Raw genomic sequence first — 144,179 nt, 5'->3', positions numbered from 1 at the left:
CTGGGGTTGGAGAGTTCTTTTACGATGTTGAAGAGTTCCTTGTTGTTGTGGGTGTTGTTGTCCAGCCGGTCTTTGAACAATGTCCTTTTGGTGTTGCGGATCAGCTGGTGGTGTTCGCGAGTGGCGTTCTTGAGGGCTGTCATGTTTTCCATTGTCCGTTCGTGGCGCCAGGTTTTTTCGAGAGTTCGGCAGGATTTCTTTGAGGCTTTGAGGGCGTTGGTGAACCACATGGTTTTCCTGTTGCTGGTCTTGCCTGGGGGGGGGTTCTTGAGAGGAGCGAGGTCGTCGGCACAGTTGGTGATCCATTGTGCGAGGTTCTGGGCTGCGTTGTTGGTGTCAGGGGTGTCGACTGGTGGGTTCTGGCTCAGCGATGTGGTTAGCTGGTCTGTGGTGACTTTGCTCCAGCATCTGCGGGGGATCTGTTGCGTGTGGTGGTGGGATGTAGTCTTCTTGAAAGTGAAGTGAATGCAGCTGTGGTCTGTCCAGTGTAGTCCGGTGGTGTGGCTGAAGGAGACGTGGTTGCTTGCGGAGAAGATGGGGTCGAGTGTGTGGCCGGCGTAGTGGCTGGGGGTGTTCACCAGTTGCTTGAGTCCGAGGTTGGCGAGGTTGTCAAGCAGGGTGGTGGTGTGGCTGTTGTTGTTGTTTTTCAGGTGGAAGTTCAGGGCCCCTAGGAGGATGTATTCGGGTGATGCTAGGGCGTGCGGGCTGATGAAGTCAGCAAAGGTTTCGCTGAATTGTGTGCGTGGGCCCGGGGGTCTGTAGATGAGGGTTCCTCTGAGTGTGGTCTTGGGGTTGGTGTGGATCTGGAAGTGTAGGTGTTCGGCGGCGGAGATTGTGTCTTCGGCGTTGGTTGTGACGCTGATGGTGTTCCTGTAGATGATGGCGATTCCTCCTCCGTTTTGTTTGACGCGGTCCTTCCAGGTGATTTTGTAGCCGTCTGGGATGGCTATGGCGATGTTGGGGACGGAGGAGGCGTTCATCAAGGTTTCCATGAGGAAGGCGACGTCAGGTGCTGTAGTATCGAGGAGGTCCCAGAGTTTGATGGCGTGTTTGTGGACGGAGCGGGCGTTGAGGAGGATGCACTTGAGGTTGTTGTTGTTATTGCTTTGTTCGGTGGGCGGGGTGCAGGTTCGGAGGCATGTGAATTTGCAGGTTTGGCAGGTGAAGGGTCTGTGGGTTCGTTTCGGGGTGGCTCGGTAGCAGGCGGGTGAGCGTCCGGTGTTGAGTGTGTTGAGGGTGGCGGTGTCGTATCTCAGTTTTGTGCCCTGGCTCCTGCGGGGGCCAGGGGTTCTGGTGCTGGGCGCGGTCCAGGCGCGGACGGGCGCAGACAGGCTTGCCTTTGGCATGCCTTTGGTGCGCCAGCGGCGCGCCCGCTGCGCGTGTCAGCTGCGCGCCCGCTGGGCGGCCTCCATATGAGGGGCTGTGGGAGGGAGGAGCAGCTGGGAGGCAGGAGCGGGGCTGCGAATGGGAACAGTGGGGGCGGGGCCGCAGGGACGCAGTGGCGGGAAAGGTGGCACAGAGGGAAACCGGGGCAAAGCGGGGAGAGAACACAGAAGGCAATACGGGGGAAAAGGGGCAGAGAAGGCAAAAAGGGGGGAAAGGGAGTACAAAAGGGCACAACAGATGTCAGATGGGGAGTACAATATACAGAAACAAAATCCAAAGGCAACAAGTGAAACTGGGGAAACAGAAGGAAACCGGGGGGAAAAAATGGGAGAAGGACACAGAGGCAATACGGGGGAAGGGGGCACAGAAGGGCACAGCAGATGTCAAGTGGGGAGTACAAAAATACAAAAAACAAAATCCAAGTGAAAAACGAGGGGCAAGACCAGAGGAGACTCACGCAACAACAGGCAGCGGCAGGGGCAAGGCGACAGCAGATTGCGGGGGCAGCGTTACAGGAGGACCGTGTGGTGGCTGGGGGGCGACCTACCTGAGGACAGGATCAAAGGTCGCTCCCTTCACCGCCGTGCGGCCTCCATATGAGGGGCTGTGGGAGGGAGGAGCAGCTGGGAGGCGGGAGCAATATAGAGAGATAAAGTGATAGAGGTAGGCAGAGAGTGTGGGAGTAGGTGAGAAAAAGAAATATACATATGTGATATAAAGAGCAAGAAAGATCACTTTACCAAGGGTCCCTCTAGAAATTGCCCATGCCTTAAAATATCTCTACATTGATGTGCTCTATCTGCAAGAGGAAGAACATTTTATCAATGTTTAGGAGACATTTCTTTGTTCTGGCAAACTATTGCCATAATGTAACATGTTTTTCTTTGACATAAACCATCAAGAAAGAAACATAACCACTGCACCTAATACATCACCAAATAAACTGGGCTGTTTGCCTCCTTCAGTTCTGCTTATGCCTGCTGGTTTATTGGTAGAGAATCTCCTTCAAATGAAATGTCTTCCCAAGCAAGGACATATATTTTTTGCTTGTAATTATCTTGCTATTCATAGAATCACTCTATTTGTAGAAATAAAGACAATTTTGTAATCTTTAAAGCTCTAGCTCTAATTTTAAATAGATGTAAATTTGGTGTTGCATGAATCTTTACTGAGCATGATGCCTTGGCTCATTTCAACCTAATTCCAAACGTGGGGCATTTGAAAATTGTGGCCTGGTATTGACCATCCTTACCCTATTAAGTTGCAAAAGCTTGAGATATTCCTAAGGTAAATTACCTGGAAATATTATGGTAATGTAAGATTAAGCCAATACTCTCAAGAGAAAGATTTTCCAACCAACAAGAAAATCTCTGTTTCTTTATTTTTCCCCATTTTCAAGTATTTTAGTTTTTGTGTGATTTACAGCTAAATTATTTTCTTTTACTTAGCTCCCAAGGCCTTCCCCCACGTGCTGTAAAACCACCTTGTGCCATTGGAAATGAGTGCATCATCTGCCTAGAAAAAAAATCTACGTTTTTGTGATCAGCAACTTTTTCTTGTAAGTAGCGAGCTCAGATAAATATACTGGTGAGGCACTGAGGCAGATACAAACAACAGGCTTATTAGATCTGACTTTTTCAGCATTGTACCTCCTTTTTTAGACCCTGTTTTGTTGGTTTTATGACTCTTGGCACTTTACCACTGCTGATCAGTGCTAAAGTACATATGCTCTCTCTGTAAATTGTCTTTGTGGATTGGTGATTCCATGATTGGCCTATTTGATTTACTGGCAAGTCCCTAGTACAGTGCACTGTGTGTGCCCAGGGCCTGTAAATCAAATGCTGCTAGGGGATAGGCAGCACTGTTTGTGTCACCCACATGAGCAGCCTGTAAATGTAACTCAGGCCTGCCACTGCACAGTTTGGTACTCCCATGTTGACCTGGCAAGTGCACCCACTTTCCAGGCCCTAACCTTCTCTTTTCTTACATGTAAGACACTGCTACGGTAGGCCCAAGGTAGCCCCTTGTGCAGGGTGAAGTGTAGGTGAAAGGTAGGACATCTACTGGGGTGTGTGACATGTCCTGATAGAGAAATACAGTGTATTTCATTTTTCATTATTGAAAGTCTATCTGTCCCATAGGATGGAATGGGAGTGTCCTTATAACATCTTAGAAATATACCTTCCCATTGGGACAAGATGAAAATGTGGGCTTTAGTATGCCTAAACTCAGAATTTAAAAATGAATCTTTTAGAAAAGATGATTTTTATATTGTGTGTTTGAAAATACCGCTTTTAGAAAGTGGGTATTTTCTTGCTTAGCCATTCTGTGTGCCTCTGCTGGTTTGTGGATTGACTGTCTGGCTTTGGAGTGACAGGGACTGGGGATGTACATTCTCTCAGACAGCCACTGGGGGGCATGATATGTATACTGCCTTTCCTGAATGAGTCAGGGCTGGGCTGAATAGCCGTGGGTTGCATTTAGAATAGGGGAGGAGATTTCTTTGCAGCTGAATAGGCCTAGTCTGCCTTAAACAATGCTGTCTCCACCTCCTGCCGGGAAGATGGACCAGAGAGGACTAAACTGGTTTTGACTGAGCACAGAGCCTCTTTGCCACAGGAGAACAAAGAGAAATGCTGTATAAATATTGGGGCCCAGACCCCAGAACATTAGATCACTTTTGGAATTCAAGAGGACCCTCTGCCAAGAAGAAGAGCTGGGAGAAGCTGAAGGAGAAGTACTGCCCCTTTGCTGTGTGCTGGGGTTGGCCTGCAGTAGCTGTTTCTGTCAAGGAAAGGAACTGTGTGTGTACCCTACATGACAAAGTATCTTCAAGGGCTTCAGGTAGAACTTGCCCCCTGTTCAAACAGTCTCAGGAACAGCAAAGACTTCACCATCCTTCTGGGTACTCTCTCTGGAACCACTGGTTTCTGTCACCGCAGAAGAAAAGAGCAGCTGACTCTGTCACCAAGTCCGTCGCTGGTCCCATGTCCTAAAGGCACCATAGATGGCACTACTGCACTCTACACCGCATCCTTCATCTCACCGACGATGTTGGAATATAATGATGATTTTTTTTTCTAAGCATACACATATATATATCTAATTAAAAATGTATACAAATACATTGAATACATGTTAAAAAAAATTAAACAAACTTTACTAACTGTGTTAAGCACCTTTCCTATTAAAAAATAAAAATATTCATAATGTATTTGATAAATGCAATGCTAACGTCTATCTAAACCATTTAGGAGAAGGCATTGCACAGTAAAGCGATTACATTTACTATTTCCACTCCAATCCAAACCATTTTGGGGAAACGTGTTGGACACTAAAAGGGTTTCATTTACTATTTCCCTGCCAATCTATACCATTTTGGAGACGGTGTTGGACACTAAACAGGTTAAATATACTATTTCCAGTCCAATCAAAACATTTTTGGGAAGGTGTTGGACACTAAAGGGGTTACATTTACTATTCCCTCTCCAATCTAAACCATTTTGGGGAAGGTGTCATCAGTGATGTCGTCAGTGATGTCACTGACCATGTCATGAGTGATGTAATATGTGATGTCATCAGCAGTGCAATGCGGGGGCGCAAGTTATAGTTAGCTCAGCTAACTATAACGGCTGAATTTCACAGGTTTTGTATGAGTCAATTGTTAGCCTAACTATAACGTTACTGTACCCTGTGGTTTTTTTCTGTGAATTTCTTAGGTTTTTTAAATGCTAATTCCTAACTGTGACGTCCCTGAAACCTGTGTTTTTTCCCATGAATTTCTAAGGTTTTTTAAATGCTAATTTCTAACTATAATGTCACTGAAATCTATGTTTTTTTCAGTGAATTTCTAAGGTTTTTTATCTATCAGTCACGTTTGCAAAGTGGTGGTGAAAGGGGTCTGGGCCTCCGACCAGCTCTCAGGAATTCCGATGGTACCAGGAGGGCTTCTTGGCCCCAAGGTCCCTCTGGAGTAAAGTGGACTTCATACCCCAACCAGTAGTGCACCAGGAGGAGCATTTGCAGAGTGGTGGAAAAAGGGGGTATGGCCTCCGAAGACCTATTAGCAATCCCACTTTGTGGGACTTACTGGAGGTATCAGGAGGGGTAGCAGTGAAGACGCGAGAAAACATGCACACAATGCAGAAGGCTGGGCCAGCACCAGGCATGGGCAGTGCACAAAGCTCATAGGGCCACACCTCCAGCCTCTACAAACTAGGACCCCTAAACATGAAGAGACATGCCATGTGCCTCTCCTGTGCTCCCCCATGCACAATAACCAGCCAGGTGAACCCACACCCTGCACCACACACCAAACAACTAGGAAGACAGCCTCAACAGATGGGGCTGCAGAGGAACACACAGCGCAGAAGCACAGGGCCAGGGCAACCCTCACACCACAGCTACACTACACTCATGACAAGAAAACTGAGTCTAAGCACAAAATGAACACTCCTACAGACTCAGAATAATCACTCAACTGAACACACAGCCTGTCAAGTCACACAGACACATACCACACACCGACACACAGCCACATACTCAGACCAGATGTCAGCAGCAATAGAGAACAACAAATAGGAAAGCTAAAGTGAGGTGTACACAAATGGAAGGCCAAGGAGCTAACCCCTAAGCATGTGTACATCACATGCAAGAGAAGGAACATATAACAACACCCTTTTCCCATCAAATCACACATGACTGGCACAGTGAGTGAAATTAAACCACAGTCACCCCTGTGCAACAACTCAGGGAGGCAGCAAGGCAACTCATGTACAGGCACAGGGATGAAAGAAAATCTCTGAAGTCAAACAGTGAACAGCCACACATCTGTATCCAACTACTTGACAGGTGTATGTCAGCAGCACAACACACAGGGCCCATTGTTACACTCCATGACTGTCAAACACAAGTAGGATCCTTCACACATACCCCTCACAACCTCACACCTGCAGCACACAACACCAGTTTCAAACACACAGAAGAGTGCCAATACTATCCAGTCAATACACTGACAAACAATCACACGCCATGGGGGCATTCACAAACATCACACACACACACTCAGGGATGCCTGAACCAATGCTGGCACAAAAACAACAGTCAAACACAAAACTCAATAACAACATACACAGAAGTACAACAAGACCAGACCTGTGCAGCAAAACTGTGGAAAGGCAATGGGAGCCCAGACAGAACAGGAGTACACATCATCAGTCAGGACCAATGCACAGACAACATACCCCAATAAAGACAAGAAGTGCATCATCTCAAAACAATCATGGACAAAAACTGGGAGCAATGGGCCTACAATGAAACACAGACAGACAAACCACACCACCCATCAAGTCAACATGGTGTCATAGTGTACCACATGCTTGCACATGCACAATCCTGACAAGTGACAGGTCACATATGAGAGGAGAAAACCCCAAGGATGCACCCAAAACAAACCTAGGAACAAGAATAGCCCTAAGTGCATGTGACAGACACACAATTAATGCACACTACACTGGCAACACACATCTGAATGAATCACAACACACCAACAAAACACACACTGACATGCAAATAGAACATCACATACCGAGCATCTGTCAGCTGCAAGAGACAACACAGCCCAAACAATGCACACATTCACATCAAACACACAACAGATGCACATGGCAATACATCACATTGCAAACACAGCTGACATCAGGGGATGCACACCAGGCAAGGACTAGGCAACATACACTCACAGCACTGCATGCATGACAAGCAGTGTGTGCACACCAAACATACCAATTCCACACAGATATGAGTGACACACCATGAACCCCCACAACACTAATGAGCACAGCACACAGACAACATCACACTCAGGAAGGGAAGCAGTACCTCAGCATACACACATACAGCTAACCCAACACCCACAGATTCACAAGTCTTTGACACCCAGGTGAAAACAACATGACCAGAGGACTGTGCAGCACAAATAGTTGAACTGCACATGAGCAACCATGCTGCAAAACAGTACAAGAAGATCACATATAACCAATATGGAAACTGCCCTGGGTGGCACATTGGTCCTGTGCACAGATCAGCACCACAAGGCATAGTGTAACAAATGAAATGGTGGGGAGGCACAGACACTGGCAACCCAAGGGGACAGCTGACATGAGAGTGAAATGGTGTGTATGTCAGTAGTGGACAGGTGAGGAGTGCCCCATACAAAAACCAGATGGAGTGCAGACTCACAATGGGTAGGCATCAGAAGCACAGATAGGGGATGTTGTGACTCTACACCCCACGTGCCATACTGGAGCCAAAAAAGCCTCAAGTGACAGCAATGCATGAGAAAACACACCCACAATGTCAGTGTGGCTGAGCACGTCTGCACAGTGAGTACAAACAGTATCAAGACACTCGGCTGATCAACAAAACACAACACTGCATTGCCAGTCACACACTCTGCATACTCACAATTGGCACCAACAACAAGTAGGTGTCCCCCAGAGTGCAAGGACACACCAACACACTGCACAGTGCACAACCTACAACTCCCACATGTGCACACAATCACAAGCACAGGGCTGACAAATCCAACTAACAGGCACTCAACTCCTGGCTGACACATATGTGCAGTTGACATTGCAGGGGCACACACACATCAACACTACTGACAAAGTCACCCCCTTCACACCTCACATCACCAAAGTGCACACATTGAAATGTACCCATGTTAATAGGATGACTGGCCATCACAAGATGAGCATACACCAACGCTGCTGGTCACAAATCAAGAAAGATCACACAGACATGATGACCCTGGCCAGCCTGTCTGCAATCCTGTGGATAGAATCCCACTTTGTGCTGGCAGTGCATACAAACATGACATGTGGTACAATATAGCTAGCCTGGCCAAAGAATGATTACGATAACAGTAGTTGATCACAAACCCCCATCATTGCACCCCCAAGCCTCAGAGTCAAGAAGAACTGAAGTGCCTGTCACCTCTGCAAAACCCTGAGAAAGTGAAACAAGCAATTGGCAATGTTGAAGAGGCACACAGAGCATGTGTCACAGTAAACCATACCCACGCAGAAAACCCTTTATTTAGCAAGGACACCAACAAAGCAGACAATAGGAGTAACTGTCTTTATTCACATATAACACAGATAGGCACCAAAAGTAGACAAGAGCAAGGCCAGTGGCCAGTACAAAGTGCAGATGAGTACATGAGAAGTTGCACAGGGAATGGGCAAACAGTAGTGAACATCAAGGCCAGTGGACAGTCCAAGGTGCAGATGAGGTACATGAGAAGCTGCACAGGGAATGGGCAAACAGCAGTGAACATCAAGGCCAGTGGCCAGTACAAAGTGCAGTTGAGGTACATGAGAAGCTGCACAGGGAATGGGCAAACAGCAGTGAACGTCAAAGACAGTGGCCAGTCCAAGGTGCAGATGAGGTACATTAGAAGCTGCACAGGGAATGGGCAAACAGCAGTGAACATCAAGGCCAGTGGCCAGTCCAAGGTGCAGATGAGGTACAGTAGGAGCTGCACAGGGAATGGGCAAACAGCAGTGAATATCAAGGCCAGTGGCCAGTACAAAGTGCAGATAAGGTACATGAGATCCTGCACAGGGAATGGGTGAGACTGTACCCTGCCATGGTCAGCAACACAGTCGGGGGTAACAATGGGCAGTCCAGGCACCACTGTGGGAGACAGGTGTGTGAGGGAGACTTCCACTCAGACTTGGCTGTTAGTCGGACTGGGAGGTGGTTGAGTGTCGGGGACAGTTGCAGGACTGGACAGGGCAGAGAGAGGCCCAGCTGAGGTAGAGGCATCAATGGCTTTGGAAGCCGGAGGGCTGCTTGGACAGGGTGGTGTTGTGTCACGTAGAGGTGAAGTCATGCTGCTGTGAGATACAGTGTGGGTGAGAGAATGTGGAGGGATGCCTTCCTACTTCTTGGGGATTCTAAATAACTTCCCTGTCTTGGGAGGAGTGGTAAGTGGGGCGGGCACAATAGACACACTCTCCACCGAAGCTGCATCAGGTGCAGCCGGTGGCCCTCCCTCTGGGGACATGCTGGATCCAGCGGTACGCTTGGCCTGGCCTTGTCTTTGCCCCTCCATCCCCTGTTTACCAAGTGTACCCCCTACAGTGCCCTCCTTTCCCTGCTTCACAGGGCTCTGGATGGGAGTTGAGGTTGTGGGTGAATCTAAAAAAAAAATTGTTGTGGGTGAATCTGCCTTGGAGCTCTTTTTATGTGGCACCAGCTTCTCAGTGGGCATGCAACTGCAACTGCTTGTATTTGCGAGATTCTTTTGGGACAGGAGAATCCTTGGCTGGGGATGCCTTCGAGGCATGTGAGCCTAAGGCCTGCTTCTCGGCTTTATGGCCCTGGGTATCACCTGAAGGACTTTTGCCTTTGTGCTCTGGGGTGGCTTTAGTTTTTTGTGGGGATGGTCTCTGTGCCCTGGACCACTTGGGCTGCTGCTGTTGTGTGCTGCGTGTGCCGTATCTTGACCTTGAGGTCTGTGGTGTGTGGTCACTATCGTCTGATGTAGCCACTGGCAGGGGGGTGGCCAAAGGGACTGGAGCTGGACTTAGAGATTGTGGCAGTTGAATGGCTACCATCACAGCACAGCAGATGACAAAGACTGGACAGTCCGGTGTAGCCCACCCACGTCTGAATGAATGCCCCCCATAAAAGCAACAACCTATGCCAACTTTTTGTCGTGGTCTAGGAAGGCATTGATGAGAGTTGTCTGGCCCACACACAGCTGGCGCAAAAGGTCCAAAGACTCAACACTGATGGCAGCAGGGGAGACAGGGGCAGTGGTGCCTGGGGTGAAGGACACTCTTCCCTTCTTACTGGTGCGAACACGGGCAGCACTAGTGGAAGTAGGTGGGAGGGTGGACACTGTACGCTGTGTGGTGGAAGAGGAGGCAGAGTTCCCGCTCCCTGTACCCGCCAACATAGATGTGTCACCGCTGGCGTCAGATGACATTGAGGTTGGTGTCTCTGGCTGTGATTCCTCAAGCAGACTCCTGTCCTCTTCTGAGGCACTGGTCACATCACTGTCACTGTCACTGTGCTCATGTGTAGTAGTTGTGCTTGATGCCTCACCACTGGTGTCCGTCCCCTGTCCTTCTGTGCCCACGGGAGATGCTGCTTGAGACAGACATGTAGGGTCAGTTCAGTGGCATCAACACAACCATCATATGCAAGCAAAGCACTAAACAAGATGATGATATCCCCATGTTGCACACCACCCTATGCAGTAACATTCTGCAACCTCAATTCTAAATTCGAATTTTGCGTGTTATCATGCAAACGTGGCAGAAGTGAGCCATGTGATGACCACACAGCCAAATAGCCTGCTGGTGACTCTGTGTAACAAGACACACAAATCCCTCTGAGCCCACCTAGGGCCCTGAGGGGGCAAAGATGTACCTCCCAGCATGTTGTCACTGTCACATATGGAGGGAGCAGAAGGTAACAACACAGATACAGACTCCAACATAACAGTCCACAATGGACATGAGCTCATGCCACCCACCATGTCGTACTTTGGGGCACAACTACAGTTGCACAGTGGTGTCAGATGTCTAGTCCTCACAATTCGGATGTTAGGCAATGCACACATTGATGAAAGCACACTCAGATGATGCACACTGCCGTTCCCTTCCAGGGGATGTCCCTGACTACCCCAATGCAGACGATGCCAGAAGGCCATGACCCAGAATGCAATGTCAAGGGCCATTACTCCAATGAAATGAGAAAGTACAGGTAGGGCAAATGCATGACAGCTGCACCCAACACAGAGGCCACTTACAAGCCACTGCATCACACTACCAACATCACAGAGCCCAGCGTTGACCCAGGTTGTGAACACATGCAGCCACTCACAACCAAAGCCACCCTTCCCAGAATACTCACCCCCAGCTTTATGCTGATGCTCCTTGAAACGTGCATCCAGCTCAGGCTGGGTCACAGCTAAGATGCGGGCCATTAGTGGTGTCATACTCCTGTGCGCCAACCTGCCAGTCCAAGGGAGCAGCCCCAACGTCATCTCTGCCAAGTTTTTGCTTACCCGGCAGATGTCATCCCACTTCTTGTGACAGTGTGTGCGCCGTCAGTTGGAGACACCGTGCAATGGCCCTCCACATGGCCTTACGCTGGTGGACTTTGAGCTGCTGGCATGGGAGACAAGATGGGGAAAATCAGTGACACAGTGTTATGTACCACTTTCTCTCAGTACAGGAGCATTATATCAACTCAGCCCAACTTCACAGATATGCCTAGCAGAGACAATACAGCATCTCACATTGTACATTAGCATGGGAGAATCATAAGAAAATGCATACAGGTATGAGGGTGGACACAGTACCTGTCCATCTCTTACACATGCAGAATGCTAGCACAGAAAGCTATGTGTAGACTTCCCACATCTACTATCCAGTTTGAGGGTGAGCAAGACATACATTACATTTCAATATATGTTTAGGGGCAGACTCAATGTGTCCAACACTGTGCAGCCAACAACGTCCTTGCCCTGTGAATGGCTCACTGTGTCATGGAGGTCACATTGAGGGACATGATCTTACAATCCCACACCCTACTCACAAGGCCTGTTGTGTGCAATCTACAGGGCTGAGATGGCTCTTTGATGTATAGTCCAGCAAACAACACACATGTTACACTCTGTACGTTCAGTGATGTGTCCTTGTCAGATTGGGCAGTGACTGTGCAGGCCAGGTGGGATCACACTGAGGTCCAACGTGGGCATCAGACATGTCACATGAAGGGACAATTTGAGAGCGTAAACAGTGCCTACACATGCCAGTCCGTACACATGCTGGTGGAAATGGAAGGGGCTGTGCACAAAAAGTACGACAATCTGCTGTGTCATAGGTGAATTACCACCGAGCGTGTCACCCTCTGGTATTAAAGTACTGAGCATAGTGCTGACCTATACATGATGCAGATTTTGAGTCAGACACAATTCCATCACTACCCTCTGGACGTACACCCTTGCTAAGTCCACAGATGAGCCTGTGAAGGACATCAGGGACCCACACAGCCATTCACAAAAGCAATAAAAAAAGCCTAATGGCTATGGTGCTCGACCTCGGACCTGGGGAACTGGGTTTGAGTTTTGGTAATGACACTGAACATCCTGTGATTCTGGGCAAATCACTTAATCTCCCCGTGCCTAACAAAAAAGTATGAATGTGTGTCCTCATGCAAAGTAACTGGTGCTATGTAAAGCGCTCTGATACCTGATTGGATTCGGGTCAAGTTCATGCTATATAAAACTCTGCAAAATTAAAAAAATTACTGTCCTGACTCCTGCATTGTCAACTTGCTGCGTCACTGGATGGCAGACAAGACAATACATGTCCCTCCAATTTTGATGTGCAGGCAGGGAAATGTGTTAAATAGGCTACACAGCCCTTTCCCCTGGTGACAGCATGCTAGGCAGTGCATGACACAACCCCACACTCTCAGGCACATACTGCAGCAGATCAACGTCATGTGTGCACCCCTTGTATTCTCACTTCCACTCTGAAAGACTTACCATAACATTTAGAGCACCAAATAGCCTCCCATACTGTGTGAGCACCATGTCCACCAGGACCTCCAGCTCCTCGGTGGTGAAGAGACAGGCCCAGATCTTCTCAGTCCTCGCCATCACTGTGTCCAGAAGACAGGAGCAGCAGCAGTTGGTGGTGAAGGGTGTCAGGCAACAGGCTCTGGAGACAGCAGCAGCAGCAGTTGATGGTGAGGGGTGTCAGGCAGCAGGCTCTGGAGACAGCAGCAGCAGCAGTTGGTGGTGAGGGGTGTCAGGCAGCAGGCTCTGGAGACAGCAGCAGCAGCAGTTGGTGGTGAGGGGTGTCATGCAGCAGGCTCTGGAGACAGCAGCAGCAGCAGTTGGTGGTGAGGGGGGTCAGGCAGCAGGCTCTGGGAGCTGTGAAAATGTGAGGCTCTCTCCCACACATATATAGCCCCCTGGGGTCATTTCAGTGGTTCTAAGTTGCTGCAATTGGTGTTCCAGGTCAGCCTTTTTCAAATGCATACAATGACCGGCTCCGCGGTGGCGGAGCACGCCTACCGCGATTTTAAAAATTGCATTAGTCTACCTTGACTGCGGTTCCCATTGGCTGTAAGGGCATGGACCATGGCGGTGACACACCGCAGGGGCCAGGCGGTTGCTACCGCGGTCGTGCATCTTTCAATTACATCCAATGACCAGTCCCACAGTGGCGGAGCACGACTACTGCGATTTTCAAAATTGCATTAGCCTACCACGATTGCAGTTTCCATTGGCTGTAAGGGCATGGGCCAAGGCGGTGACACACTGCAGGGGCCAGGTGGGAGCTACCGTGATATGTGTGCCATACATTACTAAGAATGACAGGGATTTGGGTGGCGGGGCATGCCAACCGCCATTTGACCATGGATATATGCCTATCACTACCGCGATTGTGGCTTGGGCATTGGCGGTGACCCACCGCAGGGTCAGGGTGGTAGCTACCGTGATATGTGTGCTATACATTAGTAAGAATAACCGTGATTTGGGTAGCGGAGCATGCCAACCGCCATTTGACCATGGGTATATGCCTATCACTACCGCGATTGTGGCTTGGGCATTGGCGGTGACCCCCCGCAGGGGCAGGTTGGTAGCTACCGTGATATGTGTGCTATACATTACTAAGAATGACCATGATTTGGGTAGCGGATCATGCCAACCGCCATTTGACCATGGGTATATGCCTATCACTACCGCTTTTGTGGCTTGGGCATTGGCTTTGACACACTGCAGGGGCCAGGTGGTAGCTACCGCAATATGTGTGCCATACATCACTAAGAATGACTTTGATTTGGGTGGCGGAGCATGCCAACTGCCATTTGGCATTACACATATCACTATTACTACCGCAAGTGTGGCTTTGGCATTGGCAGTGACACACCGCTGGGGCCAGGCGTAGCTACCGCGATATGGCTGCCATGCATTTGAGCCAGTGACCGTGATTTGGGTGTCAGATCACCTTGACAGCACCTATGGACACGTCATGCCGTGTGACTGGCCAATGGCCAGTTCTCAACAGTGCACAGTAGATACTTGATTTATGGCACAAGATTGTGCACTCAATGCCAATGTAACCTTTATCCCACTGATGACTACACATGCCATGCTGTTGTATATGATTAGAAACATTGGCATGTACTCCCTCACATGTCACTTGTGATTTTGCTGGGCATGTACACAGAATAGTATTGTGATGGACTCTCCAATGGGTACACATGTCAATGTGTGAAAGGGCTGACCAACTCACAGTGATGATTGTCTTACTACACAATGTGCAGATTGGACTGTCTACTTTTCTTGGGTCCTTGCACATACTTGTCAATAAATTCACAATCTTGGGTCATTGTGTGGTTGATGTGTGTCCTGTGTGACTTACGCAAGAAGATGTGTCAGGTACAGTAGCTAGGTAGGAGACAGTAGTGTAGCAATTTCACACATATGCTGTTGGTACTACTTTCAGGGCTGCCCATGCTAGATGTGGCCATATCCCTTTGTGCATTCACATAGTCTGATATTGTTTGGGAGTTGCTAGCTGTGTGTAAAGTGGACAGGTGTACGGATGGTGTAGCTGAAGGTGTCCCTACAAGTAAGTTGTGCTGTAAGCTGGACTGTGATGATAGTCATTGTTGCCGTTATGTCAGTCAAAACATAAGATTTCGGACACATCTTCTGGTGGATTGCATTAACATGTGTCTGCTTTCATCTCACCTAGGAGGAGACCAAATGTGCATCGTTCCTTCACAGTGCTGGCAGACATGGAGAATGAGGAGGTCATACGGAAATTCCATCTGGATTGAGACACCCTCCAAGACCTATGTGCTATGTTGGAGCCCCACCTGCAGCCTCGCAGCACATATCTGGGTGCTTTCACACCAATGTCTAAGGTGATGGCGACCCTGCATTTTTAGCTTCTGGATCATTCCAGTACTCGGTGTCCAGTGCAGGTGGAATGTCGCAACCTATGTTCAGCATGGTGCTCCGTGACGTCCTGTCCGCTATGATGATCTACAAGGAGAGATATATATCTATTTACCCAGTAGGCATGAATTGGCGGCTGTGAAGGGAGATTTTTATGCACTTGGGCACATCCACCAATGTTGTTGGTGCCAGTGACTGCACACATGTTGGCCTGGTTCCACCATAGGCACGTGAGCACATCTACAGGAACAGGAAGCATTTCCATTCCATCAATGTGCAAGTGGTGTGCCAGGCAGATATGATCATCTCACACATCTGTGCCAAATTCCCAGGTTCGGCCCATGACTCGTACATCATGCGTAAAAGCATTGTGCCACGACTGATGGATAATCTGCTTCCAGAGCAGGCATGGATTGCGGGTGAGCACGAAGAGTCCCATAGTGTGCTGTGTGTGTGACATGCTGTCCTCTGCACAGTTATATTACAAAGTTGCTCTGTGTATCTCACATCTAGGTGATTCAGCATATTCCAACCGTCCTTGGGCGCTGAGCCCACTGCGGAATCCCAGGACACCAGCTGAAGCCCGCTACAATGATGCCCATGGGAGGACACGTGGTGTGGTGGAGCATACTTTCGTTCTCCTGACGTCACGTTTCCATTGCCTGGACAAGACTGGAGGTGCACTGATGTACTCGCCCAAGAAGGTATGTCAGATTGTAGTTGCATGCTGCATGCTCCACAACCTAGCCTTACACAAGGAGATCCCTCTGCTCCTGGATGCTGATGAGCAGCCAAGGCCCCCGCCTGCAAACCAACCCATGTCCAGTGACGAGGATATTGGAGAGGGGGAAGGTGTTGACCTGCATCAACAGCTCATCAACTGCTACTCACTTGAAGGTGAGTGACAATGTACAACAGAGCCATTGTGTGCTGATGTCATTGTTGTTGGCAAGGTGTATGTGACCTTTGTGACTGCAGCCTGTTGTTGACTCAGTGCTGGCTGTCAACGTTTCTGGGACAGGGCAGTTTGGCACATATACAGGATGTTTATGTCGGTCTGTTGATCATTGTAATATGTGCAGATTGGAGTACCTTGATGACAAGTGTTGTGTGATGCTATAATGCCAACACCTGACTAGTGAATATTGTTCTGTTGTATTTTCCTAGGGCCCTTCAGCCTCTACTTGCCTACATACAATCCATACTCCAGGTACATCGTAATCATGGTGAAGACTGCACATCCTAGAATAAACACGGAGCAGACACAACGACATGTGTGTGTAAGGAGTGTTTACTTACAATGGGGACATGTGACAGGGGGGTGAATATTTACAATAAGTTGATTAGTGAAGCAGTGAGTTGTCAGTGATGGTACATGGGACAATCGAGTAATCACCACATTGATGTTGTGACCCAGTCCAACAGACAGATGCCATTCACGAGGCATTGTGGGGAAGAACAGTCCAAAAAGTCAATGCAGTAGTGAAGAGGGTTGCCATCATGGCTAGCTCCGTTACTGGCATTTGGTAAGTGCTTTGCCATGGGATTCTCCCTGGGATTTCTTCGGAAGGCCCTTTAATCGTTTGGCGGGGGGGTCTCTGCTGCTGGGCCAGTGGGGTTTGAGGACTCCCCCCTCTCTGTGGCCACAGGGGAGGATGGTGAACTGTCATCCTGTGGGCCACCAGAGAGAGGTGGAGGTGTTGGTTGTGCCGCAGGCCTGTCCCTCAGTACTGCCACTAGCTGGCCCAAGAGGTCCAACAATTTGGCCCATGCGGGTGTCCATGGACCTCAGCAGCAGGCGAAGCTCACATGAATCTTCCTCAGCCCAGCCCCTTCGTCCCAGGGCCCGTTCATAGGCCCCAAGGACTCTGGTGATGTTGTCCAGGGCTTCGGTCCCAGTGTCCGGTTGTTGTTGACTGACCCTTGCCCTCTCACCTGCCCTGCTGCCATTGACCTGTTGCCTCACCACTGTAGGCACCCGCCTAATCTCCCTGCCCTCCTCAGTTGGTGGTGTGGGGTGGTCATCCTCTGGGACAGGGAGAGTGTTGCAGGCAGCACTGGTGGTGGTGGTGGGGTGCAGGCCGCACAGTCTGTTACAGCAAGGGTCTGCGTAGATGTTGGTGTTGCTGCAGATGTGGTGGGGGAACAATGGAGTCCTTGGACCTGTTGCACCCTGACACACCAGATGGGCCAGCTTCGAGCTCCGCATCCTCAGAATCCAGGGAGTCATCATCCGAGAGTCCATGTTCCGGAGGGGGGGAGACTGGCTCTGTAGATTGCTGTTATCGTTCTCTACAGTCAGTTCTTGGTCACCTATGGGACAGAGGGTAAATGGCCACTGAAGTGCACCCCTCAAGCTTGGTGTTAGATGTATCTTATTCACAGGTTATACACCACATATTTCACTAGTTATCACATTGTATGTCTGCACACTACTGTGCATCATGACTAGGTGTTGGAAGGCGTCCCCCGGGGAGGCTGCGGAATGCGTTCCTGACCACCCGGAGGCCCACCTTACCCAGAGATAGGCCGAGCAAGAGCAGGGAGGCCCTTCCTGGAAGGGTCTCGTACCTAGGATCTCACACGCTGCGCTTACTCTCTTCTTCGGATAGAGGGACACCACACAGTAATTCGTTGTAAGATAATATGCTTTTATCGATGGTTGTCAGGGATCTTTATGATCCGGCAGGCAGGTGCAGAATTAATGCCACAAGCGGCAGCGATCTCGTGATGAGGGGAAAAGGGGTAGCGGGACAGTCTTTGAATCAGTATCTCTGCGAGGTATCCGGCGCACAGCTCTTAATCCTCGAGCTGAGGGGATGTTGCTTCTCTCGGCAATCTCTGCCGATTCCCTTGGAGGAGCGGGCCACGAGTCACTCAGCAGGCACCGGAGGGTCGTAGTTCAGGGAGCCGCGACGGCATCAGCAGGGCTCAGATGGTTCAGAATTCGGTGAGCCGCGACGGCGTCAGCAGGGCTCAGATGGTTCAGAGTTCGGGGAGCCGCGAAAGCGTCAGCAGGGCTCAGATGGTTCAGAGTTCGGGGAGCCGCGACAGCGTCAGCAGGGCTCAGGTGGTTCAGAGTTCGGGTAGCGTTCTTCTGTTCGGGGAGCGATCGAGCCGCGACCAAGTCAGCAGGCTCTCGTCAGTCCAGGTCTTCTCTGCCCCCGTCCCGTCAGCACCCCTTGTTATACTCCCCCTCCTCTTTGAAGTCCGGAGTCCTCGCGGAGAGGGGTCTGGTGCCTGGGGGGCGGTGTGATGGGGTTTCCTGTCGCTCGGCCCTTTGATCTGTTCAGGTGGGTCTGGGAGGGACTCCAGACGCCCAGCAGGCGAGGCGCCCGCTCACCGGGGGCCTGGTGGTCGATCGAAACCTTCCTCGGGGGAGAGACCAGAGGTGTGACAGGGTCGGCGCCTCTCGGTCTGGTCTGGGGGGGTTTCGTTCGCCCTCGGCCGGGCATGCGTGTTGGGGATCTGGTCGGCCCTCGGGATGTTGGTCCACGGGAGCCGGAAGGCCGTGTCCACGAGGTTCGGCGTGGTTGTAGGGTAACTTGCTGGTTGGGAGGGCCCACGCCACGAGGCCGGTCTCACACGTGCCCCCCCCAGCTGAAAGGCGGGGAGAACTACCCATCCACTTGGGGGTTCTCCTCGCTGAAGCGGAAGAATCGGGACAGGCCGTCCGCGTTGGCGTGGTCCGTCCCGGGGCGATATTCCACAGTGAAATCCATCCCTTGGAGGGAGATGGACCAGCGTAGCAGCTTGGGGTTTTCCCCTCGCATCTGCATCAACCACCGCAGGGGTCGATGATCTGTTTGCACTCGGAAGTGTGTTCCGAACAGGTAGGGCCGTAGCTTTTTGAGGGCCCAGACTACTGCGAAGGTCTCTCTTTCAATTGTGCTCCACCGCTGTTCCCGGGGCAGCAACCTTCGGCTGATGAAGGCTATGGGCCGATCTATGCCTTTGTCGTCGAACTGGGAGAGGACTGCCCCGATGCCGTGTTCCGAGGCGTCCGTCTGGACCACAAACTCCTGGGCGTAGTCGGGTGCTTTGAGCACTGGAGCCGCGCACATGGCGGCCTTTAGGGTGTCGAACGCCTTCTGGCAGGAGGGAGTCCAGTGTACTTTCTTGGGGTGTTTTTTGGAGGTTAGTTCTGTGAAGGGGCCTGCGATGCTGCCATAGTTCTTAATAAACCTTCGGTAGTAGCCGGTGAGGCCCAGGAAGGCCCGGACTTCCGTTTGGGTTGCGGGGGGTTCCCAGGACAAGATGGCGTCGATCTTCGGCTGGAGGGGGGCGACCTGCCCACTTCCCACCTGGTGCCCCAGATAGGTTACGGAGCCGTGCCCAATTTGACATTTACTGGCTTTGATGGTGAGGCCGGCCCGGCGCAGAGCCAGCAGGACTTGACGGAGGTGCTGGAGGTGCTCGGTCCATTGGGCGCTGAAGACCGCGATGTCGTCGAGGTATGCTGCGCTGAACCCCTCTAGTCCGGACAGGACCCTGTTCACCAGCCGCTGGAAGGTGGCCGGGGCATTCTTCATTCCAAACGGCATCACCCTAAAGCGGTAGTGCCCATCCGGGGTGGAGAAGGCGGAGCGCTCCTTGGCTCCCTCGGTGAGGGCAATCTGCCAGTATCCACTAGTCAGGTCGAAGGTGCTGAGGTAGCGAGCGGCCCCAAGGCGGTCAATGAGCTCGTCGGCACGGGGGATAGGGTGAGCGTCCGTTCGGGTGACCGCATTGAGTCCTCGGTAGTCCACGCAAAACCTCAGCTCGGGGGCAACACCCGGGGTAGTCGCTTTCGGAACCAGGACTACCGGGCTGGCCCAGGGGCTGTCGGAGGGTTCAATCACCCCGAGGTCTAGCATCTTCGCCACCTCGGTCTGGATGCAGGATCGGACCCGATCAGGGACCCGGTAGGCCCGATGTCTCACTGGCGGGCTGTCGCCGGTGTTCACGTCGTGGACACACCAGTTGGTGACCCCAGGGGTTAGGGAGAAGAGGTCCGCGAACTGCCCTAGTAGCTGGTGGCAGTCGTCGGACTGTTGGGCTGTGAGGGCGGTTGACAGTCTCACTCCCTCCACAGACCCATTGGTCTCTTTCGCCCGCAGGGGGTCTGGAAGGGGCTTGGTGTCTTCTTCGGCCCCATCATCGGTGGCCAGGAGTAAACTCAATTCGGTCCGTACAAAGTGAGGTTTGAGGCGGTTCACGTGGAGAACCCGGAGGGGGTTCCGCGGGGACTGCACATCGACGAGATAAGTGACCTGGCTCTTCCGCTCGACCACCTTGAAGGGCCCAGTCCATTTATCTTGGAGAGCGGAGGGTCTCACCGGGGCCATGACCCAGACTTGTTGGCCCGGCTGAAACTCGACCAGCGTGGCATTCTGGTCATACCAGCGCTTCATTTCTTCTTGACTAGCCTCGAGGTTCGCTTCTGCGAGTTCTCTGAATTTCCGGGTCTGGTTGCGGAGCGCCAAGATGTATCGGAACACATCCGGAGGGGTCCCCCGGGGGTTGTTTCCCACCCCTCCTTGACCTGGCTCAGGGGTCCTCGGACGGGATGTCCATATAGTAGTTCGAATGGGCTGAATCCCAGGGATTTTTGGGGAACCTCCCAGTAGGCGAACAGGAGACATGGGAGGAGGACGTCCCACCTCCGGCGTAGGGGTTCCTCGAGGCCCATGATCATTCCTTTCAGTGTTTTGTTAAAGCGCTCGACGAGGCCGTTTCCTTGGGGGTGGTACGTGGTGGTGAATTTGTACGATACTCCGCACTGCTGCCAGAGGGACTTCATATATCGGGAGATAAAGTTCGTACCCCGGTCACTCACGACTTCGCGGGGGAACCCCATGCGGGAGAAGATCCCCATCAAGGCTTGGCCTACCACGGGGGCCGTCACGGTGCGGAGAGGGATGGCTTCGGGGTAACGGGTGGCATGATCCACCAGGACGAGGATGAACCAGTGGCCCTGGGCGGTCCTGGGGTCCAGCGGTCCCACAATGTCGATTCCTACCCGCTCAAAAGGGGTACTGACGACGGGGAAGGGCTGTAGTGGAGCCTTGCGCTTGCCCCCACTCTTTCCGCTGGCCTGGCACGTGGGGCAGGACTTGCAGTGGGCCTCCACATTTGCTCGCATCTTGGGCCAATAGAAGTGGGTGACGAGCCGTTGGTAGGTCTTATCTTGGCCTAAGTGTCCGGCCAGGGGTACATCATGGGCCAGGCCCAGGAGGAGACTTCGGAAGCGTAGGGGTACCACTAGTACCCGGGTCGATCCCAACTAGGCCGACTTCTGTTCGCTGTATAGGAGGCCGTTCTCCCAGTATACCCAGTGGGTGCCAGTCCGGTCGCCTGCTGCTTGGGCCTCGGCCTGTTGTCGGGGTCCCATGAGGGGCGGGCAGGTGGATTGTTCTTGGCAGAACTCTTCACGGGAGGGGCCCCCTTCGCAGGGCCACTGGGCCAGTTCTGGCAAGTCCTCGAGTTTGGTCAGGGTTTCGGGGTCGGAAGGCACTGACCCTTCGTCGGGAGCAGTCGGTTCGTCCAGAAGGGGGTCGTTGGCCTCTGGTGGTGTATTCTGGATCTCGGGGAGGGTGGCGGTGTTTAGCGGCATGGCCTCTCCCCACTCGGAGGACGGCGCCCTGAGAGTCATTGAGCGCGTGGTGGCGCATACCCACTCGGGTAGGCCCATCATCTCGAGGTGGGCTCTTCGTTCCACTTGTCCCCACGGGGAATTCTCAAGGTCGTTGCCCAGGAGGCAATTCACGGGCTGGGAGGTTCGGACCGCTACCTTTAACTTGCCGGTGACTCCCCCCCATTCGAAGGGAACTAGGGCCATCCGGCAGAGGCTCTCGGAATTGTCTGATGATATGACAGGGCAAAAGGCGCCAGGCAGGATCTGATCTTCGGAGACCAGGTGACAATGAACCGCCGTGACACTTGCCCCCGTGTCCCGGAGGCCCTCGATGCGGTGACCATTGACCGTTACCTGCTGTCGGTACTTCTTCGTGTTGGCGGGAAGGGACGTTCCGGGGACCATCTCCCGGTCCCCTAGAGAGACCAAGGCCATGGCGGCTGGTTCCCATTCTTCGGAGTCTTCCATCTCTTCCCCCAGGGCTACGGAGGCCATCTGTCGAGCCGGCGGGGTTGTTGTGGCGGTCCGCTGGTACAGGTGACATTGAGGGTCGCTGGCATAGTGTCCGGTCTGTTGGCAGCGGAAACAGGTGATCCTCACTCGGGGCCCCGGCCTCCCTGGTGGCCCGGTGCTGGCCGGAGGTGGAGCTGGAAAGGGTGGAGATTGTCCTCTGGGAGGGCTGAGCGGGGATCCCCCTGGGAGCTCCCTTTGCCGGCCTTGATTCCCTCCGCCCCTCTGGCGGGGGGGTCCCTGACTGTGGCGACCCTAGTCTCCCACGGGGCCCCGGGAGGCCCGGGTGTTCAACCACCGGTCAGCCTCGACGGCCAGTTTTTGAGCGTCTGTGAGTTTGCTGTCCAGGAGGTGCTGGCGCAGCTCTACGAAGCAATTAGCGGCCAAGTGTTCCCAAGCGATCAGGTCGAACAGCTCCTCAAAGGTGGAGACCTTGCTGCCCTTGATCCATCCGTCCAAGGCCCGGCTGTAAAAGTTCACGTACTCCACCCAGGTGGTACCGGGTATCTTTTTGCAGTCTCTAAATCGTTGCCGGTACATTTCAGGGGTGAGCCCATATCTGGCTACCAGGGCCTCTTTCATGTGACTGTAGGAGTTCATCACCGTGGAGGGCAGGTCCAGCAGGGTATCTCTCCCCTCGCTCAGGAACCGGCCCCACAGCCCAGCCCCCCAGTCTCTCTGCGGGACTCGTGGGAGGTCATGGCGACTTCATAGGCCTTGAACCATTGCTGGATGTCGTCGTTCTTATAGAATTCTTTCACCACATCTTTGGGGATGTGGACCTTTGGTTCCACGGTAGAGGAGATGGGTTGGGTTTCCGAGGGTCGGCCTCCGCCTTCTTAGCCTTGAGCTCGATTTCTTTTAGGCTACGTTCGTGCTCTAGTTGGAGTTTTTTCTCTTCGTGTTCTCTCTGTCGTTTCTTTTCCTCTAGTTCTCCTTGTAGGCGTAATTGTTCCACCGCCAGTTTTTTTTCAGCCAGTTTTAGCTCTCCTTCGATTTTTAATTTTGCTAGTTCTAGTTCGTGGTTGCGACCTCTTTCTCGGTCCGCTAGTTCCTCTGGGGATAGGCCCCCCTCGGGGGCGCCGTTCCTCCCCGGGGTGCTTCGTGGTTCGTTGGGAGGCTCTCCTTCTGTTTGTGTCCGGGGAGTTTCCGCCTCGACCCAGGTTTTTAATGCCCCCTGGAAGTCCTCTTTCGTGCTTAGTCCGGTGGTAGCGATTCCAAAGTCTTTGCAAAATTGTTTCAGTTCTCGGTGCGTATAAGATTCTAACTGGTCCTTTTGGGATGCCGTGCTCGGGTTGGTGCCTGCGGCACCTAGGGAAGTTTCTCCTTCCATTCTTCTTGGTAGTGCGTAAGCCGTCTATTGCACGATCTCTAGGTGTTGGCTCGGATCCCGTCGCATGCCACCAAATGTTGGAAGGCGTCCCCCGGGAAGGCTGCGGAATGCGTTCCTGACCACCCGGAGGCCCACCTTACCCAGAGATAGGCCGAGCAAGAGCAGGGAGGCCCTTCCTGGAAGGGTCTCGTACCTAGGATCGCACACGCTGCGCTTACTCTCTTCTTCGGATAGAGGGACACCACACAGTAATTCTTTGTAAGATAATATGCTTTTATCGATGGTTGTCAGGGATCTTTATGATCCGGCAGGCAGGTGCAGAATTAATGCCACAAGCGGCAGCGATCTCGTGATGAGGGGAAAAGGGGTAGCGGGACAGTCTTTGAATCAGTGTCTCTGCGAGGTATCCGGCGCACAGCTCTCAATCCTCGAGCTGAGGGGATGTTGCTTCTCTCGGGAATCTCTGCCGATTCTCTTGGAGGAGCGGGCCGCGAGTCACTCAGCAGGCACCGGAGGGTCGTAGTTCAGGGAGCCGCGACGGCGTCAGCAGGGCTCAGATGGTTCAGAATTCGGTGAGCCGTGACGGCGTCAGCAGGGCTCAGATGGTTCAGAGTTCGGGGAGCCGCGACAGCGTCAGCAGGGCTCAGATGGTTCAGAGTTCGGGGAGCCGCGACAGCGTCAGCAGGGCTCAGGTGGTTAGGAGTTCGGGTAGCGTTCTTCTGTTCGGGGTGCGATTGAGCCGCGACCAAGTCAGCAGGCTCTCGTCAGTCCAGGTCTTCTCTGCCCCCGTACCGTCAGCACCCCTTGTTATACTCCCCCTCCTCTTTGAAGTCCGGAGTCCTCGCGGAGAGGGGTCTGGTGCCTGGGGGGCGGTGTGATGGGGTTTCCTGTCGCTCGGCCCTTTGATCTGTTCAGGTGGGTCTGGGAGGGACTCCAGACGCCCAGCAGGCGAGGCGCCCGCTCACCGGGGGCCTGGTGGTCGATCAAAACCTTCCTCGGGGGAGAGACCAGAGGTGTGACAGGGTCGGCGCCTCTCGGTCTGGTCTGGGGGGGGTTTCGTTCGCCCTCGGCCGGGCATGCGTGTTGGGGATCTGGTCGGCCCTCGGGATGTTGGTCCACGGGAGCCGGAAGGCCGTGTCCACGAGGTTCGGCGTGGTTGTAGGGTAACTTGCTGGTCGGGAGGGCCCACGCCACGAGGCCGGTCTCACACTAGGCCTTGGCTAAATTTCCGTTCCGCTCGCGGAAATTGCGATAATTTGACATTTTCGTGTTCCGCGGAGAGCGCAAAAATGTCAAAATTTCCGCATTCCTCAGCTTAGCGATAATTTGTTTCTTGCTCGCGCTGTAAAATAATACATTCTCGCGCGCGCGCGATCGCCTTACCTGAATCCCCGCGTTCGCCGACAAGTTTTCCCGATCCGGTCGCGTTCTCCACGAGATGTTGGATTGTTGGTAGCCATTTGCGCTGTCTCGCGACAGTTCGCGCCCGCAGTAATGTCATTGGTCACGCGATCACGTCTTTCTTCTCGCGATCGTGCACCGCGAGAAGAGTGAAAACAAGATGGACGCACCCGCGAGCAACCGCATGGGTAAGTTGGCGAGCCGCGACCACGCAGAAAATACCGCGAACGGGCGGGAAAAAAACTTCTGCATCTTCGTGATATTTCCGCGTGTTTGTGGAAATTTTTAACATTTTTGCAATAATTTGCGAAAGTCACTTTCGCAAATTCCGCCCACCCCTAATCATGACATGATGTGGAGGTACATGCATTACTTGTCCATGGTGTGACATGTCAATACATACCATGCGCCACGTGCATATTTTGTGATTACAAGGACATGTTGTCATCTAACGACTAGCGCCACAACAAATTTATGTGAAGCAACTTTGTTGATAACTCTGCCTGGCAGAAGTTACATCTGAGTATGAACTAGCCATTGTTATCTCATGCATACCTTTGTCATGTCATGTGCCAATCTCAATTTGTACTACAGACCATGCTTGCTTGGTTTTAATATGGTTCTTGATGCTCTGCCCCCATGGAACTTACACATTGCATTCAGTGCTGTGCATGATTGTGCACAGACTTTCTTCAACATGTGAATTAGTGAGTCACACTATGGTTGCTGTGACAGTTACATTTTTTAGCTGTCTGAACACTGTAAGTGGCAATTAGATCTGTGTGAAGTTTTGTGGGATGAGAGGGCTGGTGTTGTCATATGGCACCATGCTTTTTGAGAGGAGTGGCTGGGTGCATGCATTGTCTACTTACCTGTTCTGTTGTCACATTTGGGTGCAATTTGTGACACATCTCTCTGTGTGTATGGTGGAGGGCTCCATCCTGCTCAGGGGTGGGACAAGAGAGCATAAGATGGCTACCTACCTGTTAGTTTTGGGTGAACAATGCAATGGCTGACATGTGCGTCTGGGTGGGAGGGAGTGCTTCATCTTTATGAGCTGGGGAACAAGGGGGCATGGTGAGAGTAGTACTGCAGGCCTTCCACCCACAAACAGAACAACCTTGGAAAATGACTACCTACCTGTTAGTTTGAAGTGCAAAATGCAATGGCTGACACATGCATCCGGGTGGGAGGGAGTGCTCCATCTTGATGAGCTGGGGAGCAAGGGGGCATGGTGGGAGTCGTAGTGCAGGCCTCCCACCCACAAATACAACAACCTTAGAAAATGGCTACCTACCTGTTAGTTTGAAGTACACAATGCAATGGCTGCCACATGCATCTGGGTGGGAGGGAGTGCTCCATCCTGCTCAGGGGTGGGTCAAGGGGAACTGTTGGGAGTTGTTATGCTGGCCTCACACACACACACACCTCCCTGTTAAGATGGCCACCTACCTGTTAGGTGGAGGTGAACATTACAATAGCTGCCACGTGCTTCTGGGTGGGAGGGAGTGCTCCATCCTGCTCATGGGTGGGTCAAGGGGGACTGTTGGGAGTTGTTGTGCTGGCCTCACCCACACACACCTCCCTGTTAAGATGGCTACCTACCTGTTAGGTGGAGGTGAACATTACAATGGCTGCCATATGCTTCTGGGTGGGAGGGAGTGCTCCATCCTCCTCAGGGGTGGATCAAGGGGGACTGTTGGGAGTTGTGCTGGCCTCACACACACACACACCTCCCTGTTAAGATTGCTACCTACCTGTTAGTTGTAAGTGAACAATGCAATGGCTGCCACATGCTTTTGGGTGGGAGGGAGTGCTCCATCCTGCTCAGGGGTGGGTCAAGGAGGACTGTTGGGAGTTGTTGTGCTGGCCTCACACACACACACCCACACCTCCCTGTTAAGATGGCCACCTGCCTGTTAGGTGGAGGTGAACAATACAATGGCTGCCACATGCTTCATGGTGGGTGGGCAGTGCTCCATCTTGCTGAGCTGGGAAACAAGGGGGCATGGTGGGCGTAGTAGTGCAGGCCTCCCACCCACTGACAGAACAACCTTGGAAAATGGCTACCTACCTGTTAGTTTGAAGTGAACAATGCAATGGCTGCCACATGCTTCATGGTGGGTGGGGAGTGCTCCATCTTGCTGAGCTGGGGGACAAGGGGGCATGGTGGGATTGGTAGTGCAGGCCTCCCACCCCCAAACAGCACAACCTGGGAAGATGGCTACCTACCTGTAAGTTTGGTTGGTTTACTACGATGGTTGCCACATGCTTCATAGTGGGGGGTGAGTGCCACATCCTGCTCAGGGGTGTGACAGAGTTGTCTGGTGGGAGTTGTTGTGCAGACCTCCCACCACCAAACACCCCTCCTTGTGAAGATGACTACCTACCTGTATGTCTGTTTGTTGTGATACAATGGCTGCCACATGCTTCTGGGTGGGAGGGTGGCTCCATCCTGCTCAGGGTAGGGACAGGGCTGCCTGGTAGGAGTAGTTGTGCTGGCTGCCTGTACACATGCAACCCTGGGAATGTTGCAGGCTAACTTTGGGGTGTTTAGATGGAGTGGATGGTACATCTGTGGTACCTGTGTTGGGTATTGTGATGCATATGAATGTACTTGGGCCTAGGAGATGTAGCTTTGTAGTGGTGTAAGACAGTACATGGCAGTGTAACGGTTTACTTTTGTTTGTCCTTACCAGCCTGCAATCCCCCGGCTATTCCTGTGAGACTCTCTGGATGAAGTATGGCAAGCACCTTCTCCTCCCATGCAGTAAATGTTTTAGGTGCAATTGGAGGGCCACCGCCAGTCCTCTGAGCTAGCTCACGGTTCTTGTTCTTCTTCTGTTTGGCAACCCTCTTCAGGTCATGCCTCGGCTTCATGATTTCATTTTTGGAGCGCAGGGTGGTCCCTACTTTATTGACCTTGTCGATTATCCTTGCCCACATTTGTGCTCTTGTGGCTAATTGTGTCTGTTGGACCAGGCTACCAAACACTTGTGGTTCTACTCTGATTATCTCATCAACCATGACTGACAACTCACTCTCTGTGAATTTGGGCATTTTCTGTGGTGCCATGGTGTGTGATGTGCTAATGTTTTGGGGTGCGGTTGTGAGGGTGGTGTGTGTGTTGTTGTGCTGGTGTGATGTGTGCAGGTTTGCCTCTCCTTTGTGCTCTGGTGTTGGGCCCTTCAGTTGTGGAGTATTGCAAAGGATTCTGGTCAGGGAAGGGGCTGGTTTTATGCTCAGCTATGTGGGTTTGCTAAGATGGAGTATTGCTATCAGGTGTGATGTGTGGGTTGTCCTGGGATTTGTATTTTTGAGTTTGCCATGGGGGTGTGTCATTGGGATGCGTTAGGTGTTTTTGGGGGCAGGGCTAGTTTACTGTGTGCACTTGGTGGCCTTGTTGTGATTTTTTGTAGTCGGACGCCATTTTTTTCACGGGGCATCCGCAGCGATGGCTATGCTACAGCCCTTGCCACGAATCACCCATTCATCACTGTTTGCGACCGCGGCGGTCGGAAACAGCGGATCGTACCACGGTCACATCGGGGATATCCTAATTTTCCGTGCGGTCTCTCCTCTATCCTGGCAGCAGTTTGGTGTGTTTCTGCCACGAATCCGACCTCCGCGGAAGGATTTTCGCCTGCTCCGCCTGCTACGGGCAGTCTTTGGTAGCCTCGTTCCACCACGGCCGGATTTTTTGGGTGGTTGATCCTAATCGGACCGCCGGTTTTGCCACGGTACCGGCGGATGGTTGATTTGCCCTATCACCCCAACCACCATCCTAATAGACCCCTAAGTGTTCCTCTTACCTTAGGTAACACAAAACAGTTTGCCTTGCTCTTTAATATGATCAAAGGCTTGCATACAGAAATCACCATATCATAATTTAGACTAAGATACATTAAAGCTCCCTTACAGGCGATTGAGGCCGTCATCATCACATGTTTCATTAAAAAACATTCACATTAGTATAGAATTTGTCCATTTGGTTTTACCACCTTGTAGTGGGACCAGTGTTTTGCTATCACCAAGACTAATAAAGAGAGATCAGGGGTTTGGGGAAGTGAACCGTCCCTGTACTTGTTCATTTGGAAATCAGGCTCATCAGCCAGAGCACTCTATGAGTGTCTAGCCTCAGTGTAGCTCCTAGGATGTAGCATGGGCCCCTTCAATACTTGGGGGAACTTGGCTCCCACGTATAAATCCACAGAATTCAGGGCAAATGCTGGTCATGCACCAATAAATACATTAATGACTGTCTAGAATAGTCACAGAGTCTTTGACTCCATGCAGAATGTGCTTCTCTAATGAGATTGCAGCAAATGTATTTATGGCATGCATTTAGGGTACTGGTTCAATTGATATTGAGAGCAAAGACCAACCAACTCTGATCGCGCTAACTTGGATTACAAAAGCACTGGTCACTTGAAACTGAAATATTCAAATATATTCAAATATATTGTATTTTTTCTTTAATTATCTAATTCTCATAAGCTTCCTATTAATGTAAAAGTTCACATTGAATAATATATTTCCTTAATAAAATTATTATTAGGCTAAAATCTTACACCGAAAATCGTGATAAAATTTCTCGATAATAATTACCTATAATGTTGAAATCTCATACTGAATGTTATAGCTGAATAATAAAGGTGGGAACTAGTGATTGCATTAGACTTTTATGGTGAAGACTTTCTTGAGAGTTTAAAGTCTGGATTTATGAGTGTTTGATTGGCCACAGCGAGCTTTAAATATGTTCCACGTTAGTAATGTAAATGTTTTGGCAACTGACAATAATACCATGATTGATTACTGGTAACTGAAGGTAATTGGTGAAAATATGATGGGGCATGTTTACTAAGAAGTGACAGAGCGAGGAGTTAGCCTTCCTGGCTTAACACTGCACTCCACCACTTCTGAAACGCAGGTCTGCACTATATTTACAACAATATAGTGCAGCCCCGTGTTTCCCCCTGCACTGGCGCTATATTTAGCAGCCTAGTGCAAACGAAAACATCCGTGCACCATAGTGGAAGGGTGTCTGCGTTGACAGGAATATTGTTTATGTGCAGGAAGGTCTCCCTATCTGCACATAAACAATCTTTAAATGGTGTTTTGTAACTTCTATGTGTGCTGCTTAATGCAGCGCACATAGAAATCGCAAAATGACATTTTAAAAAATGATTGTGTATATGCAGGAAGGGACACATTCCTGCCCCCAAACAATCAACGGTGTTTTGCTGTTTCTATGTGTGCTGCACAATGCAGCACATATGGAAACAGCAAAAACAAGTAGAAATTCAACATTTCTCCTTGTTTCTCCAGGTTAAGACCAGGTTTTTCCAGGTCTTAATTTTGGCGCTGCCTCCTATTTACGCCTCCCTTGTATATAGAGGGCAGCATCAAAATCAATAGGTGATGTGGTGGAACGCCCACTGCAACACCCATTCCCCTGCCCTTTCACGCTAAGTATAGCGTGGAAGGGTGCCTTATTTACAAGGCAGCGTTAAGCCACGTTAACGCTGCCTTGTTAACAAGGTGAAGCCCCTATCACCACTACAATGTTCTGAAAGGTGACGTTGTCGTGCCGATAGGAGCTTGTAAATATGCTCCGTACAATCTGTCAGATGTTGCCTCGTTACCAAAATGTAGTCTCATACTTTTTCAGGAAATCACAATACAGCAACAGTATCTTACCATAATGCCATTCGGAATCCTCTGTTTTTAATGCTGAATTTATCAACAGTTCCAAAGGAGGGCTTTAAATTGGTCAAATATTTTCATATAGAACTACCTTTTTGTTTATGCAAACTTCTGAAACAGTCAAGACGGTAACTACTAATCAATTGCACACACTAAAACAAATGGCTATCAGTACCGTAAGAATAAATGATTTATTTTAAAAGCCCATTTTGATAGTTTGTTATTTCTCACTATATATGCCTAAACTCTCATCAGACGTGCTCAGATTTCCAGACATTTAGGAAGTGGTAACTGATAAAAATATATATTTTTTAATATCTACTTGGCGTGCATATTTGTGGATGGAACCAGACGCAGTTGCCTGTAGAAACCAGCCAAAGACGCCCTATTCTGAAGATTAAAAGCACAATTACGTATGCATCAAAGGGCTGAACTGTGAGCTGCTCAGGATGCTCACTTCTAAATGGCGAATTACTAATGGAGCTTTTAATATAATCGCACATTTCATCTAAATTCAGAAGCAGTGCAGGGTGTGGAACCACACTGGTCTGAAATTGCAAGTAAAGAGCATGAAGAAAATTATTATTACATAAATTGTCATCATGTCCCTTTGCACAGCAGCCTGCACATGGCAGTCTTTAGTAAAGACCAGCATTTCTTGTAGTGAAAGCTCTTTATGAACAAGTCGCCCACTCCACTTGCAATGAATGAGGTATTTTAGGATTCCTGAGGACTGTAATGTTTGGGCTGTAATGGTCAGACGTCTTCTTAGTGCTTTAGAGATGTCTAAAAAAATCAACGTCGCATCTGTGGTGCTGAGGTTGTCGAACGTTTCCAGTCTATCTGCACTAGTAAATTTGTGTCGTGAAAAAAAATGTTGTTTGAGGAAAAGACGCTTTTCCATCTTTACATAGTTAAAAAAAAATTGTGTTGACATTTTTTATTAACATTTCATAAATACAATACATAAATAGCTTGAAACAGTAACATTATTAGGTATTAGCAGATGAATAAATATATAAATAAGCTATATCTTTGAGGCATAAAATATCAAAATATCTGCTATATAAATAGGTGGGCAAACACATTAATTTGAGCATAAGTTAAGTAATACATTAACGGAAGTATGGATAGAAAGTATAAATCTAAATGTGAGAAAAAACGAAGAATACTTAAGATAAATAGACCAGAGAAATTCAAAAGGAAGGATTAAAATATTAAATAACTGAGTAATAAAATCCAAGGAGCTGATACAATACTGAATAAAATTGCTGAATTATTAAATTATTAAGTTATTACAATTATTAGGATTGTTAAATTACAATTTAGCACATTTTAGGAAGATAAATAGAAGGATTAAATATAAATAGAATAACAATATTATAATGGTATGATAAAATATTTTAAGATTTTCTTGTCCCTTAAGAAAATGATGCAGTTACAAGATATAAATTGCATCCACCACATTTTCCTAACTGTATTATTCTTATCTATATCAACATAACTGAAAGAGGAAATGAGGTATAAAGACAGTATTAGAATACAGGAGCAAAGAAAGGGAAAGAAACGTTAGCACAAATAAATTAATTTGTTGGAATATTCAGCATAAGATTGACAATGGCATTTCCTACAGAGACATCATCTGTTTGCAAACAAGGAGCCCAAACTTGATTGAAGAGATCAGTTTGGTCATTTAAATTATAAATGACTCTTTTATATGAGGCAGTTTGAATCATGGCTACCAACCAGGACTTTTGAGATGGTGGTGTAGGAGATTTCCATCGTCTTAATATACATATTTAGGCTGTGGCCAATGCAGTATGTAGAATAGAGGCTTTGTGGCTTAGAAAGATGTTGAACATTTTGTGAGTCATGCAGAAGAATGGTAGATTATGTTAATGGTAAGCATAAGGGTATGGTATTATGTAAAGTATGGGCCTATATAGGACCAATAGGAGTGAACCATAGGACAATCACAAATAATATGAACAATGTCACAGCCAGGAGTATCATGTCTCCAGCAATTAGTATTTGGAAGTAATCCTGCTTTGTGTAAATTTACCGGAGACCAATGCCAGTCATGTAGAATTGTTAACAGGCAAAATTTCAGTCCAGCCTCTCGAGCTCCTTTTATCTGTGTTTTCCAAACATCCATACATTCCTGATCTACTTAAAGAACTGACAAGCGTGTTTGCCATTTGATACGGAGATCTCTTGATAATGGCTGTAAAAATAAGTGTGATGTACATTTTTTGTGCAAGCCAGATGTAACTCCCTTATATTTCCCCCAGGTATATAAATAGGATACTATAGGTGAAGTTTGCAATAACTGTGGGTGTGATCCTAGAATTTTTATTAAGGCAGACGTTGAGTTGTGTATAATTTGCTGCTTGATGTGAAGGAATACCAAATTCATCTGTCAATTGTGTAAAATACTTGAGATCACCATTATGCAAAAGCTGATCCAAAGTAAGAATGCCTGCTGTTTTCCAATGGGAACAGGAAATAGTTTTTCCTTTAATACGTATACCTGTGTTGTTCCATATTGGGGCTTTATCATGAATACGTGAATTGAAACCCAGTATACGGTGTTCCCTCTGCCATGTCTTGCCCATTGCAGCCAGTAAAGGATTGTGGGGATCAAGGCGACTTGTGCCTGTCGCATAAAAGGCAGAGAGACCCAGTTCTGTAGGCAAAAGATGTCTTTCTATATGCACCCATTGCGGCGTATTGGAATTTTTTGTTAACATGTGCATGATTTGAGATAGTTGTAATGCCAAAGTATAGTGTTCAATGGATGGGAGACTCAACCCCCCATAAGAATGATGCGCTTTTAATTTGGTTACAGCTAAACGAGGTTTCATAGAACCCCAAATAAAGGATTTGATCTTAGAATCTATGAGACGCAGCGTAAATAAAGGGATCTGAAAAGGAAGCATTCCAAGTGTATAAATAAAGCGTGAAAGTCTGACCATTTTCACAGCTTGAACTCGGCCACACAAAGATAATCCCAATATCTTGCATTTTTCAAAATCATGTTGCATCTGAGTGATTAAAGGGCCTATATTGTCTGCAATCATTCCCTTTGTTCCTTTATTTACTAATATACCCAGGTATTTTAAACGTGAATGTTGCCAATAAAAGGGAAACCCTTGTATAGCTGCCTTTGTGGTTCCATCTGATATGGGAAGCACTTCACTCAGGAACAGCAGGGGACAAAGGGGGCAACACTGGCGAGTTCCTCTACAGATTGGAAATGAATTTGAAATGAAACCGCCACTATTAACTTGACCAGTAGGATGCTGATATAGTAACCTGATTTTATCTATAAATTGAGTTCCCAAACCAAATTTCTCCAAAACTGTAAAGAGATATTGCCATTCTACTCGATCAAATGCCTTTTCGGCATCAAGTGACAATGCCAAACTATCTTCCTGGAGGGATCTTGCTGAGTGGAGTGTGTGTGCCAAAGTGCATAAATGATTCCTCGATGATTGTCCAGGTACAAATCCCACCTGAGTGTGATGAATCAGGGTGGGTAAGACTTTGCGAAGACAAGAGGCTAGGATACCGGCTAAAATTGTAATATCGCAGTTGAGAAGTGATATGGGACGATAACTGCTGCAAAATAATGGATCTTTTACTGGTTTAGAAAGGACCGCTATTACTGCTTCGTTATAAATACACCCTAAAGAAGCTTTACTATCAGCTCCCTGAAAAGCGGCATGTAAAGTATCTATTATTTTTTCACCTGACCACCGGTAAAATTCCGCTGGGAAACCATCTTCCCCTGGAGCTTTATGGTATTGGAGTTTGGCTATGGCTTGGGATATCTCTTCTTTAGTAATCTGCCCTTCAAGAAGTGCTCTGCCCTCTTCAGAAAGCAAGGCAGTTATACCTCTGAAAGAAAAGAGTGCATCTTGTTTTGGTCTAACTGGTTTTCTGGGGTGTATAAGGATTTGTAGTAAGAAGCAAATTCATTAACGATATCTTGGGGGCGAGTTAATAAATTCCCCTCAGATGATCTCATGACTGGTATAGCCATGGTAGCCTCCCTTTGTCACAACTGAGCCACTAATAGCCTCCCTGCCTTTCCCCCCTGTTCATAATGTCTTCCTTTAATTTTTTGTAAAGCGTATTCAGCTTTTGATGTAAAGAGGCTGTTTAGGGCCATACGAGATTGCTCTAGTGATTTGCAATGTTGTAAAGTAGGTTTTGTAGTATGTAATCATGTAAATGTCTCAATATCATGTTCCAACTCTTTCTGCTGAGTACCATATTGTTTATTGGCCATTGCTGCATCCTTCATGAGTTGACCCTGGATAGTAGCTTTGGCTGCAGCCCATAAAAATCTACCTGAGTCTACAGATCCTTGATTAGTGGAAAGGTAACTTTGAATACGGTCTTGCAACTGTTTCTTACTCTTAGGGGTTTTTTATTGTTTTATTTTTTTTATTTTTTATAGCAGTTTGAACACAACAGTATAAAATACATCAGCACAGATGCATATCAGACCTGGACAGAATACAGTACATAACACACACAAAGAGACTTATTACTGCAGATCTAGAATTTAACTGCCTAGCACTACTAGCTGTTTGTCTTTTCCCTACATATTGTGATCAGGGCCCAGAATTTTCTACCAAAGTCGCATACCTTTTTGCCCTTCTGCTCATACAAGCATATCTCTATGTTATGGATGCTTAGCAGCCTTGAAAGCCACATTTGAAATGAGGGGGCCAGAGCATCTTTCCAACCTGAAGAAATTAACATCCTTAATACCGCAACAGACATAAAAAACAGCGCTTCTTCTGTTTTATGACGTTGTATATTCATCCGCCATGGTTTGGGTCCTGGATTAGCCAATCCTGTTTGTAGGGATAAGAGTACCGGGGAGTGGTCAGATATTGATGCTTCTAATATGTGAGACTCTTGCACCAGCTGAACTACTTTCTGAGAGATTAAAAAATAATCAAGTTGTGAAAGGGTTCCAAGTGTGGGGGATGTAAATGTGAATTCAGAATCAGTCGGATGGGAGGGACGCCAATGATCTATCAGATCATTATCTTCCATAATGTCCCTCAAAAGGGCTCTATCTGGTGCGTTATTCTTATCAAAAGGACCTGTTATATCCAAAACCGGGTCTCTCGTCAGATTCCAGTCTCCTTTTACAAGATATTGTGAAGCATTTATCTCTGATAATAAAAGATTCAAATGAAGAAGAAATTATTTTTTCGCTCCTTTCGGAGCATAGACAGATCCTACACAAAAATGAGTTTCTCCTATACAGAGCTTGATAAACACATACCTTTCATCTGGGCCTTCCCATGTTTTTGATATCGTAAATGGCAAAGATTTACGAATAAGAATTGCCACATCACTTTTACGAATGAGACCTGTGTTTAAAGACCTTCCACTATGTACACTGCTGTGAAACACCTTTCCCAGCCATTCTCTGCATAGTTTGCCAGATTCTAGTGCATTAAGATGTGTTTCATGGAGTAAAGCCACATCTACCTTTTTCGATTGTAAATAAGAAAGTACCTTTTTCCTTTTGATATAATGTGTTAGGCCATGAACATTCCATGTTATGACACTTAATGGAAGAGTATTAGCCATGCCTATATGTATATCAGTGTTTTTGTATGGTGTTGATGAGTAATAGACAAATATAGAAAAATGAGTGCGTTCAATCAAAAATGTGAGAGAAAATAAAGAAAAAGGAACAGTTTAGTACTTTTGAAGTCACGTAAAGGATAGCAGAACTTGGTGTAAGGAAATATTGTAAGAATATTCCTTCAGAAAGGATATGTATATAAGAAAAGTAAAACTATAAAATTCTGTTATCTCTAACTTGTAACCGTGGGTCTGGGCTCACTAGAGCACCGCCACAGGTACGAACCCCCTCAGGAGGGTGGAATCTTTACGAGAACTATGTAAGAGAAGATTTGAAAGGGAATGGAAAACCGAAGACCTGCGTGTGTATAATAGCAACTATTAGGGAGGGAAGAATAATTCCAGTAAATAGAATAAATATACATTAGAACATGCATAGAATCAACAATGCATAAGTCTAAATTCAAAAAATTAGAACAGATTACTAGGAGTTTTCAGCCATTAATATTACATTTCATGTTATAAAACAGCATTTGATAATATAAACTTAGAAGCGATTATAAATAGAAATGTTATCTGATAGATAATATCAGCGATACATAAATAAATAAGAATCTTATGTATAGAAGGGAAAAACAGCAAAACATTCAAAGCATTCTTTATCAGATATAAGAGATGATAATTATGATGTATAGCTATAAGTAATACACAGTAAAAGTTCCTCTGTTAAAAGGTCTTAATTATGATATAGATGTAAATACTATCTAATATATGATAATAAAAAACATAATGAATGTGGGTAGTACTCATCTTTCCAAGTTATAGAAGCTAATTACCTGTAAAGCATAAGAACTATAGGTTAGCTTGACTTAAGGAACATGAAAATATCCGTAAAGAGGATATTAGCTGAGATCATTTCTGTGATAAAAGTAGATATCATCAATGTCTATTCTCCATCTGAGGCAGATTTTAAGGGAGATCTAGACTTATCTCTATGCCGGTCTTGTGTAAAGGTAGTTACTGTCTGCAAGGCAGATGTTTTGTCCTCAAGTGTATGGATTATTCGTTCAATGTCTACTATCTGACAGCTGTTGAGGATGTTTAGAACTGTGGATAGACTGGTCAAGAGGAGTATGCTGTATGTCCATGTCCTGAATTGAAATGCTATCTAGGAAGTGTTGCAGATCTTCAGGATTATAAAAGTCTTTTGATTCACCATTTTTGGTGATACGGAAAAGTGCTGGGTCAAATAAACCATATCTGATATCCATCTCCTTAGTAGTGGTCTCATTGATAAGAATGCCTTTCTTCTTTCATTGGTTTCTCTCGAGAAGTCAGCTGCCATGCGAACTTCATGACCAACATAAATGTATGAGCCTTGCGTACGCGCCATCATTAAGATCTGTCTTAATTGCTCATGCCTCAAGAAGCAGGCAATTAGAGGTCTTGGACGAGAATCCGAGTCTCTGCGTGGAGGGCCAATATGATGAGCACGATGGATTTCCAGTAATGGATCAAAGGTGGTACCAAGGAGCTTGGAAAGGACATTGCATAAAAATGTTCGAGCATTCTGGCCTTCAAATTTTTCTAGAAAGCCGAAAAAACGAATATTATCTTGTCTATTGCAATCTTCTAAGTCAACAAGCTTGCTGCGAAGAAGCAAAAGGTCTTTATCTCTGCTTTGTATTGATTCAAATCTGTTTTCTACTACTGTTAATATTTGGTCCAACCCTTCCGTTTTATTATGAAATTGTACAACTTCTGCTCTTATTGATTTGGCTTCTGCCGTAAGAGAAGAAATGTTAGCGTCCGTATCTGTCAAACGGCAACTGATTGTCGAAATTTCTTGTGAAATGCGATCCATAGTTGCCCCTGATATTGCAGTTGAGGTGACCAAAGATGAATTAGATGATGGTGAATGTGGACCTTTCATAGACAAAATGTGCGCTTGCTTATGTACATCTGCAAAGAGGGGCTGCTTGGAGTTTTTGTTCCTGTTCTTGTGATTAGACATTCGTAAATCAACGTCTTATTCAGTGAACCAAGAAAGCACCTAGAACCAAGTTTTTCAAAAAAAGTGGCGGGAACCAGTCACTTGTGAGAGCGATTGCCTCTCAGATGCAGTTAATTACAGCACTTACTGTTTGATGAAATGTGACCTCCTCTAAACCAATACTCTTCACAAAGTTATATTCAGGATTACCTGAATCAATTATAATTAATATTGCAGTGTTGAGGTTTTGTCACAATTATTGTGGTACTTATTTTTACCAGAACAACAACGGTAATGTGAAAATTATAGACTGAATTTACCACAATTTATTTATGAGGTGCTTGCAAAATGAGCGTAGTAGACCCTAACTAATAGCAGTGACTTAAGTATCCTGTCATATATAACTTTGTACACAATATCATGAAAAGTTTCTTGAAAATATGGTGCAAGGCTGACAGGATACTCGAGATACTTGGCACTTGTCACGTAAAATGGTGCTGAAATTTCTCCCTCACATTATACTTCTAAAAGCTGTTAAAACAATATCAGCATATATGAGTAACAGTTCATAGTTATGAGGAAAGAATTGTGTTTGTTTACTACATTGTATACAATATCATGGAAAGCCCCTTGAAGGTTCAGTGCAAGTCTGACAGAATGTTCGAGACGTGATGCGTCGCATAAAATTCCCTCTCACACTATATATCCAAAGTCGGTAAAAACAGTATCACTATGGAACGTGAAGAAATTCACCTCACATGAAGACCTAGAATAACCACAGTCAAATTAAACTCCTCATGAAATTTCAGGAAAACATTACAAGTGAGCAGTGACTATTGGCTTCGACTACTGAGTTCTTAATGCTGAGGTATCATGAATAATAACTTCAAGCAACGGTGCCAGCCTAATTTGTCACATTTGTAAAAATAAGGAGCTTCCGGAGATACTGGAAGTATTAGTTCACTTGAAAACGCGCTCTCCATGCCACTGGAATCAAGCTATCCTGGCTGAAGAGGGGTGAAACCCCGAAACCGGTCCTAGGATGCTTGTTTCCAGTCCAGGGAGGATCTGGCTTGGCAGTTCGGGCTGGACTGTTCCCATGAGGCACAGGGTCAAGACTGATTTGCATATGGCTGGGTTCAAACTGGAATGGCATGGTGAGCAAAAAAACGATGGATTTAGGCCCAGATCTCTGTACTGGGGTGAATGTATGACATTGTTCTGCATTTTGTCCATCAAGTGTTGTTTTTTGCATTTGTCACCCCGAGTGGGACGGGTATGCTCAGACGTGTGTCCCGTGCTCTCCGTGCCACTGGAATCAAGCTATCCTGGCTGAAGAGGGGTGAAACCCCGAAACCGGTCCTAGGATGCTTGTTTCCAGTCCAGGGAGGACCTGGCTTGGCAGTTCGGGCTGGACTGTTCCCATGAGGTACAGGATCAAGACTGATTTGCATATGGCTGGGTTCAAACTGAAATGGCATGGTGAGCAAAAAAACGATGGATTTAGTCCCAGATCTCTGTACTGGGGTGAATGTATGACATTGTTCTGCATTCTGTCCATCAAGTGTTGTTTTTTGCATTTGTCACCCCGAGTGGGACGGGTATGCTCAGGCATGAGTCCCGTGCTCGCCATGCCACTGGAATCAAGCTATCCTGGCTGAAGAGGGGTGAAACCCCGAAACCGGTCCTAGGATGCTTGTTTCCAGTCCAGGGAGGACCTGGCTTGGCAGTCCGGGCTGGACTGTTCCCATGAGGCACAAGGTCAAGACTGATTTGCATATGGCTGGGTTCAAACTGGAACGGCATGGTGAGCAAAAAAACGATGGATTTAGGCCCAGATCTTTGTACTGGGGTGAATGTATGACATTGTTCTGCATTCTGTCCATCAAGTGTTGTTTTTTGCATTTGTCACCCCGAGTGGGACGGGTATGCTCAGAAGTTTGTCCCGTGCTCTCCATGCCACTGGAATCAAGCTATCCTGGCTGAAGATGGGTGAAACCCCGAAACCGGTCCTAGGATGCTTGTTTCCAGTCCAGGGAGGACCTGGCTTGGCAGTTCGGGCTGGACAGTTCTCATGAGGCACAGGATCAAGACTGATTTGCATATGGCTGGGTTCAAACTGGAATGGCATGGTGAGCAAAAAAACGATGGATTTGGGCCCAGATTTCTGTACTGGGGTGAATGCATGACATTGTTCTGCATTCTGTCCAACAAGTGTTGTTTTTTGCATTTGTCACCCCGAGTGGGACGGGTATGCTCAGGCATGAGTCCCGTGCTCGCCATGCCACTGGAATCAAGCTATCCTGGCTGAAGAGGGGTGAAACCCCGAAACCGGTCCTAGGATGCTTGTTTCCAGTCCAGGGAGGACCTGGCTTGGCAGTTCGGGCTGGACTGTTCCCATGAGGCACAGGGTCAAGACTGATTTGCATATGGCTGGGTTCAAACTGGAATGGCATGGTGAGCAAAAAAACGATGGATTTAGGCCCAGATCTCTGTACTGGGGTGAATGTATGACATGTTCTGCATTCTGTCCATCAAGTGATGTTTTTTGCATTTGTCACCCCGAGTGGGACGGGTATGCTCAGGCATGAGTCCCGTGCTCTCCATGCCACTGGAATCAAGCTATCCTGGCTGAAGAGGGGTGAAACCCCGAAACCGGTCCTAGGATGCTTGTTTCCAGTCCAGGGAGGATCTGGCTTGGCAGTTCGGGCTGGACTGTTCCCATGAGGCACAGGGTCAAGACTGATTTGCATATGGCTGGGTTCAAACTGGAATGGCATGGTGAGCAAAAAAACAATGGATTTAGGCCCAGATCTCTGTACTGGAGTGAATGTATGACATTGTTCTGCATTCTGTCCATCAAGTGTTGTTTTTTGCATTTGTCACCCCGAGTGGGACGGGTATGCTCAGACGTGAGTCACGTGCCCTCCATGCCACTGGAATCAAGCTATCCTGGCTGAAGAGGGGTGAAACCCCGAAACCGGTCCTAGGATGCTTGTTTACAGTCCACGGAGGACCTGGCTTGGCAGTTCGGGCTGGACTGTTCCCATGAGGCACAGGGTCAAAACTGATTTGCATATGGATGGGTTCAAACTGGAATGGCATGGTGAGCAAAAAAACTATGGATTTAGGCCCAGATCTCTGTACTGGGGTGAATGTATGTCATTGTTCTGCATTCTGTCTATCAAGTGTTGTTTTATGCATTTGTCACCCCGAGTGGGACAGGTATGCTCAGACGTGAGTCCTGTGCTCTCCATGCCACTGGAATCAAGCTATCCTGGCTGAAGAGGGGTGAAACCCCAAAACCGGTTCTAGGATGCTTGTTTCCAGTCCAGGGAGGACCTGGCTTGGCAGTTCGGGCTGGACTGTTCCCATGAGGCACAGGGTCAAGAATGATTTGCATATGGCTGGGTTCAAACTGGAATGGCATGGTGAGCAAAAAAACGATGGATTTAGGCCCAGATCTCTGTACTGGGGTGAATGTATGACATTGTTCTGCATTCTGTCCATCAAGTGTTGTTTTTTGCATTTGTCACCCGAGTGGGACGGGTATGCTCAGGCGTGAGTCCCGTGCTCTCCATTTCACTGGAATCAAGCTATCCTGTCTGAAGAGGGGTGAACCCACGAAACCGGTCCTAGGATGCTTGTTTCCAGTCCAGGGAGGATCTGGCTTGGCAGTTCGGGCTGGACTGTTCCCTTGAGGCACAGGGTCAAGACTGATTTGCATATGGCTGGGTTCAAACTGGAATGGCATGGTGAGCAAAAAAACGATGGATTTAGGCCCAGATCTCTGTACTGGAGTGAATGTATGACATTGTTCTGCATTCTGTCCATCAAGTGTTGTTTTTTGCATTTGTCACCCCGAGTGGGACGGGTATACTCAGACGTGAGTCACGTGCTCTCCATGCCACTGGAATCAAGCTATCCTGGCTGAAGAGGGGTGAAACCTCGAAACCGGTCCTAGGATGCTTGTTTACAGTCCACAGAGGACCTGGCTTGGCAGTTCGGGCTGGACTGTTCCCATGAGGCACAGGGTCAAGACTGATTTGCATATGGCTGGGTTCAAACTGGAATGGCATGGTGAGCAAAAAAACAATGGATTTAGGCCCAGATCTCTGTCCTGGGGTGAATGTTTGACATTGTTCTGCATTCTGTCCATCAAGTGTTGTTTTTTGCATTTGTCACCCCGAGTGGGACGGGTATGCTCAGACATGAGTCCCGTGCTCCCATGCCAATAGAATCAAGCTATCCTGGCTGAAGAGGGGTGAAACCCCGAAACCGGTCCTAGGATGCTTGTTTCCAGTCCAGGGAGGACCTGGCTTGGCAGTTCGGGCTGGACTGTTCCCATGAGGTACAGGATCAAGACTGATTTGCATATGGCTGGGTTCAAACTGGAATGGCATGGTGAGCAAAAAAACGATGGATTTGGGCCCAGATTTCTGTACTGGGGTGAATGCATGACATTGTTCTGCATTCTGTCCAACAAGTGTTGTTTTTTGCATTTGTCACCCCGAGTGGGACGGGTATGCTCAGGCATGAGTCCCGTGCTCGCCATGCCACTGGAATCAAGCTATCCTGGCTGAAGAGGGGTGAAACCCCGAAACCGGTCCTAGGATGCTTGTTTCCAGTCCAGGGAGGACCTGGCTTGGCAGTTCGGGCTGGACTGTTCCCATGAGGCACAGGGTCAAGACTGATTTGCATATGGCTGGGTTCAAACTGGAATGGCATGGTGAGCAAAAAAACGATGGATTTAGGCCCAGATCTCTGTACTGGGGTGAATGTATGACATGTTCTGCATTCTGTCCATCAAGTGATGTTTTTTGCATTTGTCACCCCGAGTGGGACGGGTATGCTCAGGCATGAGTCCCGTGCTCTCCATGCCACTGGAATCAAGCTATCCTGGCTGAAGAGGGGTGAAACCCCGAAACCGGTCCTAGGATGCTTGTTTCCAGTCCAGGGAGGATCTGGCTTGGCAGTTCGGGCTGGACTGTTCCCATGAGGCACAGGGTCAAGACTGATTTGCATATGGCTGGGTTCAAACTGGAATGGCATGGTGAGCAAAAAAACAATGGATTTAGGCCCAGATCTCTGTACTGGAGTGAATGTATGACATTGTTCTGCATTCTGTCCATCAAGTGTTGTTTTTTGCATTTGTCACCCCGAGTGGGACGGGTATGCTCAGACGTGAGTCACGTGCCCTCCATGCCACTGGAATCAAGCTATCCTGGCTGAAGAGGGGTGAAACCCCGAAACCGGTCCTAGGATGCTTGTTTACAGTCCACGGAGGACCTGGCTTGGCAGTTCGGGCTGGACTGTTCCCATGAGGCACAGGGTCAAAACTGATTTGCATATGGATGGGTTCAAACTGGAATGGCATGGTGAGCAAAAAAACTATGGATTTAGGCCCAGATCTCTGTACTGGGGTGAATGTATGTCATTGTTCTGCATTCTGTCTATCAAGTGTTGTTTTATGCATTTGTCACCCCGAGTGGGACAGGTATGCTCAGACGTGAGTCCTGTGCTCTCCATGCCACTGGAATCAAGCTATCCTGGCTGAAGAGGGGTGAAACCCCAAAACCGGTTCTAGGATGCTTGTTTCCAGTCCAGGGAGGACCTGGCTTGGCAGTTCGGGCTGGACTGTTCCCATGAGGCACAGGGTCAAGAATGATTTGCATATGGCTGGGTTCAAACTGGAATGGCATGGTGAGCAAAAAAACGATGGATTTAGGCCCAGATCTCTGTACTGGGGTGAATGTATGACATTGTTCTGCATTCTGTCCATCAAGTGTTGTTTTTTGCATTTGTCACCCGAGTGGGACGGGTATGCTCAGGCGTGAGTCCCGTGCTCTCCATTTCACTGGAATCAAGCTATCCTGTCTGAAGAGGGGTGAACCCACGAAACCGGTCCTAGGATGCTTGTTTCCAGTCCAGGGAGGATCTGGCTTGGCAGTTCGGGCTGGACTGTTCCCTTGAGGCACAGGGTCAAGACTGATTTGCATATGGCTGGGTTCAAACTGGAATGGCATGGTGAGCAAAAAAACGATGGATTTAGGCCCAGATCTCTGTACTGGAGTGAATGTATGACATTGTTCTGCATTCTGTCCATCAAGTGTTGTTTTTTGCATTTGTCACCCCGAGTGGGACGGGTATACTCAGACGTGAGTCACGTGCTCTCCATGCCACTGGAATCAAGCTATCCTGGCTGAAGAGGGGTGAAACCTCGAAACCGGTCCTAGGATGCTTGTTTACAGTCCACAGAGGACCTGGCTTGGCAGTTCGGGCTGGACTGTTCCCATGAGGCACAGGGTCAAGACTGATTTGCATATGGCTGGGTTCAAACTGGAATGGCATGGTGAGCAAAAAAACAATGGATTTAGGCCCAGATCTCTGTCCTGGGGTGAATGTTTGACATTGTTCTGCATTCTGTCCATCAAGTGTTGTTTTTTGCATTTGTCACCCCGAGTGGGACGGGTATGCTCAGACATGAGTCCCGTGCTCCCATGCCAATAGAATCAAGCTATCCTGGCTGAAGAGGGGTGAAACCCCGAAACCAGTCCTAGGATGCTTGTTTCCAGTCCAGGGAGGACCTGGCTTGGCATTTCGGGCTGGACTGTTCCCATGAGGCACAGGGTCAAAACTGATTTGCATATGGCTGGGTTCAAACTGGAATGGCATGGTGAGCAAAAAAACTATGGATTTAGGCCCAGATCTCTGTACTGGGGAGAATGTATGACATTGTTCTACATTCTGTCCATCAAGTATTGTTTTTTGCATTTGTCACCCCGAGTGGGACAGGTATGCTCAGACGTGAGTCCCGTGCTCTCCATGCCACTGGAATCAAGCTATCCTGGCTGAAGAGGGGTGAAACCCCGAAACCGGTCCTAGGATGCTTGTTTCCAGTCCAGGGAGGACCTGGCTTGGCAGTTCGGCTGGACTGTTCCCATGAGGCACAGGGTCAGGACTGATTTGCATATGGCTGGGTTCAAACTGGAATGGCATGGTGAGCAAACAAACAATGGATTTAGGCCCAGATTTCTGTACTGGGGTGAATGTATGACATTGTTCTGCATTCTGTCCATCAAGTGTTGTTTTTTGCATTTGTCACCCCGAGTGGGACGGGTATGCTCAGACGTGAGTCCCGTGCTCTCCATGCCACTGGAATCAAGCTATCCTGGCTGAAGAGGGGTGAAACCCCGAAACCGGTCCTAGGATGCTTGTTTCCAGTCCAGGGAGGACCTGGCTTGGCAGTTCGGGCTGGACTGTTCCCATGAGGCACAGGGTCAAGACTGATTTACATATGGCTGGGTTCAAACTGGAATGGCATGGTGAGCAAAAAAACGATGGATTTAGGCCCAGATCTCTGTACTGGGGTGAATGTATGACATTGTTCTGCTTTCTGTCCATCAAGTGTTGTTTTTTGCATTTGTCACCCCGAGTGGGACGGGTATGCTCAGACGTGAGTCCCGTGCTCTCCATGCCACTGGAATCAAGCTATCCTGGCTGAAGAGGGTTGAAACCCCGAAACCGGTCCTAGGATGCTTGTTTCCAGTCCAGGGAGGACCTGGCTTGGCAGTTCGGGCTGGACTGTTCCCATGAGGCACAGGGTCAAGACTGATTTGCATATGGCTGGGTTCAAACTGGAATGGCATGGTGAGCAAAAATTGGTGGATTTAGGCCCAGATCTCTGTACTGGGGTGAATGTATGACAATGTTCTGTATTCTGTCCAACAAGTGTTGTTTTTTGCACATAGCACCAGAGCAGATAGAGAGCAGAAATGTATTTTATGTTGGCAAATATGGCGCATTCCTGTCTTCTTCTTTTGCTGCAGTCCTCATAGCAAGCTGTCTTGCTACATTGTGCTACGTCAAATAATGATAAATCTGGCCCTTGGTCTGAAAATGTTAACAGCTAATCCAGTGTGAACATTCATTTGCACCGTCGACTTGTGCAGCAAGTGAATCTGCCTCAAATCTTGTTGGTGTCTTGTTCTTCTGTGAACCTTAAAACTTGAAAACGATGACAAATGCTGGAAATGTAAACAGCAAAATGTTCCCATATCCATCTGCTTAGTTGGCTGCATTACGATATAGGCAGTGAACAAGGACATTGGTGATTAAAACGTTTATCAATAGGAAATAGGCTAATCCTATGATATTGGAACTCGTGATGACAGCTGTTAGACTCGGGGGTCTCTAATTGGCACAGGTATGCACTTGTGACAAATAGGGACCCTCTCCTCTAGTCAGGTTAAGGGGGTACACTCCTTAAATAACCCCTGCTCACCCCCTTGGTAGCTTGGCACGATCATACAAGCTTATCTCAGAGGCAGTGTGTAAAGCATTTGTGAACACATACAGTAACCAAGTGACAACACTACAAATGGACACCACACAGGCTTTATATCAAAAATAAGTATTCCTTATATAGATTTACCACAAGACCATTAAACGACAAAAACACACAATACTGTTACTTTAGATAGTAGAATTTTGCTTAGTTCTCTTAAGTTCTTAAATGCAACACTTTAAGTCAATGTACCTTTTAGATGTGACACGCAGGGCAACAAAAGTGTTGCAACGATGTTGGTGCAATGAAGTTTTTGGTGCAAAGAAATAAAGACGTGAAGATCTTCCAGATGCGGCACGCTTCTCCGATGTTGCGAGAAGACTCGACTCAATGCTTCAGCTGCAGCGGCGTCACCCTTTACGCGATGCGACGACAGCGGCTTTGGCAGCAACACTCTTCTCCGACATTTGCGAGACGCTTCCGCTCGATGCGATGTTGCAGCAGCGACACCCCTTTACACAATGCGACGACAGCAGTTCCGACGGCGGCACGCTTCTTCGTGGATGCGAGGCGCTTTTCTTGATGTGGTGCAATGCGACAACTACGATGGCTGCGATGGCGACACGCTTCTTCCTCGATGCGAGACTCTTCTCTTGATGCGGTGCAATGCGTCAGCTACGATGGCTGCAATGGCGACACGCTTCTTCGGCATTGCGGGACACTTCCTGGATGATGCGCGACGCTTCGCTCGATGCGATGCTGCATCGGCGACACACTTTACGAGATGCGACGACAACAGCTCCGATGACGGCACGCTTCTCCTTCTTGAGTCGCGCTTCCAGCTCTTTGCGACATGCCGTCCCTCAGAAGGCCCAACAACAGCAGCAGGCACTTCCAAAGAACTCTGGGGAGCTGGGGGTGAAGTCTGTTGTTCCTGAGACTTCAGCAGGAGGCAAGCTTTTTTCCAAGCCCTTGGAAATCCTTCACAAGTTGAGCAAAAGTACACACCAAGTTCCTTTCTCCTCTCTTTGGCAGTAAGGCAACCACTGCAGGCCAATCCCCCAGGTTCAGGGATAGTTTCCTCCTCAGCTTCTTCTGGTTCCACCCTCAGCAGAGGTTCTTCTTGTTTTCCCAAAGTGATTTAAATTCTTGGGATCAGGGTCCAAATATTTATACCAAGAAATCCTTTGTCCTCTGAAGGCAGAGGGGCCTTTGCCCAGTCCAAACCAGTTCCTGAGCACTTTGTTTACCAGACTTCTCCTTTCCTTTCACAGTGCAGGGCAGAAAAATTAGACGCCCCACAGGAGGTGGAGCCAGCATTGTGGAAGGCAAGTACAGCCCTGGAGCACTTTGTTGACAGGATTCCTTCTCTTCATTCACTGTGCAGGGCAGAGACATCAGCCGCTCCCCAGGGGGTGGAGCCAGCATTGTGGAAGGCAGGCACAGCCCTATTCAGGTCCCAGGTGCAACTCCTCCCCCCCATCTGGATGCAGATCTCTCTACTCACCACTGGTACACCTCACCCTGTTTCCTGGAATTCCCCAGCCCTGTCACTCAAACTCGAGACAAAGGAATACACAGCCTAGCAGAGGCAGGTTTGAATGGTTAGACAAGAAAATGCCTACTTTCTAAAAGTGGCATTTTCAAACACAGAATGTTAAAACCAACTTCACTAAAAAATGTATTTTATCATTCTGAGTTCAGGCATACTAAATTCGAATTTTTGCCATGTTCTCTGAGTCAGTTAGGATTATAAAATGTAATAACCAAACTGCCCATTCTGGCCTATGGAGAACAGGTAGCCTTGCAATGGTGAAATACGAAAAATGGCTGTAATTCACTATTAGAACATGTCACACACACCAGGGCATGCCCTACCTTATCCTTACCATGCACCCTGCCCTTGGGCCTACCATAGGGGTGTCTGATATGAAGAAAAGGGAAGGTTTAGGGACTGGCAAGTGGGTGCACTTGCTCAGTCAGCATGACAGCACCAGACTGCACGCAGGCTCTGCAATGGCAGACCTTAGACACACTTTTGCAGGCTGCTTCTGTGGGTAGCACAGCCAGTGCTGCAAGCCCACCAGCAGTATTTGGTTACAAGCCCTGGGCACTCATGGTGCACTGTACTAGGGTCTGACAGGTAACCCAAGCCAACCAATCATGGAATCACAAATTATACATCAATTTACAAGAGGGAGCACTCGCACTGTGGCATTGGACAGCAGTGGCACAGTGCCCTGAGCAACTAACACCAGCAAAAACGTATGAGGCAACAGCGAAAAATGGAAGGGAGACTCACGCCAGTGTGCCAGATCTAACAGCTTAAATAAGGGATTCGATTTTAGAGATTCTAGGGAAATTGTCCCTTCCAGAGCGCGAGGCAGAAAGACCATCTAAGATATAACAAGGAAAATGTTTGCACCACTAGCAAAATTAAGGTACTTTCGCAATCACACTGTTATAATCACAAAAAGCACTCCTACAATTTCAATAGGAAGGTTGCATACATCAATTAATTTGACTTCCTTTTGGTCCTTGGAGTCATTTTTAGCTCTTCTTTGTCACAAAATGTACTAAACCATTTGTAGTCTTCGTGTGGGTGATGGGAGCACTTTGAATCATGTTAGTTAACCAATTTATATACTTTATTTTGAATACTGTGAATCAACAGACTTGGGAAATGTAATGAATGGGAAATAATCAGAATTAACCAGAACTCATCCTTTGCAAAAAACTTTCATATCTGTGAGTCAAGTTCTATACTTCAGCTGCCAGATTGCAACATACATCTAATCAAATTTGATATTTGGGATGGGATTTCTGGTTGGCTAGGGCATGCGCCTAAGCCAGACAGAAACCACCACTCTAGTCAGGGCAAGGGAGTTACATGCTGAAGATAAGCCCTGCTCACCCCCTTGGTACCTTGGCAGAGCAGTCAGGCTTATCCCAAAGGCAAAGTGTAAAGCGTTTACACGACACACTCACACAGCAGCGACACACCAGGCACACCAGAAGAGAAAGTCCACACAAGGTTATATAAAGAAAATAGCCTTTGCATTACTCATAAAACACAAAACACATTAGAATGCAATCACATATATACACTGTGCCACCTGGCACTAGGTATTATCTGACAGGGATTATATAGATGACAGGGTCAATCGGGCCACTGCCAGAACCATCATATGTATCACCATTAGGGAACACGACCAGTCATGACTGGTAACATTGCACTTAGCATAAACATGTTAGGTATGAACACCATAGCATTACCCAGTGTTGCATGGTATGCAAAACATCACAATAACATCAGGCCTGCCTTAGGCCTACACTACACGACAGGTTATGCGTACACAACATCATCTGCAGTGCACCTTATAGCAGCATGTTACCCAGTAGTGTGCCTTAGTAAACATCATTAGGGGTCACATAGCATAAATACACCAGGCCCATAGTACAGGAGCCAGGTTTCGCCTAGCAGGCATATTCACTGCCCCGGCCTCCTCAGCATCGTTAGGGCAACTCACAGGCTACGTGCCCTTTCATCAGGACACAACATATGCTTATTCTTAAGCGGGGGCCCTGTCCTGGGCTCGCCCCGCAATGCCCCCGAAGAGCAAGTGCTCCCGTTAGAGTGAGGGAGCTGCCCGCTACCATGCGGCGCATCTGCGAGATGCCAGAAATGCCCAACCAGGATGCCCGCGATCAGGCCATAACCTGACGAGGCGTTCTTTTTACTCACGAAGCACCGGGACAGCTCGAGGCCCGGGAGCCCTGCCCTCCATCAGGCAGCAGCTGCCTGACTTCCCCGCACGTCGGGGAGAGCCAGAGCCTCGAGCTGTTCCACGTGCCCCGCTGCCACAACTCCACTGTAGTCTGGTTACTCAGCATCTCCACTGTCTCTACTGACCTGGGCCCGAAGTCTTCTGCTGCGGTGGCTGTCTGCTGTCTACTCGGGTCAGCCCTCGAGCTTTGGTAGTCCAGGGGTGTGACAGGACGGAAGGGCCTTGGGGGGATGGCCTACCCTTGTTGATGAGGTCAACACGCCTCTTCTCCACTCAGTGCTGCCTCTGTTGGGCTTCCTTTTGCCACAGCAACAGGCAGAGTCCTGCTGAGAGCCTCAGCTGTGGCTCGTGGCACTTTGTAAATGGGAGCGCTCACCACGCCCTACACGGAGACAGTGCAACGCTGCACGCAGCTCCTTGAGCCAGTGTTGAACCTGGCATACAGCGCCCTGCTTGTGGCTGGTGACCCGCCTCTCCTCCTACCCAGCGGGAAAGGTGGGAAGTTGCAGATTGGAGCCCACGAGGCTCCGTCTCAAGCTCATTGCCGTCCCTGCCCACAGCCAGGCACAAAAACCATGCAGGGCTCTCCCTCACCCCCAGTCAGGCGTCTGTTGCCTGGCTTCCTGCCTCGATGATTCTAGGAGCAAAGTCTCCATTGCTCCTGCAGCCCCCTCTCCTCAGGCTCAGGTAATAGATGAAAAAGCGCTCACCATGCGCTTTCTGCAAAGCAAAGTCTCTGTTGCTCCTGCAGCCCCCTTTCCTCGGGCTCAGGTAATAGGAGAAAAAGCGCTCACCATGCGCTTTATGCAAATCACAACCTGAAGTCTGGGCAGTGTTCTTCTCACACCGAGCACGCTCCCCAGGGACAAGGGCATTCAGTTCTCCCAATGCAGCGTGAAACTCCAGCATGTACCCTGCGCTGGATCCCAAAGTCACACAGGGCAGAGCTGGACCCAAGCAAGCCAGCTCACAGGGCCCTCCGTCAGAGGGGGAGTCCTTTGTGGCGGTTCTTCCTGGCGCCCAGCAGTCCTTCAGCCCCAAGTAAGCATCAAAAAGCAACATTTCATGCGATTACAGCCCCAATATTTATATGACAGATGTCTTTGTTCTTCCCCCTGGCACAGGGCTCTGCGCCCTGTCCAAACCAGTTCTAGGGGGTACTTACACATTTTCTTACATGTGCACAACACCCTCCTTTGTTAGTGTAGGTCCTGGCTCCAGACACACCACAGGGGGGCGGAGCCAGCATTGTGTAAGGCAGGCAGAGTCCTATTGAGGTCCAGGTGCTACTCCTCCCACTACTCCAAATGCAGATCGGCCTATTCAGCCTAGCGCTGACTCATCCAGCCCCTCTGGAGCCACTGCACCTCCCCAGCCCCTGTCACTCCAGAGCCAGACATGCAATACACAACAGACTGCCTGCCTGTTGTGTATTGCATGTCTGGCTCTGGAGACGCATAGCACACAGAAATGCCCACTTCTAAAAGTGGCATTTCTAAAATAGTGATAATAAATCTGCGAACACCATTATGCAGCATTTATTACCACTATTCCAAACATACCAAACTTGATCACACTACTCCTCTCATGTCAGGAATTACCACTGAAACACATATCAGTGAATCCCCAATGCATTCCTATGAGAGGGCAGCCTCACAGTAGTGAGAAAACAAAATGGCTGTTTGTCACTACCAGGACATGCAATAGAGTTAAGGCACATGTCTTACCTTTTGCCTACAGCGACCCTGTCCATAGGGCTAGCTAGGGCCTACCTTAGGGGTGACTGATAAGTAGTAAAAGGGGAGTCACAGACTTGGCAACCATTTTATGTGCCACGTCACAGCGGCAGTAAATTACGCGTGCAGGCCCTGCAATGGCAGAGGCCTGAGACAGGTTAGAAAAGTTACTTTGGTGGGTGGCGCAAGCAGCGCTGCAAGCCCACCAGTTGCATTTAATTTTCTGGCCCGGGTATATGAGATACCACTTTACAAGGGACTGATAGGTAAATAAAATATGCCAAACAGGTGTAGACCAATCTTACCACGTTTTCCATCGAGAGCACTTGCACTTTACACTGGACAGCAGTGATAAAGTTCCCAGAGTCCTAAAACCACCAATACCAGGAGGAAGGCAAAAAGTTCAGGGATGACCCTGCAAAAAGGGCCAAGTCCAACAAGGATGTTTCCTCACTCCACTCTCTTCCAAGGGTGGTGGGTTTTCTGGTGGCCTCCAGTTAAGCCATTATCCTGTTCTTCTTCCGTTTAGTGCACTGAAGTGCACAGTAACCAGATATCTTCGCTGAGGTCTCCTGTACTCCCACTCTGTACCTCTAAATCAAACAACTAAAAAAACACTCATATTTTTATCTTCAAAATCAAATCTCGATGAAACGTCTCCCTTGCATTGACAATGTGATAGGTTCTAGGCAGCCTGGACACTTTCTAGATTAAAGAGATGGGTAAATTCACCCACCCATTTTTAACTCAGAAATCCAAGTTTAATAGAGCTTTTTACGCCTTGATGTAATACACATATTCTGTTTCTTACGTTTGACAATTGAGTTTAGCAGCTTTAGCTTTGAATGCTCTCCTTTGAGACTGTTTGTAGGGCTGAAACCACAGTTTTCCCATTTTTCAATGATTTTCAGGAGTCTTGTTCTCATACAACGACAATCTGGTTACTACAATGTGAAGGAAACAGGTGTAGGTTTCATGTTTCCTACAGCATCCCTCCTTCTGTGTTTCCGATCAATTTTGCGGAGCTTGTTTGTAGATTATTGTAATCTAGTACTGTTTCAGGAACTAGCACAAATTGCCAAAAAGGTTGGTAGTCTTCCTGGAGAGACCAAGGACATTTATAAAAAAAATATTCAATTATTTTGAGCATCCTAAGTTCTATGCACTAATAACACAGAAACATCTGCTTGGAAGCCTTGAAGGGAACTTCAACCTCATCGGAACAGACATCACTTCTGTGTTAAATGTAGGAGAATGAGATGAGCAAGTTATACAATGATAGAACTGTTATTGGGTACACATCAGTAGTCATATATGTTTATGTGTTCATTATAACTCGTACCTTGCAAGATATGTCCATACATTGTGAGAGTTTGCATTATGGTGCCAAAAATCCCCAATAATGTCCTTTGGTCATTGTCTTACATGAATATCTGCCCTTTGGCACTTTGCAAACATAGTTTAGACATAGGAATTCTTTATGTGTAATTGAGCTTACAATATTCACATTTGGGCATGTTTATCAATATGTGACACAATGCAGCAAACCACCTGCTGCGCAGCATGACAGGGAAAGGGCAGGAATGCATGGCATCTAACATTATATGGTGCATTCCTACCTTTTCCAGCGTTGGTGCACGATTGTCTGCCTAGTGCCAACACAGGCACTCTTACACCATGGTGCAAGGGTGACTGTATTGTAAGCAGGATTGTTTCTGTGCAGGAAGGAAGACCTTCCTGCACAAAAGCAACCCTTAGAGGCATTTTCTCCTTTTTATAATTGCTGCAGGATGCATAGCAGTTTTGATGCATTCCCAGGTTTGCCACTTATGATAATTCAGAAAATGCACCAAAATTCATGGGTGTTTTGTGGGAACACACCACCCATGGAATGTCTCCCTGTGGCAGAGTAAAGCAACACAGCGATTTTGTCTCCCTGGGGCAGAGTAAAGCAATTCAGCAATTGCGTTGCTTTGCATTACTCCAGATTTATCAAGCCACTGGGGGCACGCAAAAATATGAATAGAAGCAACCAGGCTCACTGTTATAAATTTCAAATGGCTCAGCACCACAATTTCAATAATATATTTCAGACTTTGTTAATGGCAAAGCTGCACAGATGTTATATTTCTCAGCACTCACCTTGTATATAATTCCCAAACTTTATTGAATTTGTTTGGAAGACACTTTTTTATTCATATTCTTTTCTTCTTGTTTTATTTTTAAAAAATAGTTTTCTCCTCTCTTTACTTCAGATGTAGCCAACCCATTTCGTCACTACTGCCTGCCTCAGAGTTACAAAGACACATATCAATACAAAAGATTGGTTAAAAATATGTACATACAATTTTGAATATACATTTTATAGAAAAAGAGAGAGTGACACAAGTGTACACCATTTTTCTATTTTTTTGATTGCATGATTGCAAATATGTTTTAACATACACATGTATGCAAAGGACATTTAGTAGCCCTCACTGTGTTAGATTTCTGTGACATTCCCTTCTTAATTACAAAACTGACACTGTGCATAACAATGTGCCATGATGAACCGTAATTTATCTCAATTATGTATATTCTTTTCGTTTCATATATGGTAGCCATTTCTCGGTGTCACCATTTTTGATAAAATGTATAAAGTATTCACCTGTTATAAATATAGGTTATATCTAAATATTCATAACTACCTTCTGCACAACTGAATATTCTGTCTATTGAAACAACTGTGTATATATTTGCCACGAAACCCAATGTCCCATACTTTTATGTATGGATCCTTCATAGTACAATAATATGATGTTGTCCTTAATTTAATTGTGCATCCATTCCCAGGTGTCATGTAATCCTAGAAAGATGTTAAAACCAAATTTTGTATAAAAAGGAGCACTTCTGGTATCGAATTGTTCTCCCATCCCAGTTAAAACTTTAAAAAGTCGTACCTCTAGAGCTCGACCTGAGCATTCCAATCCATGCAACAAGTCTTTGTGCTGAGTAGTTTCCAGCTTTTGTGTATGACTCTGCTGTTTGAAATTTTCTGTTCTTGCAGATATGAGTTTTCTAAGTCAAATAACAAAAGACTTGATATAAATCCCAGCTAAATTATATATAGTGCAAAAAGATAACTGCCACTACATATCTAACCGGCGTAACATTTTCTGGGCTTATAGATGGAAGTTTTATAGAAAAATTCCATCTGTAAGCCCAGTATATGTTAAAACTGCCCCATCCCAATAGTGAGAGTCTGAGCTCATGTGTCCCATTCAAACTCTTTTCATTGGCTGGGAATATGGAAGAGTAATGCATTTCAACACTTCCGATGATAGACATACTTGTGTAAGGACAGCAACTAGGGAGTTCCAATGAGGAGTAACCAAGGCTTTCCTCAGATCATTTGACGTCACTCTAGGTTGCAGCAGCCCTAATGGAGTCTCCTCCAGTACCTGAAAAGGCTGTCTGGTATTCAACGACCTGCTTGGGATGAACAACCCCACTGGTTAGGATGACTGAGCTGAGGTAGAGGAGGAGGTAGTCTATTTGCTATAACCTTAGGTACAATGTTGTAATCACTAAGCATTGATAAGGGTGTTATTGATTGAACAGGGCAGGCACATTTTCAGGGCTGTAGCACTGTAAAATGTGTCCAACGTATGTGGTAACAAGTCTCCATTGGCATTATATGAATCATAAGGCAAACCGACTGATCCCAAGGTCTTCCTTATGGCCAATATAGGCGGTCGACTGCTTAGTTGCAGGAATAGATATGGGGACTTAAATGACTCTGATTGCTTTTTGCGTTAGAGTATTTTGGGAGCACTATCAAGGTAACCATCTATTTGTCGATCAGTTACCTCATCTCTCTCCTCCTACAGTCCAGAAAAGAAGTCAAAGTATTCCTGATTTAGCTCTTCATTAGATTGTATTACTTCACCATGCCCATTATGGGCTTTCTGCAACAAGTGACTGTTCAGGTCAGGTTTAATCAGCCAAGCCAGTAGCCAGCCCATCTTGTAATGCTCAGTGTGTGACTTTGTAATTTGTAATTTGTAATATGTAATTTGTGGGGGTATTTGTAGAGCGCAACGGTCGCTCCGGAAGGAGCATCTTGGCGCTGATTTCCAGGTAGAAGATCAAGTAACTTCCTAAAGGTAGAAAAGTTAGATGGCTGCCATGGTGTAGTCGTCGGGAAGATTAAAAATCCAAGTTTTTAGTGCTTTCCTAAGTGTTTTTCTTGGGTTAAGGACCTCAGGAATTTGGGCATGCTGTTCCAAGCTTTAGTGGCAAGATGATTTAAGGTTTTGCCACCTTTGGTTTTCAAAGAGAACCTAGTAGGAAGGATTAGATTGTCCTTAGAGGAACGCAGGGATCTGCTAGGGTTGTAGTGAGGGAAACGCTTGATAAGATATTTTGGGCCGGAGTGATTAAATGCCCAAAATGCTACCATAAGAATCTTGAAAAATATTCTTTTGTGCAGTGGGAGCCAATGTAAAGATTTTAAAGCAGCGGATATTGAAGATTTTCTGGGTAACTTCAGGACTAATCTGGCTGCAGAGTGAAGTACACTTTGGAGTTTTTTAAGTGTAGCTTTCTTGGCGCCAGCCAGAAGACCGTTGCAGTAGTCCAAGCGAGCAAGAACTAGGGCCACTGCGACGGTTTTTCTAGAGTCTATTGGTAAAAAGTCAAAAAACATTTTTAGAGATTTGATGATTCCGAAACAACGGCCGGCCACAGTCCTCACGTGTTGGTCGAAAGACAGATCAGTATCAAACAGGACTCCAAGGTTCCTTGCAGTTGTTACAGTCTGGGGGGGAACAGCTGAGTCTTCAGGCCACCATAGGCTAGGACAAAAATTGACATTTTTTCCCATAGGGAGGATCTCGGTCTTGCTGAAATTACATTTTAGATGGTTTAGATCCATCCAATGAAAAACAGCTTTCAGACAGCATTTGAGGTTCTGCTCCGCCTCAGTCGAGTGTTCCTCTAGGGGCACAATGAGTTGCGTATCATCGGCATACGATGTTACGAGTATGCCGAATGACTCAATCAGAGAAATGAGTGGAATTAGGTAAATGTTGAAGAGGAGAGGGCTCAAGATGGAGCCCTGAGGGACTCCAGATGAGACCCTCTTCTCTTTGGAGAGGAAAGGACCTAGGGCGATCGTTTGCGATCTATCCATTAGAAAGGACGTTATCCAAGCTATAGCCACCTCTGAGATACCAATATCTTTCAGTCTGCTAATCAGAATGGAGTGCGAGATGGTGTTGAATGCCGCCGTGAGGTCTAAAAGAATGAGGACGGCATTCTTCTTCTGATCCTGCAGCAGCTTTATAGAGTCTGTTAACTCAATCAGTGCAGTTTCTGTAGAGTGATGGGGGCGAAAGCCTGATTGTTGGGGATGGAGTACATTGTGTGCTTCAAGATACCTTTTAAGTTCTCTATAAACCGTTTGTTCGGTGATCTTTCCTAGTGCTGGAAGGAGCGATATTGGGCGAAGATTAGTAAGTTCAGAGGGGGATTTGTTAGATTTCTTCATCAGGGGTTTGACTATTCCCTGTTTCCACAGGCGAGGTACAATTCCAGTGCTAAGAGAGGAATTAACAATCTTGTTAATAATTGGGTTCACCACGTCAATGAGTTGATGGAGTATTCTAGGGGGGCAGGGGTCAGAGGGTGAACCCGATTTGCATGCCAAGATAATATCTCTAGTTTGATCTAAATTAACTGGAGTGAAGTTTTTAAGACTTCCAACAGGGATTTCTTTCTGGGCGGATTTGCTTGAGGTCTGTGTTACTTGGGGAGGAGGAACATTTTTTTGGATGGCATCTATTTTCTCCTCGAAGAAGTCGGCAATTTGGTTACAAAACTCTTGGGATGGTGGAATTTCAGGTTGTAACGCTCTGGGCTGGGTGAACGTCTTCACAATTGAAAACAATGTTTTTTGTTTATGTTTGGACTGTTTAATGGCGTTTGTATAAAAATGTTTTTTAGCTGTTTTAATGTTGGAATGATAGGTTTTCCTCAGCTGGATATATGAAAGTTTATCTGCCATGCAGTACATTCTACGCCATTAGCGTTCAGCTTTTCTGCAAGCTAGATGGGCTATTGCTAGCTCTGGGGTGAACCAGGGGGCACTGGTCCTGGATTTTTTATCTATTCTTCGGGGACGATTGGGAGGTTCACGAGCTTTAATTTCCTGACGAATCCAACTGTGGAAAAGGTTAGCGTCATGTTCGACGTTACCGGTAAAGTTAAGAATCTGAGAATTGGTGATGGGATTTAGGTCGATGTTTTCCTGTACCTTTTTCCAGTTAACGAGGTTATCCGGGTGTGAGCTAGGTTTACTGGTAGTTAGCACGCGTGAAGTTTTAATTAGGAACAGGATCAGGCTATGATCAGTCCATATTTGAGGGACAGGAGGTAGGGTTGTTAGAGGGGAGAGGTTAGTGCAAACCCCATCAAGTGTATGCCCTAGTAACTTTATCACATTGAATTTGTAAAATAGACATCAAAGTCTTTCTCCTAACTTCCGGCAAAGCAGTCTGCATCATCATTGTGTCAGGCAGCTAATTTACTAGCACTCTTATTTGCATGTCAAAGCTTTCTAACTCACACTCCATTACACTTCTTTCCCCATACATCATTCTAATACAATGCCCCTTAAGTGCAACTTTGAAAGCTTCTCATTTCACCAAGACATCGGAGACCATACTCTTATTTTACAAAGAGAAATAATGACAAATGCAATCCCCATTAAAAGTATGTACGACTAACCTAGATTTCCCCCATACAAACACCAACCACAGAGGATTACGGTCAGACGGTATCCTTAATGGAATCTCTGTATGAACCTCTGTAGTGTGGAAAGATAGAATATGTAAACACCTGTCAAGCCTGTAATGCATAATGAATCACCAACACCCCACATGGCTAGCCACTCTCTTAGGAACTCTGGGGCATATGTACAAGCCCGTATCGCCACCACAACGTCACTTTTACAGATGTTGTGGTGACGATAGGGGCTGCACCTTAGATGAGGCAGCGTTAAGCCACTTAACGTGGCTTAACGCTGCCTTGTACATAAGGCCCCCTTTCACGCTATTGGTAGCGTGAAAGGGGTGTGCAGTGGGTGTTGTGGTCGGCGTTCCACTGCAACACCCATTGTATTTGATGCTGCCCGCTATGTACTTGGGTGGCGTACATAGGAGGCAGCATCAAAATTAAGACCAGGAAAACCCCCTGGTCTTAAGTTGGCAAAACGAAGAGAAATGCATTATTTCTCCTCCTTTTTGCTTTTTCCATGAGTGCTGCTTTGTGCAGCACACATGGAAAAAGCAAAATGCCATGGTTTGTTCATGTGTAGGGAGGTGTCCCTTCCTGCACATCAACAAACTTTTTAAACAAAAATGCCATTTTGACACTTTCATGTGTGCTGCATGAAGCTGCACGCATGAAAGTGACAGGATGGCATTTCTAGGATTGTTTATGTGCAGGAAGTGACACCTTAGGATAGGATAGGATATGTATTTATATAGCGCAACGAATGCCGAAGCGTCTTGGCGCTAGTACCACACAAAGGGAGACATGTTCCTCACATACTAACCTCTCGAAAGAGCAGTGTCTTTAGCATTTTTCTAAAAGCTAAATGACTACGGATTGATTTCAAGCCAAGGGGGAGCCTGTTCCAGAGCCCTGCGGCCCGAACCGAGAAGGCTCTACCACCCCATCTGGCTTTCTTAATCCAATTGATTTTGATGAGACTCTGAGTGCTGGATCTCAGCACCCGGCCTGTAGTATAAGGAGTAACCAGCTTCTGGACGTCCCTAGCACCGCCTCCAAAGACAGCTTTATGTACCAGTCAGATGGCTTTGAAATCTATACGCAAATGGACAGGGAGCCAATGTAATGCAGCAATTCCCCCTGAGATTGAGTGAGAGCGTTTTGGAGAGTCTGCAACCTTCCTACCAATGTTTTGTTTGTCCCTAGCAGTAAAACATTGCAGTAGTCCAGCCTAGATAAGACCAGACCTACTACTACCGCCTTACGTATTTCGGCGCTAAAGAAAGGGAAGATCTTACGCAGAGTCCTAATGATAAAGGAACAGGAAGATGCCATGCTATTGACATGAGCTGCAAAATTCAGCTGATTGTCAAATATCACGCCTAGATTTCTTACTTTGGGCACGGGGAAGGGACACTCCCCAGCTCCTGCTGGCCACCAAGATCTGTTCCACAGGGGACTTCCATGACCAAACTCCATAATTTCAGTTTTCTCTGTGTTAATCTTGAGAAAACTTTGCTGCATCCAGCTCATAATTTCCGACAAACAACCATGGAATTTAAAAGCGATGTCCTTGGATTGCTTGGCGGCGGAAATTATGAGCTGAGAATCATCGGCATAGGAAACTATCTGGAACCCATGCTTTCTGATAAGTTTCGCCAATGGAGTCAGATAGATATTGAACAGCGTGGGTGACAATGCTGAGCCCTGCGGAACACCTTCCTACACATAAACAACCCTCCACTGCACGCAGATACCCTTACACCAAGTGCAAGGGTGCCTGCATTGGCGCTGAGTTGCTAACCTTCGAGTCATCGCAGGGGAAACACAAGGCTGCACCACATTCTTGTAAATATGGGGCAGCCTTGCGTTTCAGAAGTGGAGGAGAGAGGCGTTAAGCCACGAAGGCTAACACCTCTGTTCTCCACTTCCTTGTACACATCCCCCTTGGTTTGTATTGGGTGAATAAATACTTACAAGGCCTACAACTATCCTAGCAAGCTTACTCTACTGTACATGTCTCCCTTCACCATCACTAAGTAGTGTGCTAACATTAAAGGGGACACCAGGGGGCAGATTTACAAGCCCCTTGCACCACTTTTGCCTTACTTTTAACATGGGAAAAGTGACGCAAAAGTGGCACAAGGGGCTTGTAAATCTGCCCCCAAGTTTCCCCGAAATCACTGTATTTCTGACATATGAGGATAATGCCATGGTGAACATTAGCACGCTTATACAAAACACAGGGTGGGTTAAGGGTCTCAGGGAAAAACAATTTAGAGACCTGCATGGACACAATCCCCAAATCAATACATCATAAACAAAGAAATCCGCTGGTCTAGTACACTCCTACCAGGAGAGGTCAGAGACACCTACAATGCAGGAAAGGGATCTTGAGTCTACATGGAAAGAGTCCTATTTAAGAGGACAGAATCTCATCACCCACCGAAGTGGCATGCTTCATCATCTCGGATCTCCTCTTAGTTGCAATACCTAGTGCAACCAAGTGCTGCAACCCCTTCACTGTGAGGGAGGAGCTCACGGATGTTTTAAAGAGGGGCAGTTGGTCTGATCTCCTAAGATCTGCAAAGCATGAAGAGTGTTATGGGGGGTGGGTGTTTGCAGTGCGAAAAAAGTGGTGTGTTGTTAAGTGATATTAAAATTGGCTACCAAACGAACAAAATCTTTAATGGTTGACGTTTGGTGTCAAATGTTATAAACAGTGCTAGCGCGATCTGAACGAATTGTCGAACGCGCTGGTCTGTATAGAGAGCGATTACCCTGCATACATTATACCTGGGGCAGGTAAATGTGAAGCAGGCTTTCGACAAAACTGAAGGGTTTCGTAGGAGTGAAGGAAGTAATGGCGCTCTTGCGTGTGCGTGCTGGATTGGCAAGTTGACAGATGTGGACGGTGCTGACAGGTCAGGGGAACAAAACCCGAGAAAAACAACCCCTGCAAATATGTGGGTCGGAACCCACACAGAAAATATAACCAAGTTCCTGTGCACACGTATTGGAGTAAAGGTTACAGGTGTACCCAATGAAAAATTAGTCCTACCGGAAGACCCTTTCTCACTCACTTGAGTGCTTCTCTCGAGATCCGTATAGACTTACCCGTCTTTACGACCTGTCCCGGGTGCCGGGGACCATTAGAGGGGACCCCCTCTTCTTTCCCGCACTCTTCCCACATCTGTACTCTACCTTGACCCGGTTACATTTTTCTCGCCTACCCTATGCCCTGAAGAGTCACATAGTATACCACGTGTGACGAAACACGTGTCGGCTGGCTATATTGTACTCTGTATTGATCTGGATGATAATACTATAAAAGACATTTACTCATCACACACCTGATGTAGATCTCCTTAATTTCCGAAACAAGAATATTCATCGGACTCTCAACTATCCTTTACTCCTTCCCAATTTGCTGTTAGCTACTCAGTTGTCCCACTAACCCCTCATCTGTACTTCAAAGTCCTTGCCAAATAGCCTCAGAGCCCCTAAACTAACCCACAGACATCCTCTATGTGTTCTGTGAGACCCCAACTAGACCTCAGAAGTTAACACTTTGTTCTTAACCCCATTCTTCTGGCATTCAGGGATTCAACTAGCCCTCTGATACCCTTAAATCACCTCTGCTGGTTAACAGAAACACACCGTTGACCTCGATAGCCTTTTGCCACTCATCAGAATGACTCTGTTGAATCTTACAACCTCTCAACCAGACTTAAGAAGCCCTCAAGTAGACATCAGATTCCAGTGACTAGTTCTCAAAGACACTCCAACTCCATTGTTAAATCACAGTGCCCCACTGGTGACACTCACTACACTAATATTAGATGTCAGATCTTAACGGGCTGCTTTTAAATCACCTCAGCTGGACCTCCGAGACAATCAGCCTTGCCACTCAAGAGATCCATTCTGCATGCCCTCAGACACCCTCCCTCTGCGCTCCCTTCTGCCAAAGAATGAACAACTCTACTAATTGCTTTCGGAGTCCATCCGGTGACTCAAGGAACCTCATTGCTGTTCATAGACATTCAACAACACCGCAGGTTGGTTGGATCTCAATCTATTCAGTTGACCATGAGCCAACCATACAAAACCCCAAGCTAGCCTCAACTAGACAGCAAGAGCACTCATCTGGTCCCGAAACACATGTATCTGCTGCATCCTCAGAGCCACGCTGCTGGCTGTGAGAGATTCTTAACACGCCCTCACTAGCCATCTACTAACACCAATGTTCCTAAGGCAGCCCATAAATCTCACCAGTAACATTCAGACCAGTTCACCTGCACCTCAGTGCCCCTCATCTCAGTTTCAGACAAAGTCTATTGAGCCACAGGCCATTTTGACATCATTTGCCTGCCATTTTTTACCTGAGCTGTCTTCAGATTACCCTTATATCAGGACTCAACTACCATGTTCTATCTATTTCTTTATTGATGGGCTTTCGGGACATAACCATTCTTTGTGCTTTATACAGTGCTGCCTAGCGCTTTTGATTATTCTCAAGTACTAAAAATAACAGATGTTACTAGTGCAGAGTCTATGGTATTCAGAGATTGCCCTCAAACAATTGTGCCATAAAAAAGCACTGAAAGAACTTTAAACGCCACTTTGTCAGCTTCTGCTCCTCTACTGAGATGCCTCAGGTTAACCTCTTCTGTGCCCATGACGAGATAGTCTCGTCATGGAGCACAGTCGCGCTGTGCCCATGACGAGACTATCTCGTCATGAACCCCACCCACTAATTAAACGCCCGGCACAGGAGGGGGAAAGGGCGTGGCACAGAAGGGGTTAAGGAACATGCATCGGGAATCCCTTGCTCATTTTCAGACGAATCCCCAGCTCCTCTCTTTGGCTACAGCTTCGACCTTTTCCAGACTTGGATTGAGCTAAATGGCTGGTACCTGGTAAACTTTGGGAAGCAAGGTGAATTGCCACTTCCTTACAGAAAATAGTTAAAGAACTATTCTTCCTTTAGCCATGCAGTTACTTTGTACATACAAATTACTGGTACCACCAGTGCTTAACTTGCAAAAGAATAAGTGTGGAGACCAAACTTTTTCGTAGGTGCCCCCTGCTGGTCCTGTCAAACTCTGGGATTACCAAAAAACTAGTCAGCCTAGTTTTGATTCCACCCTATGCTTCTTTCATCCACCACCATACACTCCCTACTCCTTTATCTATCTTACTCTTGCAGCTTCCTTTTCATCCCTGCTTTCACCTATTGTTACTGCTTTGCCTCTTTCTCTTTCTCCTCCTTCTTTCTCACTTGTTTGCCTTTCTTTCTCTCTTCTTCTGAATCTATGTTTGATAATGAAACATACTTGCATAAAAAGCCAGACAATTAGCACCTTTGCAAGGAAGTGGGCCAAATCAATAAGAAAGTGCAGTAAATTTGGCTAAAATGGTTAAAATAGCCTTGTGCTGGAAACTTTAAAAGCGGATGTGAGTAAAGTGCTATGTCTAAGATCATTGAAATGTGTAGCCTATAACTGCAACAAGAGTTTGTGCTCTGTCTAGACCTCTTAAAGCCCTGGCCAGGTGGTGTCAGCCTGCACCTGTTGGAAACAGTTTCAGAAAAAGGTGCATTCAGAAAGAGTGCATGCAGTCACAAGTGGATTCGGGGGCCCAGTATCAGGCACATTGACGGCCTAATCCCCTCCCAACCCTTCAGTTGCATAATCCAAGGCATCTAATTTTTTGGAATAACGATAAATAAATTTGACCAGCGCACAATTGAGAATGGTATTGAATGGGTCAAAACACGTCTGCACTGCTTCCCTACAGAATCTTGTGGCCCGTGTAACCCACCCCCTTCGTAACAACTACCTCCTATTCTTAAAAAAAGGGTGGGGCACAACCCAGTACATGTATTATGTCCTCCTTTTGTTGTTTGCAGCGCTGACACATCACCTGTTCCTCACCCCTTTTCCTGGCTGAATAATGGGTTGGGATCATGATGACCCCATCCTCAATTTTATAGACTGTGCCTTTGTCCAGTCATTGTAATGTTTGTTGTAGTAGCACTGCGGTTTCAGGTGTTTATAGGTGTGTAATGTCACCCAGCTACATACAGAAAGGCAGTCATTAGTAAATAATGCAGTGAGAATGGATATCAAATGGGGTTAGCCAGGGCTAGCATTTAGTGCCCCATAAATTCCCTGGACTGGAAACAAGCATCCTGGGACCGGTTTCGGGGTTTCACCCCTCTTCAGCCAGGATAGCTTGATTCCAGTGGCATGGAGAGCACGGGACCCACGCCTGGGCATACCCTTCGCACTCGGGGTGACAAATGCAAATACAACAGTTGATGGACAGAATGCAGAACAATGTCATACTTTTACCCCAGTACAGAGATCTGGGCCTAAATCCATCGTTTTTTTGCTCACCATGCCATTCCAGTTTGAACCCAGCCATATGCAAATCAGTCTTGACCCTGTGCCTCATGTGATAAGAGGGAAGTACACACAGCACAGAAGAGCATATGAAATCCAGATGCAGACATTGTAGTTGTTCAGCAGGTGTATAGGTGAGAGAAGCAAAGACACTGCACCTGATCAAGGAAGTCTTCTTCCAGTAACCTGCATCAGCAACCACAACAGAAAATCAATGTCTGTATATGAAATATAAGTGTGCGTGTAAACACCGCCACTACCATGCAGACACGGGGATAACAAAATCATTCAAACCACACGGACCAAAGGCATTCTTGCATTATTTAAAACGGTGGCTTGATGTTATGTTCGATTTTTATTACTGAACGCCACCATAACTGAGTCAAAATGACTGCGTCCTCATTCTAATATCCCGAAGAGTCTTGTAAAACGAACACATTGATGAAGCTGCTATAAGATGCAAGGTCAACAAAATGGACGCCTGAAAAAAACCTGTTAGCACATTACAGAGCGAATACAGGAGACAACTGCAAACTTTACGACCTGTGCATTTCTCTGCTCTACCTGCTGCGTACAAATAGTGCGGTCTAAAAGCCCAGGACTAGATGACGCTATATATTTTATTTTAACGGGCTGATATAAATAATAGGGCACCTGTAAAAGATCGCTGACTTTTTATTCTGTCCCTCCCACAGTCCCCGCTATCACGAACCTTGAGTTAAGGGTTATGATACCTTTATAAATTTGCGACGGATGTTGGAGTAACAGTACTTTATCGCCCCTCGCTCCTTTATCTAAATGGCACAGCGCTGGTATGAATCGCGTTGCCTTCAAGTCGACCAGATTTAGCAAGAACCTAACCTCATTCTGCATATTAAGTACAAATAAATTCGCTTCCCAACTTCCACAATTATAATATCCAATATTTCTATTTTACGATTTCCCAGTTTTTCATGAACCGCGCTCTTATCGCGGGCACCTGTGAAACGTACACGCTAATATATCCTGTGTTTAATCTATGACACAATGGTGGGAATCGTTTCCTAAATGGCACAGCTGTAATGAGCATCAGACGTGAATTCATAAAATGTCTCTAGAGGTATTAATCTGTCACACCAGCTTTAAAGATTACTTGCTGCTTATTGGGATATTGGTTCACGTTAATAACGTATTTCCGCAGAAAGTAGATAAGCAAAACTGACGTATGCAACAGCGAATAGGCAAGTTAAAGGATGCGAAATGACCAATAGAAATTATTCTCAATACAACGCTCTGCTGTGCTTTTAAAGTGTATTTATTGTTGTCATTGGGCATTACAACTCCTGAATTCACAAATAGTAGCTCACTAAATCTAGCAAGAGGGTAAAGTTTGGGAGTATTAGAATGCAGAGCGAGTCAGCTGTTTTATCCTACGTCATAGATGTGTTGTATTCAGTACACTTAAAAAAAAACATATGGCCTGTGATTCAGTGTGTGTCGGTGTGCGTTGCTAGAAATGGAGAGAATCAGCCATGTTTAATCGTTACAGGGTGGGTGGAACTCAGGAGTCATACTCCGTGGAATTACGCGTAGTTACAGGCAAACTCACCGAGATTCCGTGGAGCTCCACCAATGGTCAGAAAATAGGCAGCTTGAGCTGCTCACACTACATTTTAGTGCTGGTAAAGCCAGCAGCACTGAAAATCAGCACACATGGCCTCATCAGGCCGGACTGGGAACCAAAACCGGCCCTGGCAAAGTGCTTGACCTGCCCCTCCTGGGGGGATGGGGATGTGGCCGAGCAGTTTGTCAGTGCCGGTTTCGGACGATTTTGTTACAGTGGCCAATGGCCCGGTAACAAAAACGGCCCCCACCCTGGTGGCCCACAGGGGAAACGGCCGGTGCCCGCTAAGGCCAGTCCAGCCCTGGGCCCCATGCATTGCACAAGAGTACTCTCCCCTTCGAGTTGATTTTGCACCCACTTAAGCCAAAAATCGATTTGAGCAGCAGCAAATCTACTCACTCTGACAGACCTCAGACCGCAAACGCCAGCGATTGCCTGCATTAAAGAAATCACACTATGGGACACCAAACCTCGCTCACGCTCACCAGCTCGCATATTTTGGAGCCTCATGGGAGAAAAATTCCATCACGTGGCAATTTGCGGAATTTGACCAGAACTCCGTGTTATATAGTAACGCGGAGTGGCCAAAATTCCACCAATTCCAAGGGCAGAACGGAATATATTGCCCACCCATACTCAATAGGCCCTTTAGTGAGATTAAAACATGTCAAGATGACGCCCATTATTAAATAACTGTCACTTTCGTAAAGCTGTGGACCTCTTTTGATCTGACACCATTAAGACCAATGGTATATTTCTGAATAGCCATTAACGGAGTCCCCAGATGACAATACATTTTCATTATGTTACTATTGTCCTTGTGAGTCTCCAATCTCTGTGGAGTGATATTATGGAGAAGTTTTACTAAGTTTGACACAACACAGTGCAGCAGCCATAGCTGGTGTGTTGTATTGCACCATAGGGGAGAGCAGACCAGTGCCATATCCACCCTGTTCTCTCGAATTTTGACTGCCTTGTGCCGCACACATACCCTTGCACTTTAGTACTAGGGCGTCCAAGTGATCTCTAGCCTAGATTGTGTGATGGAAGAGTACCATTCCAGTGCATAATACTACACTAAGGCATAGTGTATTACTTAGTTTGTATGTGTGTGTGGAGTACAGCAGACATGCAAAGTTGGAAATGTTTAGAGAAAAGAAAACATTGCTCCAACTTTATTCCTACTTCGAAGAAGCATCGTTTTTTGTTGCAAATCCCTGTCTTAGCACATAGCAATTTTCATTCGAAACCATGGGTGGTGGCATGGGAACCCCATGTTCCACCCATGGTATACTCCTTGATAGAAACTTGTGAAAAGTTGTGCATTATGATACTTTGTTTGACTTTAAGGCTACTTTCCAGTAAATGCCAATACAACACTTGGTTTCAGGTTGAAACCCAGTCAGCACAAGTGTTGAAGAATCTGAGCCTGTGGTGGGAATTGTTTAGACTGGAGGAGGTCTACCCTGTTCAGACTGATTAAAGAGGACAGTGGCATCTGTGTACTGTATCCATAATCTTTCAAATAATGAATAAAGAGTTGAATGACATCTTTGGTCAATGCATGTTTACTGTACCACTGTGTATTTATGTATGTATGTATGCATGTTTGTGGTACTTATAAAGCGTGAACCTGACTGCAGGTGGAGTGAGCACAGTTTTGACGGCAGAGATACTATTAGAGAGTGAATCTGGGCAAGGATTCTGGGGAGAGAGGTGATTTATTTACTGTGGTGCAATGTATTTCTTTAGGTCGAGCCTAAACAGCGCTTGCGCTGTAGGCGATCTGTTGTATTTACTTTGTTGAGTCTTAATCCTCCTCTGCTTAGGATTGCCCCGGTTACTTACCGGTAATCTTCATTACTCCGAGTCCTTGTCTTCCTCGCCACAGTAATTACTAATGAGCCTTCGGCTCCCACAGAAACTCCAAGTATAATTTTACAGTCTAGTCTCCCTCTCCCTCCAATATGGCCCTGAGTACACAGCCAATCCCATAGAGGGACACATAAACCACCAGTACGACCTGAGAACCAAGCCGCAGACATGAAGCCAAGAAGAGGGCCGGGAGGGAAAGGGAAACTATACTGTGGCGAGGAAGACAAGGACTTGGAGTAATGAAGATTACCGGTAAGTAACCGGGGCATTACCTCCTCGTCCGTCTTCCTCACCACAGTAATTACTAATGAGCCGATACCAAAGCATATCAGCTTCATGGAAAAACAGAGTCCACCAGTAAAAGCCAGCAGCAAAGCAAACTTTATGACAAACACAGGAAGAGACACATAGAACCTCCCACCTATGGGACCCCGGAACTCAGCACAGAAGAGGCAAAGGCAACCGACGCATCCCCCCAATATGAAGACAGTAGTGCGACATGAAGGTATGAGGGGAAGACCAAGTGGCAGCACGGCAAATATCCTCCATGGACACCCCCTTGGAAGCGGCCCAGGAGACAGCAACCGAACGAGTGGAACATCCCTGAACAGGAAGAGAAGGAGCCAAGGAAGAAGAACCGTAAGCCAACAAAATAACGTCCTTAATCCAACGACTGAGGGTGGACAGGGAAGGACGCAAACCCCCACGGGACAATCCAAAATTCACAAATAAATTGTCCACCTTGCAAAAAGAAGAAGTCCTATCCAGATAAATTAACAAGGCGCGCCGAACATCCAGAAGATGAAGCAAAGACTCATCCACAGACGAAGGATCAGGACAAAGAACCAGAAGGATAACCTCCGCGGAACGATGAAAAAATGAATTCACCTTAGGAACAAAAGTGTGGTGAGGACGCAACACAACACGATCCTCCAGAACACATAAAAAAGGAGCAGACCGTAGGAAAGCCCCCAACTCCCCAATCCTCATGGCAGAAGCAATAGCCACAAGAAAGACGACCTTAAGAGTCAAGAACTTGAGGTCAACCGACTCCAAAGGCTCAAAAGGACCCAACTGCAGCGCACGCAGAACCAGGGGAAGATCCCAAGGAGGAGAAGACAGAACAGGGCGGGGACGCTGAAAGGCCAGAGACTTCAACAGCCTGGACACCAACGGCGCCACAGAAAGCAACAGAAGAGCATGAAATGCCCGAATAGCAGCCCACTGTGCACGAAGAGTAGATATGGCCAACCGCAAATCGAAACCCTCATGCAGAAAGTCAAGAACGCGGGCAGGATCCAAATCAGATAGAGGTAGATCGTGTCGCACACACCAGGCAGCAAAGTGGTCCCAGTGCTTGGCGTAGGAACGCAAAGTAGACGGACGCCTGGATCGCTGAATAACATCAGCAACCACCGCCGAACACCCACCTTGAATCAGGGATTCCCTCTCAAGAGCCAGGACCGCAGACCCAAGGACCAGAACACCGGAAGAGGAAGAGGAGGCCCCATCAGAGGAAAGGGATCGAAGGGCAACAGCCACCCCGAGCCCACCGCCAACTCCAACAAGAGAGGAAACCATGGGCGGCGACGCCAACCTGGCACAATCAGAAGAACAAGGGACCCCTCCCTCTTGATCTTCTGCAACACAACTGGGATCAGGGGAACAGGAGGGAACGCATACAATAGGCCCTTCGGCCACAGGAAGGATAGAGCATCCACCCTCCATGCTTCCGGACATGGCATAATTGTGCAAAAGCAACGGATCTTCGCATTGAATTTGGAAGCAAACAGGTCCACAATCGGAGACCCCAACCTCCTCCGCAAAACCCTGAACATCTGGGGCATCAGGGACAAGGAACCCATGGATGGAAAGACCCTGCTCAGGCAGTCCGCAACCACGTTTTCCTGACCCGGAAGATAAACAGCCGACAGTGAGGCCAGGTGCAACTCCCCCCCAAGAACAAATCAGGAAACTGAGGGAACTGAGGGAAGGAACCCAGCAGCCCCCTTGATGGTTGAGATATGCCATGACCACCTGATTGTCCGTCCGGACCTGAACATGATGACCCAAGAGAAGGTCCGAAAAGGCCAACAGACCTAACTGGACAGCCTTCAGCTCTCTGTAATTGGACGAACAAGACCTCACAATCGGATCCCAAAGACCCTGAGCCGAAGAGTCCCCCAGGGTAGCACCCCAACCCAAAAGGCTGGCATCTGTAGTGAGGACCCGAGAAGGAATCACAAGGAAAGGACAAACCCGGGAGAGATGCACCACGTCCAATCACCACTCCAGGGCCACCGACACAGGAATTAGGAGATCGAGATCCTGAGAACAGGGGTCCCAATGCCGCAAAATGTGGGAAACCACAGGGTACAAGTGAAGGCGAGCCCAAAGAACCACAGATAGGGAAGCGGACATGAGACCCTGAACCCTCAACCAAAGTCTCGCAGGCTGGGAAGGACGTGACAGCAGGGATTGAACAGCACACAGAACGGATTCCATCCGAGCAGGAGGAAAGAACACAGAGCCCAACAGAGTCTTGAAACGAGCCCCTATGAAAGTCAGATCCTGCGCAGGAACCAGGGATGACTTCCCCACATTCACCAGGAAGCCGTGTTGTTCCAGGACCTGGCAAACCCTCTGGACATGGACCACCGCCTTAGAAAGAGAAGAAGCAGAAATCAATAAATCGTCCAGGTAGGGAAACAACTGAATTCCTTCCCCATGCAAATGACCAACGACAGGGGCCAAAACCTTCGTAAACACCCTGGGAGCAGAGCAGAGACCAAAAGGCAATACCTGAAATTGGAAGTGTCGTCCCAGGACACAGAACCACAGGAAACGCTGACTGGCGGGGTGCACCGGCACATGGAGATAGGCGTCCTGGAGATCGATAGACGCGAGAAATTCCCCCCGAGAAATCAGAGGGAGGATTAACTTCAGAGACACCATTTTGAAAGTCTTAGGAGGAACGAACCCATTCAGCCATTTGAGGTCCAGGACTTGCCGCAGATCCCCCGTGCGCTTGGACACAAGGAACAGGATGGAGTACACCCCTAACCCCAGCTGAGCCTCCGGAACCGGAATCACAGACCCTTTTTCCAGAAGAGCCTCTATACGCCCAAAAGCGCCGCCTTCTTGTGAGCCAACCTGGGGCAGGGAGTGGACCTGAAATAGTCTGGAGGAACCTGGCTGAACCCAAGGCGAAAACCCTCGGAAACCACCTGAAGGAACCACCGATCTGACACAGTCATTCTCCAGGACTCCAGGAAGAACAGCAGCCGTCCCCCAACCGGACCCTTCCCCAGGGACACAGAGTCATGACTTTGAGGGAGCAGAAGTGGAGGATTGAACATTGGAGAACCGGGACTTATCAGTGGAAGGAGCACCCCGGCCACGCCCCCTACCACGAAAGGGCTGGTGAACACGGCCCCTACGAGAAGGCCCAAAGGCACGGGTAGCACCAAAAGAACGGAAACGACCAGCCCGATCCGGAGCCAGCAGTTTCCTATCCTCCGCAGTCTTCTTGACCATATCCTCCAAAGGAGGACCAAAAAGCTTGACACCAGTAAAAGGAATCTTCATAAGTAAAGATTTCTGGGCAGCATCAGCCTTCCACGAGCGCAACCACAACTGGCGCCGAGCCGCCACTGAAGAACTAGCCGCAGAAGCAGCCGCACCCAAGGCATCATAGGAGACGTCCGAAACGAGATGATCCTGTTGCTCCATAATGGCCAACGTAGAAGAGACATCCTCGCCCTGGTCCAACATTTCAGCCACGGACTGAAAATCCTTCAGCAAGGACTGAATGGTATAAGTGGAATAAGTGGCAGCCCTGATGGAAAAATTGGCAGCAGAAAAAGTGCGCTTCCCCGCCCCATCCACCTTCCGATCCACAGGATCCACCGGGGAGGAATCCTCGGAGACCACAGACCCTTGAGAGGACATCGCCGCCATCAAAGAATCAACCTTCACAGATGAAGGATACTTGGAAGAAAAGTCCTGCAAAGGGTAACGTTTCACCAAGTAGCGCGGGAAAGCCCCTTTATCAACATCCTTCCACTCCTATTCCAACACCTTCACCACAGAAGAATGCATCGGAAGAGTATCAGGATCCGGACGCTGATACTGCGCAAAAAAATCATCCTCCATCGGAGCAACCGAATCAGGAAACATCAAGTTGGCGCGAATGTGCCCCAGTACGTCCTTAAGATCAGTACCCTGCACAAAAGCGACCACGAACCTCCACATCCTCCTCAGCGTCAGAACCAACTAGGGAGGCAGGATCCGACCTGAGCTTCTTAGAAGGAGGCGCAGCCAACTTGCCACGCAAGGCAGAAGACACAGCGGAATCAATCATCTGTTGGAATACAGATAATGAAGGCAAAGCCTCCCGAGACCCGTAAGCCACAGCCCCAAGGTCAGGAGCAAAAGTCTCCTCAGCAACCTCCATTACACACCACACGAAATGCAGCAAAGGGAAAATCGACCAGCAGCAAAAACCACAAGAAACAGCCTTTTAAACGGCCAACAGGTGCAAATAATCAGCAGGACACGCCCCCAGCATGGAAAGAAAAAGAGCAGGAAGCCCGCACCCCCAACGTATGCAAATCGCCACCTGAAGACCGTCATGGACGCTAACACATCACCCAGAGGAAGCAAACAGCGCGTGGAGGAAGCACGTAGAACAGAGCGCCGACCGCAGAAGTCCTCTAAGGCAGGACACGCGGTTGGCATAAATGCAAATCACGCCTCGCAAGTCCGCTAAGGCAGGACACAGAAGCGCATGCAATTTAAACAAGGCGGGACACCAAAACGACCCGACCTCCGCCACACCGGTCCCACTGGAATACGAAACCGGAGAGGCACGTTGGAGAGGAGGACACAATGATATAATCAACACACGCCTCCCCCCCCCAAACGAACACGGGGCACTCGAGTCCGCTAAAGCAGGACCTCCGCCCCAAACTTACCTGACCAGCAGGAATCACAGCACTCGGAGCAGTGCAGAAACAAAAAAACAGGTCGTACTGGTGGTTTATGTGTCCCTTTATGGGATTGGCTGTGTAGTCGGGGGCCATATTGGAGGGAGAGGGAGACTAGACTGTAAAATTATACTTGGAGTTTCTGTGGGAGCCGAAGGCTCATTAGTAATTACTGTGGCGAGGAAGACGGACGAGGAGGTAATGGCCTTTGTCTGTGTCCTTAAAAAATGGTAGCTTGCAAATGGCTAACATTTGCTGCATGTCCCACCTTTTCTCTCACGTTACCGCCCATGGAGTATTGACTTTGGGGAGGAGCAGCGAAGCGCACGCAGTCCAGTTCCCCCTGCCTTTCCGTGTCCAGCACCACGCCTGTCTTTGGCATTCCTTCGCTCTCACACAGAGTGCATTGCAGCAAGCACTTTACAGTACACCTGAGGCACAAGCAGGGACAGACTAGAGTGCTGCTGTATCAGCACCCACTCTACGGACCCCCGGGGCACAAGCAGGCATCCACTCCAGGGCGTCTCTGTTGTTGGGAACCCCATGTGCTTATGGGGTTTCCCAGAGCTGCTCGAGCTTTCCCTTTTACTATGGCCTCATTACAGGAGATGTGTTGACGGTGGGCCCTCCAAAAGGGCCAACAAGTCCTTCTTCTGTTGTTATTCTTTCTACCTATGGTTGTAAGGGCAGGGCCTCGGCTCAGATCAAGCTAATTTATTGCTGCTGCACCATAGCCGACAGGTTCACACCATTGCACAAGTTCTCTATACACATGCATAAAAGTAGTCTTCGTAGCGTGCTAGGTATCCTCCGCTGCTTCCTAAATGGCCTGTGGAGTCACTGTTAGACCAAGACCGAGCCTTCAGTGTAGCTCTTGCCAGCCTTTAAAAGAGAAGTGATGAAGAGCAGGAATATAGGGGAACACCCAGTCGACGGGTGTCTGCTGGCCAGCGAATCCAAGAAGGGGTCCACTAAGAACTTTCGAGTCAGCGACGGGGACTGGATCTGCCAGGATAAAAAGTGAGTGCGGCGTGGAGGGATTCAAACTTGCTGTTACAGATAAATGTCAGATTTACTCTTGCCGTTGTGTAGGCTTAAAGGCCTGGATTGTCACGAGAGCTGGAATCCTTTGGGTGCCCCGCAAACGTAATCTTGTTGAGTGGTCAATTACCAAACGCCTGTTTGTTTTTAGATCAAATTATTGACTGTTTGACCCGGCTCATTAAAAACGTATGCCTTTCCTTGGTTACTAAAGTGGAATGAGTGGCCTCCGGGAAGCGTTGCCACGGCCAACCAAAGCACATGAACATCACTCGCTCTGTTGTGCAAGCGCACTTTAGCGTTCCGGCTTCTATCTTTTTCATGTTTTATTCTAGATGGTAGTAGAAGCTGATCCTCTCAGAACAACATTACTAAGTGTAATATTAAATTTCACGCAAAGAGTAAAACAAATGACATCATGCTAGTGTTTCTGTTTTCTCTAGACCCTTTTCTCTCTGCCACCCAAGTTAGTGCTCCCCAACGACTTAATATAGCATAGTCAATTTAATCCAGATTATCCTTATCTTGACCCATCGACCGGTCTTGGTTTCAATGTTTCAATAATGCATAGAAAATCTTATGTGTTGGAGCATGTCCAGAAATTGAGTTCCCAGATCCTTCCAGGTGTTGCTTGTGAACAGTGTAGTAACCGCAGAACGTTCTCCTATCCGTGATGCAGGTGGTATTGAACTTTACTCATCTTGGAGCAAAGAAGTAGACGTACCAACCTTCGTGGGCGCTTCAATTTTTCAGTGCACACTGTGCCGCTCTTAATGTCCCCATGCCCTTCCCCACACCACCCCACCACTCCCACAACAGTGCATGCCTGCCCCCAATAGTTAACATTATTTTTAAAAATGAGCGCACCAATTTACTTTTTTAATTCATATTTCTCGCTATTTTGCACGTAGTGTGGGCCCCGTTTTAAATCCTGGAGTAGGTTTAAGTACCAGCGCGGAGGATTAGTGCAGGAAAATAGAACCGAGAACCACAGAGAAACATGAGATGGAGGAATAAACATCTTGGGGCATATTATCAAGGACGGCGTTAAAAATTATCGCCGGTTTAGCGGCAGAAAACTGCCACTAAAGCGGCGATGATGGGCTTGATAATATGCCCTTGAGAATTCCAATAGCAGCCCATGTTCTGGTGTGAACGTGGGCTTCTATTGGAATTCTCCAGGGCATATTATCAAGCCCATTATCACCGCTTTAGGGGCAGTTTTCTGACGCTAAACCGGCAATAATTTTAATGCCGTCCTTGATATTATGCCCCCTTGTTTCATAAAATGCTTAATTTTGCATATTCGCATTTCAAAGCTTTGTATATATAATCCACATTTGTAAAGCGCAAACAATCACCCGTAAGGGTTTCTAGGTGCTGGGGGCCGTCGGGAAGATTAAGCAAGCTATTGCCCAGAGTCACATGTGCTGGGCAAATCTGCCACCGGCGCCGGGGATCGAACCATGATCCCCAGATTCAGGAGTCAGTCACCCTGGCCGCTGCGCCACACCTCTTCCTAACTAGCACATTGTTACTATTTCTAAATGTGTTCAATTTACTTAGAAGGATGAAGGACTGATTCTGTCCCCTTGGGTTTCGAATTTGTCCTTCAGCTCATTGTAGCTGTCAGCAGCCATCATTAAACTATCTGAGCAATCCTGCCTATTGTATGTTTGTTAGCATTAAACTCTTGTGAGTATTTTTGTGTGGGTTTTTGCTTCTCCGTAAACATTGATTCAACACAAATGGGGGTGAGCCAGCGGATTGCTATGCTGCTTTTTTCCAGGCTTGGTCCCTCCCAAGTTTTCTGACAGATGCTGCTGTTTTTTTTACTCTGAGAGTGCACTGAGGCCTACAAACCAGTCCTCAGTGCCAGTGTACTGACCCAAAAAGTGAATGTCAAGTGGGCTGTCCAAATGGAAATGACTATCTTACCTGTAAGTCATTAGTAAATGGTACCATGGTACCCAGGGCATGTAAATTAGAGGGGTATCACAGGACTTTCAGCACTGATTGTGCCTCCTTGGTGGACCCCCAAGTAAAATAAGTCTCCTAGTCTGCCTCTGCCAACTGGTAGAGAAGTCCTGCATGCTAGCCCAACTTTGCCATTGAAAGCAATGGCAAAGCCACCACTCCCATACATATGTGTGTAAGTCTTCCCTCTGACAGGCCTACAGAGTCCTAAAGGCAGAGTGCCACGTATGCCACAGGCAGGACATGTACTTTACATGTCCTGTCAGTAAAACACAGAAAAGCACAGTTTTACTGTGGAAATACTTGGTTGCTAATTGGCGAGTACAGGGTTACATGTTGACCCCTCAACTGTGCTAATTCCTGAATGATGTGACAAAAGTGGGTACTCCAAGGTATCAAACAACTTGTTACATTAAGCTTGACTTGTGTCTCAAGTCAAAATTAATGTAACTTGTTGCAGTGTGCAGCTTTAGCAGAGCTGCCACTTTGTTGCCCTTAAAACTCCTGTGCCTTCCAGGGCACACATGGAGCCTGCTCCACAAGACAGCTGCCTGCCCTCCTGGAAAGATGTGCTAACAACTCTCAGGAAGGAGAACGATGACGGATTGCAGCCCAGGAAGGTGCCACTTCTCTCATGCAGGCTAGCACGGGAGGCAGAGAGGGTAAACCAGTTGCCAAACTAGATTCCCCAGGAGCATGTAGCCCTGTGGTAGCCACACCCTGGGTACACCGATGAGGCCTGCACCTGCTGAACCTGGTGGGTAGTGAAGGAAGGGACTCTGCCTCCTGTGTCCTGTTCAGGGAAAAGCTGTCTCCAGAGCCCAGTAAAGCCAAGAAAACATTGGATGACTGGCCTCCTGTTTGCAGCACAGGGACCCAACAGATGAAAAAGCCTGCTGTGGCAAGTTGGTAGCCCAAACTCATCAAGCCCCTCCTACCACCACTGTGCAGCATCGAAGACAAATACCTAAAGTACAGCCTTGCCCCCAAGTTTCCTGAGTCTGGTACTGCTGTTGGAGAGTTGCTGGGACCCTCAGAAGGTGAGTTATTGACCCAGAATGATTGGTCTGTGACCACGACAACAGACAATTGTAAGTCCAGTGGCGAATGGACTTCAGCCAGCCCGTAGAGGTCTTTGAGGGACATCGACCATGCAACCAAGACCGCCTCACGATCTTTATGGACTGAGACATTCCCGCAGAAAGACCCCCGTCAACCGCATCGCATCCACAGCATTTTTAGAGGATCTTCAGCATCCTTTATTCCTGGCATCAGGACCACTCCATTGCAACACAGATAAAGTGTCTTGAACTGGTGAATGACTGCTTCTTCTATAAAGGTAACTGTTCTTGTGGACCTTGCTGGTCCCCCTGACTAGATCTCTGCCAGAGTTGGTCACTCCAAGTACTTGTAACCGACTGCAATCTCACTTACCTGAGTTTCCTTTGAAAAAGTTTCTAAGTGTCCAATTCATTGACTTTGCCAAGGCTTGTCCATGGTTGAGTGAGATTCCTTTGATTTAGTATTGATTGTAAAATCTATATCATCTGAACTCTCTGGTGGATCTTTTTCATACTAGTGTCTAAATTCTTGTAAAAATACAGACTATTTTTATAAATTAATGTTGGATTCCTTGAGTGTTGAGTCCATTTTTTCTGCTGATGAAATGCTTAACACTCTTTCCTCTGTGCAAGCCTTGCTGCTCTGTGCCACAGCTACCAAGGGTTGAGCTGAGGGTTTTACAGATGAAATCTACTGGCCCTGAAGGGGTTGATAATTTTATTACATGGTGAGGTCGCACATCCACACCCCATTTCCTCACACTTATGGATTAAAAAGTTAAATATTTAGCCCTACACCCCATCATTGCCTCAATGTGGCTCTCAATACTCCATACAAACATGGAATATTCTAGTTTGTAGCATGTGATGAAGTGCCTATTCCTTTAACTCAGTATCAAGGAGGAATGGTGCTCAGAAACATTATCAGTCAGTGCTACATTGTAAAACACGTTACAGGCAAGTATGAAGACCCTGTGTCTGGGCAAGTGAAGAGTATCTGAGCACCAGAATCAGAAAGGCAGATATGATCAGACTAGCTTGGCTCCTGCACTAGTCAGGAAAGCAGCCTGGCTACAGATGAGCTATGCAGGAATTTCAAAGGCATCTTTCCCTGCAGCAGTCTTTTAAAAATGAGTTTGTTAGTGGTTGATTCGAAGGCTCTGTGTAGTAGGGGCTTAGCCATAAAATGAGGCTTGGATGTCTAGATGGACTGGCTGCTCTGTTAAGAGCTGTGCACAAGGCATAGACTGTGTGTAGTAGAGGTTCAACCACATAATTGGGTTTGGGTGTGTAGAGGGACTGTCCTCTCCAAGAATAGCTGTATACAGGATGAAAGCTGTGTGTGATATCAGCTTGGCTACCTAATATGACTTGGGTGTCTGAGGGATTGTTTTCTTTTACATTTTATTCCTAGCAATCATACTCCCCCGGGACCACATGGGAGCGGTGATCCGATGCAAGATAACCTAGTCACCATTCATTCAATGTTGTATCACTATAGTGATAACAAGGTTATTTTGAAAAAAGGTTCATTTATATGGATGATGGATAACAGCCAACAGCACTTAACAAAGTCACCAATGATGCTGAAGAATATATACACTAGGTTGATCAACTCATTACTCCAGCAGTGTCACATCATTAAAAGATGTTACCCAAAGATAAAATGGGTGGTTACCTTCACTGAGCTGGTATCACTATTTTCAGAATTAAATGTTTTCATACTGGATTGCTTGAAGCATTTCAATGTGCTTTGGTATTGTAGGACTGCATACATGGTGACTGGGTTATTTTTGCTTGGGTTCATATATATGGATGATTGATAATAGCAGTAAGTGTTGAGCACGATCATCATTTAAGCTGTATAAAGATTATAAGTGTTGTAACATTATAATATGGTGCCCAAAGACCTATAACATATACCCAGACAAAGACGTACCTGGTCTGTACTGTATTTTATGTTTGGCACATTATAAGTTATAGGAATTCCTTGCTGATCATGTAAGCAATATAAACGAAAATTTGTTCTGTCGGGCCAAGCAATTTCTTTGCAGCATTAAAATTTTTGAATACACATTACATCAAAATAATATTTTCTTTGTGAATAACTTTCATTGTTTGTTCTGTGTGTGTTCAATTGCTATGTGTACTCAAAAATGTCCCACAAGGACCCCCAAGGCCAAAAAAAATCTTTAAAAAAAAAAATCGCGGGATGCGCGTAGGGTCCGCGCATCCCGCTGAGGAAAAAAACAACGAAGCTTCGTTTACGATCAGCCCCCGGGGGGCAATTTTTCATAGTTATGGGGGGCCCAGAGGGGCCCCCCATACTGGGGACCGCCACCCCCAGGGGCACTACATCTTTAAAGTAGAGGTTCCGATACGGACCCCCAAGCCCCAGGGACAACCACCCCCCGGGGCTTTAACTTAAGTGGGAGGGGGGCAACGTGTCCCCCCTCCTAGAGCCTTGTTGTGGCCCTGGGGACCGCCACCCCCCAGGGCCAGCTCCTGCAGTGTCCCGGGGTGCCCACCCCCGGGACACTGCTGTTTGCAATGGCATGGCGGGAGCCTCGCGGCTTCCACCCTGCCATTGCAAACTGCTTTGCTATTTGGAAGAGAGAGCAGGGAAACCTGCTCTCTCTTTCAAATAGCAAAGCAGATTGCTTTTCCACATGGGGAGCAGCATGTTAGCTGCTCCCCATGTAGAAAAGCAATGCTGGCTCCCACAGGAGGCAGGGAGCCGGCGGGGCCGTGGGGGGATTGGGGACCCCCCCACGGTCCCCAACGGAGGCCAGGCCCCGGCGGCTGAGGTCCCTGGGGCCAGTAGTGGTCCGGGAGGGGGGCCACGTGGCCCCCCTGCACAAAATATATATATATTTTTTTTAAACGCCCCGGGGGATGGGGTCCCGGGGCCAAAAGAGGCCACAGGAGGGGGGCAAGGCAGCCCCCCCTCCAAATTTAAAAAAAAATAAATAAAAATGGCCATGCCCCGGGGGATGGGGTCCCCGGGGCAAATTAAGGTCTACAGTTTACAAAAACAAAAATATATAGGGGGCAGGCCCTGGGGGATGGGGTCCCCAGGGACAAAAAATAAGAAAAAGAAGGGGAGCTACACAGCCCCCCTTCTTAAAAAGACAACAAAAAAAAACAGGACCGGGAGGAGGCCACGCTCCCTCCATTCATCACTCTGCAAACGCGCCCCCTGTCGCGTTTGCAGAGGGGGAACGAATACCCCTTCAATACTGGGGGTCCCTGGGGGTCAACTAGCCCACCAGGAACCTCCAGTATGCACCAGGTTGCTGCGTTGCAGAGAGGTGTAATGAGGCCACGCCCCTTTTTACACCTCTCTGCAATGCAGCTCCGTGGCACTTACTGGAGGTACCTGGTGGGCTAGTTGGCCACCAGGGGACCTCAGGATTCAAGGGGACTTAATCTCCCAACTTAAAATGCGCCACGGGACGCGTTTGCACAGTGGTGAAGGTAGGGGGCGGGGCCTGAGGTGATACTGTGCAAACACGCCCTGTGGCACGTTTTAAGTTGGGGAATTCATTCCTCTTCAATCCAGAGGTCCCGTAGGGGACAACTAGCCCCCCAGGTACCTCCACTAAGCGCCACGGAGCTGCGTTGCAGAGTGTTGTAAAAAGGGGTGTGGCCTCTAAACACCTCTCTGCAACGCAGCTCCCTGACACATACTAGAGGTACCTGGTGGGCTAGTTGGACGCCAGGGGACCTCAGGATTCAAGGGGACCTAATCCCCCAACTTAAAACACCCCACGGGGCGTGTTTGCACAGTGGTGAAGGTAGGGGGTGGAGCCTGAGGTGATATGTGTGCAAACACGCCCTGTGGCACGTTTTAAGTTGGGGAATTCATTCCTCTTCAATCCAGAGGTCCCCTAGGCGACAACTAGCCCACCAGATACCTCCAGTAAGTGCCACGGCGCTGCGTTGCAGAGTTTTGTAAAAAGGGGCGTGGCATCTGAACACCTCTCTGCAATGCAGCTCCCTGGCGCTTACTGGAGGTACCTGGTGGGCTAGTTGGCCCCCAGGGGACCTCAGGATTGAAGAGGAATTAATTCCCCAACTTAAAACACGCCACAGGGCGTGTTTGCACACATATCACTTCAGGCCCCGTCCTCTTTCTTCCCCATTGTACAAATATTCCTCTAAAATCAGCCGAACTGCGAATTCCGATTTACTCACCTGTTATCAGGAGAGAACCCAGGGCTGCATCTTTTAGCCCAGCACTGACTCTGAAAAGTAATTCTAAGCGTACTTACCAGTAACTTGTATTTCCTTCCATAGGAATCCATTGTGTGGTTTTCATCAGAAAATTTTCGAAGTGTCCATTTTTGAAATGTATAAATATTCCTCTAAAATCAGCCGAACTGCGAATTCCGATTTACTCACCTGTAATCAGGAGAGAACCCTGTGCTGCATCTTTTAGCCCAGCACTGACTCTGAAAAGTAATTCTAAGCGTACTTACCAGTAACTTGTATTTCCTTCCGTAGGAATCCATTGTATGGTTTTCACCAGAAAATTTTCTAAGTGTCCATTTTTGAAACGTACAAATATTCCTCTAAAATCAGCCAAACTACGAATTCCGATTTACTCACCTGTAATCAGGAGAGAACCCAGTGCTGCATCTTTTTGCCCAGCACTGAACATGAAAGGTAATTCTAAGCGTATTTACCAGTAACTTGTGTTTCCTTCCATAGGGATCCATTGTGTGGTTTTCAGCAGAAAAGTTTCTAAGTGTCTATTTTCACAAACTAAAAATATTCCTCTAAAATCAGCTGAACTACGAATTCCGGTTTACTCACCTGTTATCAGGAGAGAACCCAGGGCTGCATCTTTTAGCCCAGCACTGACACTGAAAAGTAATTCTAAGCGTACTTACCGGTAACTTGTATTTCCTTCTTTAGGAATCCATTGTGTGGTTTTCAGCCGCAAATTTTCTAAGTGTCCATTTTTGAAACGTACAAATATTCCTCTAAAATCAGCCGAACTACGAATTCCGATTTACTCACCTGTAATCAGGAGAGAACCCAGTGCTGCATCTTTTAGCCCAGCACTGACCCTGAAAAGTAATTCTAAGCGTACTTACCAGTAACTTGTATGTTCTTCCATAGGAATCCATTGTGTGGTTTTCACCAGAAAAGTTTCTAAGTGTCCAATTTTCAAACGTACAAATATTCCTCTAAGATCAGCCGAACTACGAATTCTGATTTACTCACCTAATATCAGGAGAGAACCCAGGGCTGCATCTTTTAGCCCAGCACTGACCCTGAAAAGTAATTCTAAGCGTGTCTATTTTCACAAACAAAAAATATTCCTTAAAAATCCAGGATCCACCACTGAGTAAGAAAAAGTAACGATAACACTACTTACCTGCTAAGTGAATTTTCTGCCATAGGATAACATTGGTGATTCTATGTGAAAACATTTCTAAGTGTCAACTTTTAAAATGCAAAAATATTCCTTAAATATAACTATAACTACTGTAACCAAAACGCTTTTAGAAGATGTCCAAGGACTGAATCTAGGATCCAGTCCTGTAGTTAGAAAAGTAATCCATAAAGTAACTGATTGCATTTAACTAGAAATTCACAATGAGCTCAATGTTGCTTTGTGTTTGATACTGTACTTAAAAGTCTGTTGCCTATTTGCCAAGTATTTAAACTAAAGTAATTCATTCTGAGAAAGTATATTTTGTATTGTAATGTATAATGTAATTAAAAAAAATATCTAAAAATAAATAGTTTAAAAAATGTAGTAAATCAGTATCAAAAAATCAGTAAAACAATTAATACATTATAAATTGTCATTTACAAAACCTTTGAAATTCACTGAAAAAAACATAGGTTTCAGGCCTGATATAGTTAGGAATTAGCATTTAAAAAACCTTTGAAATTCACTGAAAAAACAAAAGGTTTCAGGGGCGTTATAGTTAGGAATTGGCATTTAAAAAACCTTAGAAATTCACTGAAAAAACCATAAGTTTCAAGGGCGTTAAAGTGAGCTGGACATGTCCCTCATACAAAACCCTAGAAATTCCCCTGTTATAGTTAGTTCAGCTAACTATAACTCGCGCCCCCGCAATGCACTGCTGATGACGTCACATATTACATCACTCATGACATGGTCAGTGACATCACTGATGACATCACTGATGACATCTCAAAGGACATCACTGATGACATCACTGATGACATCATCCAGTGAGTATGTGTTTCTGTACCGTTTTAATGTGTTTAATATATATAGGGAAAGGCCTGTTGAAGAATGAGTGGGTGTACAAGTGTGTGAATGGATGATTTTCTAGGTGCGTAACTGACTCTATAAGTGAGTCATTAAATGTATCTTACTGCAGACTAGTGACTAAACTGTGTGAATGTCTGTATGTGTCTGTGTGTTGGTGTATAAGTGGCTGCATGGTTTTGTGAATAGCTATATGAGTGTCTATATGGGTTATTGATTGGTTGTCTGAGTATCTGTATGGGTGCCTGAGTGTTTGTGTGGGTAGGGTGTGTGTGACTCTGTGCATAGATGTGTGAGTGGGTGATTCTTTGGGTGCATGGTTTTAAGAGTGCAACTGTGATGGACTGTATGGTTGGGTGAGGGTATGTATGGGTGTGTTAGTGATTGAATGTATATCTCAGTTGTAAATGTGTCAGTAACTACATATGTGAAATGCAGTGTATATGTGTGTAAGAGTATATAACTATCTATATGTGAGAGTGTGTGATTTCGGGAGTGGCTGTATGGATGAGTGTGTGCTTGTATTAGTAATTGTATAAGAGCATAAGAATTTGTTAGTATTTTTATGAGTAAGTGAACTTGAGTGTGTTTAACTCTATAGGTGAGTAAATTGGACTGTGTTTAATTATTTGCATGACTGACTAGGTGAGTCAGTACCTCAATGGATGATTGGCGGTGTGTGAGTGTCTATATAGGTGTATAAATGCATATGATAATCTTGTACGGAGTGACTGTAAGTATGAGTGACTGTACAGGTGAGTGAGTGGAGATGTATGTAGACCTAAGAGTCAATGAGTGGGTATGTAGTTATTGGTATTGGAGTATCTATGGTTTTCAAAATGGCCGTCTGAAATTTTGAGTCGGTGTATCAAAGGTTATATTAGGGTGTGAGAAGATGCACTAATTTATCACATGGAAGACGTCATCAGTGATGTCATCAGTGATGTCATTTGAGATGTCATCAGTGATGTCATCAGTGATGTCACTGACCATGTCATGAGTGATGTAATATGTGACGTCATCAGCAGTGCATTGCAGGGGCGCGAGTTATAGTTAGCTGAACTAACTATAACAGGGGAATTTCTAGGGTTTTGTACGAGGGAAATGTCCAGCTAACTATAATGCCCCTAAAACCTATGGTTTTTTCAGTGAATATATCTATATATATATATATATATATATATATATATATATATATATATATATATATATATATATATATATATATTACCTACTGGCGGTAGCCAGTAGTTAGTTATAATTAGGACCTATTATCATTAGGAAATCCGCAACATTCTAGTTAGAATAACTTTGGCGCCAGTTGACAAATCTTTACGAAATTTTCAAAACTCGTGTCCTGCTCCGGTTTGCTCCTATCCTGAAAGTCTCGGGGTGATTCGTCAAGCGGGGGTGGAGAAAAAAAGGGGGTCCCAAAACGTGTTTTCCCGCTGCAATTTTCCATAGGGACCTTTAGTCGCAGGTACAGCCCGAACTGCTGAGCGGAAATACACCAAATTTGGCAGAAAGGTAGACCTTGGTTCAGAGTCGTGCCTTTTGCTTAAATGGTGTAAATCCGTTCAGTAGTTCCTGAGAAAATCAAAAGTAAAATCACATATATATCTGGGCGGAGCCTAACCACATATCTCATCGTGAGATCTGATTGGCTGTCAGCACTTCATCCAAGAAGTGTTGGCAGCCATCTTGAGACCAATATACATGATAGCACCTCATTAAAAAGCATTGCAGTTAATAGAAGGTTTTAAGACTTTAGTTACATTATAAATCATTTGTTGATGGTACCATACTCATTTGAGGAATTGTGGTATGTTCTAAGGTGATTTTACCATGTGAAAAAGCCTTCTGCTGGGATATCATGAATCATGTTTGAGAGAAAACTATTTTCTCATGCTTTTCCCACAGAGGTTTGGAAGGTGATCTATAAGCTAAACTGAGAGCATATTTTCTGTAAATTCACATTATCTTTCTCAGTCATGTGAGAATGAAGTCTGACATTCTCAGTAAAACATGTACATCCAACAAGGGCAAAGACTGTCAGTCGATTCCTTTGTGTTCTACTGCAGCTTCCCAGGGTGTTCCAAAGAACAACTAGAGCGCTAGCAGTCCTACTTATGACAAACGTATGGCACACCTGAAGCCATCTTGATTGGAATAAAGTGGTAACTCTTAAAACATTTAATTTAAAAAGTAACAAAATGAGGGGGTTCATTTTGCCCTAGAAAGTATGATTAGTGCTGCAAAAAGAATAATTAGGGCACATTTTGAGTGACTTCTCAAATCCTCTTCTATTTCATTAAAAAATTCTGACATGCAAACTGAAACATGCACTTTCAATACCAGCAGCAGTCTTCCCTGGTGAGCAGTAGCTTTACTACAGTGATTTAATGAGCAACTAGAGTGCTAACATTCTGAATATAAGGCAAATGTTTGACAAATCTGAAAGCCTTCTTGATGGAATCAAAGTAAAAAACTGAAAGTATTCCTGCTGAGGAGACTGTAGTAAATGAGAAAATTATGAAACTTCATAACAAATAAGTCTCCCAAGATGGAAACCAGAGACAAAAGAGCCCAAATATAGCACAAATATCACCCAGATGTAGTCCAAGTATAGCCTAATGACAGAATGTCCCAGAATGTTCTAAAGAACAACTAGAGAGCTAACAGTCTTACTTATGACAAAAGTATGGCACACCTGAAGCCATCTTGATTGGAATAAAGTGGTAACACTTAAAACATTTAATTTGCAAAGGAACAAAATGAGGGGGTTAATTTTGCCATAGAAATTATGATTAGTGCTGCAGAAAGAAAAATTAAGAAAACCAGAAACAGGAGTAAACCCGCTAACCCAGCTGAGACCAGGTAGGTATAGTAGCAAAAAGACAACGTCTCAACTGGTAAATCATGTAAGGGAACCGTTAAGTATGAGAATTAATCATAGAGCACAGGAAGGGACAAGCGAGACCAAGAGGAGGAAAGAAGGGTTGTTATTTGTAGATAGAAGCACGAAAATACAACTAAATTACAGTAACCATAACAACCATATGTGCACTGGAGGTGTTGTGGTGAGTGAACGTCACAGTGACATAGGTGTATAGGCAACAATGTGGAACGGCAAAGGACATTTAAACAATGGGGGTCAAACAAAAGTATTTACAAAGAAATTTACAGCCACAAACATAATTTCAATATTTGTGAATGACCCTTTTTGATGCCGCAATTGGCGTTGTGGAGTTGACGGCGTTTCGACCTCTTTAGCTTGAGGTCATCATCAGTGATGTCATCAGTGATGTCACTGACCATGTCATGAATGATGCAATATGTGACATCATCAGCAGTGCATTGCGAGCGCGTGAGTTATATTTAGCAGAACTAACTATAACGGAGTAATTTCTATGGTTTTGTATGAATGAAATGGGCAGCTAACTATAACACCCCTGAAACCTATGGTTTTTTCTGTGAATTTCTAAGGTTTTTTAAATGCTAATTTCTAACTATAACGTCTCTGAAACCTATGTTTTTTTCAGTGAATTTCAAAGGCTTTTTAAATGCTAACTTTTAAGTGTGATAGTAGTTATATCTATTTTTTTGTACTGATTTTCTACAGTTTTTTAACTGTTTATTTATAAATATTTTATTCATTAAATAACTATCTATTTTTCTGAAAATTGCAACAATTTTTTTTTTAAATTAAAACTGAAATATTGATTAATTTTCTTGTTTTCATTTTTTATTTTAATATATTTATATTACTTTCTTTAAAAAAAAACTGATTGACTGACACTGACTGACACTGATTGACTGACACTGACTGACTGACTGACTGACACTGACTGACTGACTGACTGACACTGACTGACACTGACTGACACTGACTGACTACTCTCTACTACTGACTCTCTACTACTATATCTCTACTACTCACTCTACTACTCACTCTCTACTACTCTCTACTACTCACTCTCTACTACTCTACTACTCACTCTCTACTACTCACTCTCAACTACTCACTCTCTACTACTCTACTACTCACTCTCTACTACTCACTCGCTACTACTGTCTCTCTACTACTCACTAAGCCTGGGCGAAGCACTACGCTACGCTCGCTTAGTTTGCGAAGTTCGCGCTACTTCGCACTACGCGAACTGCACGAAGCACAGTGCGAACACGCGTAGCGTAGTGTTGCATAGTGCTGCGGTCATTTTTTGCTTGCTCGCGGTCCTCAACGTCAAGTTGGCGACCGCGAGCAAGCAAAATGACATCCTGGCGAGACTTTTTCCTTGTTCGCGATCAGCAACTTCAAGTTTGCGATCGCGAGCATGGAAAATAAACCTCCCGGCGAGATTCCCAACGCGAGGAGGTCAGGTTTCTCATTGCGAGTGGTCGCGTATGCTCGCGACCGCTCGCGATGAGAAACTACCAGTTCGCGTTGAGAAAGCTGAAGCTCGAGTAAAAATCTACTCGAGCAGCAGAAAACTACAGCTCGCACTGTGCAAGATGCCATTTTCAATGATTGCACAGTGCCGGTTGCTTGTCCGCACTGTGCAATCATTGAAAACGACATCTGGCACAGTGCGAACAAGGTACTACGCAGTTCGCGAAGTGCTACGCGTAGCTCGCGTAGTGCGAACTTCACTTTGCGTAGCTTCGCGAAGTGCTGCTTCGCGAACTACGCCCAGGCCTACTCACTCTCTACTACTCACTACTATTCACTCTCTACTACTCACTCTCTACTACTCATTCTACTACTTTCTACTACTTTCTACCACTCACTCTCTACTACTCTACTACTCACTCCCTACTACTCTCTACTACTCACTCGCTACTACTCTCTACTACTCACTCTCTACTACACTCTCTACTACTCTCTCTACTACTCTCTACTACTACTCTCTACTATTCACTCTCTACTACTCACTCTCTACTACTCTCTACTACTCACTCTACTACTCTCTGCTGCTCTCTACCACTCACTCTCTACTACTCTACTACTCTCTCTCTACTACTCACTCTCTACTACTCTCTCTCTACTTCTCTCTACTTCTCACTCTCTACTACTCACTCTACTACTGTCTACTACTCACTCTCTACTACTCTCTCTCTACTACTCACTCTCTACTATTCACTCTCTACTACTCACTCTCTAGTACTCGCTCTCTACTACTCACTCTCCACTACTCACTCTCTACAACTCGCTCTCTACTACTCTCTACTACTCACTCTCTACTACTCAATCTCTACTACTCTCTCTGCTACTCACTCTCTACTACCACTCTCTACTATTCTCTACTACTCACTCTACTACTCTCTCCTACTCTCTACCACTCACTCTCTACTACTCTGCTACTCACTCTCTACTACTCACTCTCTACTACTCACTCTACTACTCTCTACTACTCACTCTCTACTACTCTCTACTACTCACTCTGTACTACTCACTCTCTACTACTCACTCTCTACTACTCTCTACTGCTCACTCTCCACTACTCATTCTCTACTACTCGCTCTCAACTACTCTCTACTACTCACTCTACTACTCACTCTCTACTACTCTACTACTCTCTCTACTTCTCACTCTCTACTACTCTCTCTCTACTACTCACTCTCTACTACTCTCTACTACTCACTCTCTACTACACACTCTCTACTACTTGCTCTCTGCTACTCGCTCTCTACTACTCTCTAGTACTCACTCTACTGCTCACTCTCTACTACTCACTCTCTACTACTCTCAACTACTCACTCTCTACTACTTCACTACTCTCTACTACTCACTCTCTACTACTCTCTACTACTCACTCTCTACTACTCACTCTCTACTACTCTCTACTATTCACTCTCTACTACTCTCTCTCTACTACTCTCTACTACTCACTCTCTACTGCTCTCTACTACTCTCTACTACTCACACTCTACTACTCTCTCTCTACTACTCTCTACTACTCAATCTGCTACTCACTCTCTACTACTCTCTAATACTTTCTCTCTGCTACTCACTCTCTACTACTCTCTACTACTCACTCTCTACTACTCTCTGCTACTCTCTACTACTCACTCTACTAATCACTCTCTACTACTCTCTACTACTCACTCTCTACTACTCACTCTCTAATACTCACTCTCTAATACTCACTCTACTACTCTCTACTACTCACTCTCTGATACTTTCTCTACTACTCTCTACTACTCACTCTCTACTCTCTATTACTTGCTCTCTACTCTCTACCTCTCTCTACCTCTCTCTCTACTACTCTCTGCCTCTACCTCTCTACCTCTACACCTCTACCTCTACACCTCTACCTATACACCTCTACCTATACACATCTACCTCTCTACCTCTCTGTACATGCACATATATGCACACATATATATATGCATATATATGCATATACATTTATATATATGTATGTGTATATATATATATGCATATAAATACATATAAATATAATCTGCATATCTATATAAATGTAAATGCATGCAAACATATACATATACATATATGCATACATATGCATGGTATGTACATGAAAGTTTGAACAACTCTAATTCAACCAAAGCTAAAAAGCCACCTAATTACAAACAGAATTGCTTTAACTTAAACGAGGGCTAGAACTATTGCATTTTCAATGCTTGTTTACTTTGATTCCATCAAGGAGGTATTCAGATGTGTCACACATTTTCCATAAATTCTGAATGGTAGCCCTCTAGTTGCTCATTAGATCACTGTAGTAAAGCTAATGCAAAATGAACCTCCTCATTGTGTTCCTTTTAAATTAAACTACTCACTCTCTACTACTCCCTCGCTACTACTTTCTACTACTCACTCTCTACTACTATCTCTCTACTACTCTCTACTACTCTCTACTACTACTCTCTACTACTCACTCTCTACTACTCACTCTCTACTACTCACTTTCTACTACTCTCTACTACTCACTCTACTGCTCTCTACTACTCTCTACCACTCACTCTCTACTACTCTACTACTCACTCTCTACTACTCTCTACTACTCTCTCTCTACTACTCACTCTACTACTCTCTACTACTCACTCTCTACTACTCACTCTCTACTACTCTACTACTCTCTACTACTCTCTACTACTCACTCTCTACTACTCACTCTCAACTACTCACTCTCTACTATTCTTTCTACTACTCACTCTCTACTACTCTCTACTACTCTCTACTACTCTATACCACTCACTCTCTACTACTCTACTACTCACTCTCTACTACTCTCTATTACTCTCTCTCTACTACACACTCTACTACTCTCTACTACTCTCTCTCTACTACTCTACTACTCACTCTCCACTACTCACTCTCTACTACTCTACTACTCTCTACTACTCTCTCTACTACTCACTCTCTACTACTCACTCTACTACTCTCTACTACTCTCTCTCTACTACATACTCTCTACTACTCACTCTACTACTCACTCTACTACTCACTCTACTACTCACTCTCTACTACTCCCTACTACTCACTCTACTACTCACTCTCCACTACTCTCTATTACTCCCTCTCTACTACTCCACTACTCTCTACTAATCACTCTCTACTAATCACTCTCTACTACTCACTCTGTACTACTCTCTACTACTCACTCTCTACTACTCCCTAATTCTCCCTACTACTCTCTACTACTCACTCTCTACTACTCCACTACTCTCTACTAATCACTCTCTACTAATCACTCTCTACCACTCACTCTGTACTACTCTCTACTACTCACTCTCTACTACTCCCTACTACTCTCTACTACTCTCTACTACTCACTCTCTACTACTCACTCTCTACTACTCTCTCTCTCTACTACTCTCTACTACTCTCTACTACTCACTCTCTACTACTCTCTCTCTACTACTCTCTACTACTCACTCTACTACTCACTCTACTACTCATTCTCTACTACTCATTCTCTACTACTCTCTCTCTGCTACTCAGTCTCCACTACTCACTCTCTACTACTCACTCTCTAATACTCACTCTCTACTACTCACTCTCTACTACTCTCTACTACTCACTCTACTACTCACTCTTTACAACTCTCTACTACTCTCTACTTCTCAATCTCTACTACTCACTCTACTACTCTCTCCTACTCACTCTCGCCTACTCTCTACTACTCTCTCTACTCTATTACTCATCATCTACTCTCTACCTCTCTACCTCTCTCTCTACTACTCTCTACCTCTCTACCTATACCTCTCTACCTCTACGTCTCTACCTCTACGTCTCTACCTCTACACCTCTACCTCTACACCTCTCTCTACCTCTCTCTACACGCACACATATGCACATATATGCATATGCATTTATATATATGTATGTGTATATATATATATATATATACATACATAAACATATATATAAGCTGCATATCCATATAAATACAAATATAAATGCATGCATACATATACAGATATGCATGTTATTTACATGAAATTTTGAAAAACACTAATAAAAGCAAAGCTAAAAAGCCACCTAATTACAAACAGAATTGCTTTAACTTAAACGAGGGCGAGACCTATTGCATTTTCAATGCTTGTTTACTTTGGTTCCATCAAGAAGGCATTCAGATGTGACACATTTGCCATAAATTCTGAATGGTAGCACTCTAGTTCCTCATTAGATCACTGTAGTAAAGCTACTGCTCACCAGGGAAGTCTGCTGCTGGTATTCAAAGTGCATGTTTCAGTCTGCATGTCAGACCTTTTTAATGAAACAGAAGAGGATTTGAGAAGTCAAAATGTGCCCTAATTTTTCTTTCTGCAGCACTAATCATAATTTCTATGGCAAAATGAACCCCCTCATTTTGTTCCTTTGCAAATTAAATGTTTTAAGTGTTACCACTTTATTCCAATCAAGATGGTTTCAGGTGTGCCAGACTATTGTCATAAGTAAGACTGCTAACGCTCTAGTTGTTCTTTAAAACCCTCTGGGATTTCTGTCATTGGGCTATACTTGGGCTACATCTCGGTGATATTTGTGCTACATTTGGGCTCTTTTGTCTCTGGTGGCCATCTTGGGAGACTTGTTATGAAGTTTCCTAATTTCCTCATTTACTACAGTCTCCTCAGTAGGCATACTGTCAGTTTTTTACTTTGATTCAATGAAGAAGGCATTCAGATGTGTCACACATTTGCCATAAATTCAGAATGTTTGCACTCGAGTTGCTCATTAGATCACTGTAGTAAGCTACTGCTCACCAGGGAAGTCTGCTGCTGGTATTGAACGTGCATGTTTCAGTCTGCATGTCAGAATTCTTTAATGAAATAGAAGAGGATTTGAGAAGTCTCTCAAAATGTGCCCTAATTTTTCTTTCTGCAGCACTAATCATACATTCTATGGCAAAATGAACCCCCTCATTTTGTTCCTTTTTAAATTAAATGGTTTAAGAGTTACCACTTTATTCCAATCAAGATGGCTTCAGGTGCCATACGTTTATCATAAGTAGGAGTGTTAGCGCTCTAGTTGTTCTTTGGAACACTCTGGGAAGCTGCAGTAGAACATAAAGGAATCAACTGACAGTCTCTGCCCTTGTTGGATGTACATGTTTTACTGAGAATGTCAGACTTCATTCTCACATGACTAAGAAAGATAATGGGAATTTACAGAAAATATGCTCTCAGTTTAGCTTATAGATCACCTTCCAAACCTCTGTGGGAAAAGCATGTGAAAATAGTTTTCTCTCAAACATGATTCATGATATCCCAGCAGAAGGCTTTTTCACATGGTAAAATCACCTTAGAACATACACAATTCCTAAAATGAGTATGGTACCACCAACAAATGATTTATAATGTAACTAAAGTCTTAAAACCTTCTATTAACTGCAATGCTTTTTAATGAGGTGCTATCATGTATATTGGTCCCAAGATGGCTGCCAACACTTCTTGGATGAAGTGCTGACAGCCAGTCAGATCTCACGATGAGATGTGTGGTTAGGCTCCGCCCAGATATATATGTGATTTTACTTTTGATTTTCTCAGGAACTACTGAACGGATTTACACCATTTAAGCAAAAGTCACGACTCTGAACCAAGGTCTACCTTTCTGCTAAATTTGGTGTAATTCCGTTCAGCAGTTCGGGCTGTAGCTGCGTCAACAGGTCCTATGGGAAATTGCATGGGGAAAACGCGTTTTGGGACCACCCTTTTTTATCAGCTCCCGCTTGACGAATCACCACAAACCTTTCAGGATAGGAGCAGACCGGAGCTGGCCAAAAGTTTGGAAAAGTTTGTGAAGATTCGTCAACCGGCGCCAGACTTATTGGGAATAGAATGTTGCGGATTTCCTATGGAAAATAGGTCCTAACTATAACTACCTACTGGCGACCGCCAGTAGGTAATATGTATGTATATATATATTCACTTAAAAAACCATAGGTTTCACACATGTTATAGTTAGGTGGATATTTCACTTGTAAAAAACCAATGAAATTCCCCCGTTATAGTTAGTTCAGATAACTATAACTCGCGCGCCCGCAATGCACTGCTGATGACGTCACATATTACATCACTCATGACATGGTCAGTGACATCACTCATGACATCACTGATGACATCATCCTTGTGATAGAGTGGCGGTTGCGCGAGTTATAGTTATCTGAACTAACTATAACAGGGGAATTTCATTGGTTTTTTACGAGTGAAATATCCACCTAACTATAACATGTGTGAAACCTATGGTTTTTTAAGTGAATTTGCAAGGTTTTTTAAATACTAATTCCTAACTATAATGTGTATGAAACCTATGTTTTTTTCAGTGAATTTGTACGTTTTTTTAAATGCTAAGTTATGTATGTATTATTTTTTTTTTAATATATTTATTTTACAATAAACTACGTATTATTATTGGTTTTTTTTTGTTTTTCACCATGCGCGCACCCCTGCGATTTAAATTCTTTTTTTTTTTTTTTAAATGTGCTGCCTTCGGGGTCCTTCAGGGGCCCCTTTACAAAGGCTAGGGGGTCAGGAACTCTCTACCCTGCCCCCTTTTCACGTTCGCCACCTTCGTTTTTCACTCTCGCACTGAAAACAAACAAAATGGCGGCCGACACTTCCTGATTTCGACCGATTCGAGCGTTGACTAACATGTAACCACCAATCAGAATTACGCTCGCGCACGTTAGGGTGCTCGCACGGTGCGCGCACGGTGCGCGCACTGTACGCGCTTATAGATATTTAAATGCAATTGAACAGATTGACACCAGACCTGCAAAAGGCACTTCCCTGACCTGAGGACTACCTCTCTGCCAAATTTCAAGTAATTCTGTTCAGCCGTTCGGGCTGTACCTTCGACTAAAGGTCCTATGGGAAAATGCATGGGGAAAACGTGTTTTGGGACCCCCTTTTTTCTCAGGCCCCCACTTGACGAATCGCCCCGAGACTTTCAGGGTAGGAGCTGAGCGGAGCGCCCCATTAGTTTTGAAAATTTCGCGAAGATTCGTCAACCGGCGCCAAAGTTATTCAAAATAGAATTTTCAGATTTCCTATGGAAACACGTTCCTAACTATAACTATCTACTGGCGACTGCCAGTAGATAATATAAACAAACATATATATAAATGCATATGCATATATATGCATATATATGTGCATATGTGTGCGTGTAGAGAGAGGTAGAGAGGTAGAGGTGTAGAGGTAGAGAGGTAGAGAGGTAGAGGTAGAGAGGTAGAGAGGTAGAGAGGCAGAGAGAGGTAAATAGGTAGAGAGTAGAGAGTGAGTAATAGAGAGTAGAGAGTGAGTAGTAGAGAGTAGTAGAGAGTAGTATAGAGATTAGTAGAGAGTGAGTAGCAGAGAGTGGTAGAGTGAATAGTAGACAGTGAGTAGTAGAGAGTAGTAGAGAGTGAGTAGCAGAGAGTGAGTAGTAGAGAGTGAGTAGTAGAGAGTAGTAGAGAGTGAGTACTAGAGAGTAGTAGAGAGTGAGTAGTAGAGAGTGAGTAGTAGAGTGAGTAGTAGAGAGTGAGTAGTAGAGAGTAGTAGAGAGAGAGTAGTAGATAGTGAGTAGTAGAGAGTGAGTAGTAGAGAGTAGTAGAGAGTGAGTAGTAGAGAGAGAGTAGTAGAGAGTAGTAGAGAGTGTGTAGTAAAGTAGTAGAGAGTGAGTGGTAGAGAGTAGTAGAGTGAGTAGTAGAGAGTAGTAGAGAGTGAGTAGTAGAGGGTGAATAGTAGAGAGTAGTAAGTAGAGAATGAGTAGTAGAGAGAGATTAGTAGAGAGTGAGTAGTAAAGAGTAGTAGAGTGTGAGTAGTAGAGAGTGAGTAGTAGAGAGAGAGTAGTAGAGAGTGAGTAGTAGAGTAGTAGAGAGTAGTCAGTCAGTGTCAGTAAGTCAATGTCAGTCAGTCAGTGTCAGTGTCAGTCAGTCAGTGTCAGTCAGTCAGTCAGTGTCAGTCAATCAGCGTCAGTCGTTGTCAGTCAGTCAGTGTCAGTCAGTGTCAGTGAGAGTGTCAGTTAATCAGTGTCACTCAATGTCAGTCAGTCAGTGTCAGTGTCAGTCAGTCAGTGTCAGTAAGTCAGTCAGTGTCAGTCAATCAGTGTCAGTCAGTGTCAGTGTCAGTCAATCAGTGTCAGTCAGTGTCAATCAGTCAGTGTCAGTCAGTCAGTGTCAGTCAGTCAGTGTCAGCTAGAGCAGGTCTGCTGACCTGGTTGTCTGGCTCTACAGCAGCTCTGCTGACCTAGTTCTTAGGCTACAGAGCAGCTCTGCTGATCTCATTCTCTGGCTCTACAACAGCTCTGCTGACCTGGTTCTCCGGCTCTAAAGCAGGTCTGCTGACCCGGTTAAATGGCTCTAAAGCAGTTCTGATGACATGGTTCTCTGGCTCTAGAGCAGCTCTGCTGACCTGGTTCTCTCCCTCTAGAGCAGCTCTACTGACCTGGTTCTCTCCCTCTAAAGCAGCTCTACTGACCTGGTTTCTCTGGCTCTACAGCAGCTCTGCTGACCTGGTTCTCTGGCTCTAGAGCAGCTCTGCTGACCTGGTTCTTAGGCTATGGAGCAGCTCTGCTGACCTGGTTCTCTGGCTCTAAAGCAGCTCTGCTGACCTTGTTCTATAGCTCTAAAGCAGCTCTGCTGACTTGGTTCTCTGGCTCTAGAGCAGCTCTGCTGACCTGGTTCTTTGGCTCTAAAGCAGCTCTGCTGACCTGGTTCTCTCCCTCTAAAGCAGCTCTGCTGACCTGGTTTCTCTGGCTCTACAGCAGGTCTGCTGACCTGGTTCTCTGCCTCTAGAGCAGCTCTGCTGACCTAGCTCTATGGCTCTAAAGCAGCTCTGCTGACCTGGTTCTCTGGATCCACAGCAGCTCTGCAAACCTGATTCTCTGGCTCTAAAGCAGCTCTTCTGACCTACTTCTCTCCCTCTAAATGAGCTCTGCTGACCTGGTTCTCTGGCTCTAGAGCAGCTCTGCTGACCTGGTTCTCTCCGTCTAGAGCAGCTCTGCTGACCTGGTTCTCTGGCTCTAGAGCAGCTCTACTGACCTGGTTCTTAGGTTATAGAGCAGCTTTGCTGACCTGGTTCTCTGGCTCTAAAGCAGCTCTGCTGACCTGGTTCTCTGGCTCTAGAGCAGCTCTACTGACCTGGTTCTTAGGCTATAGAGCAGCTCTGCTGACCTGGTTCTCTGGCTCTAAAGCAGCTCTGCTGACCTGGTTCTATGACTCTAAAGCAGCTCTGTTGACTTGGTTCTCTGGCTCTAGAGCAGCTCTGCTGACCTGGTTCTCTGGCTCTAAAGCAGCTCTGCTGACCTGGTTCTCTCCCTCTAAAGCAGCTCTGCTGACCTGGTTTCACTGGCTCTACACAGCTCTGCTGACCTGGTTCTCTGGTTCTCTGGCTCTAGAGCAGCTCTGCTGACCTACTTCTTAGGCTCTGGAGCAGCTCTGCTGACCTCGTTCTCTGGCTCTACAACAGCTCTGCTGACCTGGTTCTCTGGTTCTAAAGCAGCTCTGTTGACCCGTTTCTATGGCTCTAAAGCAGAGCTGCTGAACTGGTTCTCTGGCTCTAGTGCAGCTCTGCTGACCTGGTCCTTGGCTCTAAAGCAGCTCTGCTGACCTGGTTCTCTGGCTCTAAAGCAGGTTTGCCGACCCAGTTCTATAGCTCTAAAGCAGTTCTGCTGACATTGGTCTCTGGCTCTAGAGCAGCTCTGCTGACCTGGTTCTCTCCCTCTAGAGCAGCTCTGCTCACCTGGTTCTCTCCCTCTAAAGCATCTCTACTGACCTGGTTCTCTGGCTCTAAAGCAGGTCTGCTGATCTGGTTCTATGGCTCTAAAGCAGTTCTGCTGACATTGGTCTCTGGCTCTACAGCAGCTCTGCTGACCTGGTTCTCTGGCTCTAAAGCAGTTCTGCTGACCTGGTGCTATGGCTCTAAAGCAGCTCTGCTGACTTGGTTCTCTGGCTCCAGAGCAGCTCTGCTGACCTGGTTCTCTGGCTCTAAAGCAGCTCTAGTGACATGGTTCTCTGGCTGTAGAGCAGCTCTGCTGACCTGGTTCTCTCCCTCAAGAGCAGCTCTGCTGACCTGGTTCTCTGGCTCTAGAGCAGCTCTGCTGACCTGGTTCTTAGGCTATAGAGCAGCCCTGCTGACCTGGTTCTCTGGCTCTAAAGGAGCTCTGCTGTCCTGGTTCTATGACTCTAAAGCAGCTCTGCTGACTTGGTTCTCTGGCTCTAGAGCATCTCTGCTGACCTGGTTCTCTGGCTCTAAAGCTACTCTGCTGACCTGGTTGTCTCCCTCCAAAGCAGCACTGCTGACCTTGTTTCTCTGGCTCTACAGCACCTCTGCTGACCTGGTTCTCTGGCTCTAGAGCAGCTCTGCTGACCTAGTTCTTAGGTTCTAGAGCAGCTCTGCTAACCTGGTTCTCTGGCTCTACAAACGCTCTGCTGACCTGGTTCTCTGGCTCTAAAGCAGCTCTGCTAACCTGGTTCTCTGGCTCTACAAACGCTCTGCTGACCTGGTTCTCTGGCTCTAGAGCAGCTCTGCTGACCTGGTTCTCTGGCTCTAAAGTAGCTCTGCTGACCTGGTTCTCTCCCTTTAAAGCAGCTCTGCTGACCTTGTTTCTATGGCTCTAAATCAGTTCTGCTGACCTGGTTCTCTGGTTCAAGAGCAGCTCTGCTGACCTGGTCCCTTGGCTCTAAAGCAGCTCTGCTGACCTGGTTCTCTCCCTTTAAAGCAGCTCTGCTGACCTCGTTCCTCCGCTCTAAAGCAGCTCTACCGACCTGGTTTCTCTGGCTCTACAGCAGCTCTGCTGACCTGGTTCTCTGGCTCTAGAGCAGCTCTGCTGACCTGGTTCTAAGGCTATAGAGCAGCTCTGCTAACCTGGTTCTCTGGCTCTAAAGCAGTTCTGCTGACCTGGTGCTATGGCTCTAAAGCAGCTCTGCTGACTTGGTTCTCTGGCTCCAGAGCAGCTCTGCTGACCTGGTTCTCTGGCTCTAAAGCAGCTCTAGTGACATGGTTCTCTGGCTGTAGAGCAGCTCTGCTGACCTGGTTCTCTCCCTCAAGAGCAGCTCTGCTGACCTGGTTCTCTGGCTCTAGAGCAGCTCTGCTGACCTGGTTCTTAGGCTATAGAGCAGCCCTGCTGACCTGGTTCTCTGGCTCTAAAGGAGCTCTGCTGTCCTGGTTCTATGACTCTAAAGCAGCTCTGCTGACTTGGTTCTCTGGCTCTAGAGCATCTCTGCTGACCTGGTTCTCTGGCTCTAAAGCTACTCTGCTGACCTGGTTGTCTCCCTCCAAAGCAGCTCTGCTGACCTTGTTTCTCTGGCTCTACAGCACCTCTGCTGACCTGGTTCTCTGGCTCTAGAGCAGCTCTGCTGACCTAGTTCTTAGGCTCTAGAGCAGCTCTGCTAACCTGGTTCTCTGGCTCTACAAACGCTCTGCTGACCTGGTTCTCTGGCTCTAAAGCAGCTCTGCTAACCTGGTTCTCTGGCTCTACAAACGCTCTGCTGACCTGGTTCTCTGGCTCTAGAGCAGCTCTGCTGACCTGGTTCTCTGGCTCTAAAGTAGCTCTGCTGACCTGGTTCTCTCCCTTTAAAGCAGCTCTGCTGACCTTGTTTCTATGGCTCTAAATCAGTTCTGCTGACCTGGTTCTCTGGTTCAAGAGCAGCTCTGCTGACCTGGTCCCTTGGCTCTAAAGCAGCTCTGCTGACCTGGTTCTCTCCCTTTAAAGCAGCTCTGCTGACCTCGTTCCTCCGCTCTAAAGCAGCTCTACCGACCTGGTTTCTCTGGCTCTACAGCAGCTCTGCTGACCTGGTTCTCTGGCTCTAGAGCAGCTCTGCTTACCCGGTTATTAGGCTCTAGAGCAGCTCTGCTGACCTGGTTCTCTGGCTCTAAAGCAGCTCTTCTGACCTGGTTCTCTGGCTCTAAAGCAGCTCTGCTGACCTGGTTCTCTTCCTCTAAATCAGCTCTACTGACCGGGTTCTCTGCCTCTAGAGCAGCTCTTCTGACCTGGTTCTATGGCTCTAAAGCAGATCTGCTGACCTGGTTCTCTTCCTCTAAATCAACTCTACTGACCGGGTTCTCTGCCTCTAAAGCAGCTCTGCTGACCTGGTTCTCTGGCTCTAGAGCAGATCTGCTGACCTGGTTCTCTCCCCCTGGAGCAGCTCTGCTGACCTGGCTCTCTCCCTCTAAAGCAGCTCTACTGACCTGGTTTCTCTGGCTCTACAGCAGCTCTGCTGACCTGGTTGTCTGGCTCTAGAGCAGCTCTGCTGACCTGGTTCTCTCCCTCTAGAGACGCTCTGCTGACCTGGCTCTCTCCCTCTAAAGCAGCTCTACTGACCTGGTTTCTCTGGCTCTACAGCAGCTCTGCTGACCTGTTTCTCCGGCTCTAGAGCAGCTCTGCTGACCTGGTTCTTAAGCTATAGAGCAGCTCTGCTGACCTGGTTCTCTGGCTCTAAAGCAGCTCTGCTGACCTGGTTCTATGGCTCTAAAGCAGCTCTGCTGATCCGTTTCTATGGCTCTAAAGCAGTTCTGCTGACCTGGTTCTCTGGCTCTTGTGCAGCTCTGCTGACCTGGTCACTTGGCTCTAAAGCAGCTCTGCCGACCTGGTTCTCTGGCTCTAAAGCAGCTCTGCTGGCCCGGTTCTATGGCTCTAAAACACTTCTGCTGACATTGGTCTCTGGCTCTAGAGCAGCTCTGCTGACCTGGTTCTCTCCCTCTAGAGCAGCTTTGCTGACCTCGTTCTCTCCCTTTAAAGCAGCTCTACTGTCCTGGTTTCTCTGGCTCTACAGCAGCTCTGCTGACCTGGTTCTTAGGCTCTAGAGAAGCTCTGCTGACCTGGTTCTTAGGCTATAGAGCAGCTCTGCTGACCTGTTTCTCTGGCTCTAAAGCAGCTCTTCTGACCTGGTTCTATGGCTCTAAAGCAGCTCTGTTGACTTGGTTCTCTGGCTTTAGAGCAGCTCTGCTGACCTGGTTCTCTGGCTCTAAAGCAGCTCTAGTAACATGGTTCTCTGGCTCTAGAGCAGCTCTGCTGACCTGGTTCTCTGGCTCTAAATCAGCTCTGCTGACCTGGTTCTCTCCCTCTAAAGCAGCTCTGCTGACCTGGTTTCTCTGGCTCTACACATCTCTGCTGACCTGGTTCTCTGTCTCTAGAGCAGCTCTGCTGACCAAGGGGCATATCAACAACAACCGGCGATAATTATCGCTCAGCGCTGTTAGCGTGAGGATAATTATCGCCGGCTAGCGTGAATTTTTATCGCTGAGATAGCGTGCTATTAGCAACGCTTATCTCAATAGCGATAAAAATCTACACGCTAACAGGCTAACGTGAGATTATCACTGGAAACCCAGCGATAATCACAAGTTACCTTGTTGATAGGGACAGGCAAATTTAGCCATGATATCCTCCTTCCATAGGATATCATGGCTAAGTCAGAAAAATACCAGACGTAAAACAGCAGCGTTAACCGCGGTTAGCGCTGCTTTTTTTGTCTCTAACAGGGTTAGCGACATTCTTGATAATAGGAGAAATGTCGCTTAGCGACATTTCTCCTAATATTTTACTCTGGAACGCCCCCTTTGCATCTCATTAGAGATGCAAGGGGAAGCGTAGAGTAAAAGGGTGCTAACATGCAAATTTGCGTGTTAGCACCCTGTTGTTGATAGGGTGCTGGTTTTATCTCTGCTTTTTTGGCTTTTAAAGCCAAAAAAGCAGAGATAAAGCCCTTGTTGATATGCCCCCTAGTTCTTAGGCTCTAGAGCAGCTCTGCTGACCTGGTTCTCTGGCTCTACAACAGCTCTGCTGACCTCGTTCTCTGGCTCTAAAGCAGCTCTGCTGATCCGTTTCTATGGCTCTAAAGCAGTTCTGCTGACCTGGTTCTCTGGCTCTTGTGCAGCTCTGCTGACCTGGTCACTTGGCTCTAAAGCAGCTCTGCCAACCTGGTTCTCTGGCTCTAAAGCAGCTCTGCTGGCCCGGTTCTATGGCTCTAAAACACTTCTGCTGACATTGGTCTCTGGCTCTAGAGCAGCTCTGCTGACCTGGTTCTCTCCCTCTAGAGCAGCTTTGCTGACCTGGTTCTCTCCCTTTAAAGCAGCTCTACTGACCTGGTTTCTCTGGCTCTACAGCAGCTCTGCTGACCTGGTTCTTAGGCTCTAGAGAAGCTCTGCTGACCTGGTTCTTAGGCTATAGAGCAGCTCTGCTGACCTGGTTATCTGGCTCTAAAGCAGCTCTTCTGACCTGGTTCTATGGCTCTAAAGCAGCTCTGCTGACTTGGTTCTCTAGCTCTAGAGCAGCTCTGCTGACCTGGTTCTCTGGCTCTAAAGCAGCTCTAGTGACATGGTTCTCTGGCTCTAGAGCAGCTCTGCTGACCTGGTTCTCTCCGTCTAGAGCAGCTCTGCTGACCTGGTTCTCTGGCTCTAGAGCAGCTCTGCTCACCTGGTTCTTAGGCTATAGAGCAGCTCTGCTGACCTGGTTCTCTGGCTCTAAAGCAGCTCTGCTGACCTGGTTCTATGGCTCTAAAGCAGCTCTGCTGACTTGGTTCTCTGGCTCTAGAGCAGCTCTGCTGACCTGGTTCTCTGGCTCTAAAGCAGCTCTAGTTAAATGGTTCTCTGGCTCCAGAGCAGCTCTGCTGACCTGGTTCTCTCCCTCTAGAGCAGCTCTACTGACCTGGTTCTCTGGCTCTAGAGTAGCTCTGCTGTCCTGGTTCTTAGGCTATAGAGCAGCTCTGCTGACCTGGTTCTCTGGCTCTAAAGCAGCTCTGCTGACCTGGTTCTATGGCTCTAAAGCAGCTCTGCTGACTTGGTTCTCTGGCTCTAGAGCAGCTCTGCTGACCTGGTTCTCTGGCTCTAAAGCAGCTCTAGTTAAATGGTTCTCTGGCTCCAGAGCAGCTCTGCTGACCTGGTTCTCTCCCTCTAGAGCAGCTCTACTGACCTGGTTCTCTGGCTCTAGAGCAGCTCTGCTGACCTGTTTCTCTGGCTCTAAAGCAGCTCTGCTGACCTGGTTATATGGCTCTAAAGCAGCTCTGCTGACTTGGTTCTCTGGCTCTAGAGCAGCTCTGCTGACCTGGTTCTCTGGCTCTAAAGCAGCTCTGCTGACCTGGTTCTCTCCCTCTAAAGCAGCTCTGCTGACCTTGTTTCTCTGGCTCTACAGCAGCTCTGCTGACATGGTTCTCTGGCTCTAGAGCAACTCTGCTGACCTAGTTTTTAGGCTCTAGAGCAGCTCTACTAACCAGGTTCTCTGGCTCTACAACAGCTCTGCTGACCTGGTTCTCTGGCTCTAAAGCAGCTCTGCTGACCCGTTTCTATGGCTCTAAAGCAGTTCTGCTGACCTGGTTCTCTGGCTCCAGAGCAGCTCTGCTGACCTGGTCCCTTGGCTCTAAAGCAGCTCTGCTGACCTGGTTCTCTCCCTTTAAAGCAGCTCTGCTGACCTCGTTCCTTCACTCTAATGCAGCTCTACTGGCCTGGTTTCTCTGGCTCTACAGCAGCTCTGCTGACCTCGTTCTCTGGCTCTAGAGCAGCACTGCTGATCCGGTATTAGGCTCTAGAGCAGCTCTGCTGACCTGGTTCTCTGGCTGTAAAGCAGCTCTGCTAACCTGGTTCTCTGGCTCTAAAGCAGCTCTGCTGACCTGGTTCTCTCCCTCTAAATCAGCTCTACTGACCGGGTTCTCTGCCTCTAGAGTAGCTCTGCTGACCTGGTTCTTAGGTTATAGAGCAGCTCTGTTGACCTGGTTCTATGGCTCTAAAGCCGCTCTGTTGACCTGGTTCTCTGGCTCCTGAGCAGCTCTGCAGACCTGGTTCTCTGGCTCTAAAACAGATCTTCTGACCTGCTTCTCTCCCTCTAAATCAGCTCTGCTGACCTGGTTCTCTGGCTCTAAAGCAGCTCTGCTGATCCGTTTCTATGGCTCTAAAGCAGTTCTGCTGACCTGGTTCTCTGGCTCTTGTGCAGCTCTGCTGACCTGGTCACTTGGCTCTAAAGCAGCTCTGCCAACCTGGTTCTCTGGCTCTAAAGCAGCTCTGCTGGCCCGGTTCTATGGCTCTAAAACACTTCTGCTGACATTGGTCTCTGGCTCTAGAGCAGCTCTGCTGACCTGGTTCTCTCCCTCTAGAGCAGCTTTGCTGACCTGGTTCTCTCCCTTTAAAGCAGCTCTACTGACCTGGTTTCTCTGGCTCTACAGCAGCTCTGCTGACCTGGTTCTTAGGCTCTAGAGAAGCTCTGCTGACCTGGTTCTTAGGCTATAGAGCAGCTCTGCTGACCTGGTTATCTGGCTCTAAAGCAGCTCTTCTGACCTGGTTCTATGGCTCTAAAGCAGCTCTGCTGACTTGGTTCTCTAGCTCTAGAGCAGCTCTGCTGACCTGGTTCTCTGGCTCTAAAGCAGCTCTAGTGACATGGTTCTCTGGCTCTAGAGCAGCTCTGCTGACCTGGTTCTCTCCGTCTAGAGCAGCTCTGCTGACCTGGTTCTCTGGCTCTAGAGCAGCTCTGCTCACCTGGTTCTTAGGCTATAGAGCAGCTCTGCTGACCTGGTTCTCTGGCTCTAAAGCAGCTCTGCTGACCTGGTTCTATGGCTCTAAAGCAGCTCTGCTGACTTGGTTCTCTGGCTCTAGAGCAGCTCTGCTGACCTGGTTCTCTGGCTCTAAAGCAGCTCTAGTTAAATGGTTCTCTGGCTCCAGAGCAGCTCTGCTGACCTGGTTCTCTCCCTCTAGAGCAGCTCTACTGACCTGGTTCTCTGGCTCTAGAGTAGCTCTGCTGTCCTGGTTCTTAGGCTATAGAGCAGCTCTGCTGACCTGGTTCTCTGGCTCTAAAGCAGCTCTGCTGACCTGGTTCTATGGCTCTAAAGCAGCTCTGCTGACTTGGTTCTCTGGCTCTAGAGCAGCTCTGCTGACCTGGTTCTCTGGCTCTAAAGCAGCTCTAGTTAAATGGTTCTCTGGCTCCAGAGCAGCTCTGCTGACCTGGTTCTCTCCCTCTAGAGCAGCTCTACTGACCTGGTTCTCTGGCTCTAGAGCAGCTCTGCTGACCTGTTTCTCTGGCTCTAAAGCAGCTCTGCTGACCTGGTTATATGGCTCTAAAGCAGCTCTGCTGACTTGGTTCTCTGGCTCTAGAGCAGCTCTGCTGACCTGGTTCTCTGGCTCTAAAGCAGCTCTGCTGACCTGGTTCTCTCCCTCTAAAGCAGCTCTGCTGACCTTGTTTCTCTGGCTCTACAGCAGCTCTGCTGACATGGTTCTCTGGCTCTAGAGCAACTCTGCTGACCTAGTTTTTAGGCTCTAGAGCAGCTCTACTAACCAGGTTCTCTGGCTCTACAACAGCTCTGCTGACCTGGTTCTCTGGCTCTAAAGCAGCTCTGCTGACCCGTTTCTATGGCTCTAAAGCAGTTCTGCTGACCTGGTTCTCTGGCTCCAGAGCAGCTCTGCTGACCTGGTCCCTTGGCTCTAAAGCAGCTCTGCTGACCTGGTTCTCTCCCTTTAAAGCAGCTCTGCTGACCTCGTTCCTTCACTCTAATGCAGCTCTACTGGCCTGGTTTCTCTGGCTCTACAGCAGCTCTGCTGACCTCGTTCTCTGGCTCTAGAGCAGCACTGCTGATCCGGTATTAGGCTCTAGAGCAGCTCTGCTGACCTGGTTCTCTGGCTGTAAAGCAGCTCTGCTAACCTGGTTCTCTGGCTCTAAAGCAGCTCTGCTGACCTGGTTCTCTCCCTCTAAATCAGCTCTACTGACCGGGTTCTCTGCCTCTAGAGTAGCTCTGCTGACCTGGTTCTTAGGTTATAGAGCAGCTCTGTTGACCTGGTTCTATGGCTCTAAAGCCGCTCTGTTGACCTGGTTCTCTGGCTCCTGAGCAGCTCTGCAGACCTGGTTCTCTGGCTCTAAAACAGATCTTCTGACCTGCTTCTCTCCCTCTAAATCAGCTCTGCTGACCTGGTTCTCTGGCTCTAGAGCAGCTCTGGTGACCTGGTTCTCTCGTCTAGAGCAGCTCTGCTGACCTGGTTCTCTCCCTCTAAAGCAGCTCTACTGACCTGGTTTCTCTGGCTCTACAGCAGCTCTGCTGACCTGGTTGTCTGGCTCTAGAGCAGCTCTGCTGACCTGGTTCTCTCACCTTTAGAACAGCTATGCTGACCTAGTTCTCTCCCTCTAAAGCAGCTCTACTATCCTGGTTTCTCTGGCTCTACAGCAGCTCTGCTGACCTGGTTCTCTGGCTCTAGAGCAGCTCTGCTGACCTGGTTCTTAGTCTATAGAGCAGCTCTGCTGACCTGGTTCTCTGGCTCTAAAGCAGCTCTGCTGACCTGGTTCTATGGCTCTAAAGCAGCTCTGCTGACTTGGTTCTATGGCTCTAGAGCAGCTCTGCTGACCTGGTTCTCTGGCTCTAAAGCAGCTCTCCTGACCTGGTTCTCTCCCTCTAAAGCAGCTCTGCTGACCTGGTTTGTCTGGCTCTACACAGCTCTGCTGACCTAGTTCTCTGGTTCTAGAGCAGCTCCGCTGACCTAGTTCTTAGGCTCTAGAGCAGCTCTGCTGACCTGGTTCTCTGGCTCTACAACAGCTCTGCTCACCTGGTTCTCTGGCTCTGAAGCAGCTCTGCTAACACGTTTCTATGGCTCTAAAGCAGTTCTGCTGACCTGGTTCTCTGGCTCCAGAGCAGCTCTGCTCACCTGGTCCCTTGGCTCTAAAGCAGGTCTGCTGACATGGTTCTCTCCCTTTAAAGCAGCTCTGTTGACCTCGTTCCTTCGCTCTAAAGCTGCTCTACTGACCTGGTTTCTCTGGCTCTACAGCAGCTCTGCTGACCTGGTTCTCTGGCTCTAGAGCAGCTCTGCTGACCCGGTATTAGGCTCTAGAGCAGCTCTGCTGACCTGGTTCTCTGGCTGTAAAGCAGCTCTGCTAACCTGGTTCTTTGGCTCTAAAGCAGCTCTGCTGACCTCGTTCTCTCCCTCTAAATCAGCTCTACTGACCGGGTTCTCTGCCTCTAGAGCAGCACTGCTGACCTGGTTCTATGGCTCTAAAGCAGCTCTGTTGACCTGGTTCTCTGGCTCCTGAGCAGCTCTGCAGACCTGGTTCCCTGGCTCTAAAGCAGATCTTCTGACATGCTTCTCTCCCTCTAAATCAGCTCTGCTGACCTGGTTCTCTGGCTCTAGAGCAGCTCTGGTGACCTGGTTCTCTCCGTCTAGAGCAGCTCTGCTGACATGGTTCTCTCCCTCTAAAGCAGCTCTACTGACCTGGTTTCTCTGGCTCTACAGCAGCTCTGCTGACCTGGTTGTCTGGCTCTAGAGCAGCTCTGCTGACCTGGTTCTCTCCCTCTAGAACAGCTATGCTGACCTAGTTCTCTCCCTCTAAGGCAGCTCTACTATCCTGGTTTCTCTGGCTCTACAGCAGCTCTGCTGACCTGGTTCTCTGGCTCTAGAGCAGCTCTGCTGACCTGGTTCTTAGGCTATAGAGCAGCTCTGCTGACCTGGTTCTCTGGCTCTAAAGCAGCTCTGCTGACCTGGTTCTATGGCTCTAAAGCAGCTCTGCTGACTTGGTTCTCTGGCTCTAGAGCAGCTCTGCTGACCTGGTTCTCTGGCTCTAAAGCAGCTCTGCTGACCTGGATCTCTCCCTCTAAAGCAGCTCTGCTGACCTGGTTTGTCTGGCTCTACACAGCTCTGATGACCTGGTTCTCTGGGTCTAGAGCAGCTCCGCTGACCTAGTTCTTAGGCTCTAGGGCAGCTCTGCTGACCTGGTTCTCTGGCTCTACAACAGCTCTGCTGACCTGGTTCTCTGGCTCTGAAGCAGCTCTGCTGACCCGTTTCTATGGCTCTAAAGCAGTTCTGCTGACCTGGTTCTCTGGCTCTAGTGCAGCTCTGCTGACCTGGTCCCTTGGCTCTAAAGCAGCTCTGCTGACCCGGTTCTATGGCTCTAAAGCAGTTCTGCTGACATTGGTCTCTGGCTCTAGAGCAGCTCTGCTGACCTGGTTCTCTCCATCTAGAGCAGCTCTGCTGACCTGGTTCTCTCCCTCTAAAGCAGATCTACTGACCTGGTTTCTCTGGCTCTACAGCAGCTCTGCTGTGGCCTGGTTCTCTGGCTCTAGAGCAGCTCTGCTGACCTGGTTCTTAGGCTACAGAGCAGCTCTGCTGACCTGGTTCTCTGGCTCTAAAGCAGCTCTGCTGACCTGGTTCTATGGCTCTAAAGCAGATCTGCTGACTTGGTTCTCTGGCTCTAGAGCAGCTCTGCTGACCTGGTTCTCTGGCTCTAAAGCAGCTCTAGTGACATGGTTCTCTGGCTCTAGAGCAGCTCTGCTGACCTGGTTCTCTCCATCTAAAGCAGCTCTGCTGACCTGGTTTGTCTGGTTCTACAACAGCTCTGCTGACCCGGTTCTCTGGCTCTAAAGCAGCTCTGCTGATCCGTTTCTATGGCTCTAAAGCAGTTCTGCTGACCTGGTTCTCTGGCTCTTGTGCAGCTCTGCTGACCTGGTCACTTGGCTCTAAAGCAGCTCTACCAACCTGGTTCTCTGGCTCTAAAGCAGCTCTGCTGACCTGGTTCTATAGCTCTAAAGCAGCTCTGCTGACTTGGTTCTCTGGCTCTAGAGCAGCTCTGCTGACCTGGTTCTTTGGCACTAAAGCAGCTCTGCTGACCTGGTTCTCTCCCTCTAAAGCAGCTCTGCTGACCTGGTTTCTCTGGCTCTACAGCAGGTCTGCTGACCTGTTTCTCTGCCTCTAGAGCAGCTCTGCTGACCTAGCTCTATGGCTCTAAAGCAGCTCTGCTGACCTGGTTCTCTGGATCCACAGCAGCTCTGCAAACCTGATTCTCTCCCTCTAGAGCAGCTCTGCTGACCTGGTTCTCTGGCTCTAGAGCAGCTCTACTGACCTGGTTCTTAGGTTATAGAGCAGCTTTGCTGACCTGGTTCTCTGGCTCTAAAGCTGCTCTGCTGACCTGGTTCTCTGGCTCTAGAGCAGCTCTACTGACCTGGTTCTTAGGCTATAGAGCAGCTCTGCTGACCTGGTTCTCTGGCTCTAAAGCAGCTCTGCTGACCTGGTTCTATGACTCTAAAGCAGCTCTGTTGACTTGTTTCTCTGGCTCTAGAGCAGCTCTGCTGACCTGGTTCTCTGGCTCTAAAGCAGCTCTGCTGACCTGGTTCTCTCCCTCTAAAGCAGCTCTGCTGACCTGGTTTCACTGGCTCTACACAGCTCTGCTGACCTGGTTCTCTGGTTCTCTGGCTCTAGAGCAGCTCTGCTGACCTACTTCTTAGGCTCTGGAGCAGCTCTGCTGACCTCGTTCTCTGGCTCTACAACAGCTCTGCTGACCTGGTTCTCTGGTTCTAAAGCAGCTCTGTTGACCCGTTTCTATGGCTCTAAAGCAGAGCTGCTGAACTGGTTCTCTGGCTCTAGTGCAGCTCTGCTGACCTGGTCCTTGGCTCTAAAGCAGCTCTGCTGACCTGGTTCTCTGGCTCTAAAGCAGGTTTGCTGACCCAGTTCTATAGCTCTAAAGCAGTTCTGCTGACATTGGTCTCTGGCTCTAGAGCAGCTCTGCTGACCTGGTTCTCTCCCTCTAGAGCAGCTCTGCTGACCTGGTTCTCTCCCTCTAAAGCATCTCTACTGACCTGGTTCTCTGGCTCTAAAGCAGGTCTGCTGATCTGGTTCTATGGCTCTAAAGCAGTTCTGCTGACATTGGTCTCTGGCTCTACAGCAGCTCTGCTGACCTGGTTCTCTGGCTCTAGAGCAGCTCTGCTGACCTGGTTTTAAGGCTATAGAGCAGCTCTGCTAACCTGGTTCTCTGGCTCTAAAGCAGCTCTGCTGACCTGGTGCTATGGCTCTAAAGCAGCTCTGCTGACTTGGTTCTCTGGCTCCAGAGCAGCTCTGCTGACCTGGTTCTCTGGCTCTAAAGCAGCTCTAGTGACATGGTTCTCTGGCTGTAGAGCAGCTCTGCTGACCTGGTTCTCTCCCTCAAGAGCAGCTCTGCTGACCTGGTTCTCTGGCTCTAGAGCAGCTCTGCTGACCTGGTTCTTAGGCTATAGAGCAGCCCTGCTGACCTGGTTCTCTGGCTCTAAAGGAGCTCTGCTGTCCTGGTTCTATGACTCTAAAGCAGCTCTGCTGACTTGGTTCTCTGGCTCTAGAGCATCTCTGCTGACCTGGTTCTCTGGCTCTAAAGCTACTCTGCTGACCTGGTTGTCTCCCTCCAAAGCAGCTCTGCTGACCTTGTTTCTCTGGCTCTACAGCACCTCTGCTGACCTGGTTCTCTGGCTCTAGAGCAGCTCTGCTGACCTAGTTCTTAGGCTCTAGAGCAGCTCTGCTAACCTGGTTCTCTGGCTCTACAAACGCTCTGCTGACCTGGTTCTCTGGCTCTAAAGCAGCTCTGCTAACCTGGTTCTCTGGCTCTACAAACGCTCTGCTGACCTGGTTCTCTGGCTCTAGAGCAGCTCTGCTGACCTGGTTCTCTGGCTCTAAAGTAGCTCTGCTGACCTGGTTCTCTCCCTTTAAAGCAGCTCTGCTGACCTTGTTTCTATGGCTCTAAATCAGTTCTGCTGACCTGGTTCTCTGGTTCAAGAGCAGCTCTGCTGACCTGGTCCCTTGGCTCTAAAGCAGCTCTGCTGACCTGGTTCTCTCCCTTTAAAGCAGCTCTGCTGACCTCGTTCCTCCGCTCTAAAGCAGCTCTACTGACCTGGTTTCTCTGGCTCTACAGCAGCTCTGCTGACCTGGTTCTCTGGCTCTAGAGCAGCTCTGCTTACCCGGTTATTAGGCTCTAGAGCAGCTCTGCTGACCTGGTTCTCTGGCTCTAAAGCAGCTCTTTTGACCTGGTTCTCTGGCTCTAAAGCAGCTCTGCTGACCTGGTTCTCTTCCTCTAAATCAGCTCTACTGACCGGGTTCTCTGCCTCTAGAGCAGCTCTTCTGACCTGGTTCTATGGCTCTAAAGCAGCTCTGCTGACCTGGTTCTCTTCCTCTAAATCAGCTCTACTGACCGGGTTCTCTGCCTCTAAAGCAGCTCTGCTGACCTGGTTCTCTGGCTCTAGAGCAGATCTGCTGACCTGGTTCTCTCCCCCTGGAGCAGCTCTGCTGACCTGGCTCTCTCCCTCTAAAGCAGCTCTACTGACCTGGTTTCTCTGGCTCTACAGCAGCTCTGCTGACCTGGTTGTCTGGCTCTAGAGCAGCTCTGCTGACCTGGTTCTCTCCCTCTAGAGACGCTCTGCTGACCTGGCTCTCTCCCTCTAAAGCAGCTCTACTGACCTGGTTTCTCTGGCTCTACAGCAGCTCTGCTGACCTGTTTCTCCGGCTCTAGAGCAGCTCTGCTGACCTGGTTCTTAGGCTATAGAGCAGCTCTGCTGACCTGGTTCTCTGGCTCTAAAGCAGCTCTGCTGACCTGGTTCTATGGCTCTAAAGCAGCTCTGCTGATCCGTTTCTATGGCTCTAAAGCAGTTCTGCTGACCTGGTTCTCTGGCTCTTGTGCAGCTCTGCTGACCTGGTCACTTGGCTCTAAAGCAGCTCTGCCGACCTGGTTCTCTGGCTCTAAAGCAGCTCTGCTGGCCCGGTTCTATGGCTCTAAAACACTTCTGCTGACATTGGTCTCTGACTCTAGAGCAGCTCTGCTGACCTGGTTCTCTCCCTCTAGAGCAGCTTTGCTGACCTGGTTCTCTCCCTTTAAAGCAGCTCTACTGACCTGGTTTCTCTGGCTCTACAGCAGCTCTGCTGACCTGGTTCTTAGGCTCTAGAGAAGCTCTGCTGACCTGGTTCTTAGGCTATAGAGCAGCTCTGCTGACCTGGTTATCTGGCTCTAAAGCAGCTCTTCTGACCTGGTTCTATGGCTCTAAAGCAGCTCTGCTGACTTGGTTCTCTAGCTCTAGAGCAGCTCTGCTGACCTGGTTCTCTGGCTCTAAAGCAGCTCTAGTGACATGGTTCTCTGGCTCTAGAGCAGCTCTGCTGACCTGGTTCTCTCCGTCTAGAGCAGCTCTGCTGACCTGGTTCTCTGGCTCTAGAGCAGCTCTGCTGACCTGGTTCTTAGGCTATAGAGCAGCTCTGCTGACCTGGTTCTCTGGCTCTAAAGCAGCTCTGCTGACCTGGTTCTATGGCTCTAAAGCAGCTCTGCTGACTTGGTTCTCTGGCTCTAGAGCAGCTCTGCTGACCTGGTTCTCTGGCTCTAAAGCAGCTCTAGTTAAATGGTTCTCTGGCTCCAGAGCAGCTCTGCTGACCTGGTTCTCTCCCTCTAGAGCAGCTCTACTGACCTGGTTCTCTGACTCTAGAGTAGCTCTGCTGTCCTGGTTCTTAGGCTATAGAGCAGCTCTGCTGACCTGGTTCTCTGGCTCTAAAGCAGCTCTGCTGACCTGGTTCTATGGCTCTAAAGCAGCTCTGCTGACTTGGTTCTCTGGCTCTAGAGCAGCTCTGCTGACCTGGTTCTCTGGCTCTAAAGCAGCTCTGCTGATCCGTTTCTATGGCTCTAAAGCAGTTCTGCTGACCTGGTTCTCTGGCTCTTGTGCAGCTCTGCTGACCTGGTCACTTGGCTCTAAAGCAGCTCTACCAACCTGGTTCTCTGGCTCTAAAGCAGCTCTGCTGACCTGGTTCTATAGCTCTAAAGCAGCTCTGCTGACTTGGTTCTCTGGCTCTAGAGCAGCTCTGCTGACCTGGTTCTTTGGCTCTAAAGCAGCTCTGCTGACCTGGTTCTCTCCCTCTAAAGCAGCTCTGCTGACCTGGTTTCTCTGGCTCTACAGCAGGTCTGCTGACCTGGTTCTCTGCCTCTAGAGCAGCTCTGCTGACCTAGCTATATGGCTCTAAAGCAGCTCTGCTGACCTGGTTCTCTGGATCCACAGCAGCTCTGCAAACCTGATTCTCTGGCTCTAAAGCAGCTCTTCTGACCTACTTCTCTCCCTCTAAATGAGCTCTGCTGACCTGGTTCTCTGGCTCTAGAGCAGCTCTGCTGACCTGGTTCTCTCCCTCTAGAGCAGCTCTGCTGACCTGGTTCTCTGGCTCTAGAGCAGCTCTACTGACATGGTTCTTAGGTTATAGAGCAGCTTTGCTGACCTGGTTCTCTGGCTCTAAAGCAGCTCTGCTGACCTGGTTCTCTGGCTCTAGAGCAGCTCTACTGACCTGGTTCTTAGGCTATAGAGCAGCTCTGCTGACCTGGTTCTCTGGCTCTAAAGCAGCTCTGCTGACCTGGTTCTATGACTCTAAAGCAGCTCTGTTGACTTGGTTCTCTGGCTCTAGAGCAGCTCTACTGACCTGGTTCTCTGGCTCTAAAGCAGCTCTGCTGACCTGGTTCTCTCCCTCTAAAGCAGCTCTGCTGACCTGGTTTCACTGGCTCTACACAGCTCTGCTGACCTGGTTCTCTGGTTCTCTGGCTCTAGAGCAGCTCTGCTGACCTACTTCTTAGGCTCTGGAGCAGCTCTGCTGACCTCGTTCTCTGGCTCTACAACAGCTCTGCTGACCTGGTTCTCTGGTTCTAAAGCAGCTCTGTTGACCCGTTTCTATGGCTCTAAAGCAGAGCTGCTGAACTGGTTCTCTGGCTCTAGTGCAGCTCTGCTGACCTGGTCCTTGGCTCTAAAGCAGCTCTGCTGACCTGGTTCTCTGGCTCTAAAGCAGGTTTGCTGACCCAGTTCTATAGCTCTAAAGCAGTTCTGCTGACATTGGTCTCTGGCTCTAGAGCAGCTCTGCTGACCTGGTTCTCTCCCTCTAGAGCAGCTCTGCTGACCTGGTTCTCTCCCTCTAAAGCATCTCTACTGACCTGGTTCTCTGGCTCTAAAGCAGGTCTGCTGATCTGGTTCTATGGCTCTAAAGCAGTTCTGCTGACATTGGTCTCTGGCTCTACAGCAGCTCTGCTGACCTGGTTCTCTGGCTCTAGAGCAGCTCTGCTGACCTGGTTCTAAGGCTATAGAGCAGCTCTGCTAACCTGGTTCTCTGGCTCTAAAGCAGTTCTGCTGACCTGGTGCTATGGCTCTAAAGCAGCTCTGCTGACTTGGTTCTCTGGCTCCAGAGCAGCTCTGCTGACCTGGTTCTCTGGCTCTAAAGCAGCTCTAGTGACATGGTTCTCTGGCTATAGAGCAGCTCTGCTGACCTGGTTCTCTCCCTCAAGAGCAGCTCTGCTGACCTGGTTCTCTGGCTCTAGAGCAGATCTGCTGACCTGGTTCTTAGGCTATAGAGCAGCCCTGCTGACCTGGTTCTCTGGCTCTAAAGGAGCTCTGCTGTCCTGGTTCTATGACTCTAAAGCAGCTCTGCTGACTTGGTTCTCTGGCTCTAGAGCATCTCTGCTGACCTGGTTCTCTGGCTCTAAAGCTACTCTGCTGACCTGGTTGTCTCCCTCCAAAGCAGCTCTGCTGACCTTGTTTCTCTGGCTCTACAGCACCTCTGCTGACCTGGTTCTCTGGCTCTAGAGCAGCTCTGCTGACCTAGTTCTTAGGCTCTAGAGCAGCTCTGCTAACCTGGTTCTCTGGCTCTACAAACGCTCTGCTGACCTGGTTCTCTGGCTCTAAAGCAGCTCTGCTAACCTGGTTCTCTGGCTCTACAAACGCTCTGCTGACCTGGTTCTCTGGCTCTAGAGCAGCTCTGCTGACCTGGTTCTCTGGCTCTAAAGTAGCTCTGCTGACCTGGTTCTCTCCCTTTAAAGCAGCTCTGCTGACCTTGTTTCTATGGCTCTAAATCAGTTCTGCTGACCTGGTTCTCTGGTTCAAGAGCAGCTCTGCTGACCTGGTCCCTTGGCTCTAAAGCAGCTCTGCTGACCTGGTTCTCTCCCTTTAAAGCAGCTCTGCTGACCTCGTTCCTCCGCTCTAAAGCAGCTCTACTGACCTGGTTTCTCTGGCTCTACAGCAGCTCTGCTGACCTGGTTCTCTGGCTCTAGAGCAGCTCTGCTTACCCGGTTATTAGGCTCTAGAGCAGCTCTGCTGACCTGGTTCTCTGGCTCTAAAGCAGCTCTTCTGACCTGGTTCTCTGGCTCTAAAGCAGCTCTGCTGACCTGGTTCTCTTCCTCTAAATCAGCTCTACTGACCGGGTTCTCTGCCTCTAGAGCAGCTCTTCTGACCTGGTTCTATGGCTCTAAAGCAGCTCTGCTGACCTGGTTCTCTTCCTCTAAATCAGCTCTACTGACCGGGTTCTCTGCCTCTAAAGCAGCTCTGCTGACCTGGTTCTCTGGCTCTAGAGCAGATCTGCTGACCTGGTTCTCTCCCCCTGGAGCAGCTCTGCTGACCTGGCTCTCTCCCTCTAAAGCAGCTCTACTGACCTGGTTTCTCTGGCTCTACAGCAGCTCTGCTGACCTGGTTGTCTGGCTCTAGAGCAGCTCTGCTGACCTAGTTCTCTCCCTCTAGAGACGCTCTGCTGACCTGGCTCTCTCCCTCTAAAGCAGCTCTACTGACCTGGTTTCTCTGGCTCTACAGCAGCTCTGCTGACCTGTTTCTCCGGCTGTAGAGCAGCTCTGCTGACCTGGTTCTTAGGCTATAGAGCAACTCTGCTGACCTGGTTCTCTGGCTCGAAAGCAGCTCTGCTGACCTGGTTCTGTGGCTCTAAAGCAGCTCTGCTGATCCGTTTCTATGGCTCTAAAGCAGTTCTGCTGACCTGGTTCTCTGGCTCTTGTGCAGCTCTGCTGACCTGGTCACTTGGCTCTAAAGCAGCTCTGCCGACCTGGTTCTCTGGCTCTAAAGCAGCTCTGCTGGCCCGGTTCTATGGCTCTAAAACACTTCTGCTGACATTGGTCTCTGGCTCTAGAGCAGCTCTGCTGACCTGGTTCTCTCCCTCTAGAGCAGCTTTGCTGACCTCGTTCTCTCCCTTTAAAGCAGCTCTACTGTCCTGGTTTCTCTGGCTCTACAGCAGCTCTGCTGACCTGGTTCTTAGGCTCTAGAGAAGCTCTGCTGACCTGGTTCTTAGGCTATAGAGCAGCTCTGCTGACCTGTTTCTATGGCTCTAAAGCAGCTCTTCTGACCTGGTTCTATGGCTCTAAAGCAGCTCTGTTGACTTGGTTCTCTGGCTTTAGAGCAGCTCTGCTGACCTGGTTCTCTGGCTCTAAAGCAGCTCTAGTAACATGGTTCTCTGCCTCTAGAGCAGCTCTGCTGACCTGGTTCTCTGGCTCTAAATCAGCTCTGCTGACCTGGTTCTCTCCCTCTAAAGCAGCTCTGCTGACCTGGTTTCTCTGGCTCTACACATCTCTGCTGACCTGGTTCTCTGTCTCTAGAGCAGCTCTGCTGACCTAGTTCCTAGGCTCTAGAGCAGCTCTGCTGACCTGCTTCTCTGGCTCTACAACAGCTCTGCTGACCTGGTTCTCTGGCTCTAAAGCAGCTCTGCTGATCCGTTTCTATGGCTCTAAAGCAGTTCTGCTGACCTGGTTCTCTGGCTCTTGTGCAGCTCTGCTGACCTGGTCACTTGGCTCTAAAGCAGCTCTGCCAACCTGGTTTTCTGGCTCTAAAGCAGCTCTGCTGGCCCGGTTCTATGGCTCTAAAACACTTCTGCTGACATTGGTCTCTGGCTCTAGAGCAGCTCTGCTGACCTGGTTCTCTCCCTCTAGAGCAGCTTTGCTGACCTGGTTCTCTCCCTTTAAAGCAGCTCTACTGACCTGGTTTCTCTGGCTCTACAGCAGCTCTGCTGACCTGGTTCTTAGGCTCTAGAGAAGCTCGGCTGACCTGGTTCTTCGGCTATAGAGCAGCTCTGCTGTCCTGGTTATCTGGCACTAAAGCAGCTCTTCTGACCTGGTTCTATGGCTCTAAAGCAGCTCTGCTGACTTGGTTCTCTAGCTCTAGAGCAGCTCTGCTGACCTGGTTCTCTGGCTCTAAAGCAGCTCTAGTGACATGGTTCTCTGGCTCTAGAGCAGCTCTGCTGACCTGGTTCTCTCCGTCTAGAGCAGCTCTGCTGACCTGGTTCTCTGGCTCTAGAGCAGCTCTGCTGACCTGGTTCTTAGGCTATAGAGCAGCTCTGCTGACCTGGTTCTCTGGCTCTAAAGCAGCTCTGCTGACCTGGTTCTATGGCTCTAAAGCAGATCTGCTGACTTGGTTCTCTGGCTCTAGAGCAGCTCTGCTGACCTGGTTCTCTGGCTCTAAAGCAGCTCTAGTTAAATGGTTCTCTGGCTAAAGAGCAGCTCTGCTGACCTGGTTCTCTCCCTCTAGAGCAGCTCTACTGACCTGGTTCTCTGGCTCTAGAGTAGCTCTGCTGTCCTGGTTCTTAGGCTATAGAGCAGCTCTGCTGACCTGGTTCTCTGGCTCTAAAGCAGCTCTGCTGACCTGGTTCTATGGCTCTAAAGCAGCTCTGCTGACTTGGTTCTCTGGCTCTAGAGCAGCTCTGCTGACCTGGTTCTCTGGCTCTAAAGCAGCTCTAGTTAAATGGTTCTCTGGCTCCAGAGCAGCTCTGCTGACCTGGTTCTCTCCGTCTAGAGCAGCTCTACTGACCTGGTTCTCTGGCTCTAGAGCAGCTCTGCTGACCTGTTTCTCTGGCTCTAAAGCAGCTCTGCTGACCTGGTTATATGGCTCTAAAGCAGCTCTGCTGACTTGGTTCTCTGGCTCTAGAGCAGCTCTGCTGACCTGGTTCTCTGGCTCTAAAGCAGCTCTGCTGACCTGGTTCTCTCCCTCTAAAGCAGCTCTGCTGACCTTGTTTCTCTGGCTCTACAGCAGCTCTGCTGACATGGTTCTCTGGCTCTAGAGCAACTCTGCTGACCTAGTTTTTAGGCTCTAGAGCAGCTCTACTAACCTGGTTCTCTGGCTCTACAACAGCTCTGCTGACCTGGTTCTCTGGCTCTAAAGCAGCTCTGCTGACCCGTTTCTATGGCTCTAAAGCAGTTCTGCTGACCTGGTTCTCTGGCTCCAGAGCAGCTCTGCTGACCTGGTCCCTTGGCTCTAAAGCAGCTCTGCTGACCTGGTTCTCACCCTTTAAAGCAGCTCTGCTGACCTCGTTCCTTCACTCTAATGCAGCTCTACTGGCCTGGTTTCTCTGGCTCTACAGCAGCTCTGCTGACCTCGTTCTCTGGCTCTAGAGCAGCACTGCTGAACCGGTATTAGGCTCTAGAGCAGCTCTGCTGACCTGGTTCTCTGGCTGTAAAGCAGCTCTGCTAACCTGGTTCTCTGGCTCTAAAGCAGCTCTGCTGACCTGGTTCTCTCCCTCTAAATCAGCTCTACTGACCGGGTTCTCTGCCTCTAGAGTAGCTCTGCTGACCTGGTTCTTAGGTTATAGAGCAGCTCTGTTGACCTGGTTCTATGGCTCTAAAGCCGCTCTGTTGACCTGGTTCTCTGGCTCCTGAGCAGCTCTGCAGACCTGGTTCTCTGGCTCTAAAACAGATCTTCTGACCTGCTTCTCTCCCTCTAAATCAGCTCTGCTGACCTGGTTCTCTGGCTCTAGAGCAGCTCTGGTGACCTGGTTCTCTCCGTCTAGAGCAGCTCTGCTGACCTGGTTCTCTCCCTCTAAAGCAGCTCTACTGACCTGGTTTCTCTGGCTCTACAGCAGCTCTGCTGACCTGGTTGTCTGGCTCTAGAGCAGCTCTGCTGACCTGGTTCTCTCACCTTTAGAACAGCTATGCTGACCTAGTTCTCTCCCTCTAAAGCAGCTCTACTATCCTGGTTTCTCTGGCTCTACAGCAGCTCTGCTGACCTGGTTCTCTGGCTCTAGAGCAGCTCTGCTGACCTGGTTCTTAGTCTATAGAGCAGCTCTGCTGACCTGGTTCTCTGGCTCTAAAGCAGCTCTGCTGACCTGGTTCTATGGCTCTAAAGCAGCTCTGCTGACTTGGTTCTATGGCTCTAGAGCAGCTCTGCTGACCTGGTTCTCTGGCTCTAAAGCAGCTCTCCTGACCTGGTTCTCTCCCTCTAAAGCAGCTCTGCTGACCTGGTTTGTCTGGCTCTACACAGCTCTGCTGACCTAGTTCTCTGGTTCTAGAGCAGCTCCGCTGACCTAGTTCTTAGGCTCTAGAGCAGCTCTGCTGACCTGGTTCTCTGGCTCTACAACAGCTCTGCTCACCTGGTTCTCTGGCTCTGAAGCAGCTCTGCTAACACGTTTCTATGGCTCTAAAGCAGTTCTGCTGACCTGGTTCTCTGGCTCCAGAGCAGCTCTGCTCACCTGGTCCCTTGGCTCTAAAGCAGGTCTGCTGACCTGGTTCTCTCCCTTTAAAGCAGCTCTGTTGACCTCGTTCCTTCGCTCTAAAGCTGCTCTACTGACCTGGTTTCTCTGGCTCTACAGCAGCTCTGCTGACCTGGTTCTCTGGCTCTAGAGCAGCTCTGCTGACCCGGTATTAGGCTCTAGAGCAGCTCTGCTGACCTGGTTCTCTGGCTGTAAAGCAGCTCTGCTAACCTGGTTCTCTGGCTCTAAAGCAGCTCTGCTGACCTGGTTCTCTCCCTCTAAATCAGCTCTACTGACCGGGTTCTCTGCCTCTAGAGCAGCACTGCTGACCTGGTTCTATGGCTCTAAAGCAGCTCTGTTGACCTGGTTCTCTGGCTCCTGAGCAGCTCTGCAGACCTGGTTCCCTGGCTCTAAAGCAGATCTTCTGACATGCTTCTCTCCCTCTAAATCAGCTCTGCTGACCTGGTTCTCTGGCTCTAGAGCAGCTCTGGTGACCTGGTTCTCTCCGTCTAGAGCAGCTCTGCTGACCTGGTTCTCTCCCTCTAAAGCAGCTCTACTGACCTGGTTTCTCTGGCTCTACAGCAGCTCTGCTGACCTGGTTGTCTGGCTCTAGAGCAGCTCTGCTGACCTGGTTCTCTCCCTCTAGAACAGCTATGCTGACCTAGTTCTCTCCCTCTAAGGCAGCTCTACTATCCTGGTTTCTCTGGCTCTACAGCAGCTCTGCTGACCTGGTTCTCTGGCTCTAGAGCAGCTCTGCTGACCTGGTTCTCTGGCTCTAGAGCAGCTCTGCTGACCTGGTTCTCTGGCTCTAAAGCAGCTCTGCTGACCTGGTTCTCTCCCTCTAAAGCAGCTCTGCTGACCTGGTTTGTCTGGCTCTACACAGCTCTGCTGACCTGGTTGTCTGGCTCTAGAGCAGCTCTGCTGACCTGGTTCTCTCCCTCTAGAACAGCTATGCTGACCTAGTTCTCTCCCTCTAAGGCAGCTCTACTATCCTGGTTTCTCTGGCTCTACAGCAGCTCTGCTGACCTGGTTCTCTGGCTCTAGAGCAGCTCTGCTGACCTGGTTCTCTGGCTCTAGAGCAGCTCTGCTGACCTGGTTCTCTGGCTCTAAAGCAGCTCTGCTGACCTGGTTCTCTCCCTCTAAAGCAGCTCTGCTGACCTGGTTTGTCTGGCTCTACACAGCTCTGATGACCTGGTTCTCTGGCTCTAGAGCAGCTCCGCTGACCTAGTTCTTAGGCTCTAGGGCAGCTCTGCTGACCTGGTTCTCTGGCTCTACAACAGCTCTGCTGACCTGGTTCTCTGGCTCTGAAGCAGCTCTGCTGACCCGTTTCTATGGCTCTAAAGCAGTTCTGCTGACCTGGTTCTCTGGCTCTAGTGCAGCTCTGCTGACCTGGTCCCTTGGCTCTAAAGCAGCTCTGCTGACCCGGTTTTATGGCTCTAAAGCAGTTCTGCTGACATTGATCTCTGGCTCTAGAGCAGCTCTGCTGACCTGGTTCTCTCCATCTAGAGCAGCTCTGCTGACCTGGTTCTCTCCCTCTAAAGCAGATCTACTGACCTGGTTTCTCTGGCTCTACAGCAGCTCTGCTGTGGCCTGGTTCTCTGGCTCTAGAGCAGCTCTGCTGACCTGGTTCTTAGGCTACAGAGCAGCTCTGCTGACCTGGTTCTCTGGCTCTAAAGCAGCTCTGCTGACCTGGTTCTATGGCTCTAAAGCAGATCTGCTGACTTGGTTCTCTGGCTCTAGAGCAGCTCTGCTGACCTGGTTCTCTGGCTCTAAAGCAGCTCTAGTGACATGGTTCTCTGGCTCTAGAGCAGCTCTGCTGACCTGGTTCTCTCCATCTAAAGCAGCTCTGCTGACCTGGTTTGTCTGGCTCTACAACAGCTCTGCTGACCTGGTTCTCTGGCTCTAAAGCAGCTCTGCTGATCCGTTTCTATGGCTCTAAAGCAGTTCTGCTGACCTGGTTCTCTGGCTCTTGTGCAGCTCTGCTGACCTGGTCACTTGGCTCTAAAGCAGCTCTACCAACCTGGTTCTCTGGCTCTAAAGCAGCTCTGCTGGCCCGGTTCTATGGCTCTAAAACACTTCTGCTGACATTGGTCTCTGGCTCTAGAGCAGCTCTGCTGACCTGGTTCTCTCCCTCTAGAGCAGCTTTGCTGACCTGGTTCTCTCCCTTTCAAGCAGCTCTACTGACCTGGTTTCTCTGGCTCTACAGCAGCTCTGCTGACCTGGTTCTTAGGCTCTAGAGAAGCTCTGCTGACCTGGTTCTTAGGCTATAGAGCAGCTCTGCTGACCTGGTTCTCTGGCTCTAAAGCAGCTCTTCTGACCTGGTTCTATGGCTCTAAAGCAGCTCTGCTGACTTGGTTCTCTGGCTCTAGAGCAGCTCTGCTGACCTGGTTCTCTGGCTCTAAAGCAGCTCTAGTGACATGGTTCTATGGCTCTAGAGCAGCTCTGCTGACCTGGTTCTCTCCGTCTAGAGCAGCTCTGCTGACCTGGTTCTCTGGCTCTAGAGCAGCTCTGCTGACCTGGTTCTTAGGCTATAGAGCAGCTCTGCTGACCTGGTTCTCTGGCTCTAAAGCAGCTCTGCTGACCTGGTTCTATGGCTCTAAAGCAGCTCTGCTGACTTGGTTCTCTGGCTCTAGAGCAGCTCTGCTGACCTGGTTCTCTGGCTCTAAAGCAGCTCTAGTTAAATGGTTCTCTGGCTCCAGAGCAGCTCTGCTGACCTGGTTCTCTCCCTCTAGAGCAGCTCTACTGACCTGGTTCTCTGGCTCTAGAGTAGCTCTGCTGACCTGGTTCTTAGGCTATAGAGCAGCTCTGCTGACCTGGTTCTCTGGCTCTAAAGCAGCTCTGCTGACCTGGTTCTATGGCTCTAAAGCAGCTCTGCTGACTTGGTTCTCTGGCTCTAGAGCAGCTCTGCTGACCTGGTTCTCTGGCTCTAAAGCAGCTCTAGTTAAATGGTTCTCTGGCTCCAGAGCAGCTCTGCTGACCTGGTTCTCTCCCTCTAGAGCAGCTCTACTGACCTGGTTCTCTGGCTCTAAGGCAGCTCTGCTGACCTGTTTCTCTGGCTCTAAAGCAGCTCTGCTGACCTGGTTATATGGCTCTAAAGCAGCTCTGCTGACTTGGTTCTCTGGCTCTAGAGCAGCTCTGCTGACCTGGTTCTCTGGCTCTAAAGCAGCTCTGCTGACCTGGTTCTCTCCCTCTAAAGCAGCTCTGCTGACCTTGTTTCTCTGGCTCTACAGCAGCTCTGCTGACATGGTTCTCTGGCTCTAGAGCAACTCTGCTGACCTAGTTTTTAGGCTCAAGAGCAGCTCTACTAACCTGGTTCTCTGGCTCTACAACAGCTCTGCTGACCTGGTTCTCTGGCTCTAAAGCAGCTCTGCTGACCCGTTTCTATGGCTCTAAAGCAGTTCTGCTGACCTGGTTCTCTGGCTCCAGAGCAGCTCTGCTGACCTGGTCCCTTGGCTCTAAAGCAGCTCTGCTGACCTGGTTCTCTCCCTTTAAAGCAGCTCTGCTGACCTCGTTCCTTCACTCTAAAGCAGCTCTACTGGCCTGGTTTCTCTGGCTCTACAGCAGCTCTGCTGACCTCGTTCTCTGGCTCTAGAGCAGCACTGCTGAACCGGTATTAGGCTCTAGAGCAGCTCTGCTGACCTGGTTCTCTGGCTGTAAAGCAGCTCTGCTAACCTGGTTCTCTGGCTCTAAAGCAGCTCTGCTGACCTGGTTCTCTTCCTCTAAATCAGCTCTACTGACCGGGTTCTCTGCCTCTAGAGCAGCTCTGCTGACCTGGTTCTATGGCTCTAAAGCCGCTCTGCAGACCTGGTTCTCTGGCTCTAAAACAGATCTTCTGACCTGCTTCTCTCCCTCTAAATCAGCTCTGCTGACCTGGTTCTCTGGCTCTAGAGCAGCTCTGGTGACCTGGTTCTCTCCGTCTAGAGCAGCTCTGCTGACCTGGTTCTCTCCCTCTAAAGCAGCTCTACTGACCTGGTCTCTCTGGCTCTACAGCAGCTCTGCTGACCTGGTTGTCTGGCTCTAGAGCAGCTCTGCTGACCTGGTTCTCTCACCTTTAGAACAGCTATGCTGACCTAGTTCTCTCCCTCTAAAGCAGCTCTACTATCCTGGTTTCTCTGGCTCTACAGCAGCTCTGCTTACCTGGTTCTCTGGCTCTAGAGCAGCTCTGCTGACCTGGTTCTTAGTCTATAGAGCAGCTCTGCTGACCTGGTTCTCTGGCTCTAAAGCAGCTCTCCTGACCTGTTTCTCTCCCTCTAAAGCAGCTCTGCTGACCTGGTTCTCTGGTTCTAGAGCAGCTCCGCTGACCTAGTTCTAAGGCTCTAGAGCAGCTCTGCTGACCTGGTTCTCTGGCTCTACAACAGCTCTGCTCACCTGGTTCTCTGGCTCTGAAGCAGCTCTGCTGACACGTTTCTATGGCTCTAAAGCAGTTCTGCTGACCTGGTTCTCTGGCTCCAGAGCAGCTCTGCTGACCTGGTCCCTTGGCTCTAAACAGGTCTGCTGACCTGGTTCTCTCCCTTTAAAGCAGCTCTGTTGACCTCGTTTCTTCGCTCTAAAGCTGCTCTACTGACCTGGTTTCTCTGGCTCTACAGCAGCTCTGCTGACCTGGTTCTCTGGCTCTAGAGCAGCTCTGCTGACCCGGTATTAGGCTCTAGAGTAGCTCTGCTGACCTGGTTCTCTGGCTGTAAAGCAGCTCTGCTAACCTGGTTCTCTGGCTCTAAAGCAGCTCTGCTGACCTGGTTCTCTCCCTCTAAATCAGCTCTACTGACCGGGTTCTCTGCCTCTAGAGCAGCACTGCTGACCTGGTTCTATGGCTCTAAAGCAGCTCTGTTGACCTGGTTCTCTGGCTCCTGAGCAGCTCTGCAGACCTGGTTCCCTGGCTCTAAAGCAGATCTTCTGACCTGCTTCTCTCCCTCTAAATCAGCTCTGCTGACCTGGTTCTCTGGCTCTAGAGCAGCTCTGGTGACCTGGTTCTCTCCGTCTAGAGCAGCTCTGCTGACCTGGTTCTCTCCCTCTAAAGCAGCTCTACTGACCTGGTTTCTCTGGCTCTACAGCAGCTCTGCTGACCTGGTTGTCTGGCTCTAGAGCAGCTCTGCTGACCTGGTTCTCTCCCTCTAGAACAGCTATGCTGACCTAGTTCTCTCTCTCTAAGGCAGCTCTACTATCCTGGTTTCTCTGGCTCTACAGCAGCTCTGCTGACCTGGTTCTCTGGCTCTAGAGCAGCTCTGCTGACCTGGTTCTTAGGCTATAGAGCAGCTCTGCTGACCTGGTTCTCTGGCTCTAAAGCAGCTCTGCTGACCTGGTTCTATGGCTCTAAAGCAGCTCTGCTGACTTGGTTCTCTGGCTCTAGAGCAGCTCTGCTGACCTAGTTCTCTGGCTCTAAAGCAGCTCTGCTGACCTGGTTCTCTCCCTCTAAAGCAGCTCTGCTGACCTGGTTTGTCTGGCTCTACACAGCTCTGCTGACCTGGTTCTCTGGCTCTAGAGCAGCTCCGCTGACCTAGTTCTTAGGCTCTAGGGCAGCTCTGCTGACCTGGTTCTCTGGCTCTGAAGCAGCTCTGCTGGCCCGTTTCTATGGCTCTAAAGCAGTTCTGCTGACCTGGTTCTCTGGCTCTAGTGCAGCTCTGCTGACCTGGTCCCTTGGCTCTAAAGCAGCTCTGCTGACCCGGTTCTATGGCTCTAAAGCAGTTCTGCTGACATTGGTCTCTGGCTCTAGAGCATCTCTGCTGACCTGGTTCTCTCCATCTAGAGCAGCTCTGCTGACCTGGTTCTCTCCCTCTAAAGCAGATCTACTGACCTGGTTTCTCTGGCTCTACAGCAGCTCTGCTGTGGCCTTGTTCTCTGGCTCTAGAGCAGCTCTGCTGACCTGGTTCTTAGGCTACAGAGCAGCTCTGCTGACCTGGTTCTCTGGCTCTAAAGCAGCTCTGCTGACCTGGTTCTATGGCTCTAAAGCAGATCTGCTGACTTGGTTCTTTGGCTCTAGAGCAGCTCTGCTGACCTGGTTCTCTGGTTCTAAAGCAGCTCTAGTGACATGGTTCTCTGGCTCTAGAGCAGCTCTGCTGACCTGTTTCTCTCCCTCTAGAGCAGCTCTGCTGACCTGGTTCTCTCGGTCTAGAGCAGCTCTGCTGACCTGGTTCTTAGGCTATAGAGCAGCTCTGCTGACCTGGTTCTCTGGCTCTAGAGCAGCTCTGCTGACCTGGTTCTATGGCTCTAAAGCAGCTCTGCTGACTTGGTTCTCTGGCTCTAGAGCAGCTCTGCTGACCTGCTTCTCAGGCTCTAAAGCAGCTCTGCTGACCTCGTTCTCTCCCTCTAAAGCAGCTCTGCTGACCTTGTTTCTCTGCCTCTACAGCAGCTCTGCTGAGCTGGTTCTCTGGCTCTAGAGTAGTTCTGCTGACCTAGTTCTTAGGCTCTAGAGCAGCTCTGCTAACCTGGTTCTCTGGCTCTACAACAGCTCTGCTGACCTGGTTCTCTGGCTCTAAATCAGCTCTGCTGACCCTGTTCCATGGCTCTAAAGCAGTTCTGCTGACCTGGTTCTCTGGCTCTAAAGCAGCTCTGCTGACCTGGTCCCTTGGCTCTAAAGCAGCTCTGCTGACCTGGTTCTCTCCCTTTAAAGCAGCTCTGCTGACCTCGTTCCTTCGCTCTAAAGCAGCTCAACTGACCTGGTTTCTCTGGCTCTACAGCAGCTCTGCTGACCTGGTTCTCTGGCTCTAAAGCAGCTCTGCTGACCTGGTTCTCTGGCTCTACAGCAGCTCTGCTGACCTGTTTCTCTGGCTCTAGAGCAGGTCTGCTGACCTGGTTCTTAGGCTATAGAGTAGCTCTGCTGACCCGGTTTTCTGGTTCTAAAGAAGCTCTGCTGACCTGGTTCTATGGCTCTAAAGCAGCTCTGCTGACTTGGTTCTCTGGCTCTAGAGCAGCTCTGCTGACCTGGTTCTCTGGCTCTAAAGCAGCTCTGCTGACCTAGTTCCCTCCCACTAAAGCTGCTCTGCTGACCTGGTTTCTCTGGCTCTACACAGCTCTGCTGACCTGGTTCTCTGGCTCTAGAGCAGCTCTGCTAACCTAGTTCTTAGGCTCTAGAGCAGCTCTGCTGACCTGGTTCTCTGGCTCTTCAACAGCTCTGCTGACCTGGTTCTCTGGCTCTAAAGCAGCTGTGCTGACCCGTTACTATGGCTCTAAAGCAGTTCTGCTGACCTGGTTCTCTGGCTCTAGTACAGCTCTGCTGACCTGGTCCCTTGGCTCTAAAGCAGCTCTGCTGACCTGTTTCTCTCCCTTTAAAGCAGCTCTGCTGACCTCGTTCCTTCGCTCTAAAGCAGCTCTGCTGACCTGGTTCTCTGGCTCTAGAGCAGCTCTACTGACCTGGTTTCTCTGGCTCTAGAGCAGCTCTGCTGACCTGGTTCTCTGGCTCTAGAGCAGCTCTGCTGATCCAGTTCTTAGGCTCTAGAGCAGCTCTGCTGACCTGGTTCTCTGGCTCTAATGCAGCTTTGCTGACCTGGTTCTCTGGCTCTAAAGCAGCTCTGCTGACCTGGTTTCTCTGGCTCTAGAGCAGCTCTGTTGACCTGGTTCTCTGGCTCTAGAGCAGCTCTGCTGATCCAGTTCTTAGGCTCTAGAGCAGCTCTGCTGACCTGGTTCTCTGGCTCTAATGCAGCTTTGCTGACCTGGTTCTCTGGCTCTAAAGCAGCTCTGCTGACCTGGTTTTCTCCCTCTAAATCAGCTCTACTGACCTGGTTCTCTGCCTCTAGTGCAGCTCTTCTGACCTGGTTCTATGGCTCTAAAGCAGCTCTGCTGACCTGTTTCTCTGGCTCCAAAGCAGCTCTGCTGACCTGGTTCTCTGGCTCTAAAGCAGCTCTGCTGACCTGCTTCTCTCCCTCTAAATCAGCTCTGCTGACCTGGTTTCTCTGGCTCTAGAGCAGCTCTGCTGACCTGGTTCTCTCCCTCTAGAGCAGCTCTGCTGACCTGGTTCTCTGGCTCTAGAGCAGCTCTACTGACATGGTTCTTAGGTTATAGAGCAGCTTTGCTGACCTGGTTCTCTGGCTCTAAAGCAGCTCTGCTGACCTGGTTCTCTGGCTCTAGAGCAGCTCTACTGACCTGGTTCTTAGGCTATAGAGCAGCTCTGCTGACCTGGTTCTCTGGCTCTAAAGCAGCTCTGCTGATCCAGTTCTTAGGCTCTAGAGCAGCTCTGCTGACCTGGTTCTCTGGCTCTAATGCAGCTTTGCTGACCTGGTTCTCTGGCTCTAAAGCAGCTCTGCTGACCTGGTTTCTCTGGCTCTAGAGCAGCTCTGTTGACCTGGTTCTCTGGCTCTAGAGCAGCTCTGCTGATCCAGTTCTTAGGCTCTAGAGCAGCTCTGCTGACCTGGTTCTCTGGCTCTAATGCAGCTTTGCTGACCTGGTTCTCTGGCTCTAAAGCAGCTCTGCTGACCTGGTTTTCTCCCTCTAAATCAGCTCTACTGACCTGGTTCTCTGCCTCTAGTGCAGCTCTTCTGACCTGGTTCTATGGCTCTAAAGCAGCTCTGCTGACCTGTTTCTCTGGCTCCAAAGCAGCTCTGCTGACCTGGTTCCCTGGCTCTAAAGCAGCTCTGCTGACCTGCTTCTCTCCCTCTAAATCAGCTCTGCTGACCTGGTTTCTCTGGCTCTAGAACAGCTCTGTTGACCTGGTTCTCTGGCTCTAAAGCAGCTCTGCTGACCTAGTTCTCTCCCTCTAAAGTAGCTCTGCTGACCTGGTTCACTGCCTCTAGAGCATCTCTGCTGACCTGGTTCTCTGGCTCTAAAGCACCTCTGCTGACCTGGTTCTATGGCTCTAAAGCAGCTCTGCTGACCTCGTTCTCTGGCTCTAAAGCAGCTCTGCTAACCTGGTTCTCTGGCTCTAGAGCAGCTATGCTGACCTGGTTCTCTGGCTCTAAAGCAGCTCTGCTGACCTGGTTCTCTCCCTCTAAAGAGCTCTGTTGACCTGGTTCTCTGGCTCAAAGCAGTTCTGATGACCTGGTTCTCTGCCTCTAGGGCAGCTCTGCGGACCTGGTTCTATGGCTCTAGAGCAGCTCTGCTGACCTGGGTCTCTGGTTCTAGAGCAGCTCTGCTGACCTGCTTCTTAGGCTCTAGAGCAGCTCTGCTGACCTGGTTCTCTGGCTCTACAACTGCTCTGCTGACCTTGTTTCTCTGGCTCTACAACAGCTCTGCTGACCTGGTTCTCTGCACTCACGATGCAAACACCTGACTTCGCAAAAATATATTTAAAAATAATATAAGTTTATTATAAGTGCAAATATATTATTTTTATGAATATCTTAGATAATCTCTTGCCCTAATATGTATAATAAAGACACATACATATCATTTTGGAACATCAACTATTTTTGCAGGAGTCGCGCACCCAGCGCGCCCCAGCACGTATATGACATCACGCAACCGCACAAGCATCTCGTACCGTATTGCGCATGTGTCGCAAATGGTACAGGAGTCGCGGACTGGTCGCATACCAAAAGCGCACATCACGTAATAATAAATGTGTATGATGTAACTTAAAAATATGCAGCCGTCGCACACCGTACGTAGATCCTTCACGACTTTTCTAAAATGGCCGCTAGAATGCACACACTCACCGTGATGTGTACGCTTTGAGTGTGCGACTCCGAAAAAAAAATTGTTTTTTTTAAAGAAAATAATAATAATAATATATTAAAATAAAAAATGAAAACAAGAAAATTAATCAATATTTCAGTTTGAATTTTTTTGTAAAAAAAATTTTGTGCAATTTTCAGAAACATATATAATGTTATTTAATGAATAAAATATTTATAAATAAACAGTTAAAAAACTGTAGAAAATCAGTACAAAAAAATAGGTATAACTACTATCACACTTAATAATTAGCATTTAAAAAACCTTTGAAATTCACTGAAAAAAAGCATAGGTTTCAGAGACATTATAGTTAGAAATTAGCATTTAAAAAAGCTTTGAAATTCACTGAAAAAACCATAGGTTTCAGAGACGTTATAGTTAGAAATTAGCATTTAAAAAACCTTAGAAATTCACAGAAAAAAACATAGGTTTCAGGGGTGTTATACCTAGCTGGCAATTTCACTAGTACAAAACCATAGAAATTCCTCCGTTATAGTTAGTTCTGCTAACTACAACTCGCGCCCCCGCAATGCACTGCTGATGATGTCACATATTGCATCATTCATGACATGGTCAGTGACATTACTGATGACATCACTGATGACATCTCAAATGACATCACTGATGACATCATCCACGTGACAATCTGATACACCTCATCATACACTAGTATAACCTTTCATCACTCACTGTTAAATACAGAGTACCATATTTGAAACCATTGACACACCAATACCAGTTATTACATACCCACTCACTGATTCCTAAGTCTACACACACAACTACCCATTCAACAACAGAATCATTTATACATGCAGTCACTAATTAATAGAACACTATCAAATGCACTTATAGTACACATATATAGACATTGACACATCAGCAGTCATCTTAGTCGGTTATGCAGTCATTCTACTCACTCATGAACAAAATTAATCACACTTACATTTACTCACTTACACAATTATCCAACAACACTTCATTTATTCAAACACATAGTAACTCATAGTTAATATGTTAAAAAAGTCACCATTACAATTATACACTCATTCATATAGTTACTCTCACAATCACTGACAATTACACATATTTATTTATATACACCAACTCTCACATACCATGCCTTTTATTTTTTTACTTTGTTGAAGATGGACAACTAAAACATATATTCGCTCACCAACACACAAATAAATACACTCAGTCACCCAATCAACTGTTTCCACATGCACTCTTAAACCTATACACCTAGTCAATCAACCAGTCATACGTCTATGCATAGAGTTACATACACCCCATCCAACCACACACAAACTCAGTGTCCCATACAAATACTCACCCACCTAATCAATACACACTCATGTAGTTAGTGACCAACTGATGCAGCATGTTATACAACAACAGAGACAGTGCTGCACACATTCACATAGTTTAGTTACTAATCCATGTATTAAGTGAGACACTTTTGTTACTCACTTAAACAGACAGTCAGACAGCTACTAAATCCTCCATCCAGACAGTTATATATCAACTCAATCTTCAATACAGATTGATATATATATAATATATATTTAACCTCTTCAATGCCCGTGACGAGCTGGTCTCGTCATGGGCCGCGGTTGCGCTGTGCCCATGACGAGACCAGCTCGTCACAAACCCCGCCCGCTAATGAAACGCCCGGCACAGGGCGGGGAAAGGGGCGGGCACTGAAGGGGTTAAATTTCAAACTAAACAACATTCACTGGATGATGTCATCAGTCATCAGTGATGTCATTTGAGATGTCATCAGTGATGTCATCAGTGAAGTCACTGACCATGTCATGAATGATGCAATATATGACATCATCAGCATTGCGGGCGCGCGAGGTATAGTTAGCAGAACTAACTATAACTGAGGAATTTCTATGGTTTTGGATGAGTGAAATTGCCAGCTAACTATAACACCCCTGAAACCTATGTTTTTTTCTGTGAATATATATATATATATTCACTTAAAAAAACCATAGGTTTCACACATGTTATAGTTAGCTGGACATTTCACTAGTAAAAAACCATTGAAATTCCACCGTTATAGTTAGTTCAGATAACTATAACTCGCGCGCCCGCAATCCACTGCTGATGACGTCACATATTACATCACTCTTGACATGGTCAGTGGCATCACTCATGACATCACTGATGACATCATCCTTGTGATAGAGTGGCGGTCGCGCGAGTTATAGTTATCTGAACTAACTATAACGGTGGAATTTCAATGTTTTTTTACGAGTGAAATGTCCAGCTAACTATAACATGTGTGAAACCTATGGTTTTTTAAGTGAATTTGCAAGGTTTTTTAAATGCTAATTCCTAACTATACCATGTGTGAAACCTATGGTTTTTTAAGTGAATTTGTAAGGTTTTTTAAATGCTAAGTTATGTATGCTTTATTATATTTTTTATATATGTACCTTCGACTAAAGGTCCTATGGGAAAATGCATGGGAAAACGCATTTTGGGACCCCCCTTTTTTCTCAGCCCCCGCTTGACGAATCACCCCGAGACTTTCAGGGTAGAAGCTGAGCAGTGCGCCCCATTAGGTTTCAAAATTTCGCGAGGATTCGTCAACCGGCGCCAAAGTTATTCAAAATAGAATTTTCAGATTTCCTATGGAAACACGGTCCTAACTATAACTATCTACTGGCGACCGCCAGTAGATAATATATATATATATATAATATATATATATATATACATATATATATATACACATTTATAGATATATATAGATATATATTCACTTAAAAAAACATAGGTTTCAGGAATGTTATAGTTAGAAATTAGCATTTCAAAATCCTTGGAAATTCACTGAAAAAAACATACGTTTCAGGGACCTTATAGTTAGTTGGACATTTCACTTGTACAAAACCATAGAAATTCAGCCATTATAGTTAGTTCAGCTAACTATAACTTGCGCCCCCGCAATGCACTGCTGATGATGTTCCATATTACATCATTCATGACATGGTCAGTGACATCACTGATGACATCTCAAATGGCATCACTAATGACATCACTGATGACATCATCCAGTGACTCTGTGTTTCTGTAAAGTTTAAATATGTTTTATATATTTGCCAAGGTGTATTGAAGAATGAGTGGGTGTATAAGTGTCTGGATGAAGGCTTTAGTATGTGCGTGACTGACTGTATAAGTGAGTGATTAAATGTGACTTACTGAATACATGGGTTAGCGACTAGACTGTGTGAATGTCTGTATCAGTCTGTATGCTGTTGTGCAAGCTACTGCATGGGTTGGTCACTAGCTACATGAGTGTCTATATGGGTTATTGATTTGTTGCCTGAGTATTTGTATGGGAGACTGAGTTTGTGGGTGGGTGGGTGGGAGGTGTGTGACTCTGCGTATAGATCTGTGAGTGGTTGATTCACTGGGTGTATGGGTTCACAAGTACATGTGGAAACAGCTGTATGGGTGGGTGAGTGTGTGTATGGGTGTGTTGGTGAGTGAATGGATGTCTCAGTGGTATATGTCCAAGTAACTACATATGTAAAATGCAGTGTATGTGAGAGTTGGAGTATATAAATGTCTATACATGAGAGTTAGTGATTGTAAGAGTGGCTGTATGGATGAGTGTGCACTTGTATCAGTGATTGTATAAGAGAGTAAGTATGCGTTAGTATCTGTATGAATAAGTGAGGTGGTGTGTGTATAACTGTATAGATGAGTAAATGGGAGTTTGATTGATTATTTGCATGACTGTCTAGGTGTGTGAGTAACTCCATGGATGAGTGGCGGTGTGTGAGTGTCTGTATAGGTGTATGAGTGCTTATGATAGTGTTGTATTGATGAGTGACTGCATGTATGAGTGATTGTATGGGTGAATGAGTGGATGTGTGTGTAGACCTATGAATCAGTGAGTGCGTATGTAGTAACTGGTATTTGTGTGTCAATGGTTTCGAAAATGGCAGTCTGCATTTTACAGTGGGTGTATCAAAGGTTATATTAGAGTGTGAGGAGGTGCATCAGATTTTCACATGAATGATGTCAACAGTGATGTCATCAGTGATGTCATTTGAGATGTCATCAGTGATGTCATCAGTGATGTCACTGACCGTGTCATGAATGATATAATATGTAAAAAAAAAAAAAAATTAAACGTCCGAATGCGCGCTGGGTGTGCAAATCCAGAAGAATTTAAAAAAACAAAAATAAATTAAGCGGGTGCTCCCCCACTTCATTTAAATGAGTCCCCAGGTGAGCCAGGTTCTAGGGGCAATCCTATAATTATATTGCGGGGGCCTGCAGGTCCTCCGCAGCCACAGGGACCGTCACATCCCCGGGCTTGTTTTGTAATTATTGGGGGGCCTCCGAGGGCCCCCCAAGCCCTGGGGATCGCCACTCCAGGCTTTCATTAAATATGCAGGGGGAGCTTCGCGGGCTCCCCGAAGCCCCGGGAACATCACTGCTTTGAAAATACAGGGAGGGGGGCCGCGTGGCCCCCTGGCTGTAGCCCTTGCTGGCCCTGGGGACCGCCACCCCCCAGGGCCGGCTCCTGCAATGTCCCAGGGAGCCCACCCCCAGGACATTGTTGTTTGCTATGACAGGGAGGAAGCACGTCTCCCGCCCTGTTATAGCAAAACCTGGTTTGCTTCGTTGAAGCGAGAGGAGGAAAACCTGCTCTTGATTCAATGAAGCAAAGAAGGATTGCTTTTGGGCAAGGGGAGCTGTATATTAGCAGCTCCTCTTGCCCAAAAGCAATTCTGGCTCCCGCAGGAGGCGGGGAGCCGGCTGGGACCGTGGGGGCATTGGGGCTCCCCCCACGGTCCCCAACAGAGAAGCGAGACCCCGGGGGATGTGGTCCCTGGGGCCAGAAGTGGCCTGGGATGGGGGCACATGACCCACCTCCCCTTTTTATATAAAAATAAGAAATATGGAGATGTGGGCATGCGTCGGGGGATGTGGTCCACGAGGCAAATGTAAATTAATGAAAGTGAACGTTTTTATATTTTTTTTCAAAAACATTGGGGGTGGCGACCCTAGCTTGGCTTTCAGCACCACCCCCTAGTGTGAACATGAAGGGTGAGCGGGCCCTAGTGTGAACACGAAGGGTGCGCGGCTCTCAGTGTGGCCCCCTAGTGTGAACGCAATGGGTGCGCGGTTCTGTAGCATGAATGCGATGGGTGCACAGCTCTCAGCGCGGCCCCTAGTCTGAACGCGATGGGTGCACGGCTCTCAGCTCGGCCCCTTAGTGTGAACGCAATGGGTGTGCAACTCCATGCATAAATAATTTTTTTTTATTGTAAAGCTAGGTTATATGTTGGGTTATTGGGTGGCTCTAAAAAGAGCCCTTGTTTTTATTGGGAGATGTTTGTAGCTACATGTAAGTGCTGATGCAGAGCCTTAGGTCTGTGAAATGTACACCATCACTCCTGTAGATGCCATCCATATTCAAACGCAGATTGTTTTTGTATATGGAGCCCATCCTATGGTCTCTGAGATAAGCAGAAACAGCTTTATTGACATTGTTTCTAGCTTTCTCAATTTGTGGACATAATTGATTGGACCACTTCCATTTCTGTCTTTGGCACATGTTAGAGTGTACAAAGACAATTTGGGGGAAAAGAAACATAAATTCTGCAAAGGTGTCCTCCATTAGCATTTCCAGTCCTACCCCAGTAAATGTGCTTAGGTCATTGCCACCACAGTGGACAATCATGAGGTTAGGGGGTTAGAGATGTAAAAAGGTTTTAACCCCTTCGCCGCGGCGGGAATTCCGCCGCGGCGCTGGGGGGTGCGGGGGGGCAGCGCGGTGGCCCGGTGCTCATGACGGAGCCGCTCCGTCATGAGCCACAGTTGAGCTGTGCTCATGACGGAACGGTTCCGTCATGACTCCGCCCAGTTGCGTTGTCCCCTCGCACAGGCGGGGAAACAGCGCCGCGTGGGTGGAGCGGCCGCCAACGGTCGTGTCATGACGGAACCGTTCCGTCATGAGCACACGGCAACCGTGGCTCATGACGGAGCGGTTCCGTCATGAGCGGGGAAGGGGTTAACCAAAGGCATTAATTGGTGCCACTTTAATCCTCTTTGTCCAATCCATTTAATGTTCACATTTAGTAAAGCTAGATCTTTGTCAATACCTCTGTGTTCAGCATACCTTTTGCACCAGAAAAGATAGCTGTGTCCCACAATCCACACTTTAAGCATCTTCAAGGGAAGTCTGGATGCCCTGAAAAGATGGCTGTAGCTGAAGTAGGCAGTTGCTAGAATGAGAGGTATCTACAATGGTGGATAAGATGCAGTTTTTGAAAAAGAAGAGTAATGATTGATTGTGTAAGAACATTGTACAGTGAAATATAGGGTGCCTGTTTCTGTCCTTAAATAGCATGTTTCTTATTGGTTAGTAAAAAATGTTGGAAAGGTACAGTAGATAGAATAAGCTCATATTTTGTAAAGTCAACCACACCTGCTGTTTGTATTTGCAACATTGTATTGTGAACTTTAAAATATGCTGAACTTGTGACCTGTGAGTTCAGTTGAGTGTTCCATGAAGTGTTACTATGGAAACAGGTATAAAGCAGAATGGGGGTAGGGTTGAAAGTTAACTGTGGCATTAAAATGTGAATTTGTTACAAATATTAAAGTAATATGTTATTGCAGTGAGATTTTCCAATTCAGTTGTATATTTAGAAGTGGTGTGGTATTAAAAAAAGTGGTAACATTATTTGTAATATGTTTTGGAACTCCCGTATGGATTTGCGGTGCCATCGCATTTGGAGCTCGGTGGAGTCGCGACTTCAAAAAATTCCAGAAGCAGTTTGGGTTCAGTTAGAAGTCAGTTGGCAAGGGTTGATATGTGTAAACAATAGAAATGTGTTTTAGAATTTGAAATAATCTGGGAAGCAATGTGATTTGTTATTTACATGTATATGTGTGGAGATAGAGAGGGAAACGTTGCCATTTTTAGTTTTGCTTTGCTGAGAGAAGTGCTATACATATTGATTGTGTGCATAAGAAAATCTTTTCTGAGTTTATGATACTTCCTAATATACAAATCAATTTGAAAAGTGAGTTATAAATTTGTGAGGTGTATTATGAACTTTGAAATTTGACATATTTTATTAAATGTAGAAATGTTTGTAGCAGAGACATGTGAACGGTTCCTGCTTTCGATTTGGTTAGGTCTAACATTATAAGTAGTTGTAAAATGGTGAAGCAGCAGCACAAAAGTGAGGTGTGAGGTATGTTTGTAGAGATATTATCACTCACACACTTTGTATGTACTGCTGAAATCTCCCAGACATTACCCTAGCACTCATGGAATCACTAGGCATTACGTATGTACTTGTGTTATCCTCCAGACATACTTATGCAGTCATAGATTAATCAATGCATTAGTTAAACACTGGTTCAATCACTCAAGCACTATCGTTGTACTGCTGTAATCACACTGTCAGGATTAACCCTGGGCGTAGTACTATGCTATGCTCGCGTAGTTTGTGCTACTACGCGCTACGCCCGCGAGCGAGCAAAATGACATCCCGGCGAGACTTTTTCCTCATTCGCGATCAGCAACATCCAGTTGCCGATCCCGAGCATGGAAAATAAACCTCCCGGTTGAGATTCTCAATGCGGGGAGGTCAGGTTTCTCATTGCGAGTGGTTGCGTATGCTCGCTACCGCTCGCGATGAGAAACTACCAGTCCGCGTTGAGAAAGCTGCCGCTAGAGTACAAATTTACTAGCGCGGCAGAAAACAACCGCTTGCACTGGGCAAGATGCCGTTTGAAATGATTGCACAGTGCGGACAAGCATTCGGCACTGTGCAATCAGTGCGAACAGCATTTTCCGTACTGCACTACGCAGTTCGCGTAGCTACGCATAGCTCGTGTAGTGCAAAGTGCACTTCGCATAGCGTAGCATAGCACCACTATGCAAACTACGCCCAGGGTTAGTCAGGATCAATGCACTTTTCCAATCATTTAGCCAGTGCTGATGCCCTTTCAAAATCATGTAGGCCCTACCTATGCAGTCATGTAATCACCCAGACACTACCGTTGCACTCCTGCAATCACCCTGTCTATCTATGCTCTCCTCCGATCACTTAGGTAGTGCACTTAGACTTCTCCAAACATATGTACATTTGTAGTATACCGCATAAGTTTAGGTGTTGCTTTCAAATTGGAAGTGCAGTTTGTCAAGTTTAAAGGTGTGCATGGAGTTGTGTGTGAAGTATGTGTCTACTTGCATATGTTGAGTTAAGGTATTTCTGATTAGACTAGTTTTATAAGTCTCTAGAGAGGTACACTTGAAGTATGCCACATCATTTTTGGTGTTTGGTTCTAATTTGAAGTTTGTTCTGTGAATCTTTTGAGGTGTACATAGTGTTGTGGTACAGAGATATCCATGCATGTTTTAGGAATATGGTGAGACTTATAGCAGAGAAATGTGAATGGTTCCTGCTTTGTATTTGGCTAGGTGTAACATTAAAAGTAGTTGTAAAATAATAAAGCAGTAGCACAAACTCATGCACTGCTACAATACCCTAAGCACTACTCTTGCAGTGCAGCCATCGTCCTGTCAGTATCCTTGCACTCCTCCAATCACCCATCCAGCACCATGTACTTATTCAATCACTCGGACAATACCCAAGCATTTATAAATTCACCAGTCACTACTTACGTACTCATGCAATGACGCAGAAACTAACATGTGCACTACGACAATCCTCTGTGCACTATCCATGCAGACCTCTAACCAGCTACATACTACTGATTCATTCCTCCAATTATCCAGGTAGTACCTGTGCAGTCCAGCAATCCCCCTGGCAGTCCCAATGCTCTCCTCCAATCACCCATTCACACCATGTACTTATCCATTCAGTCTGCCAATACTGCAGCACTTATAAATTCACCATGCACTCTGTTTGCAGCACTGTAATCATCCAGTCACTACCTATGTACTCATGCAATGACCCAGGCACTAACACATGCACTGGTATAATCATCTGTGCGCTATCCATGCAGACGTCTAACCAGGTACACACTACTGATTTACTCCTCCAATTACCCAGGTAGTACGCATGCAGTCCAGTAATCCCCCTGTCACTACCCATGCACTCCTCCAATCACCCATCCAGCATCATGTACTTATCCAATCACGTCGCCAAAACACAAGCACCTATAAATTCACCATACACTCTCCTTGCAGCAGTCTAATCATTCTGTCACTACCCATGTACTTATCCAATGACCCAGTCACTAACACATGCACTGCTACAATCCCCTGAGTAATATCTATGCAGTCCTGCCATCTCTCTTTCTGCACTTTCATATGAAGTGAATCCCATATAAAAACAGGGATTCATTTTTCGGATGTTTCTGCAAAGCAATTCATGAACAAAGTTGAAGAAAGAGACAAACAATTAGAAACACAGTTAATTAATTTGATGGCATGTCAACGAGGCACTAATGAATATTGGTATTGATGTCATGGGGAACTGAAAAGTATGTTAAGGAATTTAGGAACCCCTACGTAGTTTTTTACACTTAGTTGTGCTGAGTACCCATGGGATGATTTACTAGATTTTCTACGACCAGCAAATTCAAATATAGAGAATATTGAATTGAAGACAGCTGGAGAACTGTGTTCTCTGGATCCTGTAAATGTGTGCAGATATTTTAATCATAGGTTTGAAGCTATGATGTCTTTTATGTGTAATAAAAAGAATCCACCTATTGGCGAAGTTATTGATTTCTTTTGGAGAAGGGAATATCAAGCTAGAGGTGCACCTCATATTCATATGTTGTTATGGGTCAAGAATGCACCAAAATTTGGAACTGACAGTGATGAGACTGTTCTGTCTTTTATTGAACAATATGTTACCTGTACCATACCAAAAGAAACAGCAGGAAACAACTTGAGACAGCAAGTTTTACGGTTGCAAAATCATTGATGTGGAACATATTGTCGAAGGAAATACAAGTCAAAGGAAAAAATTTACACAAAATGTCGATTTGCTTTTCCACGTCCAGTAATTTCCAAAGGAAGAGTAAACAGTTTTATGTCAGCAGTGAGGCATACTATCCCTTGAAAATCACCCCAAAATACTTATAATATAAAAAAAACTGAAGAATCAAAGTACATTAATGATTACAATCCAGTGAGTTTGATGATGTGGAATGCAAATATGGATATACCATATGGTGCAGATAACTCAATTGCTGTTGCTCGCTATGTTACATCATATATTACAAAATCTGAGAAGACAGAATTGAAATAAATGTGGGAAGACATTTCACAAGAGAAGACACTTAGCAAAACATTGTATAGCTTCAGCTTGAAGATGCTTTCACATCGAGAAATTAGATCATACAAATGTTCAGATCAATTGACATCTGCAAGTTTATATTCAAAGTCAAGATGAATCATCTGGATAAGTCTAGGTCTTGCTGCAACACGAAATCGAGTTTTGAAATCTGTACAAGAAATTGAATACCTAGCATTGAATGATCCAGAAAGTACAAATATTCTTAAAACAAATATGTTGGATATGTACTATCCAAATAGAAGTCCACACCTGGAAAATATATGTCTATATGAAGTACTGCAACATCACAGCTTTAAAAAAAATGTTACGGAAAATATGCTGTAATTGGATCTGAAGGATGTTTGGTAAAACATGCCAAAGGAAATTTGATTAATCACAGGAAACTAAGTTATGATACTCCAGATAAAAGGGAGTGTTTCTATTTAGCTCTTCTGCAACTCTTCAAACCTTGGCGGAGTGAAATGGAATTACTTGGAGATTTTGACTGCTATGAAGATTCTTTCAATGCATGTAAAGATATCATTGAATGTACAATTTTTCCAAATTATCTCCAAATGTTGAATGAAGAGATTAATCAAGAAAGTACTATTGCAGCTGAAATAGCTAGAGATAGTTCTCAAGATAGTCAGAGTTCTGCTGCACAAAGTCAAGATCCACTAAGAGAAGCCATACTTGAAAATGAAGCGGCAATAGCAATGAGTGAAGGGGAAACGGTGATGCAACATGCACAACAGGACAATATTGATTTGAAAAACTTAGAAGAACAACTGAATACTGAACAGAAAGAAATATATCACCAAGTTACTAAGCCTAGGCATTGAACTACGCTCCGTTCGCGGAGCTTGCGAAGACTAGGCAACTTCGCGATTCGCGTAGAGCGCGAAGTTGCATATTGCTACGCAATCTAGCGCGTAGCGTAGTACTTTTTCTTCCTCGCGCGCTCAATATTCTTTCTCGCGCGCGCGGTAACGTCTTACCGTGATTCTGCGATCGCCAACTTGCTTTTCTGTCCGTTTCCGTTCGCGAGCGCCACGAGATTTGTAATATGGCTGCCCAAGCCCGCGAGAGTGTGCGATCGCAAACACGTCATTCGGGCGCGCGAGCTGACTTCCGGAGGCTGTCTTGGTAAGATCGCGATCCCGAACATGCAAAAACTACAATCTGGCGAAGAATATCTCACGAGCTTCATAAAACCTTCTCTAAAATGATCATTTTGCTCAGAAAAACTCCTCAGATTGTGATTTTGCTGTAATCTTTTGTGTAAGGAGGAGTCCTTTAATTTTTTTAACTCTTTTTTTCAAGAGGAAGGAAGTACCCCTGAGTCTACAACTTCCTGTTCCTGTCCAGCAGGCTCCTCCCAGTGCTTTGTGCATGTGCTGTTCACTTTCAATTGGATTTGGAGCTGGAAGGTTCACTTTTTGTGTCTGTCTGCTGCATCATACCATTGGATTGGATTTATTTGAGGACTTTTTGATTTGAGATTTAATTTACTACAATTAAGTTGGAGAATTTGTGTGTTTGTTTCATTGGGGCTTGTTTGCACCTACATTTTTCTGGGATTTTCATTGTTTTTTAAAATTATTGTTGTGGCGGGTGGCCTATACTTTCAATAGGGGCCTAGTTGTTTTTCTCTGCAATTTCTGCCAGTAGGGACCCATAGGTCCATGTTTCGTGGTGTCTGTAGAATTTTCAACATCATGTAGGGCATGGATGGCATAGGATTGAAATGCTAAATGTGGCTGTGGTGTATTTGACTGTTGGTGTGTGTGTGTGTGTGTGTGAAATACCTTTGTTGGATGTGTGTGCTTGATGTGTAACTTCTTTCCAATCCTTTCGTAGCCCTGTTGATTTTCATTTTTGGATTAAAGCTGTGTTGTTTAGCAGGCCTCCTTTGTCCCGTCATCTATTATAGGCCTGCTTCAGTTCATTTGTTTCCATGGCCTGTTGTGACTGTGAGTGCCCATGTGGCTTGTGGCAATTTTGTGGTGGTAGTTTAGTAGTGTGTGCTTCTTTTTCCATAAAGGCCTGCATTTCTTTTCTTTGTTCCCCTTGGCTTATGCTTGTTGTGTCCTCCTGGCCATGTGTGTGGCGGCCATTTTGTGAAGGCAGGCATTGTGCTTTTGCCATAGGCTTACATTGACTGTTCCAAGCTTGTGGCCTAGTCTGCCAGTAGGCCCAGAGTCAGTCAGCCTCAAATCTTTGGTGCGTTATTTAAATTTACAGTTTGTGTTGTCTGTTGATTTTTTTTTACACCATGGATGGCTTTGGATTTTATTGCAAAAGGTGTTTTTTGGGGTGGAATAGCAGTTTTTGGGTGTGTGTTAAATAAATAGGGCTTTTCAGCCAGTAGGTAACCCTAGGGATTCAGCTCGCGTACTTTCGGTAACTCTGCACAGCGTGGCAACGCGTACTTACAGTTTCCGGCATTTTCGCGCTCTCAATATGCGTGTTCACGCACGCGATAAAGCATTTTTGTACAGTTCGCGATCCCGAACACGCAGCATTTGCAATCTGGCAAACAATATCTCGCGAGCAACATAAATCCATCTCGAAAACGCTGATTTTGTGCATTTTGCTAAAAAAACTCCTCAGGTTGTCATTCAGCTGTAGTTTTGGAGCAAGGAGAAGCTTTTATTTTTTTTTAAATATTTTTTATGAGAGTAAGTAAGTTCCACAGACACTACAACTTCCTGTTCCTGTCCTTTATAATCACTTTTTGGTTATTATTTTGGTGGGTGGCCTGAGCATGTGTGTGGCGGCCATTTTAGGAAGGCAGGCATTGTGCTTTTGCCATAGGCGTACATTGACTGTCTTCCATTTCTTGTTGTTGTGGGTGTGTGGCGGCCGTTTTATGGAGCCATCCAAGCAGTGTGCTTGCTTTTGCCATTCTGTTCCAAGCTTGTGGCCTAGTCTGCCAGTACGCCCAGAGGTAGTCATCCTCAAATCTTTGGTGCATTATTTAAATTTACATTTTGTGTTGTGTGTTGAATTATTTTTTTACACTGTGTATGGCTTTGGGTTTCATTGCAAAAGGTTTTTTTTGGGGTGGGATGGCAGTTTTTGGGTGTGTGTTAAATAAATAGGGCTTTACAGCCAGTAGGTAACCCTAGGGATTCAGCTCGCGTACTTTCGGTAACTCTGCACAGCGCGACAACGCGGACTTACAGTTTTCGGCATTTTCGCTCTCTCAATATGCGTGTTCGCGCACGCTATAAAGCATTTTTGTACAGTTCGCGATCCCGAACACGCAGCATTTGCAATCTGGCAAACAATATCTCGCGAGCAACATAAATCCATCTCAAAAATGCTGATTTTTTGCATTTTGCTAAAAAAACTCCTCCAGTTGTCATTCAGCTGTAGTTTTGGAGCAAGGAGAAGCTTTAATTTTGTTTAAAATATTTTTTATGAGAGTAAGTAAGTTTCACAGACACTACAACTTCCTAACTTCCTGTTCCTGTCCTTTGTAATCACTTTTTGGTTATTATTGTGGTGGGTGGCCTGAGCATGTGTGTGGCGGCCATTTTAAGAAGGCAGGCATTGTGCTTTTGCCATAGGCGTACATTGACTGTCTTCCATTTCTTGTTTTTGTGAGTGTGTGGCAGCCATTTTGTGGAGCCATCCAAGCAGTGTGCTTGCTTTTGCCATTCTGTTCCAAGCTTGTGGCCTAGTCTGCCAGTATGCCAAGAGGTAGTCATCCTCAAATCTTTGGTGCATTATTTAAATTTACATTTTGTGTTGTGTGTTGAATTATTTTTTTACACCGTGTATGGCTTTGGGTTTCATTGCAAAAGGTTTTTTTTGGGGTGGGAATAGCAGTTTTTGGGTGTGTGTTAAATAAATAGGGCTTTTCAGCCAGTAGGTAACCGTAGGGATTCAGCTCGCGTACTTTCGGTAACTCTGCACAGCGCGACAATGCGGACTTACAGTTTTCGACATTTTCACGCTCTCAATATGCGTGTTCGCGCACGCTATAAAGCATTTTGTACAGTTCGCGATCCCGAACACGCAGCATTTGCAATCTGGCAAACAATATCTCGCGAGCAACATAAATCCATCTCGAAAATGCTGATTTTGTGCATTTTGCTAAAAAAAACTCCTCAGGTTGTCATTCAGCTGTAGTTTTGGAGCACAGAGAAGCTTTTATTTTTTTAAAAATATTTTTGAGAGAGGAAGTAAGCCCCACAGAGACTACAACTTCCTGTTCCTGTCCTTTGCAATCACTTTTTGGTTATTATTGTGGTGGGTGGCCTGAGCATGTGTGGCGGCCATTTTGTGGAGGCAGGCATTGTGCTTTTGCAATAGGCCTGCATTGTCTGTCTTGTATTCCTGACCTTTTCCTGTTTTTGTGAGTGGCCTGGCCATGTGGTGGCGCCCATTTTGTGGTACAAGCCACTGTGCTTTTTCCATAGGCCTCCAAGCTTGAGGCCTAGTTGTACAGTAGGCCCAGGGGTACTACTCATCAATCATCACGGGTGCATGGAATTTAAACAACTGTTTTTGTGTTGTGCGTTAAATTTCAACATCT

The sequence above is a fragment of the Triturus cristatus genome, chromosome 5_2 (assembly GCF_964204655.1).
Source record: "Triturus cristatus chromosome 5_2, aTriCri1.1, whole genome shotgun sequence".
Taxonomy (NCBI): Eukaryota; Metazoa; Chordata; class Amphibia; order Caudata; family Salamandridae; genus Triturus; species Triturus cristatus.
The sequence above is the reverse complement of the archived record's forward strand: the minus strand, read 5'-3'. Positions refer to the sequence as shown.